Below are 144,179 nucleotides of genomic sequence, written 5' to 3'. Positions count from 1 at the left end.
TAATTTATAGCCTTATGCAACAATTGCATATGTAAATTGTCAAAATTTTAGAATTCTGACATTATACATTTACATTTTCATGTAACAGCCATGTATTTGTATCTGTATTTGTGTCTGTAACAATCACAATATTTTCCGTATCTGCATTCGGATACAATGTCATACAGTTACTTGATAAGACCGTTATGACCATCTTTTTTTTCCACAGTTATCACTGAACAAGTATGCCATGTTAAATTAAAATAATTATTCATTTGTAAAATAATATGTATCATGCAAGCAGAGAGATGTCATGACAAATGTTTAGTGGTCATTTGAACACGCCTGAATCAATTCAATGCGCACATTTTCATTACGCAAAACTCTTTAAAAGAGTTGTTTAGTTTAGAGTTGTTTAGTGAACTTCAGTAAACAAATGTGTGTGTGTCGTGCAAACCAGCAAAAGATAAAGATGCAAACATGTAGGACAATTTAAAAATGTATCCGTATCTAAGTTGATTATTAGCCTGCTCTCGAGACAGAACTGGTTTGGTTTTTGAGAGACTGACGCGTAACACAGCTGTTTGATTGGTGAGCGCGCTGTTGAATCCATTCATTCGTATCATATCATAGCCTAAGTTTTAAATCATTGCCTTTAAATACAATACAACGTGTATGATGTATTATAATATGTGATATTACTCTTGCCAAGCTCTGATTTCTGAGAGATGCACTTAGAGGCAACAGCAATGCTTGTTGATTTGCACTCTTTTCACTCATAAAGTTTACATTCAGTGACTTTAGAGGTCTCTGTATAATATTGCACTGATTCCTTGGCTCAGCTTTTATCTAGCAAACTCTGGACTGTGCCAGCTTCAGCCGAGAATTCAAGCAGAATTATTTCTTATCTTCCGAATAAGGTATTCGGGTTCAGGCACACCCCTAATTATTACATTACATATTTTAATTTTACATGCAACATAGATAAGGTCATAGAAAGTAACAGCTACGCACAATATTGTAATCCTAAAATCCACATCATACTTGCAAACCCTTTGTACACATTATGGTTAATGCATGTTCGAGTAGTCGATTGTTTTACGACAGCGCTGACTAGTGGTTGAAGTTGTTGATCACTCGACTACTCGAGTTTGTCTATGCAAGCCCTAACAGACTCATGGATTATCTATTGTGTAAAAATAGTATTTACAATTCACACATTCACAATAGAACAGAAGAAAGGATTTCTGTCTCATGTGCTCATTAAAGCTAAAATTCTCTTTGCCAAATCCCGTAAACACTTCTGCATTAGAGTTTAAGATCTTTGCCCGAACCTGACGGGACCCGATGGGACCCAACGAGTTCGGTCGGGTTCGGGCTTAATTTCTATCATCTTACGCGGGCTTGGGTCGGGCTCGGGCTTGCGCTCCGGTTTGCGAGGTAAACAAGCTGTCATGTGATGTGTTTCGATTAGCGCGAGATGTGAAAATGGATGCTGAGTAGGTGTAACGGAGGCTTGCCTCTGGTGATTACGTTTTGGTTGCAACTAAAGCAAACTAAAGCAAAGTCTGAGATGTGGAAAAGTTTTGACCATGTTTATAATCAGAATAATGACGCACCATCAGTGAGTGCAGGAACGCACTGAAGCCATCTACAGTGGATTCAATCATTTTCCAAAACATGTAAGTTTAGCCTAATCGCTGTGAGTAATAAAGTTTTTTAAAATGAAAACTAAATATTCATTGAGTCTTAACCTGTTAAATGTCACCCCGTCCCGTATACGGGACGCCTACGTTGACTATACTATATTACAATCAAATCTAATCTAATCTTGACAAACTATATATCGTTGGAAAGGTCTAAGACTCCCAAATATATATTTTACCAATATTTTTTGTTACAAATTATGTAGGAAAAGTAATAGATGAATTTATAACAAGAGTGCACACTCAGAAATCTACATTACAAAAGGAGCTTTTACCTTTGTTTAAAAAAAAGACTTCCTCATTGCCTTTTTCTCTATCACATTTTAGAAATCATCAGAAGTTATATATTCAAAATTCATCCTTCAAAACCCATTTTAAATTCAGACATTGCATTACCATGTAAATGGTACATCAAAATCATGTTACAAAATGTTTTCAGTCATGAATTATAAAAATTTAGGTTTGTATCATGCACATTCATGTCTATCTTCAAAAACGTGAGTGACAGTTAACAGGTTAAAGGCATAATGTGGACAGAGTATATACGCTAATGTTGGCATTATTCTTTTATTAAATGTCAGCTGCTAGTGGCGAAGCAAACCCTGAGCCTTTATCTTAACTTTGTTATTGCCAAATACCAATCTTAATTTAAAATTTATCTTAAATTAATTTGTTAAAAAAAGACTCGTTTTTATTGGTGCGTTGGTCTGATTATAGGCTAAAGGAGCCTATGTCCATTTAGAGTGCTGAGATGTTAAGATGTCACAGAGGACTTTTTCAGAGGATATTATTTCTTTATTCCATCTTCCAAGTGGTGTAGTCTACGTTAGTTATTCATAAATTATGTTAAAGCATGAATAAATTACTCATTTTTGAAAAAGGCAAAAGAGCTGTGTGCGTGCGCACATTTGAATAATGTCGGGCTGTAAACGGGTTCGGGCTTTTAAAAAGCTGTCAATCAAAATGTACTTTTCGGGCTCAGGCTGAAACCTGTCGGGCTCCGGTCCTGTCGGGCCTAACTTTTAAGGCCCGATTACTGCTCTATTCCGCATTACGTAATTCAATGATTTTTAGTCAATTTGTTTTGTGCAAAGATAATTCTTATGTAAAGATTATGTTTGATTTTTGTTTTCTATAACCTTAACAAAAGTGTGGAACATTACAGTCTTCAAATGTGTTTGCATTACATCAAAAAATATGACAGGAGTGGAAGAAACAAAGATGTTTAGCACATGCACACATTGTAAAGGCTTACTTACACCAGAGATGTTTTATTTGAGTCAAAGAAGATGGTGATAGGAACTGACAACATTCTATAATGTTTAATGTCGGTGTGTTGGAAAATATTCTGTGGACAAACACATCAGGGGAAATAATTTGTAATGGAGGTTTGTCAAAATAATAAAAAGTTGATGATAAAAAGATGACTAAATCTAGTGGAGTAATAAAAATAAAATTAACAAATCCGCATTTAAAAACTTTCACAATTGTTTATGGAACAGATATTCTGAATTCTATATGCATTATAAATATTTATTTTCTAGCTTGACTCTATTTCTTATTAATTTGGTCTCTTGAATGCACGAAAGGTTATGGATAAAATGTATATACTCTTTACAAGATCATAAAAACTTTAACATGCTCAAACTTTTGAAGAATGTGTGGCTTTCAATTGTAATAGTTTTGAGGGTAAAACAGCTAGACTTAATTTTTGTATTGATGCTTCATGTGATCGCACTTTGTGGACAGACACAAATTTGCACTAAAAGAAATATCTCAAATAGAAAAACTGTAACTTAATTTCTTAATTTTCATTTATTCCTATTATGACGACAAAGAGATAATAGTAAAAATAGCAAATCCATCATGGCATGAGCGCAGCTGGCTCTTAAAGGAAATTGAAGATGAGACTCTGATTGGTTTATTGCATGTTACGCCCAAAAAACACCCATACTCATTAAGAGAATAGGGACAACCCGTTTAGACCATGCGCTCAGGCACAACATTTTTCCATCGTTAAAATAGCAAAAGTGGATTTGGACATGCCCTGAGTGCACCTGTGCTGTGCTTTTTACACTCTGTGTTTAGATTGTTAAAATAGGGCCCATAGTATGAGAACTGTATATTATGTCAGTGCATAGACAATTCATTACCAGTTTATCAGGGTCAAAAGGAAATGATAATAGTTGAAACATCCTTAGCTTGTACATTTCTTTCATGTTAAAAATAACAGAATCTAGTGTGTTTAATTTAAACTGACATGATAACTACAAAATTAAACTATTCAAAATGTACAAGTTTTGTGTTCTAGGTTAGAGATTTATACCAATAAATGTTTCATAAACCTAAGAAAACAGCATGTATTCTCTGTGGCTGTTAAACAAACACAGGTAGATCATTTGAAACGTCTGTCAAATGAGACAAGTTCAGTCATACATTTAAAAGTTTTCTGAAGTTAAAATTATTTGTTTGACATAAACACATCCAAAGAGTTTCATACTTATGTGAGAAAAGCACTTGGGTGCAATCATTTTCTAGAGAAACAATACTGGTCATCCGACTACTTTAAAGAAAAGTTAAACACAACTTAAATAATTCTGCCTTTACTTAAAATTTAGTATACTAATTTTTGTGTGTGATCCCAAAGAATCAGACAAAGCGCTGATTCATTGTCTAAAGTGTGATACTGTGCACATCTATATGAGATGAATGTTGCCACTAATCAGTGTTGGGCAAGTTACTTTGGAAATGTAATTAAATTACTGATTACTGATTACTACTTTTTAAAGTAATCAAGTTACTTTGCTGATTACTGTTTTTCAAAGGTAATTAGTTACTTTACTAGTTACATTACTAGTCCGATGCATAAAACAGAATAACCTCTTTGGTCATCTCATGAATAAACTATTGGGAAGTGCAAACTCTTGCAACAAACAAAGCTAAGCCAGTCTCTTTTGACTTTTAACTCCAACTGTCAAATATTTGTACTTGCTTTTATTGCTTTTTTCTATTCATAAATAAACAAAGTCAATCTCTCCTGATCTTTTAACCCTGTAACTCAAATATTAACACATAATTTCTGCATATTCACATAATATAAATAAAGCTTACTTAAAAACATTTTAATGTTGTTAACTAGTATTTCTGAATCTGTACACTCCACGTAAAAAAAAAAAAAAAAAGGTAAAGTCTTTGAATAATTGCTTATTTCTCCTGTCTCATATCGTTTTGCCTAGCGTTGGTGGTTTCTGATAACCATTCTTTTGATTCCAATAAAGTTCATTAGAACTGTGGGGTACTGTAAAATTAGTCAAAACTATATATATATATATATATATATATATATATATATATATATATATATATATATATATATATATATATATATATATATATATATATATAGTATTATTATTATTATTATTATGTGTTTATTTTCTTATTTTCTTTTTATATATTTTTAATACTTTTCTCATTTATACGGTTTCTATTTTCTTCAGTTGTTTCCTCTTATTCTGTTTTCTTATACTTCACACTGTGACCTTCACTACAGGTGCTGGTCATATAATTTGAATATCATCAAAAAGTTGATTTATTTCACTAATTCCATTCAAAAAGTGAAACTTGTATATTATATTTATTCATTACAAACCGACTGATATATTTCAAATGTTTATTTCTTTTAGTTTTGATGATTATAACTGACAACTAAGGAAAATCCCAAATTCAATATCTCTGAAAATTAGAATATTACTTAAGAACAATACAAAGAAAGGATTTTTAGAAATCTTGGCCAACTAAAAAGTATGAAAATGAAAAGTATGAGCATGTACAGCACTCAATACTTAGTTGGGGCTTCTTTTGCCTGAATTACTGCAGCAATATGTTGTGGCATGGAGTCAATCAGTCTGTGGCACTGCTCAGGTGTTATGAGAGCCCAGGTTGCTCTGATAGTGGCCTTCTGCTCTTCTGCATTCTTGGGTCTGGCATATTGCATCTTCCTCTTCACAATACCCCATAGATGGGGTTAAGGTCAGGCGAGTTTGCTGGCCAAGTAAGAACAGGGATACCATGGTCCTTAAACCAGGTACTGGTAACTTGGAATTTGGGATTTTCCTTAGTTGTCAGTTATAATCATCAAATTAAAATAAATAAACATTTGAAATATATCAGTTTGTATGTAATGAATTGATATAATATACAAGTTTCACTTTTTTGAATGGAATTAGTGAAATAAATCAACTTTTTGATGATATTCTAATTATATGACCAGCACCTGTATATTTCCTATTAGTCATCATACACTTCCTCCAATAGAGGTTGATTATAATGATTCTCACAATTCCCAACTTGACATGGTCCACAAGCAGGCATGCATGGCAGTCCATATGCCCTGCAACTGCACCGTTGTGCTCGGCAGTTGTGCAATAACAGTGGATCATCTGAGTAGCAGTTACATGACTCTTAATAATAGGTTAAATTGTTTACAACTCTGGTTCACCTCAAACAATGATAAAACCTTACAGTAATCTCACAAAGTCATGTATTTCATAAGTATGTAATGCTGTCAGTGCAATTTAGACCTCTCCAATGGATTCATAGACCCAGAAAACATTGGGTTAGACACCAAGATTACTTGGCTAGGTCAAATAATGAAGCAGTTAGGATATTTTAAGTGCTCTCTGCCCATCTTGGACATCATCTTGAAAATCACACCTTTCTAGTGGTGAAACTTTTGTAAACTTTTTGTATGTTATTAAATACACCTAATACTACAAAAAAACAGCTGACAAACCTTTTGTTAGAATTTTTTTAGAGTGAGGTTTTTTTTTCATATATGCAGCAGTCTACTGTGAAAATTAGGTTGATTGTATATGATTCTTCTGTGATATCTGTAAAAGTGGCACCATCTTCTTGCTCCTCATCATCACCAGATTCAGAAGTGAAAGCCTGATATGTTTGAAATGCCTTTATGAAATTAGAAGCATTGTCTGTCACTGTCGCAACAATGTTGTTAAGCAGTCCATATGATGAGTGAATTTGTTCCAACTGTGCAGCAATAAAATCAAAAGTGTGTCTGCCTCTCAATCACTTTTAAAGTGTCTCTGTTGATCCAGTGAACTGTTACACCCATATAGCTTCTGTTGTTTGCTGTCCAGATGTCAGCAGTAGTGGAAACAAAATCTACCTCTTCCAATTCAGCCTTTAAATTAGCTTCCATCATTGCAAATTCTATCCAGGTAGGAAGCAAATTTATTTTTGTGCGGTAGCCTTACATTGTTGTGTGTGGGTATTTTCTCATGGATGTGGCCACAGTGGAAAGAGGTAGCATATCCTCCACGATATACCCAGCGACGAGTTTGTTCAGATCTCCACTTACGAGAGATCCAACTTATGTTTTTTAGTTGGAGAAGGACATCCACTTGAACTTGATGCAGCATTTAGTTTTTTATTGATAAGTTTTAACGTGCTGTGCTGCCCTTTCAGGTGTTTTAATAACACAAAAGACCTCCAAGAGTACTCAGAGAATGTCGCTGCCTACATCAACAAGTGTATTGATGATGTAACAGTCACAAAAGCTATCACTATCCTGGCCATCCAGAAGCCGTGGATTACAGGGGAGGTCTACAGACTCCTGAAGACGCGGAACGCTGACTAGCTGCATCACTGTGTGGTATGGGGCCTGTAACACATCCTGCCGGAAGAATTTTTCAATGCATAGTGAGAGCAGCTGAGAAGATCATTGGTGTCTCTCTCCCCTCCCTCCAGGACATTTACAGAACCCATCTCACCCGCAAAGCAATGCAGAGGGCTTTGCGGGTGAGATGGGTTCTGTAAATGTCCTGGAGGGAGGGGAGAGAGACACCAATGATAACACATCCTGCCGGAAGAATTTTTCAATGCATAGTGAGAGCAGCTGAGAAGATCATTGGTGTCTCCCACCCCAGATGTGTTTAATTAGGGAGACAAAGAAAATGTGCAGTGTTGGGGGTACGACAGGACAGGTTTGGAACCACTGTAATAGAGCATCACAGTCCCGCCCACAGCCGGTGCCGGAAGTAAAAATTCAATACAATTTCTACATTTACAGTTGGGGTATAAGCCATAAAAATGTAGACTTAAAACGAGCTACTGCTGTACTAAGTGATAGTATATGCTTATATAAACGCAAAAGGATCATGGGCACTAACCTTGTTTTGAGATAAATGCCTTTTATTTGCGAATTCTTAGATAAATACTTCATTACCCACAATCCTGAACAATCCCACAGTGATGCATCTGATTGGTGGAACTCGTGTGGTTAAACCCCACGAAGGTTCGTGAAGACTGAAGATCATTAATAAAAAATAAAAAACAAAATAAAAACCTGTGTTGCGTTTTTGCATGGTAGACTTATCAGTTCAATCATGATCTCCTTGGCTGCCATGATGGCTTTTTTCAAGGAGGAAAACAAAAGTGTTCAAAGGGGTGAAAACCACTTCAGATAGGGTCATGTAGTTGAGTGTAGCATGTACGAGGGTCAGGTTGTGGGTTTTGTAAGGGCCAGCATGAGGGACAAGACCTACAAACCCTTACGAAAAATAACCATGGTTTTATTATAGTAAAATTGTAGTAACCCATGGTTTTTTGGCGTATTGACTGCCATTTGTAAAACCACAGATTTACTACAAATACCATGGTTAAACTATGGTTAATATAGCAAAACCATGGTTAATTTGTGGTTACCATGGTTTAACTACAGTAACCATGGTTTTTTGGTTTTATTTGTAGTAAAACCATGGTTAATTTTCGTAAGGGAAGTTTTGGTGAGTTTTGCAGGGAGGTTGGTAACGTTTGTTAGAATTATTGTCCACTTTAGCTAGGCTAATATAGCCTTCATATGGTATGAGTCATATCAAGCATTTTATAATGACACTGTCAAAAAAATATTTAGCCTAGGCATACCTTTTTGTGCATTTAATGAACATTTGTGTAATGGCAACAACATGTGTTGACGACTGAGCGTTGATTGCAGTCAGGTACAAAGCACTGCACTATTTCTGACGTTATCGTTTTTTCCGAAAGTCAATGGGAGAAATGAATGGGAAATTTACTTCCGGCACCAAAGCTCTCTCGGGCTGTGGGTGAGACTGTGATGCCCTATAGTGACAGGCGTTCAATTTTTCACCCACCTGTTCACCTTCACTTAATCCATAGCTGTATTTACGTGAGATATTCTACACTAAAGACATTTGGACTGCTGTGTGTGTATTTGAGCGCTGAGAACTGATCGCACGCTGTATATGAGAACTGAAGAAGTGGAGCGTGCAATTTTTTTGGTCCTATGCCGGTGCTGCCACCTCACCAAGTGGTATGCCATGCCTGTGCGCGACATTGTGCAGCACACCACAGGCCAGCACTATGCAGCACATCTTGTCAGGGCGGTATAACAGCATCCCCCCCAGTCCTGTCAAGGCAGTGCCACCGACATTTCAGCTGCCCAATCGCCCGCTCTAAAACTGACTGAGTTGGTTGGTGAGGGGGTTAAAAGCCACGTCTTTAATGGATAACCACAGTCTGCTGAAGGGTTATTCAATAATTAAATGCAAATAAATAAAAAATACAACTAGATAAAATCATAACTTTAAATGCATCACCAAGAAGCCACCCATCACGCACCCTGCCAGCTTGGAGCTTCATCCCAACCATGCTGTTTGTAAATATGTATGCATCATGGGTTGACCCAGGCCACCTTGCCACAATATTTGTTTGGCACATTTGTGCATCACATATTATCTGCACATTTATTGAATAAAAAGGTTTTTCATTCACAGATGCAAATTCTTCTTTAGATGGCGCCTTTATAGCAATGTGTGTGCAATTGATTGCTCCGATTACATTTGGAAAAAAACGGCTATCACTGCAAATTGCCTTTTAATGTTTGGCTGCTCAGCTGCATCATATGGGGACCTTATATACCTGGTAGACATGCGGATGATCCTGTCCCATACCGCTGGCATTGGGCAGCTCTAAGATGACTTTTTTCATTCTGAAAAAATGGTCTGCCAGTTCCCTTTGGAAAGAACCAGTTGCCAGGAAACCAAGTGTTGTCAGCACTTGCAAGGGAACAGGTATTGCGTGGCTCCTTGCTGTCTCTCTCTCTAGATTTGGACCCAACTCAGCAGAGAGCTCCAATAGCCAGTCATCATCATGGGCCAGAAAATCATTGTGGTACCTAAAAACTCGTTCTCTTCAGATTCTGCCATTAGCAATGTCCTCTAATAAGGCCAAAGCTGCCATTGCCATAGACTAAGGGTTGTATCAATTTCCATATGCTTTATATGTTCTTACTTAATTGCATAATTAATAGAATATTCCCATAAGGCTCGTTTTACAATATATGTCAATTCTTTTATTAATTGCAAATTAATAGCAATGCTTGCCACAGGTGGTGGTGCGATAGACTTGTAGAACAATTTGTTGTGTAATGTTTGCAGATTCACTTCATTGCCTGTAAGAGTCGCCAATGGACAAAAACAATGAGAAGTGCACGTTCGGCAGACATGAAATTGGCGAATAATTTTTTTTAGTTTAGTTTAAAAAAAACTAAAATAGTTTTTATAGTTTTCATAGTTTTTTTTTTTTTTTTTACTGTGAAGTACTTTGGTAGGCCCTGGCCTTGGAAATGTGCTATATAAATAAATGTGACATTCACATTCACATTCACATATGTATACAATTTGCACTGGAAAGTGCATTTATATTGTCTGTTTGCAAATTTGTTGTGTATTTATGTGTATGCTTTCGTGCTGTTAAACACAGTCTTGACCATCCATACTTTTACTGGTGTGTGCAATTTGTCAAGTTAAACTGGGCTGCATTTCCCAAAAGCACTGTAAGCCTATGAAAATCATAGAAATTATCATACTTTGAATTAATTGTATCTTTACTTAAGTTTACACATGCGGTCACTGAATAAATGCAGAACTTCCCACTAATATCAGCACACTTGGCATTTTGTAAAAATAACAAGATACTCTGAACATGCTGTATTGTGAAAAGAGGGTCTTGTAGTTTTGCGTGGTTTGTGTGCTGGTTAACGATGCCACCAGAAGTTGTCAAAATGGCTTTTATGTCCAACAGCAGAAATAAAGAAGTTTACAATAACTTGAGTAGATGATAAAATACTTTTAATTTCAGCTATTCATTGGAACCTGCTTTGCAGCAGATTTATTATTTATTTTTTAAATGATTTTTTTTTTTTTTATTAATTCAATTTATGCAATGTTTGATTAAACCTAGTTAGTTTAAAAAACATTTAATCAGCCATATGGAGGACAGAGGGTACATCACACCATCCAGTCTTTATAGAAAATTTCACTTTATTGACAATTTAATCCAACAAAATAGAAATATTTTAAAAATAATATTTAACTAACAAACATGTCTTATACACCCTTACTAGGACAACAATTAAAAGTGAAACTCCAAGCGCTGCAATGCACTCTAGTGGTTAATTCACCCCCAACTGCATAATCCCCCTAAATGAAAGCTTAAATCACAAACAAATCATTGCAAAACAGTGGAAACAAATCAGCATTCCCCCATGCAGGCAGCTCATCATAAACAAAATAATGTTTACATTATATAGAACATTATAACATTTATTCATATATATACACACACTAAAAGACTAAATATAAAACACTTCCACCTCCATGAAACAAAACCCTACCTTGCCAGGTCTGTGTCTACAAGAAACTTCCTTCTCCAAAATCTCGACATAGGCAGAGACAAAGCGTCCCCTTAGAATTATAAGGTTCTATCTGACATTTTTGTCAAAATTGAGTTATTCACATATTCTTATTCTGTGACAATTTATTTACAGTATGTGATGTTTTATTTTAAGTTGTGTACATTTTGGGATTTTTTATTGAAAAAACAAAAAGGTTCAATCTACAGAAGTCTATGGAACACAAAAACTTTAAAGCTCAATATCTCAAAACTACTCAGAACGCAGATAGAACCTTATAATTCCAAGGGGACGAAAGGGGACAAATGGACAGAAAGAAAACCCTCTCAAACTATTTAAAGTATCCTCCTTAAGGCATGTATGTGCAAAAGTTTTTGCTGTTTCTGTTTGCTTTGACCTCATATCTGGTGTTAATGCATTTATGTTTTTGTGTTGTAGCTTGGAATATTTGTATACTTTACATAGAGACATACCATATCTCTGAGTTATATAAATTATCTTGTTTCTTGCATCTTGGTTGCTTTACGATTAATAAAAAAAAAAAAAAAGACAAAATTGTGATATGCTATGTTCCATCTCATCATCAGACATATTATTGGAAGTCAATTATTTACAAGAATAATAAACCAGGGAGGCCAGGTTGAATTCTTGCAGGTCCTAGTGCATGTAGGAGTAAAGGGAAATGAGTGTGCAGATGAGGTGGCAAAAAAACAAAAAAAAAAAAAAAACAAATACACATTAAAGAAAGCACATGTAAAAATGCAAATAAGATTTAGTAAAGCAGAGATAAAAATGCATAATCTGGGGGGGGGGGTCAACTACGTGTGAAAAGAAAGGTATGTGTGATGGTATCAAATGGAAACAGAAGAGGAAGTAGTATTGATATTAGTAATGGTGAGGAAACATTAGACAGGCTTGCTTGTGGGAGGACTGTCAGAAAGAGAAGTCAATGGAACATGCAATTTAGCATAGCAGAAAATATTAAATAGATATAAATAAACAAATTAGGGGTAATGGATATCACATTAAAAGCAGCCCTGGAACTGGAAAAGAAAAGGTCACAGAACTGGGCTCTTCTACAGGATATGGTTGATACTGTGTAAGTATGATCCACACTCCTGAGCAGAAGGTGGCGGCAATGCGCAAATGAGCTGGATACCAACAGCTGTTAAAAAATGAGGAGGAGAAGAAGAAGACGCTCCCAGTGAAGAAGAAGAAGAAGAAAAAGAAGAAGAATCATTTAGATCAACAAGAGCTCTGTTCTGAATATGGGGTCATACAGACGAATAGATTGTATATTTTTTAGTGAATTTCATCCAACTTTAGGACCAAAGATCACATATCAGGTAACGTTAAAGAAGCATAGGCTTATATTATCATATATAGACAACTTTAAGTTATATAACGTATATTTGGATGCAAAATAGAATAAATGCAGTATGTTTGACCATAGATATGAATTGGTAATTGGTAAGAAAACTCCGTTAAGAATGCATGCATTATATGGTTATATACCTACATATATTTACATGCATGCAGTTATATTCGTCATGATTTTTTTGTTTGATCGAAGGTTCCTGAAGAATATATTTCGAGGGAACTTTTTGATACTGTGCAGGTGTACATCATCACCAAACCTGAACTGCAGAACAAGCTCATAACGGTGTACGTACTGAGTTTAAACTCATCTTATTGCTGCATTGTTGTATTTGTATTTGCAATGTCCTGTAGTAGTCATACAAATTATAAGCTTATAAATGTGCGTTTAAAAATGCTTCCTTGTACTGCATAAACTGTATGCATGTATTTTACAAACAATAAACAAATGCTTTTCAATTTGAGTCTGTGGAATTCAGGATTAAATGATTGTGCAGCGATTTGAACAAATACAGGCATGTTTGCGAATAAAAATGTTCTGTTCTGCATTAATATATCATAAATTGCTCATGCAATGGATCAGGTGACACGCGTGCATTTATTGACATCTTGTTTAAGTCTCAAAATTTAAATGAATCAAATAGAATGTACTCAGAAGAGATGTGAATGAATGCGTGCACGTAGCCTGACCCACAAATGCACAATTTAAATGCTACATTCACAAATTGTGATACTTTAATACAAACTATAACATTTGTATTCACACGTCACTTTTTGAACAAAATGCTGCACATTAATGTAATTCTTAACTCTGCAGACACCAGTTGAAAAACAGTTGTTTTCAGGATTTCATTTGTAGTGATGCACATTTCGAAGTTTGCAAATCGTGTACATGTTAATGAACTGCTGTGCTTTGTTCGCTGATAGTTGTGTGTGTACGGTAATGAAATACTGCGAAAATGAAGTCTTAAAATTCTAATGAACCGAACAAGATTGACTCAAGATGTCAATAAATGCACACGTGTCACCTGGTCAACAAATGCACGGATTCCTTTTTGCCTGAGAAATGTATATTAATGCAGAACAGAACATTTTTTTTTATTCGCAAATATGTCTGTGTTTGTTCAAATCGCTGCACAATCATGTAATCCCGAATTCCACAGACTAAAATTTAAATTTGTTTGTGGTTAATAAGAAACGTGCATAAAATGTATGCAGTACATGGTAATTGTGTGAGCATCTATTAATCATGTTGAGTCTAATATCATCCCATTATCATCCCAGTTACATAGATTTCAGTCTTTTTTAAACTTAGGTGATTAAATGGCTTTAGCTGCACCCATTGTAGATTTGTTTTTTTTCCTTTATAACTTCTTGGTTTGTATCAGTGATTTGTATAATATGTTGTAAATATACCTTTAGAGTTATTCATAATGACACTGTTGTGCTTTATCTGTGTAACTGATTAAGGACTGCCATGGAGAAGAAACTAATAGGTTGTCCAGTGTGCATTGAGCATAAGAAGTACAGCCGGAATGCCTTGCTCTTCAATTTGGGTTTAGTATGTGATGCCAGAACAAAAACATGTGCTTTAGAACCTATTGTCAAAAAACTGTCTGGCTACCTCACGACTCTAGAGGTAAAAATTGATTTGATATGTATTTATGTTATGGTATCTTAAAAATTGGCACTTATTAACTGTTTCATTAAATGTATTTGATTAGCTTGAGAGTGGATTCATTTCAAATGAAGAGAGTAAACAGAAGCTCTTGCCAATCCTGTCCACACTTCTGGAGGAACTTAATGTCACGGGAGCCTGCACCCTGCCTATTGGTTATATATGGATTTTCTATCTCTCTGTTTCCCCCATCAGTGGATGTTATTGTTTTAATCACCTTTTCCTGCTCTTTTATGACAGATGACTCTAATACCATCCACTTGAAGCTAATTGAACAAAGGAAAGATCCTCTGGTGGTTCAGGAGTATGATGTACCTGTATTTACCAAGAATAAAGACCACTTTACAAAATCACAATGGGATCTCACCACACAGCAGGTCTACAAAAAATGTTTCCCACTTTTAACTTTGACTGTCTTAAATTGCTTTTATTTGTCTTTTGTATTATCACATTTAAAAAATAATAAACCCCTGCAGTTAGTGAGTCCAAAAAACAGAGGGAAAAAAAACAATGATAAAATGTACCTATTGTTTGAGATAGTCATTTTGTTCAACTAGGAGTAAGTTGCACACGTTGACACAACACATCACGTTTTACCACAGTGTGACTGAAATGCGATGAGCTGAACAGTTTATAACACTGTAATTGTAAAGAATTTAGAAGCAAATGTTGTCCTTATGTAAATAAGATTTTGTAACAATTAAGTTTAAAAGCTTCCATTACCATCTTCTGTTAACCATTGTTTTGCTGATTTTGCATTGATATGCCACTTATGCTTGTAGTTGAAATGGGTACAATGTGATTTTATTTGACATACTGCCTTAAAACATTAATTGTTACCAGTAATTTTGTATTTATATTATTTTACATAATTATTTTAATGACATTCTCTGCAGATCTTACCCTTTGTAGATGGGTATCGACACATTCAGAAAATCTCAGCAGAGGCCGATGTTGAGCTCAATTTGGTGCGGATTGCTGTTCAGAATTTATTGTGAGTATGTTGTTTCTCTTTTGAACTGCTTCATTAATCTCAATAATTTAATAAAAGAAAGATTATGTGTTAAATACAGCTTAGCCCACTATCTTTTTTTCTGAAAAATGTATAATACTACATAAGTAAACAAAAAGTCTAGGGGGGGTAAAATGCTATTTCATGCATACTGAGTTTTTTACACTGTTAAAGAGTTGGATTCCCATGCTAAACATGGACAAAGTTTAAAAAATTAAGTTGTACGTTTGAAGGAGTATTTCTGTTCCAAAAATACTCCTTCCGGTTTGTCACAAGTTTCGGAAAGTTTTTTTTCGAGTATGGCTCTGTGTGACGTTAGATGGAGCGGAATTTCCTTATATGGGTCCTGAGGGCACGTCTGCCGGAAGAGCGCCCGCTCCCTTATAGCACAGCACTGAGAGCACAACAGACTTCACTGATCAGAGCGAGAGCGTCGCGAAATGTCACAAAAGGAGTGTGTTTTTGGTTGCCAGGGCAAGACAACCCTGCACAGATTACCAAAAGAGAAACAGCATTAAGGGACCAGTGGATGGAGTTTATTTTTACAGAGCATCAACGGAGTTGTGGAAGTGTTTGTGTTTGTTCCCTGCATTTCGAAGATGCTTGTTTTACAAACAAGGTCCAGTTTGACGCCGGATTTGCACATCGTTTATTTCTTAAGGATAATGCAGTCCCAACGAAAAAGGGTCACGAATGCGGTGAGTAAAACTGCTTCAAATATCTCTGTTATTAACTTAGCTATTGGCGTGTAAGGACATCAAGTAAACAACATGCGATGTTGTCATCAATCTGCACTTTCCACATGTACAGCTTAAAAAAAAAAAAAAAGACGACAAAGTGGAACTTAGTCATTTTCCAAAACCGCTAAGCAAATATATACAGTTTCAGTACATACCACATAGAGACGTTGTTGCTGATGCTGCTCTTGTTAAATTTCAGCCTCTGGATCTGATTCTGGATCATAAATATACGCTGAATCTGACTGTTAGCCATGGTTTGTTTTGGTTGGTTTTGTCCTCACGGTGTCACAGCTTCCAAACGCTCTCAACGTAAAAGCCTACTGGTGCTTGTGATTCTTTAGCTCCGCCCACACGTCACACCTCCAGCCGGTCGTGTTTTTCCGGGAAAAATCGGTACAGACTATCTTTCTCTTATGAATATAATAAAACTAAAGACTTTTTGGAGTTATGAAGGATGCAGTACTACTCTATAGGTACTCAAGATTAACAGGATATTGAGTGAAAACGAGCATTTCACCCCCCCATTTAAAGCCACACTGAAATGGAAATGGTGACAGATCTTATATTGTTTATTATAATTGTTTTTTGTTGGATTTTGAGATGTGGGCTTTGCACTCTAAAGGAGAAGCAGATGAACATGCTGAGTTTTTAGTGTACTTAATAGTTGGAGAAATCCTGCAATCTTTGCCAGTCTGTAGTTTTCACTGGAAGTTGGAACATTTTGATTATACATTACAAGGTCATTTAAATATAGAATATCATAAAATATCATCAAAAAGTGTATTTATTTCATTAATATAATAAACAAGTTTCAAAAAGTGAAACTTATATATTATATTCATTCATTACACATGGACTGCTATATTTCAAATGTTTATTTCTTTTCATTTTGATGGTTATAACTGAAAACCAAAGAAAATCCCAAATTCAGTATGTCAGAAAATTTGAATATTACTTAAGACCAATACAAAGAAAGGATTTTTAGAAATCTTGGCCAACTGAAAAGTATGAACATGAAAAGTATGAGCATGTAGGAATCATTGACACAAGGAATGTGACAGCTGAAACCCATGTCTTGCATCTGTGCATAGTGGTTCTTGAAGCACTGACTCCAGCTTTAGTCCACTCTTTGTGAATCTCCCCCATCTTTTTGAATGGGTTTTATTTCACAATCCTCTCGAGGGTGCGGTTATTCCTATTGCTTATACACTTTTTTTCCCCGACCATACCTTTCCTTCCCTTTGCCTTTCTATTAATGTTCTTCAACACAGAGCTCTGTGAACAGTCAGCCTCTTTTGCAATGACCTTTTGTGTCTTGCCCTCCTTGTGCAAGGTCTCAATGGTATTTTTTGGACAACTGTCAAGTCAGCAGTCTTCCCCATGATTGTGTAGTCTACAGAACTAGACTTAGAGACCATATAAAGACCTTTGCAGGTGTTTTAAGTTTATTAGCTGATTAGAGTGTGGCACCAGGTGTCTTCAATATTGAACCTTTTCACAATATTCAAATTTTCTAAGATACTGAATTTGGGATTTTCCTTAGTTGTCAGTTATAATCATCAAAATTAAAAGAAACAAACATTTGAAATATCAGCCTGTGTACAATGAATTAATATAATAATATACAAGTTTCACTTTTTGAATGGATTTAATGAAATAAACTCTTTGATAAATATGCATGGATGAACTGTTCACAATCTGAATTCACATGTTCACATATGAGGCCTATACCATGAAGCCTGTTTAGTTGGCTAGCCGGGTAAGTTTCAGTTTAGTTTGTGCCTGGGTTTTAGGTACCATGAAGGTGGCTCTGTTCTTAATGGTGTTCATTGCCATGGTTACTTACATATTTTGAAGGCTGCACCTTCTAGATGTAGCATTTGTCGGCCACATAACTTATCAAGGCTGTCTCATTACAGAAAAGCAACCATCATGTTTTATGTTAATGAATGAGACCCAGCTACTGTTTCCAGATATTACACAGTGCCATAAACTTTATTCTACTCGTGGCAAAATTGTCTGCAGTTTCTCTTACAGAACATCAACTGTTTGTTGTGAACTCCAAAACGAATGTTTAATGGAAAACATGATAAAGATTACATTACAGGCTGTATACACTACAACATTTCATAAATTCTAATCAGTGGCATTGACCACTCAAGCTGTATGTAACCCACAATGTTATTGTAATTTTGATATAGCTCCTGCTTCTGGCATAAGATCTCAATCTCTTGATTGTGGAAAAATGTATAGATACTATGATAAATTTATCAAAATCTAGCACCTTATTAAACTTTAAACAATGAAATGTTCAGTAGTACACATTTCATACTTGTAATAGCAGAAAAGTGTCATGGACTCAATAATTGTATTACGTTTCACAGGTATTATGAAGTGGTAACTCTGGTATCCATATTCCAGGTAAGTTTTCTGCTGTTATTGTTGTTGTTTCTTCAGAATTTTATTGTACTTTTTCTTAAATTGCTTTTGGTTTTCATATTCTACAGTACTCAAATGTTTACTGCACAACACCTAAAGTACAAAACTTGATAGATAAGAAGTGCCTTCAGGAAGAGTGTATACATTATGTCAGTAAGCTAGGTAAGCAAGTTCAGCCAATTCCAAATGCATGTTTTTTTTTTCCGCAACATGTATGTATGTATGTATGTATGTATATGAGTGTGAGTATATACAGACAACATGTTACTGTGTATTTTACCAGGCCAAAGGACAAATCTCAGGGACGTATTCCAGTTGTATTGTGGTCTGACCCCAGGTACGACTGTACGAGACCTCTGTTCCCGCTATTCTCATCAGCTACAGAGGGTGGATGAAAGGTAAGGTCATTTGAATTTGATTGTTGTTCACACTTTAATCCCCACAATTGACATGCAATTTCAATGTCAGTTGTTGCTTATTTGGCTATTGGTTAAGTACTAGTGTGATCTGTAATAAGATGAATATTCTAAGATAATTATTTTACTTTAATCTTTTGTGTTGCTTTAGGAAATTGATTCAGTTTGGCTTGATGAAAGGTCTGATTCGGCGCCTGCAGAAGTATCCAGTCAAGGTTGTCAGAGATGAGAGAAGTCGTCCACCTAGACTCTATACTGGCTGCCATAGTTATGATGAAATCTGTTGCAAAACTGGTATGTAAATTTTTCACAAGAACATTCCTTGATTTTAATTATTTTAAACAAAGTGACATTATTCCTTGCCTGTGTTTTCAGGAATGAGTTACAAGGAGTTGGATGAGCGTTTGGAGAATGACCCTAACATTGTTGTTTGCTGGAAATAATGTTGCTGTGACAGAATTATAACTACAGACTATTTCAGTGAAAGAACTCATCTCTGGCTTTTTGTCCAGTACCTTTATTTATTGTAAATTAATTGCCTTTGTGTATATTTGAAACCATTATAGGTCATAATACGTATATATATAGCAATGATTTAAGATGCAATGAAATAATGGGTGTAGTGGGGTCTAAATCAATTGTATGTTTTACCACAGTTTTCTTAATCAGAGAAAAAAACTGGAAAACAAACAAGATAGCCCTGTTGATCTAAAATACATGACTTTTAAGATACCTGGTGCATTCATTGTTAAATTAGGTTTAGAACAAAAATAAACTATAAACTGTCAAAAGTTTTTGCTTTTCTGATCATGTGTAAACTGCAGTTGCACAAATGTTTGATTACATTATTCCAATTAGGTCCATTTCTGTCACATCAGTTGCATCAAATATCCTGGTTAACCAAAGACATTATGTATGGACATGGCAGAGTTTGCGTAATAGTCTTAAGATTTTATTATTATTATTTAACAGTCAGTCATTTTTAACAAAAACCTTAACTTTTTAAAGGCACAATGTGTTATTTTTCTCCGCTAGAGGGTGCGTATTCAGAATAAACAAAGAGTCTGGAATCATGGGAGTCATGGTCTTCATCTCCACATCCGATGCAATCTGATGGCACTCAGGCAGAAATCATGTTCATGGATGAGCTAATCATTAATTAACGTATTAGAATTGAAGCAGGGTGAGGCCGAAACCGTCTAAGCGAAACGAGCGTGACACACGGCTCAAAAGAACTGGAGCTTTTATTATGCCACAGTCGACTGCTTCTGTTCCTTCCACTGTTTAATCCATAGACAGTAAAATACTACATAGGGGATGCATTTGAAAGTTCTGTTGTAATGCTACTCTGGTGTTGTCGTCATCTGTCTAATAAAAAGCATATTAAAGTGCATATTTTTGTTTTCTACATAACTTATTTTAACTAGCAAATAATCAAATGTACATACAAAATAGGCATTGAACAAACAATATTACAAAATGTAACTTGTTTCCTACAAAACAAAACCGGAAATCAAGGGCTATGAAGTCATTGGCAAGCGACACTATGGATGCAGTCCGTGTCACTAGGTAAAGTTGATTATTTCTCTGGATTTAAACATTTTTCAAAACATTTGGGATAATGAAAGTAAACAAAACAGCAAAATAATGTTATAGTGGTTTTTGGATATTTAATAAGAATTACATATTGTGCCTTTAACAAAGTCACTAGATTGATAGAACACTTACCAACATGAATATTAAAATGAACAAACTGCTTATTTTGATAATGCATTAAGCATCCTTAATTGGAAGAGGAAATGTCTCAACACAGCTGTCATTTTAACTTGTCATCCTTTATTGTTTACCTATTCCTTTAAAATAATGAAAATACCATAAAATGTTTGCATATATTTAAGAAACATGCTAAGTAAACATACTTGTTTATCTGAAAAACAATGCTACAGTCAGTTATTCCCCTTTGAAAATGTGCTTTCCATGCCGGAATGTCCATCTTTGTTTTGGTTTGCCAAACCCTGCCACTGCCAGTTTAACCAATTGTATTTCAGCACCCTGGGTTGCCAATTGGCAGAAAACACAGCATATTTCATTTCATCCATCATCAAGTGCGCTCGTTCCTGTTTGTGTATACACATGAAAAAGGCCACACACTTGACCTTATATTGTCTTATGGATTCCCATTTCAAATGTTCAGATTGAAAATGTTTCTTTTTCTGACCACAAGCCAATATGGTTTAATAAAAAAAAATGATCCCACCATGTGAAGCTATCCCCTCCTGGTTATTACATCCGCCCTTTTAACCCAGATGTATTTGCACAATTCTCTGAAGCCTTTTCTTCAGAATTTGATATTTCTTTTCAATAATCATCTGATATTTAAAAAGAGTTCATTTCTTATTTGAATTTTATGTGTCAATATCTTGGATGCTATTGCGCCCTCTAAATTGAAATTCCCCAAAATAAGAAATCAGCGTGGGCTAAATAGTGAAACTAGAGTTTTAAGACAAAAAAAATTTTGGCAGGCAGAGAGAAAATGTAACTATATCCTATTAAATTTTGAGAGACTGTCTTAGGATTTATCAGACATTTATTAAGACTGCTAGATCACTATATTTTTCCAGTCTTGATTACAGTTTACAAGTCGCTAGGACACATTTCTCAATACTTTTGCCAAACTCTTTATACAGTGAGCACAACAGAAGTCTATGTGGGCTAAACTGAGAATCAATTATCATTACTTTGGCACAAAATGCATTCAATGACTACATCTCTCAAATTTCATGAATTATTTTCTCACTCATACATAACAACTGCCAAAACTCTTTGTACGTACAGGCCAATTTGCACATGCTTACATACTGTTTTCAAAACTGTTAAACTTATGTTCAAAACAATAACATTATACAAAACTGAGTAAGACAGAGATTTGATACATTTCTACATTAATATTTCAATGAAATATATTTTAAATGCTATCAAAACAACTGGACAATTAGTAGATTAGCATTACTATTGTATCTGTATCAGCGGATGGTGTGAATACAAATTCTTGTATCTTGGAATTACTCTGTGCAAAAAAAAAATACAAATAAAAAAACAACAAAATATTGATGAATTCGGCATCATGGCTGATTCCTTCCAGTAACATATATTGCAGTGAATTATAAACAGAGATGTGTCCTTGTTTTACACAAGAAATCATTGTATAATGCTACATGTTGTTAGTGTTTTTTAGGTCATTGTTTTGTGGGTGACAGTGTGTTTGTCGGCTGTCAACCTTGTTCTGCTAGTGTCCTGGGAGAATTAGTTGATTTGAGACCTGAATAAAGTTTTTGGTAGTTGTAGTGCATTTTGAGTGTGAAATGAACTGCTTTAGCAAGCTGAAAGTTGGTTAGGAGAACTGTGTGAAGAGTTTGGCAAAAGTGACCTAAGAATTGAGAAATGCGTCTGTAAAAAACTGAAATAGCAATGTTGGTAGACCAAAAGTGTTATTTAATATTATTAATAAGGTTTTAAAACCTATTGCTACTACATTTTTTTAGTCTCTCTTGTAGTTTGCAAGACTATTTATCTGATCTTCTCCCCCATTATCAGACAGACAGGCCATTAAGGTAGTCAAACACTTTATTGTTGTCTTTTCCTAAAACAGGTTTAAAACTTAAGGGAGATTGGGCATTCTCAGTGGCAGCACCTTAGTTGGGGAATAACTTGCCTCTTCACCTGCGATCAGCCATTTCTTTTCAGGTTTTTAAATCTTTAGTAAAGACATACCTTTTTACAGTTTTTCTCAGTAGCTTTGGTACATTTCTCTAATCATCCTTGAGATTTTCAAAACAGTAAGTGGATTTCTCAAAACAGCTTGTACAAATAGCAAAACACCATGGATTACCTGCAAAAGCCAGTTTCTCGCTCAAAATCCTTATTTCATCTCTCAAAAATAAATGTATGTGTCAATGAACATGTCAGTGCCATCAGAATGACAAGTCCTTGTGTCATAGTTTATGGATAAGACAGTCAAAATGCTTAGTCCTGTTGTCAATATAACCGTGTGCTCTGGAGGGATGTTCGGATGTAAACTACTGTATTGAACAGTATGCCATATATCCATTTCAAAAGTAAAAATTTACACATTACTATGTGGGATATTGATTGAAAGAGACTGGAAAGAATTCCCAGTTACACTAGTAGTCTGACCCAAAAAAAATTATAATTATAAAAACCCTTTACAATGCCATTGTGATATAGAAAAATAAATATTGTCACAAAGATGAAAATAAGTCAATTTTCAGAATTTGTAACTCTTGTGTTGTCCCGTCTATACAGTATAAACTTTCCAACTGAAGATTCATGAGATGAACCTTTGAGCGATTTCAGAGAAATGGTTTATCATCTACATTCTCTTCATAGTTAATATTCACTTGCACAATTCATGCCAAATTGACAAAATAAAAAAGTAAAATAAAAATAAAGTGTGCTTGGCAGTTTATGACAACTAGGTTAACCATTTTGCATTTAATGACTTATACGATGAAGCTTGTGGGCTGGAGTAACTGCTGTATACAGTTTGTATTGTGAATTTGTTTTATGCTTAATTTCTACTTCTCTGTGCAGCACTTTGGTCAGCTCTGTTGGTTTTAAAAGTGCTATATAAATAAACGAAACTGGCGTCAATCTGGCAACCTGCACGTGCGTAATGTCTGAGGAGGAGGGTCCAGGTGAAAAAAAAACCCTCCAATATTTTGAATTTGCACCTTTAACATACCTTTCCATTATCTTCTCAACCCACAGTTTACTTCCTGTTTACTGGAGACTGAATGGGTTTATTTTCTCTGAAGCAACCAAAACAAATCAAACAAAAACTTGATGTGACAGGGTTTTATTTGAAGTTGGAATGAGAGCTATTGCTATATACAAAATTGACAGTAAGAGAACATCACATATTTTCATAAATAGCTCTGTGCCATGTCGGACATTCTAGATGTAAATGTACCGAATTCTCCTCTCTCCATCTCAGCTTGGACAAAGATGGCTAAGATAACAAGTGGCCAAATATTCTACACATCAAATTCATACAAGATAAGGGTATGAAAATGATGAGAGGAAAAACTTGCAAAGATAGACGTCACATCAGTGAGGGCTGAGAGCCTGAGGAACATTTAAAATCGGAGCCAGTACATAGCACTTCTCATTCTGTTATAATCTGGCAGCTGCTCAACTGGACCTGCATAAAGAAAGAAACGATTGCAAGGTTACATAAAATCAACTGTTGCCCATACACAGTCATCCAAAATTAAAGTGAGCACTACAGCTTGAGCACTGAATGACACTTCCCCCAATTACACAGATGAGGCTTAAGCCTAGTATCAGACTAAAATGCATATTTAACTAAAAGGAAACTAGCACTGATATATCTAAAATGTAAGTGTTACTGATTTGTCTCAAGATGCACACCATTAATGTTTTTTTGTTTGTTTGTTTGTTTTCGTTTCTAATGTAAATTTATAAAAGTCTTTGTTTATGAAACGTGCACCATTGGCTTGAAAAAGTGTGTTCTCAACATTATCAGTCATATCATAAATCACTACACTGGTTACTAGTTAAATTCCTTAACTATATGTCATGCTAATATAAAATAATTAAAATAAATATTTTTTCAAGAAAAAATAATAAACACACACAAATAAAAAAGCATATTAAAATGTACAAATAAACCGACTCACCAACTGCAGACACAGCTGGGCATTTATCATAGATGTATTTAGAGCAGACATCCCGGACAATCCTGGGAGTCACAGCCTAGTGAGAAACAAACAAGCAAATAGGTATTCTTAAATACATAAAATAAAAACTATGTCATCTCAAACAGCTGTCACTCAGCCACTGTGGGTTTGCTAACAAGGACAACTTACCTCAATTCTGGCATCCCACTCTGCCAATGGGATGCGGCGGCCATAATTTAGTATGTGCCTGCCAATGTCATCACAAACAGGTGTAGTTCCTGACGACAGAAAGAAGAAACATATTATAGAATTAGAGTGTGTGTGTGTGTGTATGTATAGAAGCAGTCTGTTTAATCTGGGAGGTATTAAGTCAATATTACAGCAAAAACTTGTCTTGCTGTCACTATAGTTTAAAGTAGAGGTGCACAAAATATCTGCAAGCTGATGTACTACAGCAGAACATCAGATAAAATTAAGTGATAATAACCATATGTTTTTCTCCATTATCTGCAGACAGTGGTTGTTATGTAACCAAAAAAATGCCTATTTAGCAAAAGTCAGTCACGTTGTGCTGATGTTGTTGTTTTTGGGCTTGTTTTAACCACGATCATCTGCTGGAAATTAAAAATATTCTGTTTTAAAAACTGTCAAGTAATAATAAGTGATTATTTATGAAAATATTATTACTCACATTAGAGGAACACAATTAAGTCCAAATACCATGCAGATTAGATTTTTTTTATAATCCTCAAAGAGGATTATTTAACTCTTTCCCTGCCACTGACAAGTTATCTCGTCTTTTAGGATACTACGCTTCCCCACCAAAGACAAGTTTTTACGGCTTTGGGTCTTATACACTCATGGGTGCTATTACACATGTTCTGCAGGAGTACAAAACCTTCCGAACAAAAACACACATGAACAGGATTGTCGAAACATAAGTGATCTCTTATGAAAACAGCAATAGACAGCATATAAATGAAAACTGTATAATGTTACGGAGTAAAATGTTGATCCAGGAAGTGGGAATGTTTGTGCAAGCTTTGGAGGTGTTGATGGAAGCGATTTATTGGAATTATGCCTTTATAATCATACTGAATATTTTATCCTGATGTAGTTTTTGATTAAAATGTGATTCTCACCTTTTTGCTCAAAACTATACATTTTCATGAAATCTACTTATATTACAAGTGTTGATAAAAAAAAAAAAAAGAATTAAGCAAGAATAAAAAGATTTTTTAGGTTTAAAAGTAGAGGCTCTAATCTTTATTTTGGTGTATTGCATATTCAAATATTCCAAAAGCAAAATATACCAGAGGCCATCAATTTTTTTTTTTTGTGAAAATCACAATCAATCAATCAATCAATATATATATATATATATATATATATATATATATATATATATATATTTTAAATGGCACTGATGTGCTTGTTGTATAACTACTAGGGATGGCCCAATAACACTTTTTTTTATTTCTGATACAGATCTATATCTTCTTGACAAGGCTACTGGACACAGCACTATAATTAACAGTAATTCCAGTGTAAATCTGAAAAATCAATGACTCCTTTACTAGGACTAGGACTATGTTTTGATGCGAAGAGAGGTATGGACTGTCTATAAGAGTAAGTAGGTTTGAGTTTATTACCACTGAGCTGTCCCACTAAGCTAGCCTTCAAAGCATTCTTCGCTCGAGCCACATCACTCTCAGTCACTGTGGTGCACAAATTCATCCTGAAATACAGAAACATTAAGAGCACATCACCTTAAATACAACTACAGAGCATCAGATGACAATCCTATCTTCTCTGTATGTTACGGCTGAACTTACCAGGCATTCTGAGCCCAATGCATCATGTCCTCAATTTTATGTCTGTCTGCAACAAAATAAATACCCAGCAGACCAGTGTCACTGTATGAAGAGTGGAAAGCCTGGAAACTGTGACACAGGTTCAGCTCTGCAGCCAGACGAGCCAGGCGACTGCTTAAGTTCTATATACAACATACAAGAAAAAAAAAAAAAGAATTACCATTATTTCATGATCCTAGTGCATTTTACCGGATACATTTTACAACTGTGTATGCATGGCAGGAACGTTATACTAGGAACAGCAGAGAAAAAAAAAAGTAAACTATCTATATATAGAATTATAAAAAAAAAATCATAATATCAACAGTGGCTACCATAAAAACTGACATGAGCAATAGTCTTCAGATGCACTTCACTAGTCTAAAACACTAAATAAGATTGATTTTAAAACATCCTAAAGAAAACCACTAATCAACAAGGGAATGCACAATATATCAGTATGACATCAGTTATTTTTTATGGTACCATCCCTAATTAAATCGAACCAGTATTGGTCAATATTAGAATTGCATTGGCCAGTATTGGATATTTTATGTTGTGTAATAATTTTTCCTATTTTTACCTTGCATTTAAAGTTACCCTTGAAAAAAGTATGTATTACTGTACATTAGAATGGTGTGATGCCCAAATTCCCCTTTTAGCATGAAAAAATAAAAATTTTGCCTTAGACATAGTAGTATAGAACATAGTATAGTATCAGCCACAACATTAAATCAATATCAGCTGACAGTATCAGACATAAATGTAACATCTATATTTAATATAAATGTACATTCCTAAAAATCTATCTTCTGCATCATGAACTATATATGTAGAATATTTAAATGGAATAAACGGGAATCATAATTGTGGGAAATCACATGCCTGTGAGCTGATCATATTGGTGGGTGAAGAAATCAAGAGACTGATTAACAATGACAACATTTAAGCTTGCTCTGTGCTGCATTTCACTGAAACAGACTGAATTCCCGTACTTGATTATAATATCCTGCTTATTTCATTTCTACTTTCAAGATGTGGAACAAAGCACAAAGATTATTGTGCATTTTATAACAGCTTTTAGGTGAAATCCTCGTTATGAATATTCCAGGAGCCATCTTAATCTGTCAAAGATTTCAAGAAACATTGAGAATCCCTGAACACGCTAAACAAATGTTTAGGAAATGAAAATTTAAGCAAAGTTATAAACTAACCTTGCCACCCCCAAATGTGATGTCATAGCTACCAATGATGGAATTGGCAACCATAAGCGGCACAATATCAGGGCTTGCAACTCCAGCTCCCTCTACAGCAATAGCAACGTGTGCAAGGGGCATTGCATCATCACGCATACGAATCTGAAAGAAAGACAGGAAGTCAATCAATCCGTCCGGCAAGAAACTGAGACCCTCTCATGCACACATGCAATTTATAAGCTACCTCACTCCCAGTGAAACGGCATGGGGACAGAACAGGTACAGCATCACCTTCATATTCAAAAGAAACGCCACTGAAATGCTGCTTAGCCAGACCTACAAGCTCATCATGGTTTACTCCTGCAGCAGAACAGAGAGAATGTTTAATCGATCAAATCAGCTTTGTGTGGGTTTTCTAATAAAACACTACTGTGTGAAAAGTTTGAGAACTGTTTAAGAGCAGTACCTCCAGCTGTTGCCAGGACCATGCGAGGAGCTTTATAGTGGCTATTGATGTACTCCACTAAATCATTACGAGTTAGAGTCCTTGAAAATACATGAGAAAAAATGTGCATTTACGTATTCCGGACAAAACGTCAGCAGATGTACAATGCAAGCATATGTAACATAAGAAATATATAATTTTGAGGCTGTGTGTACCTTGCATTGGCAGAGGGCCCAAGAACACTATGGCCAAGAGGAGTACCCTGGAAAGCAGTAGCATGGAGCAGATCCAGACAAACATCCTGCAAGCTACCTTGCACCTCTTCCAGCTCTCTCAGCACCACACTCCTCTGCTGCTCTATATCAGCCTCACTCAAAGATGAGCTCATCACTACTTCTGCCAAGAGCTCCACCGCTAAATGGAACACAATAAAGAGATGACATTTAAAAGAAAGAGTAACACTTCCAGATTATTCAGAGAAAGACTACATTATCTATGCCAACATGGCATTTTCTCAACATATGCATTTAATATCACTGCATTCTCCAGCAATTCTCAAATTATTTGTTCAAACCAAACTCTGCTCTGCTCTGATTGGTCAGATGGCCCAGTCAGTTGTGATTGGTCTACCGTGTACAGCGCATGTCGAAAACAATCCATATGTTGAATGCACATAAAATATAAACTGCACCATATATAAATCTAATATTTATCATACTTACAAGTTGTTATTCACTGGGGACAGCTGTTCCTAATAAACTGGGTAATGAGCTACCTTTCAAGAGAAAGTGTTTTGTGAATCTCTCGTTGAACTCCCAGTGATTAGAGAAGCAGTCGTCATGAAAAAAAAATTATGTGTTTGAGGGCCAATGTAGAACATAGGTGGGAATTATGCAAATGTTTACCCCCTGACAATTCAAATTACTAACGACTCGTATAGGCTGTATTGACTCGATTCTTTATTTTATTTATTGTGCACTTTCGGCTTTACATCTTTGCAGATAATTTGCATTCGCATACAGCTACATCACACACTGCATGAAAGGAAATATTTGACATGGCAAAATAGTGGCACTTTAATCATTTATTTGTTTGTTCTCTAACCTTTAGGCAAGTCCTTGGCAAGGGTCTTCATGTAATAAGCAGTATGTTCCCGAGAGGTGTATGCACTCAGGTGAGCTCCCATAGACTCCACTGCCTGTTCAAGGGCAGACTGTGGGTGCTTCTTTGTGCCCTTGATCCAAGAAAGATTTGGAATAGAAATAACATTGTTAAAATTAGTGAAACAGCATTACAGTTTTTAAATTGCATTCATACTACAACCGATTCCAATCAACAATATTCATGGTTTTCTTTCCTACAATAAATAAATTCAGCATTATACATCATGTACTCATATGAAGTCAATAATTATTGCAAATGTTATCACAACCTGACCTTACAATTCCCACTATGTGAACACTCTGGGCACATTCCACTTTTATATAGACACTCCTGAAATTGCCAAAGCACTTGCTCTAGGGGGAATCCCTGCTGCCATTTTGAAGCACATTCCATTTGGTCAAGTGAATATTGACAGACCCTCATCCTCTCAATTTTGACAGAGGAAGTAAGTCTATTCATATATACACTTGAGGCAGCTCTATATACCATAATGCAACATTATTGTGACATACTTATTGTTATGATGCTGATACAGCCTAAACATTCCTATAGACATACAGTGGGGAAAATATTTATTTGATACCCTGCTGATTTTTTACATTTGCCCACTTACAAAGAAATGAAGGGTCTGTCATTCTTATGGTAGGTTTATTTTACCATATCGAGAATGCAAACCAAAAAAATCAAGGGAAAAAAAAAACATTATATAAAGGTTACAAATTGATTTGCATTTCAGTGAGTGATCCTCAAGCAAAACATGATGCAGAAACCCTTATTGGCAAGCAGAGGTTAGATGTTTTCTGTAGTTGGTCACCAGTTTTGCTAACATATCTTTACAGATCCTCTGAAGGTCGTTTGGCAACTAGAAGTTTAATAAAAGCTATTTTTGTTTTTATCACATCATTTATTTATTTATTTTCCTTTTACTACATTTATTTATATAATCATTTATTTATTTTCAATTTCTGCAGGTTTAGTCCTCCATAATAAAAAAAAAAAAAGTTTTCGGTGGTAAGAACCATGATATGATGCTAAGATAATATAATGCTACATGTCATATCATGACATGATCGTGAAGCACCTACACCCAGCCCAACAACAATGTTCATTTAGAGAATGAGGCCAAGTAAAGGTTTATTGCATACTTTAAATGCCATATGCTCCAGGTAAAATCCAGCTCCATTATTCTTCTCAGACTCATATCTGCTCCCACAACCTATCCAAACGCCAACCTGCAGCGCCAGACAGATAAAAAGCACAAAAAATTACATCAGCAAACAGGCTGCTTTATTTTTCAGTTTCCTTTTGGTTAAACATTTGAAAATGGACAAATTTAAGTAGTCGTTCAGGCTTTTTCAATTCCTGATATTTTTATGACACATACACAACATTCACTTTATTCGATATTTTTATTTAGAATTTTTTTTACTTTATTTACTAAAAAATGTATTTGTACAGCCTCAAAACAGTTATTCACCGTGCATGTGGCCTGGTTGGTCTCTTCAGAGGCAATCCTCAAGCCATTGCTTAGAGTAGTTAGCCGTGTTTCTGGAGCTCCTAGCAGGCTCTGAGCATATGACACAGAGGCATGTCCTCGTCTCAGAGACAGCAAATGAGGCTAAAATAAAGAAAGAAAAAAAATAATAATAAGTATATGGTGCAATTTTCTTGTATTAATGAAAGAAAACAAGCCAAAAATCATCACTGCATCATTGTCTGATTTATGACTTATTTTTATAAATTTAACTAAACTGCATTTATGAATTAATGATTGATAACATCTGATATATGCATACACATATTTAAGGGGTGATAAAATATCTTATTATATTTTACTACATTTTTGGAGTCATTATTTTTTTTAAATCCATATGAAACAGACATGAACTATGTGTACATTTTTTGAGAACTTGTCACCTATTTTATATGGGAAACTGGTTTTATATATAACCAGTTTCCTTTTTCTAATGTGGACGCTCTTGTACTTACATATTTATAGAAAATTCAAACCAGATTTCATGCTGTTTTGTTGTAAGTTAGCTGACGTTACATAGAGGAGGACACAGTACTAACTTGTTTGTTATTTGACTCCAATTAAAGAAAGGAAAATGTCACAAACAGTACGAAGTTATACTCTTAATGTCTACATTTTAACAGTTAACTCACTGAGTAGTATAAACCGAATAAATAATCTATATATCTCTGGGTGACGTCAGATCTCCATGACCTTGTCAGATGAAATTTCAGGTTAACTTAATCTTAACATAATGAATAAGAAACAAACAAGTGCAATATTTACATTTCTCGATTGACTTGCTTACATGACTGTTTATAACTCGTCTCTTGCTCCTCAAAGCTCTTACACACGGGAAAGAGCTCTAACCTTTAGTTTAGCTATCAGCTAACGTTAGTTCCCCGCCACAGACAAGGCCAATGACAGTCACTTTGATTATAGAGATCGGCTGGTTACTGGTCCGTGTAATTAAATATAATGTTTGAAATTTCAAACCCTTTCAAAAGTCTCAAAGCCATGCAATACGTACGTATCCAGATTTAGCAAGAGCTCGATTCACTGCCCCGGTGATCCGCCACAGAGAGGCAACCATCTTGTCCACAGTGTGCACCAGCGGTGACTGTCTTCTTCCTCTTCTTTTTATTAAACTGCTGTTCGCAACCTACAAAGTTCAGTACCGCCACCTATTGTTAGCATGGCTCGATAGCATGGCGTGAAGGATATACTGTAAAACAAGTTGTTGCATGACAAACTATCCAGTATTATTTGCTCATGTAAACAATGATATACAGTAAAATGTTATATACGAATAAAATGTTTTATATTTGATTTGGAGTGGAATAGGCTGTGGGCAGAAACACAAACTGGTGGCAGAAGAGGTGGCACAGAAGCATAACCAGTGTATCAAAGGAAGGGGCTCCATGTTGCTGCATGTTATAGCTATTAATTTAAGCATTTCTGTTGGTTTAAATGGTCGGCTATTGGGGGCCCCCTTATATTGCGGTGCCCCAGGCGTTTGCCTGCCCCATTGCTAGCCTCTGCATCCATGCTATGGTTATAACTGTCAATCACTGCTATTTTGAGAGTGAATCTGCATAAATATTGTGTGGCCGAGAAAAAAAAAAAAAAAGCTCTGTATTTTGAATGTATTATAATAAGCTCACAAAAACCTCTCCCTTTATAATCACTAAAAAGCTGCCACTCTTTGTTCATGGCGATCTCACTATGTTTGTGACAAATGAATCTCTCTACACTGCACAATCAAAATATTATTTACATGTGTTGTAATGAGAGAATTCAACTTTATAACTCGGCACAGAACAAAAACTGGTGTGTCCTGTAGACTTTAGATATTAGACAAAACCAGCATGTACTGTCATTAGAATGATGAAAATGTTTCATTTGATTAAAGTCCCTTTAAGTGTTTATCTTCATTGAATATGTAACATTTTTCATGTGGTAACATCTAATTTATCTCATTTTATTAACCCCAAAATATCAACCAAATTAATCTATAACTACATTAGGTTACTGTGATCAAATTAAATTTAAGGACTAGATCAAGTAGAAATATACCCATAAACATTCACAGGTTAGCACTTCTTAAAAGTGTACCATAGATTCGACAATGTTTTTTTCTCTCTCATCATGCTCATTTTGCAGCCACTCTATTTGATCGCGCCCCTGATAATCAGATAGGTGTAAAGATTCATTGCGTGTACAGACCAGAGACCAGTTCCGTAAGCAAGGCAAAAGAACAAAAATAATTTTAGGCAATTTATGATATCCCAAAGCATATCCCAAGTACTGTATACTGGTTGCCCATTGCACAAGGTTCCCCAGCTGTGGTAACAACTTTGTTCCAGGACACCTGATACCATTTGCTAAGGGTGCAAGAAAAGACAAAGTGACAGAGGCTGTCAACATATTTGATTCAACTTCCATCCTCAGAAAGGACACTTTTTAAAAACTTTTTGACCATTACCAGTCCTACAACCTGCCAAATGCACCAGTGGCAAGTGAGCGCCTTCCAGGTTAAAAGGGTCACAAAAAACAAAGATAATAGAAATATCTTTTTAGAAAATCTATTTTAAAAAAACGTGCAAATTCTTAGAAATATACTATTTGTATTCATGTTGGTGCAAACCATTTTGAAAAGCTTTCCAGTATTTAAAAAAAAAACCTTATGACTGTTATATTTACATTTATCTTTTTTTTTTTTTTGTAGACATTTTACAACCTGAATTTTGCTATGTCATAAAAAGGTTAAATTACCTTTTTTGTCTCTGCATCTTTTTCGCACTACTTGACATGACTGACAAAAGTTTTAGAACTGCTTCAAAACAAAATATGCAAAAATATTCAAGGTTTTTCATCAATTTCACTTTTTGACTTTATTCAATGCTTCATCGATGATAGTAGTTTTAAGGAACAATGCGTGTATATATATTATACAAATACACTCCTACACCTATAAATACTTACAAGCCAATGAGACAACAGCAATGTCAAAATGCAGAGAATGCTTGAGACAGATTTATTATTGGTTACACAATCTGAGTATACACCAAGAAGAAAAATGTAAAGGTGTAAATGCATTTCCTTTGCAAGACAATATATAGAAATAAAAGTTGCAAGTAACAATGAACTTTATGAAGAAAGAAAAAAGGTAAAAATTATGCAATTGCCATGCCACTGGTCCAGGTTTTAGCCAAATTGAGGTCTCTCTCCCATATCTACACACAAACGCAGGTCTTCCGAGATGTGATGCGAAGCTTGACAAATCTAAAGACAAGGAGGGGCAGGCGTCAGTCAATACAGCATTCTGATTTATTTTTGGTTTTGTTTTCCCCATGAACGAAAGAGCACACATGGCCAAAAGAAGCATAATTCTTTAACATCAATTACATGTGTAATCTGTGACAGGCCTATTCCAACAGTTTTTAAGTTTTACAGGTCATTCTCTTGTATTCAGAGATTTATCTAAAAAAATAGATCAGTGACAAATTATCATAGATCTTCATCTGCATATAATATCCATGCACACAATCAAACACCGGTCACACCTGTACTAATCAATTTATCAGTACAAGAAAATAAATGCAGGCACAGACTGTCATTTTCTTAAATCAGCCATTTCATCTCGTATTAGTAAAATATTTCAATAAAAAAATAAGACATCCAAAATAAAATATTCTTAAACTAATACGGTTTCCTTTGCACCAGACTTAAAATAATGAAAATTCAGCAGTATTTTAGCTTATATTCTGTATAACTGCACTGCACAGTGTCACGCAGGGCTGCATTTGCTACTGCAGCAAACAGCAGATGTTTCTAAAGACCTATGGTCTGACTCCCAAATATGTACGGAAAACTTTTCTTTGTAAATTATAACAATTTAAGCAGAATTTTCATCCAAGAAAACCAAAATCATAATCATTACAAGCATGCTTCCCTGTAGAATACCAGTAGAAAAGTAATTTATGCTTTAGAAATCTTTCCATTCACAGCTTATGTCATGTCTTTTCAATTATTTACATAAAATGTAAATGTTTAATCAGATTTGAGACTTTTCAAAATGTTGAGTGTTAAATAAATTGGAGTACTGAATCATTCTCTTCAATTCATTATTTGACTAAAGGAGTCACCTATTAGCTTCCAGTTAGAGAGTCAGTACACAGTTAAGAGTGTGGAAAGTTATTTTCAAACTTATTTTCCCGATATTTGTATGGGAAATGTTGTATGTAGTTCAAAAGCCTATTTTGAGCACACACACAATGATTATACATCAAGCCCTAAAAATTTCAAGAATTTAAGTGTATATTACTAAACCACTGCAAAACAATTCATCACAAATAGTTACTTTTAGAAGGCTGACTTTTAATAATATGGCTTTCCAATATTAATAATAAAAATAAATAGTTCACCATTATAGTTAATCAGTGATCAATTCACTCCAATCCTGGACACTGAAAAATCAAACTGAAGAAGAACCTCATTTCTGTATACCATAAAAAAAAAAAAAAATGAAAATATGTTTGTTTATTCAGAATTCATCCCTGTGAGCTAAGAGCAACTTATTAATGCATCATTAGATACCAAAGAAGGACTCCGAAAGAATCACAACTGCAAAGAAAGGAAAGTCAGTGCAAGTCAGGCAGCACATCTGCCCCTGCCCGGGGAAAGACACCTTCTCCATTGTAATGGATATCCTGCTCTCACCATTTCTTGTTCCGAGGCTTCAGTTCCTCAGCCGCATTCCTCAAGAAGATGTAATTCTTTTTCTGGGGATTGTAATATTCATGTCCCTGTGACACAAAGCAGAAGTAATAAAAGTGAGCAGAGATGACACTGATTGTTAATTCACAAAAAAAAAAAAAAAAAAAAAGAACTTTTAAATGGCCGTAAAAAAATTTGTTGAATGATTTACTTAGATTTTTTTTTTTCCCAGTTGAACGATAAAAACATTGACAATCAATGACAGTGTGCCAAGTTCACCTTCAACCACAATGATTCAAGACCCCTGGATTCTGTTTAATTTCACTGCACTCTGTCTGGCTATTTTTTAAACAAAAGAATGCATTCTTGTTAACAATGACATTCAAATATAACATATGTATTGAGATTGTACCTTAGACCAGTCATAGCTGGAAGCATAGGCAAATATGTTCCCATTGTTATTGAAGCAACAAGCTGTTATTGGTTGATCTAATTGTTCAGAGGTCTTCAGCTTAGTGCGGGCATCTTTATCCCAGAAACTGAAGCGCCCATCAGATCCTACTGTCGCCAGAGTGCCATGGACAGGGTGAAAGGAGATAGCATTCACCTACAACAGAGAAACAAACAGCAAGTCCACAGTCTCTGTTTATTATACAAGTACTATTTACTGAATACTGTCATTCATAACCTCAGACTAGACTAAATGCCCAAGCAATCCACTGCATTTCAAAAATACACAAAACCTAGAAAACTCACAGCATAAATATCTTGGGGTGTGGCAGTATTGGTTCCATTGGACCTGTGGCACTTAAAGGTGAAATTGTCCTTGGCTCTGAGTTAAAAGATAACAAACATATTGAATATTACACTCAAAAATAAATGCTGCTTGTTCAAGTTAATTGAAACATTTGCGTCACAACTTTCATATTTCATAATGCTCATAATGTGCTTAAAATTTGTAAAATGTAACTTAGAATTTTTTGTAGGGACTAGATAAGGGTTGCTGTGATGGTTGGTGATACTGGTGTTAAGCCGCAACACTGTTTACGTCACTTGCCCACCACCATCTTTTTAATTTTTATAGTAGTAAAAATAATTTAGTTTAGTTATGGAACAGACACTAATATTAAATGATTAGTAGATTAGGTGTATATGACTTCATTTCAGACGAATCCAGTCAGAGTTGTATTAAAAATTGTCTTTGAGCTTTCAAGCTGTTTAGTGGCACTCAGTGGGTGTCTCAGTGCATCAATCCAAAAGAAGTTAAATAAAAAGCACCCATCCATAAAAAAAAAAATCAAGTGTGTCTCACACGGCTCCGGGAGGTGAGCCTCCTGTAGACCTCCTGTTGCGAATCGATGCTATTTTGTAAGAACATTTTTTTGTAAGAAAAAAATACATTTTCAAAATGTAATATTCACTTTAATGTAGCTTGCGCCAACAGTTGTACACGGAAGCAGCTCCAGGAAGATGTATGAGGTCTGTGTTGCCCATGTGTGTCTCGTGAAAACAAACGTTTGTTAACAGGAGCAAAGGAAGCAAAGTTTCCTTACTTTAGCAAAGGAAAACCAGTCTCCTCTTAACTTAAATCGAAATCCTCCGACATTCTTCTTTACAAATCCTTGTTTTGTACTTCTAATTAGCGACCATTGTTTTGTTTTGATCTATTCCCTGCACTTCTGTGTTTGTCACTCCCAAGCGGCTCATGCGCCAGGCCGACCTCATACGTCACCCTTCTTACAAAAACTCATGGATTCGCTACAGAAGAACTTATTTTTTTACTTAGTACTGACTTACATGACTAACTTATATTTTACCTAAAAGACATTTACATATAGTAAATGTGAAAAAATAAGAAAAAATACATTGAATTTATAAAAATGACCACACTCGAAAGTTTACGCTTGATTCTTAATCCTGGGTTGTTACCTGGATGATCCAGTTTTTTTTTTTTTTTTTGATTTATGTACATTTTTCAGAGAATTTCTCTTAACTGAATGTGATTGTTTTTAACATGCCATTCTTTTATTGTTATCTTACACAACTTTAGTTGGTTCAACATAACATTTTTAGTTTGCACTTGTTTTAGTCTCGCTGTACAGACCTGAACTAATTGGCGTGGAAATGTTTTTCTTAATTTAAACTTTTTTTAGTGTACTGTGTTAGCTGTTATCTTTTTTTTAAAACCAGCAATGAATTATTTGCGGATTGGAAAAGAGATCAGATACAGACTCACGGGTTAGGTGGATTTATGTAATGAATGGCAACTCGTCCCTCAATACTGCCCAGTGCAAAACCAGTAGGTTTACTCTGCTTGTCCTTAAAGATAGCCACACAGCGGTGCTGTTAAACAAAATGCACAAGTTAAAATACACCTAAATGGTTAACAACAATATCTGCAGAGGAGAACATTAAAATAATGCTGAAAATGGGCTACGAATCAACACAAAAACAGGGTTGAGAACTTACACAGGGGAAACTATGGAGATCTTAGCGAACTAAAGCTTCAGTGTGGGTGAGTAAAAATCAACAAATTTCCAATGAGAAAAATCACTTAATTCCTGCCAATTCATTCACAACTATTTAAAATTGATTTTTTTTTTTCATGAGTGAGTTTGTGCTGCGTAATAATCAATTCACAATGATAAACATTTTATAAATAGTAATTTAAATAGTGTATAACATGAGATCCAGTTTGACTACGAAAGAAAATATCTTTCAGGATTTAACGTTTTGTGCATTTGCACAATGTCACATACATAGCAAGTTCATCTATTTGAATTGGGATTAAACTAACAAAAATAATTATTACATGGCTATGTGGAATATTTGATTCTGATTTGTCAGTCACAACATCCCTCGATAACAACCAGTAAAAGCGGATCACAGAGGGTCACCCGGGTAACTGAAGTCGGCCCTATACTCTTGCTAAGAACTGTTCCCTTTCAATACTTCACTCGTACTGCGTCGAAGACACATATGGGAAAAAACCCTTTTTTCTCCTGAACTGAAGCCTTATTCAATCACGCAGTGAAACTGCACAGCCATTGGATCGTGCAGTGCTATTAAAACAAACCAATGGCTTGGCAGCGGTGCTGCACGAACCTATGGCAGCGAAGCCCGCCAAAGCCCGCCACCGACGAGTCTGGCCCAGATGTCACCACGCTCAGGGAGCTGAGAAGTGCAACAGACTTGGCGCTGCGTGCTACCAAGAGCACCGCCCAGGCCATTGGGCGCTCGATGGCTAACCTGGTGGTCTTGGAGCGCCACTTATGGCTCAACCTTACGGAGATCAAGGATGCTGACAGAGCCCAGTTCCTAGACGCACCGATCTCCCCCAGCGGCCTCTTTGGCCCGGCGATAGAGGGATTCGCCGAGCGTTTCACAGAGGCGCAGAAGTCATCCCAGGCAATGCGACACTTCCTGCCGAAGCGCGCTTCATCTGCTGCTAGTCGCCCCAGACAGGTGCCGATTCGTCAGCCTCCTAAGCAAGCGCCAGCTGCTACCACCGCAGCCCAGCCGGTGAAACCCGAGCATCGACACCGTTCTCGCTCGGCCACCAGACGGTATCAGTATCCCAAGCGCATGGGACCCCGGCCCAAGATAGTGCTGGACCCTGCGCCGCCGCCACCGTCATCCTGATCGACAGGAAAGAAAGAGGAGGGGGCTAAGTCTCGCCACAGCCGGACCACCCCCCAAACTGCCCCGTGTGTTCTGCTGTCCATCTCCAGATGTCGACGAAGTTGTTCCTGCTGCAAACAATGGGCCCTTGTTAGAGCCCAGACAGCAAAGCGCTGTTATAGTGCAAAAAATAAAAAACACGCTCCTTCACAAAAAGAGCAGTTTTCCTCACACAACACTCACGAGTGCTATGTCCCCCACGGCGGTCAATCACTCGAGTTAATACAACCTTTGTCCATCCGGGCCTCACAATGGCAAGCCAGTCCCGGGGTATCAGATTGGGTCATGGGAGTAATAAAACACGGCTATTCCCTTCAGTTCGCACAACGGCCACCACGCTTTCGCGGGGCGGTCACCACTTCAGTGCACAATGAGGAACGCTCACGTTCTTCGTGCCGAAGTGAAAAATCTGCTGGTGAAGGGAGCTATAGAAATCGTTCCCCCAGCACACCGCGACTCAGGGTTTTACAGCCGTTACTTCCTGGTTCCCAAGAAGGATGGTGGGCTGCGCCCCACCCTCGATTTAAGACATCTGAACCGTGCCCTCATGAGCTTCAGAATTATCACATTGAAACAAATCCTCTCGCAAATACGTTCAGGGGATTGGTTCTTTTCGCTGGATCTGAAAGACGCTTACTTTCACATCCAGATAGCCCCCCGTCACAGGCCGTTTTTGAGATTTGCCTTCGAGGGCGTGGCTTACCAATACAAGGTCCTCCCCTTTGGGCTGTCTCTGGCGCCTCGCACATTCACAAAGTGCATGGATGCGGCTCTCTTCCCTCTCAGGCAGAAGGGCATCCACATTCTCAATTACCTCGACGACTGGCTAGTTCTAGCTCAGTCAGAGGGGGAGGCATTGGGTTACAGAACTGTGCTCCTCAGCCATCTGGAATGCCTAGGGCTCAGGGTGAACTTTGTCAAGAGCTCACTGTCCCCCAGCCGACGGATATCGTTTCTGGGAACAGTGTTAGACTCAGTGACGATGATGGCAACAATGGTGAAGGAGCGCGCTGCGGCTCTACAGCGACTTGCGGCCTCTTTCAAAATAGGTGCTTCTCGACCCCTAAAGACATTCCAGAAGCTGCTGGGTCTTATGGCGGCGGCATAGCCGGTGCTGGAGCTCGGGCTGCTTCGTATGCGCCCCCTCCAATATTGGCTGAAACCACATGTTCCACCTCATGCATGGCGTCACGGACGCTTGAATATCAAGGTGAGTCAGGACTGTATTTCCTGACTCACTGTATTAGGAAAGTGATCTCCACAGACGCGTCCAACAAGGGTTGGGGCGCGCTGTGCGAAAGGAAACCCGCTTTCGGCCAATGGTCGAAAGAGGAGAGCAGGCTTCACATCAACTGCCTCGAGATGATTGCAGTTCAACGAGCCTGCCAGAGCTTCCTGTCAGACCTAAAGAGCCACCACGTGCTGGTCAGATCGGACAGCATGACGGTGGTCTCTTATATAAATCACCAAGGTGGGCTGTCATCGACGCGTCTCTTCAGACTGACGTCGCGACTGCTGGAATGGACCCAAAGCAATTTGGGGTCCCTGAGAGCAGTGCATCTTCCGGGCAAGCTGAACAAGGGCGCGGATATGCGGTCAAGAAGCAGAGTCTCCTCAGAAGAGTGGAGACTCCACCCTCGGACGGTTCAGAAGATATGGGAGGTCTTTGGCAGAGCGGAAATAGACCTCTTTGCCTCAAAAGACAACTCTCATTGCCCAAAATATTTTTCCAAGATCAAGGACGCGTTGTCCCAGGACTGGCCCAACCGTCTTCTTTATGCTTTTCCTCCGGTCCCTCTGATTCCCCAAGTAATCAGGCGGGTCAGGGACCAGAGATGCAGGGTTCTGCTTGTAGCCCCATTCTGGGAAAATCAGCACTGGATAGCCGACCTGTCGCAGATGCTGACTGCAGCCCCATGGCCCATTCCCCTGAGACGATTTGGCATCCACACCCAGAGAAGTGGTCTCTGCACCTTTGGTCGCTCGACGGGAGCCCGCGGGACTCCCTGAGCGTGTGCTAGACACAATTTCACAGGCTAGAGCTCCATCTACACGACGCCTCTATGCCTCCAAATGGTCTGTGTTCTCCACATGGTGTTCAGACCATGGTGAAAGCCCGACCTCTTGTGACGTATCAGTGATACTGTCATTTTTACAAGAGCTCTTGGAGAAGGGACGATCCCCCTCCATGCTCAAGGTCTATGTAGCAACTATAGCGGCGTCACACGCCCTTATAGCAGGCCATTCGGTGGGCAGAAACGACTTAGTCGTCCGATTTATGAGAGGTGCCAGACGGCTTCATCCGCCCTCCCACCGTCCCTTCTTGGGACCTGCCCACGGTGCTGAGAGCCCTGAAGGGGGCCCCCTTTGACCCGCTACAGTCCATAGGCCTTAAAGCCCTGTCGCTAAAGACCGCTCTGCTATTGGCACTAGCGTCTGTTAAGCGTGTGGGGGATTTGCAAGCACTTTCGATAAGCCCTAATTGCCTAGAATTCGGGCCTAACGACTCGAGGGTCATCCTGAAACCGAGGCATGGCTATGTGCCAAAGGTGCTCTCCACACCTTTTAGAGCACAAGTGGTCACCCTCTCTGCGTTACAAAACACAGAGGAGGATCCAGGGCTGAATCTACTTTGCCCAGTGAGGGCTCTAAAAGTCTACATAGAGCGTTCTGCGCCAATAAGACGATCAGAACAGCTCTTCATATGCTTTGGAAACCGCACCAGAGGGTTACCGGTCTCTAAGCAAAGACTTTCAAGGTGGATTGTTGATGCAATCCAGCTAGCCTACTCTTCTTTGGGCCTGCAAAGCCCAATTGGAGTAAGAGCCCATTCGACGAGAGCAGTGTCTTCGTCCTGGGCAAGGTCTAATGGTGTGACTATCGCAGAAATTTGTGAGGCGGCTGGCTGGAGCTCGCCGTCCACATTTGCTAGATTTTACAATCTAGACGTCCCGGCGCTTTATGCTAGGGTACTTTCTGTGTGAAGGTCACCTTCTTGTTCCTCATTTGCATGCTCTTGGCCATTCTTGCCCAAGGCTCAAACTCTACTCGTATGCACTCGGTCCCTTGGCTACTGAGGCGATACGAACACGGGATGATCAGGCTAGGCCAGACGTAACCTCATTGAGCTTATTCTGCCCCTAGTTGCTATTATCATATCTTTGTTTAACAAATCAAGTTTGATTGCGTTGGTCGTCCTCCCTTCTTAGCATGGCGTGATTGAACTGGGTTCCCATATGCGTCTTCGACGCAGTACGAGGGAAGTATTGAAAGGGAACGTACTCGGTTACTAACGTAACCTCGGTTCCCTGAAATACGGGAACGAGTACTGCGTTCCTTGCCATGCTAAAAAGGCTGCACAACTCAGTCGTCGCTTCAGTCGAAGTAACCTGAATTCCTGTGGCGAAGCGGCCAATATATAGCCAGATTCCCCGCCCATATTGGCGGGCTTTGGTGGGCTTCGCTGCCATAGGTTCGTGCAGCACCGCTGCCAAGCCATTGGTTTGTTTTAAAGCACTGCACGATCCAATGGCTGTGCAGTTTCACTGCGTGATTGAATAAGGCTTCAGTTCAGGAGAAAAAAGGGTTTTTTCCCAGTACTCGTTCCCGTATTTCAGGGAACCGAGGTTACGTTAGTAACAGAGTACGTTTTTCTTGGTGGAAGCTAATAAAATATGAAACATCAATTCAATATTACGTGTACAATTATTTAGTCATACTGGTATCGCGGACTGGCTCTCTCATTACATACAAACTCATCTGCCATTTTGCAACAACTGTTTTGTACACTATAATGGATTTGGAATAACTAACAAACTGGCTTATGACCCAATCAATGAATTGTCTTTACAGTTTTTATTACAGTTTACTTTGTATCTAAATAAGGTTTAAATTTGTTAACCACATTTAATGAATGAAGTAACATTAACACCACATTTGTTACAGTATTTATTAATTTTTGCTAATGTTAGTTAATAAAATTGCAGGTGTTCATTGTTAGTCCATGTTAGTCTAGGTCCATTAAATATCAATGACAGAAAACTTTTGATTTTAATAATGTATAAGTAAATATTGGAATGGAGATCAACTACGATTAATAAATGCTACATAAGTATTTTTCATTATTATGTTCTTAACTAATGTTAACAACTTACATTATTGTAAAGTGTAACTACATAAATATTGTGACAAAACACAACTAAAAGGTAACATTATTCTTCTAATTTGTTTGCTACAATAATAAAACGCAGTAATTCCATATTTTATGTCAAATGCTAATTCAAACCCAATATTTTTCATCCTCCTAAGCCAGTGTTGGTATCCAAACAGTTGATAAGCACCATTGACTTCCACAGAAGGAAAAAAAAAATATGATGGAAGTCAATGGTGCTTATCAACTGTTCAGATAGCAACATTTTTCAAAATATCTTCTTGTGTGTTCAACAGAAGAAAGAAACTCATGCAGGTTTGGAACAAGTGGAGGGTGTGTTAAAGACGACATAATTTTTATTCTGGAAGTAAATTACTCCTTCAAGTCTTTAAATTGCCATGCAATTACTTCAAAAATAAACCAACACTGACCTGATGCTTCAGAGGTGACTCTATTCGTCGAAACTCTGAAGGCTGATTTTCCAACTGGTAAACAATGAGACCACGTTCTGCAGTGGCTACAACGGCCATAGGATATACCTATAAAAGAAAAAGACATCCATAAAAAGCTTTCAGAATATAATCCCAGCAAAAGACAAGGTTAGGGCTCAGATGCCCACTTTACTCCAAACACACAAACAACACCCACATGAAAATTTCAGACAAGAGCGGTCCAAACTGATGCTACAACAAATTCAAATCAAACTCCTTTACCACATCTGCACAGTAACACCTCTCTGGCATCTGCAGAGACATCATGGGATTTGGGGAACGTGTATCCCAAAACTGTCAAAAATGAGAGGCAGAGAAACAGCTGTTAATTTATTCTAGACCAAGGCTGCAATATTTAGCCATATTTTGTAATTATTTTAATCAAACACTGCACACTGAACTGTGACATAATAATTGTTTAACACTAAACATTATTAAAAACTAGCCCATATCACGATTTCAACTGTGCAGTCCCAAAGATTGTGAGGATGGGTTCCAGCACCTTCAGTGTCTTGTCCCAGCTCCCAGTCATAACACAGCTGTAGTTTGGAGCTTTAATCCAGTGAATTGTCCTGATTGGGCCTTCATGCTGGTCAACAGAAAAGATTGTAGGACCTGTTAATTATACTGTAAACCAACACAACTAAAATACATATAAAGTATGAGCTCAGCATAAGAATATTTTTTAGGAATACAAATTAACTGCTTACTTGTGCTATCTGAATGGTCTGATTGCTGTTCAGATCCCACATCTTGGCAGTTTTGTCACAGGAGGCTGTAAAGACTTTACTGCCATCCTGTTAACAAAATAAGCAAAATCAGGTAAGAAGATGCCTCATTTCAGGAAGTAGTAGCCATTCAATAAGAATAAAGAACATAGGGATATTCGGTTCTACTTCTATTTGTGTAGAACAACAATTCTGACCTGAATACCTACTTGCAACCATGCAAAAAATAAATATATATTTGATTTATAAAATCACAACCCTGTTACAACTGTGCTCATGTATATCAGTTTTTCAGCAACAGTATAGAGCAGGGGACCTCAAACAGCAGACCAGCTTGGTTCCAACTGGACTCTGAGACATAATGACAATGATAACACCATTTTACGGTTTCAAGTGAGCAGAACAGCAAAACAAAAAACTCTGTGTTATTTATTGTAATGACCTTTTGGGCTATATACACTAATATTTGTATATAGCAAGCACTATAAGAGCTACAGATTAGGGCTGTATATTGCCAAGAATCTGGCAATACGATACAGATCACGAAACAGGGGTTGCAATACAAAATATAGTGATACACTGCGATACTGTAAGCAAGGTGATATATTGGGATATTTATTATTTTAAGAATAGTTTATATTGTAAGGAAAGCTGTCATTAAGAACACCACCATATGCAAATCTTCCCAATAAATAAATAAATCAAAATTGTTTAACCAGAACACAGTGGGATCTGCATTTGCAATAATCAATACCTGTAACATTCAACATTACTGAACCACTTTCTGTGCAGTACGGGTGATAAATTAAAGTGCTTGGATCCTTTAATAAAATAAAATAATATAAAAAACAAAGGCATAATTTGAAAAACTAAGCCTTGTGCATTATACTGAATAATATTCTGTATATGTTACAGTTGGTTTGATACCTTTAGATCAAATGATGTTGTCGTTTAATGGATTTATATTATTGCATACTTATTATAAAACACATAAAATGGTAATTCAAAAAAAATGGAACTTAGTCATAATATATAATATAAATGTTATTGCACAGAGTTAGTTTGGGCTCAAAACATAACAGCTACAAAGATCTTAATTGGCAAAAAAAAAAAAAAAAAAAGTATGTTTTGAATGTTAAACGTCAAACAAACTTTACCGCTGTCGAAAAATGCGATGTGAGCACTGCACCAACTGCACAAAACACCCGCAAAATGAGAGAAAGCTGCAGCCGCGGGATGACCCTACTGCCTATGGCTGCGCCCCGCACGAGTCTCTCCACACTGGTTACAGCAAGTGGCAAAACCGAGGCAGTGCACCAGTCCCACAGTGGACATTACCACAAAAGCCCAAATGATGGTACACTTCAACGTTGTACACCAAAACATAAACTGGGACAAATCTTTCACCCTCAATTACTAGCAGCGAACTACATTAATGCTAACATTACTTACATAAACTGCCATGATTATTATTTTTTTAATATCAATATTACGTTTTTGAGAATCTATACAGTATCGTTAAATAAAGTATTGCGATACTCACGTTTATCGATATTTTCTTACACCCCTACTACAGACGATGCAATTATTTTAACAACAGTCAGAAACACAGAGAGCAGCAAAATAGTTTAATACTTTTGCTAAAACACTGCAGAAAGAGAATGGAGCAAAAACAATCACGTTTGTCCGTCACACATAAGACACTGACCTTTCAAATAATCCAAGACTTTTGTTTCCACCTACATTTAGCATTATTTAGCAGCATGTTATAAAATAGCTTTTCATAAAAAGACAATGTTAAAATTATTTGTAGATGGCAAGGAAAGGCAACTAAAAATGTGAAATTACTTCACTCCAGATTAAGGTGTTTTAATTATTGATTTTAGTAGATACTTATTTTAAGCAAAAAATAAAAACAGTCCAGACTTTAAGAGGGAAAACAATGAAACCCCATCCAGCAGCTTTTCTCAGTCATATGGCCTTCTGCCATAGGTTTCTAAATGTAGAAATGTTAATAACCTGATAAAACAACATTTTTGTATTCATATCCAATTGGGCTCAACTAAAGATTTTTTAATTTTTTTGGTAGAAGAATTCTCAGGCCCCATCTACACGGAGACTCGTTTCTGTGAATATGAACAATTATTTTTATCAGATAGGCATTGCGTCCACACGAATCCACTGTTTTCGGAAGGTGAAACTGCTATTTTTTTTAAACCAGGTCCTAGAGTGGATAAATCTGATAACGCCGTCTTTGCGTTTTCGTGTAGGGCCATCCATATATTTTCTGAAATTATAATGTCATTACCCCACATGTCAACCCTAGTCAGACACCACTACATCCCGTAAGAGCAACGGCAACAATGGTTTGTATACAGCATGCAAGGTTTATGCGCATGCTCCAAGTCGTCGTCTTCATTTTTGGTGCATCTCTGTGGCAAAATTACAGCGCCACATACTGATCTGGCATGTAGACTACATGTTTTTCAGTCAGTTTCACTGGTTTTGTGCAGATATTTCTAGATATGACACCGTGTTTATGGGAGTTTTTTTTAGAACAAGGGAAAAAAAGATTGGATTGGGGTAAGCTCCAGCTTCGCGTGGACGTAGCCTCAGACTTCATTGTTGATGAGCATTTTGACCTTAGGATTTTCTTTTCTTTTACAAAATACTATTGCTGCCCAAACAGAAATGTATAACGATTCCAAAAAAAAGTATTATCCAGACCTCCACTGGAAAGGAGGTATAGATACCGGACCTCTTAGATCTTTAGTGGTAAATTCTAACAGCAATAAACAAGCATAAATAGGCATAACAACCTAGCATCAGAGGCGGTATTGATGCTTTTAACCAGCATTAGCAGCTTTTTTCAATCGGTGTTCTGGGGTTGAGCACAATACCAATTTGGGGATTTTACTAAATTGTGTCCAGTGATACAAGTACAGATAGGCATACATATATTTTCATTAAAATATAAATTTTGTTGAAGAATGGTGGTTGGCTGGAATTCCTGGTGGAATGACCTGCCCAACTCAATCTGAGCAGAGTCCTTAGCCATCTTCAAGAATCAACTAAAAACACATTTCTACCATATTTATTTGACCCTCTAACTCTAGTCATCTCCATTCTAATTCTTTTATAAAAATAAAAATTCAAAAATAAAAAATAACTTGACCCTTTTGGATTTCATTTGCTGCTTTTCTTAAAAAAAAAAAAAAACTAACACTAGTGTTCTAATCTTTTTGTATTCTATCTGTTGTCTTTTCATTTAATATACAATTAGCAAAAGTAAAAAAAGACCTCTAACACTAGCTTGCTCTATTCTTTTCTATTCTATCGGTTTTCTTTTAAAAATAAAACATGGAAGAAATGATGTGTGATTAAACCTTAAAAAAAAAATTTGATTTTCTTTCTAATTTGGAGTTCTCCTGCAAAATTAAATCAGCATCTCCATAAAGCTTGTCAGCAGATGGAAGCATAAAGTGCTACAAAATCTCCTGGTAGATGGCTAGACTGACTCTGGACTTGATAAAACACAATGGACCAACCCCAGCAGACGTCACGGCACCCAAATCATCAGAAACTTCACACTGGACTTCACGCTGCTTGGATTCTGTGCCTCTCCAGTCTTCCTCCCGATTCCAGATCTTGATTTCCAAATGAAATGTTAATTTTCATCTGAAAAGAGGACTGTGGACCATTGAGAAACAGTCCAGTTCTTTTTCTCCTTACCCCAGGTGAAGGGTAACGCATCTAACAGTTTTTCTGGTTCAGGAGTGGCTTGGTTCTAGTATTGTGAAAGCTGTAGCCCTTTTCCTGAAGACGTCTAAGCATGGTGAGTCTTGATGCACTGACTCCGGCCTCAGTCAATTCCTTGTGATGCTCTACCAAGTTTTTGAATTGGTTTTTCCTAACAATCTTCCCACTGTCGTGGTCATTCCTGTTGTCCATGCACGTTTTCCTGCCACACTATTTTTTTCTTTCAGTCAACTTTCTATGAATATATTTTGATACAGCACTCTGTGAACAGCCAGCCCTTTTAGCAATGACCTTCTGTGGCTTACCCTCGTGGTGAAGGGTGCTGATGATTGTCTTCTGGACAACTGTCAAGTCAGTAGTCTTTCTCATAATTGAGATTGCATGTTCTAAACTAGCCCAAGAGGTACCCAGTATTTATATTCAAAATTACTAAAACAAATCGAGCTCAAAGTGGAACATTAAATTTTTTTTAGACAGTTAATTTTTCATAAGTCATAATCATCAGAATTCAAACAAAAAAACATCTTGAAATATTTGAATCTAGAATATAAGAAAGTTTGCTTTTTTTTATTAAAATTACAAAAAATAAAGCCCTTTTCCATTATATTCTAGTTTTTTTTAGATGCATCTGTAAATGTAAATGGCTTTAGTAAATGGCTTTAATTAGGCCACTAATATTAATAATGTGTGAAAGATCTTACATCACTCCAGCACACATCCAGCACTGGACCTGTGTGCATCTGCTGGGCTTTAGGGACAGTCTGACCATTATCTTGAACCTCCCAGCAACGCACCTGTGTATATGCAATACATGCCAATATATCAGTTACAAACTGACAGAAAGGTTCTTTTAACACATCTGTAAGATATATTTCAACAACTATAAATTAGATGCAATAACATTTATATTGGGATTTTTTTTAGGATAAGAGATTAAGAATAAGAGAAATGGCGATGTCAAAGGCTTACGTCATTGGCCCATGAGCCTCCAATGAGAAAGTTTCCAGGCATTGTAGGAGGACTGAATGCCAAGCAGCTTATGCTGTCATCGGGTGGAGATGTAACTTCAACATCCTGTTATCAACGACACCTCAAATGAATTAACATGAACAGAAGCTTATTTGCAGGTATAATATATTTCTGTGTATACCTTCATTGGATTATGACTGTCTGTGGTGGTGTTGCCAAATACACCTGTTCCCCCGGACCCAAAGCCCGTGTTCGTCCCGAATAAACTCATTTCAGTCTGTTAAGAGCTGATCAAACAAGAAGTAATCAGATCATATCAACATCATATTCCAAACAATATTAACACGTGACAACAACAATTCCTACATTGTTTCAGATTGATTTAATGTTAATATTAACAAACCGCTACCACACTTTAAGTGTCCAAAATCAATCTGTTTGTCAGATTATGAAGTGAAATACTAAATTCTACTTCACGTCGACAATGCATACAACGACGGACCGTGAAATCGTGTTTCAGTAGCCTTCAGCAAATGCAATTAAATTATAGGCCCGAGCAGTCTCTACATTAAATACAATGAGCTATTAAAATATCTCAATCAACTAAATCACTAACTGCCGTATAAAAATTTGATTATTCCCATACGAACCGGTTCCCGCTTCAAACGATAGACACAAACACGCACTGCTGTAGTAGGCACTTCCGTCGCTCTTGCCGAGGACGTGCTTTGATGACGTCATCAAATAGTTTCCAAACATATTTTTTTCTTTTTCTTTTTCTTTTCTTTTATTTACATTACAGTATTTCTGCCGAGAACAAAGAACATAAAAAAGCATATCTTTTTACTGATATTGAGATATTCAGGGGAAGTATGTTTACAATGAAAGTCCAAAAAAAGATTACGTTTTAAATAAATAAATAAATAAATAACAGGCGCCCAAGAAACATGAGACGTCTGCCTAGGACACTTTCTGCGTACGTCGCTAACTCCGTTAGCTGGATTTGATTGTAAATGATTTGGCATGATATTAGATTATTTGGTCAAAAAATACCCGAGACCACTTGAATAGTTTTGAATGGGGAAAAATAATAGACAGTAAAAGAAATGGACACAGCGACCCCATTGGATTCAACGGAAACAAGTGAAGTCAATAGAGCATCACAGTCCCGCCCACAGCCCGAGAGAGCTGGTGCCGGAAATAAATTTCCCATTCATTTCTCCCATTGACTTTCGGAAAAATCTGTATCTAAAGAGTTTTAGAGCATGTCTGAGGATAACCAGCAAAGGCTGAACTCGAGTTGCCAGGCAAAAACGCAACAGGTTTTTTTTTTTTCTTTTTTCTTTCTATTAATGATCTTCAGTCTTCACAGACCTTCATGGGTTTTAACCAGACAGTTACACGAGTTCCACCAATCAGATGCGTCACTGTGGGATTGTTCAGGATTGTGGGTAATGAAGTACTTATCCAAGACATCGCGAATAAAAGGCATTTATCTCAAAAAAAGGTTAGTGCCCCATGAACTTTTGCCATTTATATGAGCATATACTATCGCTTAGTACAGCCGTAGCTGTAATGTATGTATGGTTACGTTTTTATGGCTTATTTCCCAAATGTCAATGCAGAAATTGTATTGAATTTTTACTTCTGGCACCGGCTGTGGGCGGCACTGTGATGCTCTATAGGACTTGGGCGTCGTGACCATAGACAGTAAAAGAAATGGATACAGTGACCCCATTAGATTCAATGGAGACAAAAAGAAGTCAATTAGAAGCACGTACTTCCTGGGGGTCGGACGTACTGCGCAGACTCAAACTGAGCTTGATGACGTAGATGTCACGTGTGCAACCTGTAAGTCTCCTAATCGCTGTGCAAAGAGAAATCTGAATCACCCACCGAATCTTTCAGAGAAGGCGAGAGTGAACAGGAGCAAATTTTGGTAAGTATCTTGATTAATTATCTCCCTGAACTTTATGCCCCCACGTCCCCCCGATTGCCTCATAGACAGTAAAAGATTGCCTGCGAGCCTCTCCTCCTGTCCATACGGTAATTTCTCTACTGTGCGACAGAGAGTCATTGGTTATGACGCAATCGTTAGCCTATTTTTTTACAAAAACTGCTTCTACGGGACCATAATGTAAGATACAAGGTAATGGAGCCTTTTATACATTTTGGTGTTTTTTCAGAAATAAATAATGGACAAATGGAGTCTTTAAATGCCTCAGATGTAAAGTTATTCGCTGTCAAAGTGACGCCAAAATGAATGGGAGTAAATGGAATGCTAACAGCAGGTGGTGATACGCTAGCCAATGGCGGCGCCCAGGGGTGCTTCAAAAAATTATGAAACCCTGCCCCCCTGGTCGTGACGTCATTACTTGGCGTGGCCGTCAAGTTGATGGCCTCCTTTACTGCTACTCGGACTACTGCGCAGTGTTTAGACATACTCCCTCCCATCCGTGTGTCTTCTTAATTTGATTAATTAAAAATCTATTTCAACCATGGTAAACCGTTGCTGTATTGTGGGGTGTAATAGCGCAACACATAATCGCAATGGGGAAAATAAAATGAGAATGGATTAACTTTATACCGCTTTCCTGCTTGGAGGCACGACCACGGAGACCATAACATCTGAATATTAATTTATATGGCTTAAGTCAACATTGAAAATAAGGGAAATTTCTTGGGTTACTCATCCAAAATACAGGAAATTTCAACATTCATCTTTTTGTTGCTATCCCTCTGCTGACAACTAAAATTCGTACTACAAAACTGCTGCATTAACTAACATTCAGCGATTTGTGAAGCTAGGTTTAACATGACTTTAGTTGCTCTCACAACAACCACGCTATCTTAAAAAGCCCAACATCACACTAAGGTTGCTTTCAAATAAGCAAAACGATGCTTTGAAAACATCTGTTTCACTGGAAGGTCAAGGAGGAGCAACAGGACAACAACACAGAGACTTGACAGGTCCGATTGAAGGGCTAACGATAGAATATTTTAGGATATTTTACAGGAAAATACTTAAACAGGAAGACAGCGGGGAAAGAGCTCAAATACGTGAGAACCCCGGAAAAAACGGGAGGGTTGACAGCTACTAACTAAAACACATTGTTAAAAGTCCATGTGTGAATGGTTGTTAGCACTAACGATTACTAAACTAGCAGCTAGGTAGAGTGCAGCTTACCGGATTACTGTATACTGTTTACCACTGTTCCGGTTCTATGATTTGCAGCTCCCAACTCTGCTCTTCTCATTCAACTTGCTGTTATTTACATTCGCGAGGCCAGCAACATGGCCACCACATCCCAGAATGCAACTCGGCGCCCAAGCCCTATTAGAAGCACACACTTCCTGGGGGTCGAGCAAACTGCGCAGACTTAAACTGAGCTTGATGACGTACAGTAGATGTCGCGTGAGCAACCTGTCTGACAATTGTAAGTCTTCTAATCGCTGTGCCAAGAGAAATCAGAATCAACCACCGAATCTTGCAGATGTTGTTGAATAATTTTGTCCCGTTGCTTTTATGGACTCTCTTTTGGCTTCTCTCTTGACTTTATGCCTCCACGTCCCCCCGATAGCCTCATAGACAGTAAAAGATTGCCTGCGAGCTTCTCCTCCTATCCATGCGGTAATTTCTCTACTGTGCGAGTCGCAGGTTATGACGCAATTGTTATACTACTTTTACAAAAACTGCTTCTACGGGGCCACAACGTAAGATACAAGCTAATGGGGCCTTTTATAAATTTTCGTGTTTCTTAAAAAATAATGAATGGAAAAATGGAGTATTTAAACGCCTCCGATGTAAAGTTATCAGAGATGTATAGTAACGAAGTAGAACTACTTCACTACTGTACTTAAGTACTAAAAGGCGGTATTTGTACTTTATTAGAGTATTATTTTTTTCTCCTACTTTTACTTTTACTTCAGTACATATTTTCGCTGAGTTTAATACTTTTACTCCGATATTTTTTTTTTATGTGCTGCATCGTTACTCGTTACAATTATAAAAATGTTACGAATCATTCCATTACAAACTCACATTACCACTGCCAGAACTGTAGATGGCAGGTTTGATGAAGCTGGCACATCATTGAGCGAATCAAGCGAGACCGCGCGTGCTGACTGAACTGCTGTGAAGAGAGAGATGAACACCGAGCCGAGCCAGATAATGACTCGTTCAAGAATCAAGAACCGGTTGCATCGGTTTTCGGATCACCAGTAGTTCTTTCTGATAGTTCGATTCAATAAACCAGTTGAAGAAAACAGTTCACCGGTTCTTTTGCGCTCAACGTAATGGCGTCATTGGCGTTGACTGCAAGCCTTCGGTTTAACTGGGCTCATAACATTAGCACAGAATCAGTTCAGAATCAATCACCAAAAGAACCAGTTCGGTTCAGACACTCTGTGTGTCAGTATGCTTCACGCTGAATCACACATGCGCAGTATCATCAGCTCCTCTGTACACGAATCGGACGCGTCTGACAGAAACGGTTCTTTACTCATGAACGAGTCAGTCTGTTGTTCGTTATCTGGCTCGGCTCGGTGTTCATCTTCAGTTCTCTCTCTTCACAGCAGTTCAGTCAGTGTACTGTTTTAGTAAATGAATTACTCTGGGATATTGGTTTGTTTTAACTCAGAGGGAGTGTCAGTCACGTTAAACAAGTTAACAGCTTAAGTAATTTGTGGATTAATGCGTATTGGAGACGCGAACCGTTTAAAACGATTCAGTTCGATTTGGTGAACTGTTTCAAGAAGATCCGGTTAAATCGAATGATTCGTTCGCGAACCGGATATCACAAACTGCTTCGTTTTGAACTGTCTTACAACAGAAATGGAAGAGAAGACAATGCTGAATAAAGTCATAGTTTTTGCTATTTTTGGACCAAAATGTATTTTCGATGCTTCAAAAAATTCTAACTGACCCTCTGATGTCACACTACTTTTATGATGTTTTTCTTACCTTTCTGGACATGGACAGTATACCATACACACAGCTTCAATGGAGGGACTGAGAGCTCTCGGACTAAATCTAAAATATCTTAAACCGTGTTCCAAAAATAAACGCAGGTCTTACGGGTTTGGAACAACATGAGGGTAAGTTAATGACATAATTTTGACATATTATTAATGACATAATTTTGCAAATTGGGCGAACTAACCCTTTAACCATTTTTTGTTTACAGAAAGTTACAATCAAAGGAATTGTGATTGTCCTTTAGGTTAATCATTTGAAATAGTAAAAACAATGTTCAAACTTTTGACTACTTTCTTTAAATAACTACATAGCAAAATACTTGTACTTTTACGTTCAGTACTTGAGTAGTAAATTTTAAAATAGACTACTTGCAATACTTAAGTACAAAAAATGTTGAATACTTTAGTACTTCTACTTAAGTGTGGTGCTTAAAGAGCACTTCAAGTTCTACTCAAGTCACTTTTTTAATAGAGCAATTGTACTTTTACTCAAGTCTGGGTCTCTAGTACTTTATACATCTCTGAAAGTTATTCGCTGTCAAAGTGACGCCAAAATGAATGGAAGTCAATGGAATGCTAACAGCAGGTGGGGGTCCACTAGCCAATGGCGGCGCCCAGAGATGCTTCAATAAAATATGAAACCCTGCCCCCCTGGGAAAAATGCAACGCTCAATATGGCCGCTCAATCGCAGGAATCCCCTTCTAAATGAAAGAGCCACTCGCTAACTGGTAAAGTCAGCAGCTGCCATTAGAAGTCCAACTGAAGAAGCTGTTGTCAGATTTCTCTGGTGATTTCAAATATGAAATTGAATCCTAAGATTAGTGAACAGTTTTGGAGAATTTGATGTTTCCCCATTCAAAGAGATAGGAGCTGTAGCTTCTTGGAAGCCTGGGAGGCGTTTCAAAGATGGCCGCCGAGTGACATGACTTGTCTTAAAGAGACTTTGGTTTGGTTCTTTGAAGCTCTTTGCGGAGTAGTCTCAGCCTCAGACATCAAGCCCACAGACCGTTGGCTAAATGTCTGATCCATATGGGACACAAAAAAGGAAAAACATCTCGGTTACATATATAACCACGGTTTCCTGAATAGGGAACGAGATGCTACAGTGACGTCACTGTATGGGAACACCTCTTGGTGTGACGAATGTCTAAAGCCCTGTACCATCCCGCCAATCTAATTGACCATATAGCGATTGGCACTGCCTTACGCATGCGTTAGCATAGCGTGCTGTATGCAGGTATACTAATGGTTCGAACCGCAGCATCTCATTCCCTATTCAGGGAACCGTGGTTACATACGTAACCGAGATGTTCCCTTTCATAGGTCACGTTGATGCTGTGGTGATGTCACCGAATGGGAACCCTATAACATCACGCCTGACGTACCTTAGATAGCTGGGATCCAAGGAAAGCATCTGCTCAAGCAGAAAGAATCCAGGTGCCAGGAGCCGTCCTCACATCCAGGCTGTAAAACTTGACAAAAGTGCTCGCTGAGGACCATCCTTTCACAGCATAAATATCCTCCATATAAGATCCACTAATAAAGGCTTACGATGAAGCCACTGCCCTGGTGGAATGAGCTCGAATTCCTAAGGGCGTCTGTAGAGTCAGGATTTTTTTTTTTTTTTTTTTTTACAGTTTCCAAGGGCTCAAACAGATGTCATGATAATACAAAGGATAGATCCCATGATTGAACTTGTGCAGGGTGGAAAGGCCACAGCCCTCACGAGCCCTGCATAAATCGAGAGACCAGGGGATGACGACCCACTGAGACGGCGTCTACATATGAGTGGTTAGCTGATATGGCTGCCATGTACACTTTATGTGTGGCTGGTTTTACTCCCCTTAAAAAAAATCCATCTTAAAGGGGGGGTGGAATGCTCGTTTTCACTCAATATCCTGTTAATCTTGAGTACCTATAGAGTAGTACTGCATCCTTCGTAATTCCAAAAAGTCTTTAGTTTTATTATATTTATAAGAGAAAGATAGTCTGTACCATTTTTTCCCGGAAAAACACGAACAGCTGGAGGCGTGACGTGTGGGCGGAGCTAAAGAATCACGAGCGCGAGTAGGCTTTTGCGTTGAGACCATCTGGAAACTGTGACATTACCGTGAGGAAAAAAACATCATCCAAAACAAACCATGGCTAACAGTCAGATTCAGCCGTTTATTTATGATCCAGAATCAGATCCAGAGGCTGAAATTTAACAAGAGCAGCAGCAGCAACGACTACAGCAGGACATCTATGTAGTATGTATTGAGACTGTATATATTTGCTTAGCAGTTTTGGAAAATTACTAAGTTCTAAGTTGTTTTTTTTTTTTTTTTTTTTTTAAGGTGTACATGTGGAAAGTGCAGTTTGATGACAACATCGCATGTTGTTTACTTGATGTGCTTACGCGCCGATAGCTAAGTTAACAACACAGAGATATCTGAAGCAGTTTTACTCACCGCCTGTGGTTCCAACACACGATCGTGACCCTTTTTCGTTGGGACTGCATTATCATTAAGAAATAAACGATATGCAAATCCGGCGTCAAACTGGGCCTTGTTTGTAAAACAAGCATCTTCGAAATGCAGGGAACAAACAAAAACACTTGCACAACTCCGTTGATGCTCTGTAAAAATAAACTCCATCCACTGGTCCCTTAATGCTGTTTTTTTTTTTTTTTTTTTGATAATCTGTGCAGGGTTGTCTTGCCCTGGCAACCAAAAACACACTTCTTTTGTGACATTTCGGTCTCTCGCTCTGATCAGTGAATGTCTCTGCTCTGCTCTACAGGAGCGCGCGCTCTTCCGGGAGAAGTGCCCTTAGGACCCATATAAGGAAATTCCGCTCAATCTAACGTCACACAGACCCATACTCGAAAAAAACTTTACGAAACTTGTGACAAACCGGAAGGAGTATTTTTGGAACAAAAATACTCCTTCAAACGTACAACTTAATTTTTGAAACTTTGTCCATGTTTAGTATGGGAATCCAACTCTTTAACAGTGTAAAAAATGGAGTATGCATGAAATAGCATTTCACCCCCCCTTTAAAGAAACTCGACAGCGACAGGGCAGTAAGTTGGATCCATATTACAAAGTTTACACCAGGTAGTAAACAGTTTCCGTTTGAAGGCATATAAACATCTCGTAGAAACTGCCCCAGAAATAATTATAGTCTCGGTGGCCTCTACTGAAAGTCCGGGACATATTAACTCACTCCGCTCAAAGGCCACGCCCACAGCTTCCATAGATCTAGTCGGATAACAATGGGTTGAAAACCTTTGGCTTTTCATCCACCACTGAAATTGATCCATGTGAAGTAAGCCTAAACAGATTACAGGGGATGCTGCTACCATTAGACCCAAAAGTCTGAGGCCCAAAACTCACAGTCACCATGCGGCTTGCTTAGAAACAGAGAAGGCATGGCATGAAAGACTGAATGCGTGGGGAAGACAATCGTGTCCTCATTGCATGAGAGTCTAGATCTATCCCCAAAAAGGTTAACCGCTTGGAGGGGATTAAAACATTCTTTGGAGATTAGTTAAAAAGCTTAAACGTGTAATAATAAAATACAGACTGGTTGAGTGGAGCCCAAGGAACCAAGATCTAACCAACTCAAAGAAAGCGCGTAACCCTTACCATACAGGATTTCAGAAAGTGCGCAGAGTCTTGCGTGCACACTTATCACTTATGTGGATTTCAGAAATTGTGCAAAAAGTGTTAGCGTGCACACTGACCACTTATGTGGATTTTAGAAAGTAAACAGTAAAGCCCTGCATTTCAGCCAATTTTCACGTTATAGCTCACATGCAGCCCGGGCCTCGGGCCTTTTTGGGGTCATCCTTCTATTTATATTTTTAGGCATTAATAAAAAAAAAAAAAAGAGAAGTTGACGTCGACAATAGAAAAACAAACATAGAAAGACATTTCATAACCTCATAACTTTCATAATCTGATAATTCAACCCGTTATAATTACACTGATATACTGACATGACAGTCTCACACACGTATTTCCGTCAGCGCGACCCACTATTATACTTCACTTATATCCACTTATTGTAGTAGTAGCTATTATAGGCCTCTAAATTAATGTATTAATCATAGCCTAGTTGGCCAACTAATAATTATAAAATGATGATTCATGTAGCAGCAAGCATTTCTGTGTCTGCACCTGTTGCTGCGGGCCACGCAGCAAAGAAGAGAGCACTGGCCGAGTTTGAAAACATCGTGGAGCAGGACGAGGATGACGACGATGAAGTACAGTGATACATGCGCCTCAATCACATCATGTAAGGTGATGGACGAGATGTGCTGCTATGGTGGAAACAGTACGAGACCCTGCTACCGCGACGGTCAAGACTGGCTCGCTCTGTGTTTAGTGTCCCGCCAGCAGCAGCAGCAAATGTGTCTTCAGCGCAGCGAGAAGAGTGATAGAAGAGAGGAGGATGGGGTTAAAACAATAGGTTACTGTCGTAACCCCGGTTCTCTGAAACATCGAGTGGAGAGATCCACCTATGGGAAGGGCATCCGTACCTGACCTCTGCAGAAGCATCCAATTGCACCAAGTCTGGCTAGACAGACAGAAGCGCGCAGCCAATGCCAGGTAAGGCCCCGCCCCCTTACCTAGGGGTATAATAATGGCTGCAGCGCTGCTATTCTCCAGGAAGTATATTCTCTTCTCGTGTGGCAAGCGGGGCAACGCTGGTGGATCTCTCCACTCGATGTTTCAGAGAACCGGGGTTACGACAGTAACCTATTGTTCTCTTTCATCATCTCGTGTTCGAGATCCACCTATGGGAGAGACATGGACAGCTCCCCGATTGCCCAATACACTCACAGTGAGGTTCTGAATGCCAGAGAAGGATGGTCGCCCCAAAGAGGCGGTGCCTGACACGTCCCATACTCATGAACCTGCAATACTGATGCACAATCGTGACTACTGTGCATATGCAGCACATGAAAACATTTTGCATCACACACAGGATAACCAATGTGCATATAATTACACCCAGAAAAGGACTGTAAAAACATGCTTAGTGACAGGGATGTGCATGGCCAGCCAGCCCATTCACTCCGTCGTCACTTCCAACAGGGTTGCAGGGAAGGGCTAAGCAGACCCCACCCCTAAAACCGAATGTGCTACCGAGATATTGGTGACATCCAGCCGGTAATAACGCACAAAGGTATGAGGAGAAGCCCAACTAGCAGCGGAGCAGATGTCCTTTAGCGACACTCCCCTAAACAAAGCCCAAGAGGTGGCAATGCCCCTCGTGGAATGAGCTCTGATGCCCCCTGTTGGCTGCATACCCTTTGATTCATAAGCCAAAGCTATAGCATTCACAAGCCAATGTGAGAGGCGTTGCTTAGAAATAGGATTCCCTCCATGAGGGGGTGCCCATGAAATAAAGAGCTGGTCGCTCTTCCGGAAAGCACTGGTCCTGTTCATATATGTCCGTAAGGCACGGACGGGACACAGAGCATTTAGCCTCTCATCCTCCAGGGAGGAAAAAGGTGGAGGGTGAAAAGCGGACAGCTCCAACACCTCCGAAGTGAACGCAGGGAAGCACTTCGGCATGAAGGCCGGATTAGGCTTAAGGGAAACCATATCTCTACTAAGAGAGAATTTAGTGCACGAGGGATGAACCGAAAATGCATGTAGCTCACTGACACATTTGGCTGATGCCAAGGCCAAGAGCAAAGCTGTCTTGAAGGACAGCAGCTTTAGGGAAATACTTCCAAGAGGTTCAAAAGGATATTGAGACAGAGCCTCCAACACCATGGAGAGATCCCACTCAGGAACCGTCCTCCTGATGACTGGCAAGCGGCGACGGGCACCCTTCATAAATCTGCGGATTAGAGGATGCTGCCCGACTGTTGAGCACTCAAAGCCCACATGACAGGCCGAAATCGCAGCCAAGTAGACCTTAATTGTGGAAAAAGACCTGTCTTTTTCTAGGAGGTCCTGGAGGAAACACAAAATATCAGGAACTGAGCACTGATAAGATGTGAGACCACGCCCATCACACCACCCTTCGAACACTCGCCACTTACTGCCATACAAGGATCGCGTAGAAACGGCCCTGGCATTCTGTATAGTAGCAATCACACGCGGCGAAAGCCCAAGTGCGCTTAGGTTCGTCCTCTCACGGGCCAAGCCCAAAGAGCCACCCTGTCCGGGTGCGGGTGATAAATCTCCCCGTTCGCTTGGGACAATAGATCCGTGCGGGCGGGAAGGCGCCACGGCTCGGCATATAACAGAGGGATTATCTCCGCCAGCCATGGTGCTTTGGGCCACCTGGGTGCTATCAGAATGAGAGACAGGCCCTGCCCTCTCACCCTGGCCAGTGTAGGAATTATCAGGCACAGGGGAGGAAAGGCATACAGCAGCAACCTGGGCCACGGTTGGGCCAGTGCATCCACCCCGAGGGGCGCGTCCACGTCCTTTAGCGAGAAGAACATAGGACAATGGTAGTTTTCGCGCGAGGCGAATAGATCTACGGTTGCCTGTCCGAATCTCATCCATAACACAGCCACTATCTGCGGGTGAAGGCGCCAATCTCCGTAGATTGGGTTTCCCCTCGATAGAAGATCCGCACCTCTGTTTAGAAGGCTCGGAACATGAGTCGCGCGTAACGACAGGAAAACCCGTCCGCTCCACACTAGAAGCTTATAAGCTAGAGCGTGAAGTTTCGACGAGCGCACGCCGCCCTGACGGTTGATATAAGCCACTGTCGTGGTATTGTCGCAGCGTACGAGCACATGATGTCCCTGCAGGCGAGGCAGAAAATGATTCAGAGCTTTCCATACGGCCATAAGCTCTAAATAATTTATGTGCGCTGAACTTAGTCTGCTCGGCCACAGACCGTTCACCGTTCTGCCCTCCTGGGTGGCGCCCCAGCCTGTTAAGGACGCATCTGTCGTCACAACTTTCCGCATCATAACCGTCCCCAGAGGGGTTCCCTGTGCGTAAAAGTCTGCACTCTTCCAGTGGCGCAAGGCTGCCGAGCAGGCGCGCGTCACTATTACAGAGCGGCAAAGATCGCGCGTCGGGTTGAAATGTAGTGACAAAACCCATTTCATGAACGCTCTCATTCTCAGGAGTCCCAGCGGTACAACCTGGATCGATGAAGCCATAAGACCCTGCAGCCTGAGGCATGTGCGATATTGTACTTTCGCCCCCTCTCTGAACTGCGACAGACAGTTCATTAGAGAGAGAACGCGCTCTTGAGAGAGACGCGCTCGCATGGAGACTGAGTTCAACTCCAAACCCAGGAAAATTACATTCTGACTGGGTGTAAAATTGCTCTTGCTCACATTCACTCTGAACCCGAGAGATGTGATGTGCGTGAGCACACGGCAGGTGTCCTGCAATACTTTCTCTTTCGATTCGGCTATGATGAGCCAATCGTCTATGTATGTCAGAATCCTCAGACCTGACATTCTCATGGGTGCTAAACCCGCCTCCGCACACAGACAGAAACACCGGGGGCTCAGACTGAGCCCAAACGGCAGAACTGTGAATTCGTAACATGGGCCTTGGTAGGCGAAACGAAGAAACTTCCTGTGTGGTGGATAAATGCTTATATGGAAGAAAGCATCTTTCAGGTCGACCGATGTGAACCAGTCATTCGGTTTTATGGCGCGGGCGAGCGAGCCATGAGTCAGCATTCTGAAATTGTATTTCCTCAAATGTTTGTTCAACACACGAAGGTCCAAAATAGGACGGAGAGCGCCGTCCTTTCTTGGGACCAGGAAATAACGAGAATAAAATCCCTGATTCATCAGACTGGGGGGCACCACTTGAATCGCTCCCTTGTTTAGGAGGGAGGATATTTCCTCTTTCAGAATGTGTGAGGCGTTCTCTTCTGTGTGTGAAGAGAGAACGCCGTTGAAATGCGGGGGTTTCATTGCAAACTGCAGTCTGTATCCCTGCATTATAGTACGCATCACCCACTCGGGAGCCGAAACAGTTCGCCAAGCCCATTCGTGACTTGCTAACGTTCCCACCCAAGCTGCAGCGGGGCTGTGTAAGCCCAGCTGGTTTATTTGTGATACAATGGCGCCATCTAGTGGACACACCAGGGGCACCATGCAGGGGTTCAGACAGATTTCCTCTCTCCGCAGGGAGATGGACTCTCTCTGCAGAGAGAGATCCTCTCTCCGTAACGAATTCATTTGATTCGTTTGTTTTAATGTGGTTTTTGTTTTTTTGTGTGTTTTGTGTTGGGGAAACACTGGGGCCGAAGCCTTTATTGGTTGGGTGAGGGGAACAGAGTGTATGCGGTGTGGTGACACTGCTTTTGCACTTTTCCTCACAACAGGCCCATGAACGTGAGGGGGGAACACACACCGTTCATTAAACACATGGGCTGGGCAGCCACGAACGGGGAGGAACCGATCCATCCACGGGAGACCCTGCGTCTTTTGAACGGGGGTCCTGGGACAGGAAGAGAGTCCGCAGGGCTCGAGGCCCGTGAACGCGGACTCGATGTCCCCATCAACCGAACATCAGGCAGGCCGCTTACGTTTTGAGTCGATGGGGGAAGGGTTAGGTGGTTTTCCCGCCGCGGTCGGGAGTCGATTTTCCCCAGTGCTTAGCAGGCGGTGGGTTATTCTGCCGTTGTGGGGGTTTGTTGCGGGGCCTTTCCTTGCCCTGGTGGAAGTGTCGTCCCATGGCTGGAATGTTAGGCAAACGCGCAGGGGTTGTCTGGCATGGGGCCGCCTTCCTAGGGAGACATAATTTGAAGGCCTCGTCCTCCTTCTTTTTGTTGTCACACCGTTGTGGCATCAATGCGACGGCAGGACCGAAGAGAGCCCGGCCGGGCTCAACCGACGCGCCCGCGATGCGCCACTTCTCACTGTCAGGAAGGCCTGACAGGTTAAGCCAGAGCGCGCGCTCTCCCACCACAGAAAGCGCCATAGAGCGCCCGGAGGCTTGGACGGCCTGCCGAGCGTTACAAAGGACGAGGTCGTTCACCGTGAGGATCTCCTTCCACAGGGGTAGAGAAGGAGTTCCCTTTTCTAGCTGTTGGCCTAATTCGTCCAAAATCTCCGCCTGGTAGGCGGAGAGGAGAGACAAGACGTTGAGGGCCCTGACAGCCAAGGCCGAGGACTTGTATGCGGCCTGGTGAACTGAGGCAGAAAAACGGTCCATCTTGTTTGGCAAGACCGGCTTAGGGGGAGCGAGCAGCCCGCCCTGAGCGGGGTTAAGGTGCCTGGCGATGGACGGCTCGATAGCGGGGGGGTCACCCATACCATGAGCTGCCATATCTTTTACTTCAAGCCCCGAAAGGCCATGTTTGAAGTCGAGCGGGTCGCTCCAATTGTGCCTCATATGCTTAGCGCACGCTGGAAGGACGGGGAAGAGTTGTTTCCTCGGACCGGGAGGAGGTCCCAACACTTTTCCGTCGTAAATATCCCTCTCCTGGTCGGTGGCGCTCTGTGGAGCCGGCCACTCAATGTTGAGGCGAGCAGCCACTCGCTCACACACTTCCAGGAGGATGGACTGAGGCAGGGCTGCGTGGCCGCTAGCCTGGGGAACGCCAGAGGGCGGGATGGCCTCCTCGTCCTCTGAGACCCCGAGAAGGGCCGCATCATCCTCATCGCCGGAACCGGCCGGTCCGTCGGCGAGCATGAGGTTGCCCGCGAAGATGTCCTCTTCGGGGAATGCGGGATTGGGCTGGTCAGCCCAAACAAGTGAGGATGCGCCCCGGAGTCCCCCGGTAGCGCGTCGTCGTCACCGTGTCCCCCATCTGAGTCAGAAAAACCGAGCTCGGCGCACTGGGTCGCTGCAACTTTAAGACGGCGTCGTAAAAGCTTTCTGGGCAGCATAAGGCAATTACTGCAATTTTCCGGGTTCTCCAATGCTTCTTGAGCGTGTTTAAGGCCCAAGCAAACCACGCAGAACGGGTGAAGATCCTTAGCAGCGATTAGCGCTCCACACGCGGGCGGGCAGGCCCGTGATAGGCTATTCCCCGGAGAAGCTGTAGGTTTTGAAAGCGACATACCGGAGAAGAAATCGGAAAAATCCGTGGCGGGCAGCCGTGGGAGCAGGTGAACGACGAGAGCGTGGGCGGCTCTGAATGCAGAACACAGCAGAAAAAGGCTGAGAAGACGACAGTCACGTCTGGCGGAGGCAGATCGGTCGATATGTCCTCCTGAAGACACGAAGGTGAGCAGCGTAATCCAACCGAACTGTGTCAATGCAGAGATCGCGAGAAGAGAATGTCAGCTGGAGAATAGCAGCGCTGCAGCCATTATTATACCCCTAGGTAAGGGGGCGGGGCCTTACCTGGTATTGGCTGCGTGCTTCTGTCTGTCTAGCCAGACTTGGTGCAATTGAATGCTTCTGCAGAGGTCAGGTACGGATGCCCTTCCCATAGGTGGATCTCGAACACGAGATGATGAAAGAGAACCTTCCACTCTTGATGCTATTCTTTTTCTCCACGATGCTCTGTAAGAGACTGTTGTAACTTTTCGTTTGACTGGACTTTATTTTCGTTTAACTGTTGGAAAATGGAAAAAATAATGGACATGTTCTGTGGTGCATTTTTGAGTTAAAATAATCTGCAGGTTTGTTTTTAATTAATTTAATTTGTTTAGATAGGCTATTTCTCACTTCGTTTGTGAACGCTGTTGCGAGCCTGCCCCAGTATTTCAATTTTTTTCATTTTACTCACTGTGATTTAATAAATAAACATTTATTAAACTAACTGGCTGTGTGATATGCTTGAAGTGTTTTATATCTATGAATTTTATTGTAGCCAAGTAAAGTATTAGCGTTGATTTGAGAGGCTTTATTGATTGAATATGTTTTAGGCTACTCGCTGTCGGCTCGGCTGTTTAACGTTAATCGTAATTTTAAAAAAAAATGCTCCAAACATTTTTCTAAATTAACTTGATAAAGAAATGAAAAGAAACATAACACAAAACTGATATATTTTAATTGCTGCAAATAAGGCAGGCTTCCGCTGTGTAATAAAATAAATAAATAAATAAATAAAAACACGGGCTCCTGTCGGACTCGGGCTGATAATTCTGATGGGCTGTCGGACACGGGTCGGGCTAGGGCCTGAGCCTCTCGGGCCAGGGCCGGGCTCGGGCCTAGATTTGAGGCCCGTGCAGGGCTCTAGTACACAGATCTTAGTGTGTGTACTTTAATGTGTAAGCCCAGGCTGCTAGATAATTCAACACGAGATCTTGATGAAAGCGTGCTTGAATCTGTGATTGTGCTACTGCCAGCCAATCATCTAGGTCAGTGGTTCCCAAACCTGTCCTGGCGTACCCCCAACACTGCACGTTTTCTTTGTCTCCCTAATTAAACACATCTGATTCAACTCATCAGCTCATTAACCCATGTGATAATGAGCTGATGAGTTGAATCAGATGTGTTTAATTAGGGAGACAAAGAAAACGTGCAGTGTTGGGGGTACGCCAGGACAGGTTTGGGAACCACTGATCTAGGTAATTTAGCACACGGCCGCAATGGGGCCAGAACTGCGTTCATGCATTTCTTGAAAGTCCATGGAGCCAGGGCTAAACTAAAGGGAAGAACACATAATTTATAAGCTTTGCCCTCTAAAGCGAATCTGAGGAGCTTCCTGTGTCTCTTGATGATCTGAATATGAAAGTATGCATCCTTCAGATCAATCGTGAACAACCAATCATTTGGTTGAATCTAAGACAGAATAGATTTTACTGTCGACATCTTGAATTTGCTCGTCCTAAATGCAAGATTCAAATGGTGTAAATCCAATAGTAGTCATAAGCCACCATCCTTTTTTCTGAAAAATAATTGTAGGTCCTATAATAATAATAATAAGCACAGGAAATGCATGTGTCAAGGTCATTGCATTTCAATGTATATAATCCTGAAGCATGTTTACAGAAGAATTTATTCCAACAGGATGCACATCGGGCCACACTGCTCTCGAGAAAGCGGCAGCTTTTCATATAACGGCCCATCTTTGCCAGACCCTTGAGCCGCCCCTCGAACTTTGAAAGCTGAAGTGCGCAGTTTCTGAGGGGGCGCTCGGAGTGGTAGCTCGGTCCAACGCTGCTCGAAGCACATTTGCGGTGAGACTGTCAATGTTAGAGCCTAGGGACTGCAGTGAGAGTGTTGGATACGCATTAGCAGTCCAACAGCACTCTCTGTTGGAGGGCACAGTCCCTGACGAACAGCAGAAGTATCAGAACTTCTGTTAGGAGCCTGTAGGACAAGTTTTTTTTTTTTTTTAAGAGATTGGGCTCCGACCATAAGAAAATATAATCTTTTATTTAATACCGGTGAGGTTGAGCCAAAGGTGGAAGTCTGGGAAGAAGTGTAGCAGCTTACAGGGGCTGGACAGATGCACGACTAGTTAAAAAAAAACAAAAAAACATTGAGCAGCTTAGGCAAGGCAAGGCCAGTTTATTTATATAGCACATTTCGTACACAATGGTAATTCAAAGTGCTTTACATAAAAGAAAGTAATAATAAAATAATAATGAAGAAAAATAACAACAAAAATAAAACAAGCAATTTTAAAACTTTTAAAATTATTTTTTAAAAATGTTTTTAAAGGAATTTAAAACCGTTAGAAAATGATTTTACATTAAAAAAAAAAAATGAAAATATAGTGCAATCAGTTTGGACAATGCACAGTGCTCATTCAATAAATGCACAGCTAAACAGATGAGTTTTGGGTCTAGATTTAAATGCGAATACGGTTTTAGCCATATCATAGTACTGAGACTGCTCTCAGAGTTACAAATAACCTGATCTTATCATCTGATTGTGGCTGTATCTCTCTATTAGTTCTATTGGATCTTAGTGCTGCATTTGACACAACTGACCACAACATTCTTTTGCATAGACTTGAACACTTTGTTGGCATTAATGGAAGTGCATTAGCATGGTTTAAATCATACTTATATGACCGCCATCCATTTGTAGCAGTGAATGAAATGGTATCAAATCGTTTTCAAGTGCAGTATGGAGTACCTCAAGGCTCAGTACTAGGGCTGCTACTCTTCACGCTCTACGTACATGTTACCTTTGGGAGATATCATCAGGAAACATTGTGTTAGCTTTCACTGTTATGCTGATGATACACAGCTCTATATTTCTTCGTAAATATTAGATCACTCACACCAAAAGCAGTTATTGTAAATGAAATGATCACAGATAATAGTTTTGATTTACTCTGCTTGACTGAAACCTGGCTAAAACCAAATGATTATTTTGGTCTAAATGAGTCTACTCCACCAAACTACTGTTATAAGCATGAGCCCCGTCAGACTGGTCGTGGCGGGAGTGTTGCAACAATATATAGTGATGTTCTCAATGTTACCCAGAAAACAGGTTTAACTCTTTTGAAATACTTCTGCTAAATGTTACTCTGTCAGACATGCAAAAGAAATCTAATGTATCTCTTGCTCTGGCTACTGTGTATAGACCACCAGGGCCGTATACAGAATTCCTAAAAGAATTTGCAGATTTCCTCTCAGACCTTCTAGTTACAGTTGATAAGGCGCTAATCATGGGAGATTTTAATATTCACGTTGATAATGCAAATGATACATTAGGACTTGCGTTTACTGACCTAATAAACTCCTTTGGAGTCAAGCAAAATGTCACCGGGCCCACTCATCATTTTAATCATACACTAGATTTAATTATATCGCATGGAATCGACCTTACTGCTATAGATATTGTACCTCAAAGTGATGATATTACAGACCATTTCCTTGTATCGTGCATGCTGCGTATAACTGATATTAACTATATGTCGCAGCGATACCGTCTGGGCAGAACTATTGTTCCAGCCACCAAAGAAAGATTCGCAAATAACCTGCCTGATCTATCTCAACTGCTATTTGTACCCAAAAATACACATGAATTAGACGAAATTACTGACAACATGGGCACTATTTTCTCTAATACATTAGAAGCTGTTGCCCCAATCAAATTGAAAAAAGTTAGAGAAAAACGTACTGTACCATGGTATAACAGTAATACTCACTCTCTCAAGAAAGTAACTCGTAGTCTTGAACGCAAATGGAGAAAAACTAACTTGGAAGTTTTTAGGATTGCATGGAAAAACTGTATGTCCAGCTATAGACAGGCTCTAAAAACTGCTAGGGCAGAGCATATACACAAACTCATTGAAAATAACCAAAACAATCCAAGGTTTTTATTTAGCACAGTGGCTAAGTTAACAAATTACCAGACGCCACCTGATTCAAATATTCCACCAACGTTAAATAGTAATGACTTTATGAATTTCTTAACTGATAAAATAGATAACATTAGAAATACAATAGCGAATGTAGATTCAACAGCATCTAACACTTCAGTTTCATCCATCGCACCCAAAGATAAACTGCAGTGCTTTACAACCATAGGACAGGAAGAGCTAAATAAACTTATCACTGTATCTAAACCAACAACATGTTTATTAGATCCTGTACCCACTAAATTACTGAAAGAGCTGTTACCTGTAGCCGAAGAACCGCTTCTCAATATCATAAACTCGTCGTTATCTTTAGGACACGTCCCAAAACCATTCAAGCTGGCGGTTATCAAGCCTCTTATTAAGAAACCAAAACTAGATCCTAGTGTACTGGCAAATTATAGGCCTATTTCAAATCTTCCATTTATGTCTAAAATTTTAGAAAAAGTTGTGTCTGCTCAATTGAGCACCTTCCTACATAAAAATGATCTGTATGAAGCATTTCAGTCAGGTTTTAGGCCCCACCATAGCACAGAAACTGCACTTGTTAAAATTACAAATGACCTGCTCCTTGCGTCAGACCAAGGCTGCATCTCATTTCTAGTCTTACTTGATCTTAGTGCTGCGTTCGACACCATAGATCATGACATACTCATAGATCGATTACAAAACTATACAGGTATTCAAGGGCAGGCTCTAAGATGGTTTAGATCCTACCTGTCTGATCGCTACCATTTTGTTTACTTAAATGGGGAGTCATCTCATTTTTCATCAGTAAAATATGGAGTGCCACAAGGATCCGTCCTAGGTCCCCTTCTATTTTCAATATACATGTTGCCCCTTGGTAATATTATTAGAAAATACGCAATTAGCTTCCACTGTTATGCTGATGATACTCAGCTATATATCTCAACGAGACAATATGAAACTTCCCAATTATCTAAGCTAACAGAGTGTGTTAAAAATGTAAAAGATTGGATGACAAATAATTTTCTCCAATTAAATTCGGATAAGACAGAGATACTAATTATTGGACCAAAAAACACTACACAGAATCTTGTAGATTACAATCTGCAACTAGACGGATGTACTGTTACTTCCTCTAAAGTCAGAAATCTGGGTGTTATATTAGACAGCAATTTGTCTTTTGAAAATCATATTTCCAATGTTACAAAAACTGCATTCTTCCATCTTAGAAACATTGCCAAGCTACACAACATGTTATCTGTTTCTGATGCAGAAAAGCTAGTTCATGCATTCATGACCTCTAAACTGGACTATTGTAATGCACTTCTAGGTGGTTGTCCTGCTTCGTCAATAAACAAGCTACAGGTAGTCCAAAATGCAGCAGCTAGAGTCCTTACGAGGTCAAGAAAATATGATCATATTACCCCAATTTTACAGTCTCTGCACTGGCTACCTATTAAATTCCGTATCAGTTACAAATTATCATTACTTACCTATAAGGCCCTAAATGGTTTAGCTCCAGCGTACCTAACTAGCCTTCTACCACGTTACAACCCATCACGCACCCTAAGGTCACAAAACGCTGGACTTTTGGTCGTTCCTAGGATAGCGAAGTCCTCTAAAGGAGGTAGAGCTTTCTCACATTTGGCTCCCAAACTCTGGAATAGCCTTCCTGATAATGTTCGGGGTTCAGACACACTCTCTCTGTTTAAATCTAGATTAAAAACACATCTCTTTCGCCAAGCATTCGAATAATGTATCTTTTAAATTGTGAGTGTAGTTGCATCTGATCAAAGGTGCTTTTTTATTCATTAGCTTGGGTTAAACTAATTTTACTTTGTTGGATCAGCAGCTATGCTAATGATGTCTGTATTTTGTTTCGCCATGGGATTTACATCCCGTGGTAACTAGGATTTACACAAGCTCCAGTCTGGATCCAGAACACCTGAGAAGAGATGATGCTAACCCTGAATCAACAAACAGAACTAACAATTATTGCTAAATGTGTGACTGAATCATATAATAACTTAATAATATTGATAGTTCATCGTCTAGCTGACTACGTCTTGTATTATTATTATTTTTATTTTTTCTAAAATCCTGTCAAATGTGCACAAACTACTAGCTACTACTAAATATTGTAGAAACATAATTTTCTGTAAAGTTGCTTTGTAACGATTTGTTTTGTAAAAAGCGCTATACAAATAAATAAACTTGAATTGAATTCGTGGCCTAGTGAAACACACCAATTTGAAAATATAAAATATTATAGTTGATAAAAAAAAAAAAAACTGGATGACTAGCAATTTCTTACTTCTAAATTCTGATTAAACAGAGGTGTTAATTATAGGACCTAAAACCTCTGCATGTAATAACCTAGAACACTAAGACTTGATGCCTGCTCTGTCAATTCTTCGTCATCAGTTAGGAACCTAGGTGTGCTATTTGATCGCAATCTTTCCTTAAGTCATGTTTCTATCATTTGTAAAACTGCATTTTTCCATCTCAAAAATAAATCTAAAATTCATCCAATGCTCTCAATTTCAAATGCAGAAATGTTAATCCATGCATTTATGACCTCAAGGTTAGATTATTGTAATGCTTTATTTGGTGGTTGTTCTGCACGCTTAGTAAACAAACTACAGCTAGTCCAAAATGCAGCAGCAAGAATTCTTACTATAACCTGTCAGGGAACGCAGTTGCAGGTAACAAAAAGTTTGTTTAGCCCTCACTGGGCAAACAGGAAAAATAAAAGAATGACCACTCCACAGAGCAAAAGAAACCTCTCAGCGGGGACCAGTCCAAGAGTCTTCTGTGACGCAACGTCAAATCACATCAACCATAGCGTCATTGGGTACGCCACGTCAAAGTCGCACTGAGCTGAGAATCCTTGAGACACAACGAAGGCTCACCAAAATCCCTGAATGAGAGGATGGAGTGCAGAGAGGAGCTGGGGTCAGGTTTCGGAAGATCCCAACAGAAAGGTGATGCAGGGACCGGAGGCAGAACCGGTCTAGACTGACAGGAACAGAGGGGGAAAAAAAAATCAAAAAAACACTTGGAGCCTAAAACATAACAAGGCAGGACTAGGCAGACAGGACAAGACGATCACCAGCGAAGCACTAAACAATCACAATGGTCTGACAAAAGACAGAGCATGAGAGAAACTAAAATAGAGGAGAGCTAATGAGGAAAGAGTGGCTACAGGTGTGATGGAACACATGGAATTAAGGGTAATGAGTGGGAGGGGGAAGAAACACTGACAGCAGAACACATGAGCTGTCAAAACAAAACCCATGTGTTCTGAGATTAGACACACAGACAACAAGATAAAAATACAGCAACACAGACCTAAGTCATGACATAATCAGGAAGTATGACCATATTAGCCCAGTCCTGTCAACACTGGACTGGCTTCCTATCAAACATTGTATAGATTTTAAAATATTGCTTATTTTAAAGCATGGCATCTACGCTAATATTAGTCTGTTTCTCTCTTATTCCGAGGTCACCGTAGCCACCAGATCCAGTTTGTATCAAGATCAGAGGGTCACTGCAGTCACCCGGATCCAGTATGTATCCAGACCAGATGGTGGATCGGCACCTAGAAATGACCTCTCCATCCCTGAAAGACAACGGAGACCAGGAAAACTAGAGCCCCAGATATAGATCCCCTGTAAAGACCTTGTCTCAGATGACCACCAGGACAAGACCACAGGAAACAGAGGATTCTTCTGCACAATCTGACTTTGCTGCAGCCTGGAATTGAACTGCTGGTTTCGTCTGGTCAGAGGAGAACTGACCCCCCAACTGAGCCTGGTTTCTCCCAAGGTTTTTTTCTCCATTCTGTCACCGATGGAGTTTCGGTTCCTTGCCGTCGTTGCCTCTGGCTTGCTAAGTTGGGGTCACTTCATCTACAGCGATATTGTTGACTTGATTGCAAATAAATGCACAGACACTATTTAAACTGAACAGAGATGACATCACTGAATTCGATGATGAACTGCCTTTAACTGTCATTTGCATTATTGACACACTGTTTTCCTAATGAATGTTGTTCAGTTGCTTTGAAGCAATGTATTTTGTATGCACATCTGATCTCTTCTGGAAGCTGTTTCCAACTGCGGGCAGCATAGTAACTAAAGGCGGACTCCCCTTGTTTTGTGTGAACCCTTGTTATTTCTAACAGACTCAATCCTAGTGACCTGAGTGGTCTGTTAGGCTTATATTCAGTGAGCATATCTGCAATATATTTCGGTCCTAGGTCATTTAATGACTCACAAATGGGTAAAAGTACTTTAAAATCAATCCTAAATGTAACTGGAAGCCAGTGTAAGGACCTTAGAACTGGTGTGATATGCTCAGATTTTCTGGTTCTAGTCAGAATCCTGGCAGCAGCATTCTGGATGAGATTAAGCTGTCTAATTGTCTTTTTGGGAAGGCCGGTGAAGAACCCATTACAATAGTCCACCCTGCTGGTGATAAAGGCATGAACAAGTTTCTCTGAGTCTTGGCTGGAAACAAAACATCTAATTCTTGCAATATTTTTAAAATGATAGTATGCTGATTTAGTTACTGCTTTGACATGACTACTGAAACTAAGGTCTGTCTCCAGAATCCCACCAAGATTCCTGACTTGATATTAAGTTGTTTGACCCCTAGAGTCAAGGTATGCATTCACCTTGAAAACTTCATCTTTGTTTCCAAATGCAATGACTTCCGTTTTTTCCTTGTTTAACTGAAGAAAGTTCTGGCACAGATAGGGATTCGACCTGGGCCGCGTCCACTTCCCAATCCAACCCCAGTTTATCCACCGCGTGGGTAACCACATCCAACAGCTCACTGTAGGAAGGGGAGGTGCACCTCTCCTGTCTGCTCTGAGGGATATGTGTTGGACAGAACGTCCTCTTAGTTCGAAGCTGCGGTGGGCAAAACATTGTTTGTTAAAGCAAATCTGGGATTTATTGAGCGAAGTGGAAAAAACTCCAGCGCTGCACTGTCCTCATAGTCCAGGCCACTCACATCAACCCAAGCCACCGCCTCATGCAGCGGCTTGGCAACCACAGAAGCATTACGGCGAGGGTTGGACACAAGAGTGACCTAGAGAACATTTTTACTCCCGAGTGCAGAACTTTAACCGTTGGCTATCACAGTGAGAACATGTAGAGAGGCTGCTAAGCTTACCTCTCATGAGTGTCCCCCCGTGATAAATACTTTGCGTCAGCGAAGAGGAGTTGAACACTGATCATTTAATTGTTGCTGAAAACGCAAGATGCTTTCCAAGGGCACAAAAAAATTCTCTTTCTGAAGGAAATAAAATCTGAGAGAAATAGAGCGCAACATGCAGGTGTTGAAGCATCGTGAAACAGCTGTGTCGCCATCATCGCTCCTGTAGTCGTTCTGGAGAAACTATGGTGGCTGAGTCAGCTGGCTGCTCTTGAAACACTCTTGCGGTACTTTGATGCCACACATGACAGTCATGTGCTGTCAGCGCCATCTCAAGTCTGACAAAATTTCTAACCGGCATGCACTGCATCAAGTCAGATTGCAGTTGGTTTTGCGCAGTGCTGCGTAAAAGTCGAACACACCTCTTTTCAGTTCCAATAATGGCAACTAATCTGTGTTTTTAGAACAGTAAAACCATTTTTCTATTGTAGTAGCACTATTGTATTGAGTCAGGTTTATCATACAACACTCCAGTCCAGCAACAGCCCCTGCTGGACGACAGCTGCCCGGATCAGGTCAGACCCCGCTGATTCCATGCTGACCAGATCGAACTGTCAGGGTGGTAATGGAAGAGGAATCAGTTGCAGGGATAACAAAGGTTTGAGTTTCAAACACAAACAGGAACTAAGCCAAGAGGATAACCAGAAGAGATTCCAGTCAAGTCCAAGGTGAATGTCAGCTCAGCAGAAGGCATCTAGAGGAGGAGTTCCTGAGCAAATGGCAAAGAGTAACAGTCCAAGAGCAACCAGACAGTCCAGCTCTCCAAAGCCCCTTTCACACTGCGATTGCGGCAAATACACGGGTAAAGTGTTCCGGCAATTGTCCCGGGTTGCTAGATTTTGCACTTTCAAACACCACGGGTTTACCTGGGACATGTGCGTGCATTCACACACAACCCTTAAAGGTCCCATAATGACATGTGACATCAGAGCGTGACATCTAATGTAGGAGTTGAAAAAGTTAGGCACGTTATACTTTCACTGAAGCTGGCGAATGATCTCGGCGTTAGCGCGGAAAGTGAGGAACTAACTGATCTCTGCTTCATTACAGTTTGCACATATTTTTCCATCGCGAGTGTTGATCTTGCTTCAAAACAACTGGTAAAAGAGTCATCAATTCAACACAGCATTAAATCTGGCTTTTGTTCACACAGCGCTCATCCCGGGATTGAACCCGGCAATGTTACTAGGTCCCTGACCCGGGTTCGATGCCGGAATCAATCCCGGGACGTGTTTGCTTTCACACAGAAGGCGACCCTGCAATGTTCAGGCAATTTGCCTGGGTCCGACGTGTAGTGTGAAAGGGGCTCAATGAACACCAGAGGCTCAAGAACAGCGAGGGATGGGAGGGAGGAGGCAGGCAGCAGGTAGTCCAACAGCCAGAGCCGAATGGTAGCTGTGGAGCAAAAAGTGGTAGGAGGAAAAAACAGCTAAACTAAAAGGCAGGAGCTCAAAAACAAGGAACTGGATAGAACTGAACTAAATCAAAAGAAAACCACTAGTATCAAAAGGTATAAAATAAATGCAAAGGAAACCAAACAAGACTAGGCTAGATAGTAGCACGAACAAGATCAAACAACAGAAACAAGAGCCAGGTAACTCAGCAGAGCAGAGATTTGATCTGGCACAGGACAGAAAACAAGAGGGGAATATAAAGGATGAGTAACAATCTAAAACAGGTGTAACCCTAAAAAGATAATTATGGCGTTATTTCCCTGTCAGATGTTGAGAGCGCATTATTGTAGCGCGGAAGTACATTAATATATTTTTGGGTGAATATCCCTTTAAGCAACGGGTTCGGGGGAACACGTCTAGAAAAGGTATATCTTCATTTAAGATATACCTTTAGAGTCTTTGTAGCACGCTAAGAGACAACGTTATCGGAAATCCAGCCCTGGTCATTATAGTGTCTTTAAACCTGACAATTACTAGTAGTTCTGGAATTTTGTTATTCATTGTAAAACAATACCATTTGTAACTGTTATATTAGATGTCTAACATCTGTAAATATGTAAAATAATCCAATCACCTTCTTCCCAGACATTTCTAAGATACATTTGACATATTTATCATCAAAACAAATAAAACTGGTTACCTGAGATCGTCGATTCGGTGGATCCATCTCGAATGGTCTTGATTGAACTTCAGTGAACTTATTTTATGTGTTCCATGTGCAGTTCAATATCAACCAATAAGATTCCAGTCGTTGAAGCCTATTTCTGATTGGTTGTTGCCGTTTTGACAGCGTTTATGCCAAGAGCAAAGAGAAAGAAATCGAAGAGAAGAGTACTTGGCCATGCGCCAACACATGGGACACAGTCTAAGCACATACACGCTTACTTTAAGCGAAGAGGAGAGATTTGCGATTGCACTGAACACTTTTTAAGTGCAGGCATACTCTCTGAGTGAGCCCAGAGAAAATTCTTACAAGAGTCAAGAGCAACATGTATCTGAGAGCGCGCACCCAGTTGCCGCACGAGCAGAGAGATTCTTGCCCGGCAAATTATATTCCATGCTCGAGCAGAGAGATTCGCGCTCGTGCATTATATTAATGTTCTTCCGCGCTACAATAATGTGCTCTCGATATTTGACAGGGAAATAACACCATAGATAATAAGGTAGAGGGGTGGGGTAACAATACATGGCAAACAAACCAACTGACAGCCATGTGCTCCAGACAGACCAGGACAGAACATAAACAAACCCAGATCAGGCTGGCGCCTTGACACATTGTTAAACATACTCAATCATTTACTACTCTACTTGTATATAGGGGTGTAACGATACGTGTATTCGTACCGGACCATTTCGGTACAGGGCTTTCGGTACGGTGTACATGTGTACCGAATGACTGAATGCAATATTTTGTATGCGGAACATAGGTACATATTCGTGTTTCCACGAATTTGGCGTTTCTGCTGCGTGTCAGTTGCGTGACGGCTGCCTTTTCGCGTCTGTGTCTTTACATACCAGAATCATGCCTGACACGGCGCAGGTGCGCTGCTGCTACTGTAGGTGACATAGAGGGAGGCCGCAGAGGCGCCGACAGACCAGGATCTTGTCTTCACGACACAAAAATATCTATACCTCATGTTGAGTATAAATATAAAGCTTACTGATAAAGGACACAGTCAACAGTATTGACGGCAAAATAGACTGTTTGACAGGTGCAATATGCCAGTGTGTCACCGGCCTAAGGTTTTCAAAAGAGTGTGAACCTCACTACAACTAGGAAAAAAATGATTGTAATTCTAACGCAGCTCCCGTCGGCATTTAAACAGATCTTTACTCTTAATTCCGATCGGTCCAACGCAATAACGAAATCTGAGCAGGTCTAAAAACTGAAACTGTTGGTGCTGCACTTTACACTTTGGAAAAGTTATATTTTTTAAATATGAGCAGGCCTTCAAGCTGGGATTGGTAATGCTGCACTGTAATCATTATTTATTTATATTTTTCATTATATTTTATTATATGATATTGGTTTGAGACTGAGAGCATTTTATTTAGTGGAGAACTTTGCAGCAGTATTTTATTTCTTATTCTTTTTTTTATTTTATATATATTTTATTAAAAAGTATTTAAAAAAAAGTGTAAACAAATTGTAAAAAGAAGTTTATAGTAATAAACAACCTGCAGTTTAATGTTTGCATTTCTTTCCCTTACTGTACCGAAAATGAACCGAACCGTGACTTTGAAACCGAGGTACATACCGAACCGTGATTTTTTCGTACCATTACACCCCTACTTGTATAGGTTAAGTTACATGCAACATATGAAATGTTTCAAGGTCACTGTCAAATAAATGTAATTTATTGTTTCATTATATGAAAATAAATATGCAGAAGTACTTCTGTAGTCACATGTTTCATCATGAGATTTGAGTCTTTTGATCAATATTAAATATATGGTAGCCATTTACAACAAAGGTTTGATGCGAGTATGTATATTTATACAGCTGGATTAAAAGACCCAAATATAAAAGTTGCAGGAATAGGAGTTTTTATCCCAGACTTGAATGTATCAATAACTAAAAGACTATCATATAAGCTATAAATATATATTCTATTGAAATTGTGAAAACTTGTATATTAAATAAATTAAATGCACACATTATGAAGTAGTTTAAGTCTTTGGTTCTTTTGATTGTGATGATTTTGGCTCACATTTATCAGAAACCAACCAATTCACTCATCTCAACAAATTAGAATATGGTGACATGCCAATCAGCTAATTAACTCAAAACACCAGTTTACTGAGCCTTCAAAAATGGTCTCTCAGTTTGGTTCACTAGGCTACACAATCATGGGGAAGACTGCTCATCTGACAGTTGTCCAGAAGACAATCATTGACACTCTTCACAAGGAGGATAAGCCACAAACATTCATCCCCAAAGAAGCCGGCTGTTCACAGAGTGCTCTATCCAAGCATGTTAACAGAAAGTTGAATGGAAGGAAAAAGTGTGGAAGAAAAAGATGCACAACCAACCAAGAGAACCGCAGCCTTATAAGGAATGTCAAGCTAAATCCATTCAAGAATTTGAGTGAACTTCACAAGGAATGGACTGAGGCTGGGGTCAAGGCATACAGATTTGTAATGGAATTTGACTATAGTTTTCGTAATCCTCTTGTTAAGCCACTCCTGAACCACAGACAACGTCAGAGGCATCTTACCTGGGCTAAGGAGAAGAAGAACTGTACTGTTGCCCAGTGGTCCAAAGTCCCCTTCAGATGAGAGCCTGTATTTGTATTTCATTTGGAAACCAAGTTCGTGGAGTCTGGAGGAAGAGTGGAGAAGTCCAGAGATAAATTTCCACAGTCTGTGATGATTTGGGGTGCAATGTCATCTGCTGGTGTTGGTCCATTGTGTTTTTAAAAAAACCAAAGTCACTGCACCCGTTTGGAGCACTTCATGCTTCCTTCTGCTGCCCAGCTTTTTGAAGATGCTGATTTCATTTTCTCAGCAGGATTTGGCATATGCCCACACTGACAAAAGCACAAAAAGTTGTTTAAATTACCATGGTGTTGGTGTGCTTGACTGGCCAGCAACTCACCAGACCTGAACCCCATAAAGAATCTATGGGGTATTGTCAAGATGAAAATGAGAAACAAGAATTTAGGTGAGCTGAAGGCCACTGTCAAAGAAACCTGGGCTTCCTTACCTCAGCAGTGCCACAAGCTGATCACCTCCATACAACGCCGAATTGAGGCAGTAATTAAAGCAAAAGGAGCCCCTACCAAGTATTGAGTACATGTACAGTAAATAAACCTACTTTCCAGAATGCCAACAATTCACTAAAAATGTTTTTTTTTTTAAATTGGTTTTATGAAGTATTTTAATTTGTGGAACTAGTGAATTGGTGAGTTTTTGTTAAATGTGAGCCAAAATTATCACAATTAAAAGAACCAAAGACTTAAACTACTTAAATCTGTGTGGAATGGATTTATTTAATACATGAGTTTCACAAATTGAGTTGAATTACTGAAATAAATGAACTTTTCCATGACATTCTAATTTACTGAGATTCACCTGTAATTATGGAAAATATTTTAAAGGATTGGCAATAAATATGGAATTTAGATAATAAGGGGAGGCTTTTATTTAATATGTATAAAAAAAATGTTAGCAATAAACGAAGTGGTAGAAACAGGTGGGAGTCATTATAAGTCATTATAGCAAGGATGAGACTTGGAAACAGTACTGAATGCATCACTATTACTGGAGTGCATGAGAATTGTTTATGTGAGTATTGTGGGGAAAAAGAAAAAGTAGAGCATCTAATATACGACTGTAAAAATATGACAAAAAAGGAAAGGAACTAATACCATTCTTAAATAAAAAGGGGAATGTAAATAAGGGGGATGTGGGGTATTTGTTAGGATATGAGTTTAATAAAGATAGAGCAGGATATAGGCTGCTAATAAAATACAATTATTGTACAGGGTTGAGCGAGAGGTTTTAAAATCAAACTGGGATGCTGTAGGCTGATCTTGACTTTAGGGATGCAGCACCAGATGGTACCCTGGAACCTGGGAATGTGGTTTAGGAAAATCTGGTATAGTTTCAAATTTATGGAAAATTAAATATTTTTTTAATCTCTTCCCCTCCCCACCCCCTTGATTTTTTCTTGATTTTTTTCTGTTCATACTGTAAGTCATTTTGAATATAATAGCTAACATGACTGCACAATAGCAATGTACTCTAGGTGGCGCTATACATTTAGATTGTTATACTCCAAACTAAAGTAGAAGAAGAAGAGTCTTGTTTTCTCGGGTGAAGATGGCGGCTCCGCCTGACGAGCAGAGTTTAGAGTCCCGCATTAGTAAGTCAAACACATTTAAACTACAGATTTATTAAATTCTGATTTGACAGTGCTAATAACAAGGAGATGCATACGCCTAAGATGATACATTGGCGCAAGCGCTTTGCGGAACGCAGATGCGGGGTGTAATGGTGTTGTTGGCAGTTGAGTTATTAGCATGCTAACGCCGACATATTTGAGTTCCTGACACTTTTGTTTTAGTGTGTTTCGTGCGTGTATTTTTACTATTGTGGGAGTGTGTGTGTTCTGTGCTTGACAGGTAACGTAGAGAAGAGTTGTAAAATTACAAGCTATCTGTCCGTGAGTCAAAAGGGAGGAGTCTCTGTAAAGAAGAATCACATCATAAATAAAATATTGAATTAAGACATTCAATAATAAAGTATTTGTTACGCTTCTACTGTGTAAGGTTCAAATTTACACCATAGTTCCGTACTACTATAAACCATGTCAGTGAAGAAAATATGATTCATTCGCCTGTTTCGTTAAAGGGGTCATATCCGAGCCACACTTTTGTCAGTTTTATGTTGTCGACTTGTCATCACTTAGTTCTGCGCCGCGTTTCTACTCTGTCTCCAGCCCTTTGAATGAGTCTTTCAAAATAACCCCTAAAATAAAAAAATAACTGATTACAAGTGCATACATTTTTCTTAATTGAAAAGTTATCCGCAAATAAATGTATATTTTTAAAGTCACTATCAAATTAAAATATATTTCTATATATTTCCTTTAATTATGTCACTGGGTTATTGTGATTATTTTCTCCATGCTTTTAAATTTGTATAATTTTTTTTGATTGACTTCCTAATCTTTAATCACATTCAGTTCTACCTCAATTTCAATATAAAATGGCATTTTTCACAATGCATTCTACACCCGATGGAACTAGTCTGGTTTTTTGTTGATATATATCAGCTTCTAGATTCAGATGTTTGATTTAACAACCGTTCGTGGCTGTTGTTTTAAAATACTTTGAATGGATTTCTTATCATTTGCTTTTATGTCTTATAACTGTTGATTTACAGATGTTGTGATGTTAATGCAAAGTTGCAGATATGCTTGTTGTAGGTTTTTGTAGTTAAGGTTAAGTCTTTCTAATGTTTTTGCTTTTTTTATGTCACATGCAGACAAAGCGACCAACCCTTTAAATCGAGAAACTGACTGGGAGAGTATTCAACTGTTCTGTGACCAACTCAGCAATGAACCTGAAGGGTGCGTCCACATTTCAGTCATTTTTAACTTGTGTTTGAGTTTTCATCTGGCTTTTTCTAGGTTTCATTGAATGTGATTGTTTTGTCATTGTGGTCCTGCATGTTCACATAATAGTCCCAAAGGGATAAACACACAAAGTGTAAAGTTATCTGTCCTTATTTAGATAAGTATCACATGACCAGGAAATGTGAGAGAAAGTCAAGTCTTAATTAGAAATGTAATCATATATCTCATATATCTTTTGTTAATGTGAATGTTCAGGGGGTCCTGATGTATGGATTATTCTTTTGATTGTGCTAAATACATTGTGTCTTTAGTCCACAGTTGGCCACCAGGCTTCTTGCTCACAAGATTCAATCCCCTCAGGAGTGGGAGGCCATGCAGGCGCTCATGGTAAGTTCAGCATTCTGGGTATTTCTCAGGGGTGTGGAAGACTCTATGAAGTCAAAGACTGTTTAGTGGTCCCAGCACTATAATATACTGGAACCCTATTATGTTTTTACTGATTTGCTGCAAACTTTTCATTTATGAAAGCATGGCTAAGATATAAGCCTTTTAAAAGATCTGGTTTCACTCATTTTGAATAATTAACTTAAAAGTGCTGAACGCCAGACTTAGTGAAACTTGAACACATAGACAACAGGATATTCTGAGAATGAACACAAAAGTGGTCTCAAACTCAGTTCCTGGAGGGCCACAACTCTGCAGAGTTTAGCTCCAACCACCTCCAAATTCTGGTTGGAAACTCTAGGAATTGAGTTTGAGACCACTGCTATAAGTGTTGCTACATATATAAACCTGTCATAAATTTGATCCATTTGATCAAGGAAAATTTGATGTGTATCTTCAAGGCAAGTGGTAACAAAGCCATAAAAATAGTCATACAAAAAAAAAAAAAAAAGATTTCAGCAGTTAATAGCTTCTTTGTGAATGACTGATATGACATTTAGCCTATTCAAGGGAACTGCATGAAGCAGTGTATTCAATTTAAGGAGAATCAGCCACAAGTTGACTGTATAATAAGCTATAGTAAATTTTTGCTAGTAACTCTAGAACAGGGGTGTCAGACTCGATTCCTGGAGGACCAAAGAGCCCTGTAGTGTTTTGTTCCAACCCTGCTCAAACACGCATATGTATTTGTAGTGTTGTAGTAGTTTTCAAATAAACCTGAAGGTATTGATTAGTTGAATATAGGGATGGGCGATATGGAACCCCCCCCCCCCCCCACCCTTTTTTTTTTTGTTGAAATATCACGATTCATGATTTTATCATAATTCTTTGTCATGTTGGTTTTTACTACTTTGCAAGTTGTCTGAGCATTACAGCCAAACTAATAATTATAAAGACAAAGCCTTTCTAGGTAACAAAAAAAAAGAATGGCAGATATTTAGGCCAAAGAGGTTGAAGATAAAAATCTTAGTTTTTATTTTTTAATAACAAAGACAAAATAATGACAAAGATACATATTACTATACATACATAACTACACATAACAAACAGTGCTTTATTTTCAGGTACAATAGGTATATTTAGCAGAAAAATTCAAGAAATTGAAAGAAAAAATATAAAAATAAAACACTATATAAACTGATTCCTAAAGCAACTGTATTACATTTCTTTAATCAAAGCAGTGAGTGATTTTTCTCTGTTTTGTTGTTAATAAAAAAATTGCTTGGTTCAATAATCATTCAGTGTTTTTTCTTTTTTCAGAAAAAGCACAGGTCAGACCAGTGCATAAATGAAACATTTAAAAGCACATTCAAATAATGAGAGTGTAACTCTACCGCTGAGTTAACACTGATGTGAATGCATGTGGCATTGTACAGTATATGACAATGGCTCTGTGTATGAACAGCTGCTCTATGTGAAATCACGCACCTGATGGAATTTACTGCTGATTTGAGAACCGGATTTACTGACGAGATGTGCATAACGATCGGCCGATCGTGATCGGTCACGCATAACGTGACCACCCCTAGGTATTTCTAGTTGACTCTATCCTAATGATCGGAGTGCTCTGTTAGGTGTATATTCAGTGAACATATCTATATATTTTGGTCCTAGGTCATTGAATGATTTATAGATGAGTAAAAGTACTTTAAAATCAATCTTAAATGAGGACCTGAGGACTGGTGTGATATGGTCAGATTTTCTGGTTCTAGTCAGAATCCTGGCAGCAGTCCACCTTGCTGGTGATAAAGGCATGAACAAGTTTCTCAAAGTCTTGACTGGAAACAAAACATCTAATTCTTGCAATGTTTTTAGATGATAGTATGCTGATTTATTTACTGCTTTTACATGACTACTGAAATTAAGGTCTTTCTCCAGAATCACACCACGATTCCTGACTTGATTTTTTTGTTGTTTGACCCCTAGAGTCAAGGTATGCATTCACCTTGAAAACTTCATCTTTTTTTTCCAAATGCAATAACTTCAGTTTTTTCCTTGTTTAACTGAAGAAAGTTCTGGCACATCCAACTAATAATTTCACCAATACATTGGCAGAGGGAGTCAATGGAGCTGTAGTAATTTGGAGATAAGGCTAGGTAAATGTGGGTATCATCAGCATAGCTGTGATAGGCAATTTGATTCTTTCTCATTATTTGACTTAGTGGGAGCATATACAGGCTAAACAAGAGCGGTGCAAGAATTGACTCTTGTGGGACTCAGCATGTCATGGATGTCGACTTAGACTTATGCTCCCCTAGAATCACATAATAACCTCTCCCTTCTAATTATGACCTGAACCATTTGAGTACCATCCCAGAAAGCCTGACCCAGTTTTCCAGTCTCTTTAGTAGTACATTATGATCTATCTACAGTGTCAAACGCAACACTGAGATCTAGCAATACCAGCACTGATATTTTGCCAGAGTCAGAATTTAAGCTAATATCATTTATTATCTTAATGAGTGCTGTCTCTGTGCTGTGGTGCGGTCGTAAAACCAGATTAAAAATGGTCCAGGTATCCATTTGAGTTTAAGTATTTGTTCAGCTGACTAAAAACAACCGTTTCTATAATTTTGCCTATAAAAGGAAGATTAGAAATTGGTCTATAATTGCTCAAAACGGTGTTATCAAGATTGCTCTTTTTTTAGGAGGGGCTTAACAACTGCAGTTTTCAGGGAGTTTGGAAATGTCCCAGAAAGAAGTGAGGCGTTCACCACTTCTAAGAGATCAGCTTCAACAATTCAGCACACTTAAGAAAAAATATTCAAGGATCATCTACTTTTCTCTGTGGATGACCTCTTACCTGCTTTCTGTGTAGTCAGAATTTCTGCGTTTTGAAATTTAGAATATTGAATCAGATGTTTTTAATTTCTTCATCTTGAAAACTTGAAGCTGTACTTTTAAAAACTGTATATTTGCAGTCTAAGAATTTAGAACAAAAAATCAGCTGTTTGAAAATGCATGTCTATAATACTCTGCCATAATTGTTTTTATTGTTAAATTTCAAATGTTTATAAAAATAATAATTAAAAACTTTTAAATGCCACATAGTATCAGTTTTTTTTAAATTACACTAAATTTACACAATTCAAATTCAAATAGTTTTGTCATATTTAAGCTCCATAGATATCCGTTTAATGCATAGAATTTCATGAAACTTGACACACACATCAGTATTAATGATAGTTAGACATGTGCAAAAGCTGAAATGTATGTGGAGGATTCACATTGTAGCGCCACCTTTTGAGAAAAGTTTTAAAACTCGGTACATAAATAGTTTTCATCAAGTTGTCAGTATACTTTTAGAAACTATTTTAGAAATACTCATAGAGCATTGAAATCATTAAAAAAAAAATCTTATAGATCATTAAATGTTTTATATACACTACCTTCTCTCACTCATAGAATAATATTTTTTTTAAGCCTGATTGTTTACTGCTCATTTCAATAACTTAGAACAACAAACAAAATTATCAAATAAGTTAATATATACTCTACTGGTAATATGGTTTTATATAATTATTTCACAAATGCTTATAGATCATTAAATGTTATGGTAACACTTTGCAATAAGTTCTCATTTATTAAAGGAAAACGCTACTGTTTTTCCATGTTCCACTAATGTTTGGTGGTTTCTAAATTCATCCCTGTTTCGATCCTAAGGAATGAATGGTGCTAAGCTAAACGCTAGTATAGTGGCACCCCACGCTACGATTGAGTGCATGCACTGAGACGGGAGAGGTACATATCAACTTGTCTAAGTTGACAGAAGAACATAGTGGAATATGGAAAAATGGTTGCGTTCTCCTTTAACATAAGTTATGAACTTACAATTGAGTCAAATTCAAAACATGAAATCTCTTCATGAGAAATGCTTTAGGAATAAATGTTCTTTATGAATCATACAAATTATATTGAGAAATGATCTACTTTCATTATTCTCTCTATTAGGGAAATCATAACTCTCTAGCACTGTGTGTTTTTTTCCTAAGGTTCTAGAGACCTGTGTGAAGAACTGTGGGAAAAGGTTCCATAATGAGGTGGGGAAGTTCCGTTTCCTGAATGAGCTTATCAAAGTGGTTTCCCCTAAGGTATGTCTTGTCTGTGTGTCTATATTAGCATTGCCACTGTGTTAAAATTCACACCACGGAAATATCATAACATTGAAGGAATTTGTAGTTATTCTGCAAAAGGATTAAATAAAAAATGTGAAAACTTAAATATCTTAAATTCTATAATAAAATTCCTAAATGTAAGCTGTGATTTATTTAAATAAATTTGGGCATTGCACATTCAGATTAAAAACGGTGGCTCTGTTGCCCATTCTAAAGGTTTGCGGTTTCAGAGCAGTTCACTGTCAATGAATAGCACACATATTTACCTAAACGACTGCATATTGAACTGCTGTTGATGAAAAATGATGTTGACTTTATGGTGTTAATGTTGCAATATGTGAATCTTTGGGTAGATAGCAATTCGATTGGTTTCAAGATTCATAGGTTTTTTTATTCGATTCAAGAACGATTTTTACAAATTTATTACGATACTATTGTGCATTCTTTAAGTGCATTCACAGGGTTATTTAAATGCTTCCCCTAAATTATTTAAATGCGTAGTCAGGGTGCAATTACACAGCAGCCTTTATGGTTACAGAACCATTGGTTAGAGGGAGAGAAAAAAAAAACGTTTTTGTCCATTTTTAGATCCTAGTTTTATGATGCTATGGCATGACATGGCATACATAAAAATGTATGTAAGTCAATATAAAAAAAAGAAGAAAAGAGCTTTTTATCAGCATAGGCATTAGGCAAACATTTTGTCACACCAGGGGTGTAGCCATCATTTCAGAAGTGTATGTATTATTATAATAGTTTATTTTTACAAGGAATTATTTTCTCATCCATTACTTTGAATTTGCTGTAAGAAATCAAATACACCGTTGGAAAATAATCAATAATTTGTAATCTATAATTTTTTCCTAATGGCAATTTTATGATTGTTTTATATACTACAAACAATTTCAATTTTCTGCACATAATGAGGTAGTTTATAGTTTCTATACTGTTATATGTCAGTTAGCACTGCATCATTCATAAATTGTATTTATTCATTGTTTTTTTTTGTCTTAACGTTTCATCATTTCATTCTGCTTTTTTTTCCAAATTAGCTCCAGATATAGCCTGGCACGTCTTTAGTTCTTTGAGTGCAAGATCACTTTTCTTTCAGTGCGGAAACTTCTTAATCGGAAGCGATAATGCGCATCTAATCAGCATTAACTACACAGAGCCGTTCATTGACAAGCTGTGCAAAAACATGGTCATATTTTGCACGTTTTGCACAGCTTGTCAGTGAACGACAGTGTAGTTAATGCTGCTCCATGTGAAAGCGTGCAGGTGATAGAGATTTACCGCTGATTACAGAACTGGCTTTACTGACAAGATGCACATTAAATATCGAATGCGATTTATCATGCAGCCCTAAATGCTACAGTACTTCATTTTTCCTCATTAGCTGCGAATGATGATTTTGATAGAAAATGCGCCGATGTCTGTTTGCTAAAGCAAAAAAACGCTACTTTCATGCATCTCATTATCAGATAAGCCTTGCGCTCTTATTTCAAGGTCGTTGTCAATGATGTGATTATTTTAACAGTTTCCTTTGTGCATTCGATTCAACAACATTGTTAAAACGCATTTATAATTCAATGGAACTGTGCTTATGCTTTAGACACTTACGTTTCTGTTCTGTTCATGCAATAAATACAACACTTTCGACTGGTCAGGTAACATCTTTGGTGAGATGCTGAAAGCCATTGAAATACTACAGAAAAGTAAAACTGCTTTCACTTTAGCATTACTTGCAACAAGACCTATGGAGAGATCACACATCAGCTGCTCAAAAATTGTGTGAAGGAGAGATGCGAGACACGAACACTGTTCATGCTCTCCATTAATTTGTGCTTGTAGTAATTTAATGTGTATAATTTAGCGTTTTTAATCGAAATCTGTGATTCATGATTCAAGTTCATGTTTCAAGATTGATGCATCAAAAAAACTAGTGAATTGTTACACCCTTTCTGTTTTGCTTATGAGCAGTATTAAGTCCTCGTTAATGTGTGCTCCAGTCTGTTTAATTAAAAGTAAAGGATTTTTTGATTGTATTGTTGTTTTCTGGACAAACTGTATTAATTTTATTTGTCCAGCCATTAAAAAAATCAAAAAACCTGGATAAAATTGATTACCATTTTTTTTATTTGTATGCACAAGGATACACATTGGTAGAGATGACATAACTTCTGTGTTGACTAAGGTTGGGTACCGAAACCCAGTACCAATATGGTACCGGTACCTATGTAACTGGTATGTACTAGAACCAAATCAGAACACAGATTTTGGTGCCTCATTTCGGTGCCATGCCTGAGTGATCGATTGAAATATTTATCCTCACGTTCTCCAAAATGGGTGTAAGAAGCATCATCACCAGCACCGCACGTGAAAAATAATTTTCCAACTGAGAAAATGCATGTGAACTCGAGTCGGAAAGCTCTAACAATACAAATCCAACAAATCTTTGTAGTAATGTTGAGTGGTCCATGTTGGTTTCACATTCCAACTTAAAAGCACTACTCGGGAAATGAGAGCATCCGAGGAGCATGTGAATGCAGCAATTACACTTGCTCTGATGGCAGCAGGTAGCCTTCTGTCAACTAAACTAAACATAAATTAAAATGCTTAAAGATAAACTTGCTGTCGACAAAAGATGAATTTATAACCTTTTTACCCCACAAAACACCAGTCAAATGCTTCCTTTTGTGATCTGATGTGGCTTCTTTTCACAAAATGAGGCAAACAATGTGTTCCATAGGGTACTTTAAAAATAATACATCAATTAGCAATGGATTATAAATATACTTAATTATGAAAATACCAGAGATTGCGCAACACGGACTCCATTGACTGTTTGTTTGTTTTATCATTCAAAATGTTTGTTTTGTTTACTCAGTTACAGCTATAATAGCATGTCTTTTGTCCATATTAGGGATTTCCTGGAGTGAAAATTGGGGGTTTTTTTTATTTCTATTTTTGCATATAAGTTTCGGTTCTGGCACCGCAACCATTTTAAAAGTATCAAATTGAAGTGTTGGTGTTATATCTTTAACTTGGATGTTATAAGTTGCAATGAGTAAATACAGCTGGGTAAAACAAAAACTGTGTCCACTTTCATTTCAGACTGCAAAGCAACCAAATCAATATCTTTAATGTGTTTAAATATTTCCTTTAACTTGATTCAATAACTGTCCCTGTACTCTATTTTTGTTACAGTATCTTGGCTCTCGAGCCCCAGAACCAGTGAAGAAAAAAGTTCTAGAGATGATGTACAGCTGGACTGTGAGTTTACCAGAAGAGACAAAGATTTCTGATGCTTATCAGATGCTTAAGAAACAAGGTAACCTAACATGCAGGGTTTTGATTTGTCAAAACTAACATGTATTTAACTACATCTCACAGCTGATGCGTGTGTGTTTAATAAAAATTCTGACATTTGCAGTTTCATGATTGCTGTTTAGAGTTATGGTAAACTAGCATTTCCCAACCCTAGTGTTTCCCAACAGTGAACACAGTGTAGGGATCATATCAATTGGAACTCATTTCATGCAGGTAGCTCTCTTCTAACGAGCTGGTTATATGAATCAGGTGTGTTAACTAAGACCGACATGCAAAATATGCAGAGCAGGGGCACACAAGGACTGGGATTGGGAACCGCTGTGGTAAACAAACATTATGTGTGTTTGTATAAAATAAAGGTCTCTTGTGGGACTTGCTGTTTGTCCTATGTTGTTGTTGCGATTGTGTGTTGTGGAGTGTTTGGAAATAAGTATGCTACGTTATGTTTATGATCTGCATCTCATTTTAGGTATTATTAAACAGGACCCAGACCTTCCTGATGACAAGCCCTGCCCTCCTCCAATGCCCAGGCCTAAAAATGCCATCTTTGAGGATGAGGAGAAATCAAAGGTTGTTGGGATGCAGTTTAGGAATTTTTTTTTTTTTTACTATTTTTTTTTACTATATATTTCCTTATGTCTTTTAGTCTGTTTACTGTGATAAAACCAAAGAAGGATTCAGGGGTCAGGTTGATCAGTTAAAAAATATGTTACTTAGGGCTGGGTGATACGACAATATAAATTGGATTGACGAAATTAAAAGTCTATCGATTTATATTGTGCTCTATCGTTTATTTCTTGGTGCCGTAAAATACATTGTTTACGACAATAAATGTTCATAATTTGAGTGACGGCAGTTTTATATGCATTACACGGGGATGCAGGCAAACGCGTGAATAACAGCATGAGCACGCTCACATCACATTGCTATGCGCATGGTCACGAAAACTTAGGGCCCTATTTTAATGATCTAAACACAAAGTGTGAAGTGCAAGGACAAGTTTGTGTACGTGAGAGGTGTACGTGTTTTCTGTGAGAGGAGTGCGTAAGCCGAGCATCAGCTGCAAATAGAGCTTGTGAGAATTTTTGCCGCTTTATTGGCTTTGAACGATGACATAAACACTTATATGCATACAAATGCAAGTATCCAGTCATCTTAAGCGAATGTAAACATTTGCGAGAGAAAGCGCATATGTAACCGTATGTTGGATTCGGACTTCAGTCTTAAAGGGGAAGCTGTCCAATATTCATCCTGTCTGACATTCATGAAAATCTCTCACTGAATCACTTTTGTAACTAGAGTAAAAAGAAAATAAATAACGTTCATTTATACACTGTATTTCTTATTTATTGTAGTTTTTGTCCTATATTCTGTAATTAGTTTCTTATTCTTATTTCATCATTGACTGTTTATGTATCTCCAGTGAGCTTGCGTTTTTATTATTATTATTTTCTTGTATTAGTTTGATATTGACATTGGTGACAAGGATTATGAAAATTATATGGTATCAAATCTTAATATCATAAAAAACCATATTAAAATAAAAAATAAAAAATTTCAAGATATATATCGTTATTGTGATATAGAATTTCCCATAACGTGATATAAGATTTTGGTCATATCACCCACCCCTAATGTTACTATATTTTTGTAAACCATTTAGCCAATGAAGCATTTTAAGGTGAGTTCAGGCACATAAAGGAGAAATAATTATGAATTCACTTATGTCTGTTCACTCTCTCTTACTGTTTTTTTTTTTTCTTCTTTCTGATTCAAAAGATGTTGTCACGTCTTCTGAATAGCTCTCACCCTGAGGACCTGCGTGCGGCAAACAAACTCATTAAAGAAATGGTTCAGGAGGTGTGTAGATGTGTGTGTGTCTGTCTGTCTGTCTTGGATATTGGATTAAGTCTTAGTGGGTATTTAGTTTCTATTTTTCAGCACAGCAATGTGTAAAGAACAATATGAAAGGACAAAGAATGATCTATTTACACCAAAAGCAAAATAAGTTTCTGTCTGTCTGAAAAAAAAAAAATACATGGGTACAATAGTTGCTGCACCACACAGTTCACCTTTTAGCTGCCTTTCATCCAGCTGTCAGAAGAACAGAAGCAGGAAATACAAGTTCAACATTTTTGACATTTAAATGAATTAACGTCTTTCAAGGTTTTTTTTTTTGAGGGGGGGGGTATGCTGAAATTCAAAGCAGCAAAATGTATGTATTATGTGAGATTAAGTCCATGAACTGTACTTTTCCTGCATGTTCTCTGACGATCTGCTATGTGTATTTCATACATTCTTTTTTCAGGATCAGAAGCGTATGGAGAAGGTGTCGAAGAGAGTGAATGCTATTCAGGAAGTAAAGGAGAGTGTTGGGCTTCTCACACAGTTACTGGGAGAATACAGCAAAGAGAGCGGCTCACATAGCAACGAGGAGCTAATTAAGGTCTATAATACACATGTCTGTAAAACAGCTTGTCACACTACTGTAGTGGACTGAGGGTTCCTTTGTGGTTTGTAAAAGTATGGAATTTAATTCAAGTAATTTCCAGGTCTGGAAAAGTATGGAAAAAAGAAAGCAGTGTATGGAATTTTTTTTGTATTTCCATACTTTGCAGTTTAGTTTTTTATGAAGAATTTAATGAAAATGAATTTATCATACAAGAAGTGTGTTTTCATGGCAGCTGTTTAGTGATTGTCTAGTGATTGTGTAACATGACTGAAAGAATTCAAGTTTTTCATTATGTGGAATGCAGGTTATAAGTGTTTTGGTTTCGGCAGACCTAAGGCCTTGAAATATGACGTACTGCCCTAACCAAATTTTAAACAATTGTTTTTTTTCCCAACATAAAAACACATTGCTAGATTGGTACTGATCCCATCTTGTTAACGTTTATAATTAATTTTTGGCTGAAATGTTGGAAGAACATGTAAAAGAACAACGTGTTTAAAGAGAATCAAAAATGTAATCAAATAGAGTGTTCTTGTCTGTAGTTGATTAATTACAGCGGTGATGTTCTATAATGTTGTACATTGTCATGTCACCGGAAATTGAATAATCACTGTTCCAGTGTGCAGTGAGCCAGCGAACTTACCAGTGACCAAATTAGTGTACACGATAAACTGATTTACGAGCTTGGGAGGTAGGGAGCTGATTGAGTTGCAACCACAATCAGAGCAGGAAAAACAATTTTTACATAATGTAAGTGGAGTATATATATTTGTTTTTAATTTTTTGTTTTAATTCTGTATGGTTTTTGTTGTGTTATTGTAGGATCTGTACCAGCGCTGTGAGAAAATGAGACCTACTCTGTTCAGACTGGCCAGTGATACTGAGGACAACGATGAAGCTCTTGGTAAGGCAAAGGAAAAACCTGACGCCTTGTATTTAATTAAAAATATATATATTAGTGAAATGTTCAAAAAAAATTGAATGATTAGTAATTGTCTCTAATTGGCCTAATTAGCCAAGCCCTCCATAAAAACACTTCTTATTTAGTGGTACAGTATTGCATAATGTGTAGATTGTATTTAATATTTTACACTTTACATATACATTTGCGGTTATTTTGTAAATGGCAACATCATATTCTTCAGGAATCTAGTTACATTTCTTTTTGCTGCTTCTCAAAGGGTCAAAAATTTAGGAGCACATTCTGATCAATGACAGAAATTAACTTTACCATTATGAGGCAATATTTGACTCTTTATAGTTACTCGCAGGGGCTTTTTAATTTTTTTGTTTTTAATTTTTTTGTCAAAATCAGACAACAGTGTTGCTAGGATGTACAGGTGCATCTCAGTAAATTAGAATGTAGTGGAAAAGTTCATTTCGGTAATTCAACTCAAATTGTGAAACTCATGTATTAAATTCAATGCACACAGACTGAAGTAGTTTTAAGTCTTTCATTCTTTTAATTGCGTTGATTTTGACTCACATTTAACAAAAACCCACCAATTCACTATCTCAACAAATAAGAATATGGTGATATGCCAATCAGCTAATCAAAACACCTGCATAGGTTTCCTGAGCCTTCAAAATGGTCTCTCAGTTTGGTTCACTAGGCCACACAATCATGGGGAAGACTGCTGATCTGACATTTTTCCAGAAGACGATTACTGACATCCTTCACAAGAAAGGGTAAGCCACAAACATTCATTGCCAAAGAAGCTGGCTGTTTGCAGAGTGCTGAATTCAAGCATATTAACAGAAAGTTGATTGGAAGGAGAACCGCAGCCTTATTAGGATTGTCAAGCAAAATCGATTCAAGAATTTGAGTGAACTTCACAAGGAATGGACTGAAACTGGGATCATGGCATGTCAAGGAATTTGGCTACAGTTGTCATATTCCTCTTGTAAGCCACTCCTGAACCACAGACAACGTCAGAGTGGTGTTGGTCGATTGTGTTTTTTGAAAGTCACTGCACTCGTTCACCAAGAAATTTTGGAGCACTTCATGCTTCCTTCTGCTGACCAGCTTTTTGAAGATGCTGATTTGATTTTCCAGCAAGATTCGGCACCTAACCATACTGCTAAATGCACCAAAAGTTGGTTAAATGACCATGGTGATGGTGTGCTTGACTGGCCAGCAAACTCACCAGACCTTGTCAAGAGGAAAATGAGAAACAAGAGACCAAGAAATGCAGATGAGCTGAAGGCCATTGTTAAAGAAACCTGGGCTTCCATACCACCTCAGAAGTGCCACAAACTGATCATCTCCATGCCACGTTGAATTGAGGCAGTAATTAAAGCAAAAGGAGCCCCTACCAAGTATTGAGTACATGTACAGTAAATGAACATACTTTGCAGAAGGCCAGCAATTCACTAAAAATGTTTTTATTTTATTTTATTGGTCTTATGAAGTATTCTTATTTGTTGAGATAGTGAATTGTTGGGTTTTTGTTAAATGTGAGCCAAAATGATCACAATTAAAAGAACCAATGACTTAAACTACTTCAGTCTGTGTGAATTGAATTTAATATACAAGTTTCACAATTTGAGTTGAATTACAGAAATAAATGAACTTCTAATGACATTCTAATTTATTGAGATGCACCTGTTATTCACTTATATTAACTTTTGTATAAGATAATAAATGTATAAAACGTATAAATTAAATATAACATTTGCAAATGCCTTTTATAATCAATAACTTTTGTTATAATTAATGAAGCTCACTACATTGATCACTGAATCTATTATATATGTGTACACTTAGTTTGAGAGGATCTGAGCTTTAATAACACTGAATAAAAAATGCATTCTGCTTTAGGAATCTGTTCTGTGAGGAGCAGGACGCACGACAATAGAGAAACATTTCCATTAAATGTATTCTGCAGGTTTTATGACCAATTTTTATTATATATTGTGCTACGTTTTTGAGTGAACTGGGATTGCTTTCATAGGCTATTGAAAGGATAAAATTATTTAAAAAACCTTAATATCCAAAAAACTACTGGTTGTTCATCAAAGATTGCATGCAGTCAGAGATTCCAGCGTTTACAGCCCCGTTAAAATAAATTACTGGACGCTCTGTTGGGTTCTGTATAGGCCTATAGCTAATAAACTTAAAATTACAAACACACAAGTTTTAAATGACTTCCATTTCTGAAAAAAAGAGAGAATGTAGGCCTAATAGTTGAAGTCATGTGCACAAGCCTGATTTTTGTTTTAATTATCCATCATTTAAACCAAGCTAAAGAATAAGAATGCGCATTATCAGATGCAACTACACTCACAATTTAAGAGATACATTTAAGAGATACATTATTCGAATGCTTGGCGAAAGAGATGCGTTTTTAATTTAAACAGAGAGAGTGTGTCTGAACCCCAAACATTATCAGGAAGGCTACTCCAGAGTTTGGGAGCCAAATGTGAAAAAGCTCTACCTCCTTTAGTGGACTTCGGACACTATCTTAGGAACTACCAAAAGTCCAGCGTTTTGTGACCTTAGGGACATGATGGATTGTAACGTGGTAAGAAGGCTAGTTAGGTACGCAGGAACTAAACCATTTAGTGGCATATAAGTCGCATTTTCAGAAATAATAACGGCAAGTCTAATGTTATAATGTTGGGGGGAAGTCATGGCCTAGTGGTTGGAGAGTTTGACTCCTAACCCTAGGGTTGTGGGTTTGAGTCTCAGGCTGGCAATACCATGACTTGGGTGCCCTTGAGCAAGGCACCAAACCCCAAACTGCTCCCCGGGTGAGCACCATAAATGACTGCCCACTGCTCCGGGTGTGTGTTCACAGTGCATGTGTGTTCACTGCTGTGTGTGTGCACTTTGGATGGGTTAAATGCAGAGCACGAATTCTGAGTATGGGTCACCATACTTGGCTGAATGTCACATCACTTTTTTTCTTTTTCTTTTTAACAACATTATGAACACTATATGATATTTCAGTTCCCCTCACTTTACAACAAATCCTTTCAATTTAACTGTATCAGAACAGAACAATAATTAAAAATATATAATTCTAATGGATAAATATAATTGCAGTAATTGCAATAATAATATGAGCTTAGGCAAAAACAAACCAAAACAAATTAATTTAAAATGAAACCAAGGGTAAAGTTGGGCTTACCTCTCTCATTAGGCACAAAGCTGGGCCCCCTCAGACCCCCCTGTGGTGCCGACTCTGCTTATAACCGACTCATTTCAAACTGATGAACTTCACACTGTTACTGATATGAACGGATGGAGTATGAAAGACACTTAAAGAGCAGGTCATATGGGTTTATGAAAAATACATCTTTTGCAGTTTATAACGTAGTTATCCTTAAATGAAAACAATCTGCAAAGTTGTTAATCGAAAAAAGTGCATGATAAAGATGTTGTCTCTCAAAAGAGAGAGTTGATTCTGATTCGCCATTCGAGTCATCATATTTTCTAATCTTTTGCCTGTTACCGGTATATGTCACTGGGTAATATATTTGCATAATCCCCACCTGCCTGGAAACACTTCTGCTAGTTAGTGTGTTTACATCATGTTGAGAAGACACTTTGTTCAAGGATACCACAGACCACAGCTGGTGCTCCTGTGATACCGTTCTGCATTCTGATTAATAGTTAAGACAAAGAACGTCTTTTGTCTATTGTTCTTCAAACATTACAGTAGACATATTTTGGTTTACAAACTGTATTGTTTCATCAGTCATGTTACCACTTGGCTAACATATCCACCATTATTGTTTTAAGTGTTCACAGTTTAGCAGCTTAAGCTGTGGGTATGATTTGCTTGCATAAATGTTATTCATTCACAACAGGCTTGGCCAGCTGACCAATCAGAACAGAGTAGATTTATGGAAGGGAATGACTCTAATTTTAGATTTATATTCTGAGAACATTTAAACCTGTTGTAGGGACCTCCAACACAATATTTGGACACTTTCAAATACCATATGACCCGCTCTTTTAACTTTCAGTAATTGGTCCATACAACTGCAAGGAATGACACCATCGGTGGAGAACAAAACTAAAACTGAATTTAGCTGGATGATTGCGCTCTCATCTGTAGAGCTGCTTTATAGTTCAATCACATCTTACAACTTGACACTGGTATTAACCTGAATTGAATCAACATTGAATTGACTCAAACTAAAAAGTGACATTGTTGCCTTTTGTAGAACTGGTTATAGTTGAGTTGAACTCATTTTCAAATTGACTTCACACTGTCATTTATATGAACTGAACTAAAACTAAACTGACTTGAGCTAGATAATGCCACTAGCTATGTTTCCATCCAAAGATGCGAATTTAGCTTATGTGCAAAACTGGAATATCGCATAAAACATTTGCGAATAAAGCAACGTTTCCATCCAACGAGTCGAAGAGAACAAAAATATTACTTCATTATTAACTGGCACTAAATATTTCTAAGAAAACTAGGAAAAGCCACTGAATATAATAATTTTCATATATGTAATTATTTGCGCTTCAGAGAGAGTAGACGTTACACAATAAATGCAGTCATTGTTTTTAGAGGTGGATGCCTGCTGTTTGGGAACGCAGTCATGCAAGACTGTAAATATACAGAAATACTTTGATGACAGACTTCCCACATGCATTTCAGAATGACAAGAAAAAGTATAGATGCTGTGAATGAGATTGGTTTTAATGGTTAGTCGTTATTCCATCTCATAGCCCAAAGTCACATGACTTTTTCAGTGTGCATAATGGAATTTATTCGGTAAATGTGATTCCTTTATAGTTTACACGCATTTTTTCTTATTCGATAAAAAGTTTATCTTACTCAGTTAGAATTTTATATATATTTAATACCTTTTTTTATTTGCAATTTGGAGAGAGAGAGAGAGAGTTTCCATCCAGCAGTTTTTAATGCAATAATCCAAATTGCACATAAAAAAGGTGGATGGAAACACAGCTACTGTTGTCTTTTAGAGCTGTTTTATAGCAGAATCTGAATTGTCTACATAGTTGAGTTTCCACAATTGTTTCTTCCATTTTCCTGTATATCTCTTGAAGCTGCTTTGTCAAAAGTTATTTAGGTCTAATAATTGGTCCGTTTCTGACACTTTCTTTATGTTTTTGTCTTCAGCTGAGATCTTACAGGCGAATGACAGCTTAACACAGGTGATAAATCTGTACAGACTGCTGGTGAAAGGTGAGGAGGTGAATGGAGAGACCAGCAGCACAGCCAGACTCCCAGGTACAACACTGATGCTATCCATGAGCTCAGTGATGTGTAGAGATGTTGAGCCTCAGTGAAATATGAAGTAACTCAAGCTGTAAACTTTATTCTGTGGTTTTTAGCTCTTGGGAAATTCTTGTGTAATGGAGTGCTCAATAATTCTGATTGGAAACTCTTGGTGTTCACAGCCCGCAGCACTGCTCTCTTGGATCTGACAGGACTGGATACCTCTCCTTTGGCTCAGTCTTTCTCTGATGTTCCCTCTCAGACACCTTTTTCACAAGAGCTGGGAATCAGCCTTTTGGATGATGAGCTCATGTCCCTGGGTAAGAAATTTGTGATGATGCGTTGCTATGTAGTTCTTTTGATATTCTAAGAATTGTGAATTGGGGCATATGAAGGGTTGTATAAAACAATAAATTGTATGATCTAGGGCTGGGCGGTATATAGAGTTTGAGCGGTATATCGATATTTACTTTATAAGCAATTCGATATGAGGCAATACCATTTATATTGATATACAGTAGTTTGATATGAGCGCATCTGAAAACATAGTGGAGGACACAGTCTGAGCTGTTTAAAATTTCACAGGTATATTCTCCATCTGTAAATGTTAGTATATTTACATTTTTCTGTCAGAAGTGCATGGGCCTTCTGCTTTAGGATTCTTCGCTAAACTTCAGACCTCAGTGAACGAGCCCCACTAAACAGACAGAGCTCAATTAAATTGGAGTGTAATAATTCTGACTACAATATAAATTTACCTGAAATATTTGTACAATAAGTTGGACAATAAATGTGATAAGTGAAATATAAGTGAAAAATATATATATATATAAATGCGAGGAAAATTATTTTAGAAAATCTCAAAAGTCCAAGGTAATTCAAATAAAAAAATGACTGAAGGTACCACTAGTAGATTTTTATAACTATAAATGTTCTTTAAACACAACAGCAGCTTTCAGCCTTTCACAATAATGCAAACATGAAATATCAGACATATAGCAGTAGTTCTTTACAGGTTTTAGGGCGGCACAATTAATTGGAATTAAATCGCAATTAGACAGAAGCTGCCATTAGCCGTATTTCCACTGTCTGGCCAGTGTGAGCCAGGGCTTAAAACGGGCTACGCAGGGCTAATAGCCTCCGGCCAATAGAATGAGGCCCGAATAGCACAGCGTTTCAACTGTTGGTCCTGAAGCACCGCTGCACTTCACTAAAACACGCCCTTTACACGCCTCTCAGGAACAACGTCACGAAACCCCATCATTTCATCAACAAAGAGAAGTTATCAGAAAACTAAGAAATAAGTCACTGGAACTAGCGCTATCACAAAACGAATATTATAAAAGTGGCCATTTGTTTGCATGCTTTGTTAAATATTCTAATTCAAAAGCATCAATGTTTTACTATAGAATAGGTGATACATTTATCATAATGAATGAATTTATCAGGACTCAAAATTAGTCACAGAAATACATTTATTTCTATTTTATTTACTTATTTTTAACGCTTAAGCGTTAAGAAAATAGCCTGCTTAGTCGGGTCTGTTTCTCTTTATTTGTAGCCTATAAGTCACATATAAAATGAATGATAATATTTCTATTTATATATAAAAGCTCCCAAACAAAAAACATTATTATATTTTTATGATAGGCTACGTGGAGCTAAACTCTCGAGACCAGACTTATGACAGATAATACAAGTTAGTAAATAAATTGTGATCGAGAATAAGTAGCTGACATCTGATTTCTTCAAGTGGTCATATTTACCATGTTTACTATGGTAGTGTTAATGCCTAGCGTAAAAAGTCTTTTGCATCGTTTATAAATATTTCTGCTTTTTAATTAAAATTTTTAATGTTGGTGTTATAGCTTTGTTAAATGATCCGCAGCACTGATGCTCTATATTTTTATAAAAGCTCCCGAGCAAAAAACATTATTATACTTTTATAACTCTATATTTTAAATTCTCGAGACGAGACTTATAACAGATAAAATGTTACTAAATAAATTCACGATTGTGATAGAGAACAAGAAGCTGACGTCTGATTTCTCCAATAATCCACATCGGATCAAGTTATTTCAAACATTCGCTGATGACTGAAAGTGAGTTCTGAGCTCAACTTATTTTAAAATACTGGTGTTATAGCTGTTATCTTTCTGAAATGATCTGCAGCGCTGAAATCTCCAGACGAGTAGAAACTCCGCCTTTGTTCATAATCACTCCTATAGCCCCAGCTGGCCTGCATTCGGGCTGAAAAACCCTGGCCGTTGGTCCCAAGGAAGCCCCGACGAAGCACGATCAACCCCCAGAATTGACAGTGGAAACGTGACTGGCCCTGGCACGCACTAGCATGTCCTTTTTAAGCTCGACAGTGGAAACGCGGCTTTTGTCATGCATATCTTTCGGTGAATCACAGTTCTATGATCAGCAGTAAATCTCCATCCAAAGGCCAGATGGCACTCTCGCGCTGAAAATCCAAATATGACCCGAAGAAGAAATCCAGAATATCGCTGCAGCTGAATAGTCAGAAGATTTAACTGCTTTCATTGATTCAACGTGACTAATAAATGCACAACTACGGCAATATATGGTTTATAGGAGTTCTTCTTATTATAATTTTCATCATAATAAAATATATCTATAATGAAATGCTAATTGACATAGCCATTATCAGTACTTAGAAAACAATTGAATATTCTGTGCCTTAATTGTTCAAGAAGCCACATCATCTCACAGAAGGATTTATTTCAAACACTTGACTGAAGTTATGAAGTAAGTTTGGAGTAAAAACATGTTATTAAATGTGGTATTTTCATGTGCTCTCAGATGGAGCAACATTTACCATACAGAGCCGTAGATCACTGAGAAGATACAGAAACAGCTGTCTTTATTGCAAACCTTGGGAGAAACCAAGCTCAGTTGGGGGGCCAGTTCTCCTCTGACCAGAAAAAAAACAGCAGTTCAATTCCAGGCTGCAGTCAGATTGTGCAGAAGAATCATCTGTTTCCTGTGGTTTTGTCCCGGTAGTCGTCTGAGACGAGGTCTTTACAGGGGATCTGTATCTGGGGTTCTAGTTGTCCTGGTCTCCGCTGTCTTTCAGGCCTGTAGAGGTCCTTTCTAAGTGCCGAGCCACCATCTGGTCTGGATACGTACTGGATCCGGGTGACTGCAGTGACCCCCTGATCTGGATACAGACTGGATCTGGTGGCTAAGGTTACCTTGGAATAAGAGAGAAACAGACTAATATTAGCGTAGATGCCATTCTTCGAATGATGTAGCAAGTACATTGTGTGTTATGTGTTCCCGGTTCTGGTTTGTTATGTGTAAGCCAGGTTAAAGAGATGGGTCTTTAATCTAATCAGTGGCTTTCTCCCTGACCTCAAGAAGGTATTTGGCTTGCTTTATCTCCTTTAACATATAGTGTACAATTTTTCTCCAGTGCAATCAATTAGTTAATTTTGAGTATCCTTTGCTAAGTATGTTGTATGGCTGGCTCCTCTCTCCACATGAGTAACATGCTGTTTGAGGACAGGGTCAAATTGGCCATGAGCTCAACTTCCTTTAGGAAGTTTCCATTGTTTGGCTGGTATAGCCTGTCTGATTTCCCCCGTAGAGGAATATTTTGCTTGGCCAAAGGCTGTAATATGGCCACCAACCTGGTCAGGACTTCACGCCACCTCCTCCTTTCAGCTTGAAGGGGTGCCATTTCCATTTGATCAATGAATGTCTGGCCCCTTTCAAGTCGTGTCTCCTATTCCTTCCATCTGGTCATGTGCCCCGAATGCTTTGGACTGTGCTTGTGGCTTTTCAGGATCTCACTACAATTCTTCTAGTCATTTAAACCACTACTAATGAGGTTATAATTTTTCTGTGAAAAGAGCTTGCAGCAAAAGCAATAGAGTATTTTTTTCCCTTGAATATACAAGCCAGCTTCTCTTGATTTTCTCCCCATTTACTAATTTCCTATAGAAGTGGTTGTAGTGGCAGCTTCTCCCATCATCTCTTTTTGGAAATGTAAAGTCTGGACTGGTCTGGTACGGTCCTCTGCTAACTAACTCTGTCTTTACTGCATCACAGAGGGCTGGCCAGTCAGCAGGATCTATAGGTGCTCCCTGGATATCAGGAATTGCAGAGGGTGAGGTGTCTGCAGGCGGCAGTGTAGTAGCAGAGCATGTTGTGTTTGTTGTTCCTTCACCTAAAGGCAAATGCATATATGCAAAATTTATGTTAATGCTTTATAGCGTATAGAGTATAATAGACCAGTAGTGTTTGAGATTAATTGAAGCATGTCAATGTTAACTTGGAAACAAGTCAGTGAAGTTTTAAATTGTGGTTGAATAAACGGTAATCAAGGGTCTTACTTGCTTCAGGCTGAGTATCCCTGGTCTCAGTGGTCTGTGTTTCACTGGGGCCTGGAATAGTATATGTGGCCCCTTCACCTGTGACAGCCAGATCAGTGGTGGTTAAATTAAATTAGTGAAAATTACTAAAACTGTGGTTGAAATTAGATTCATAGGGATGGGATGTTATTGTGATTTCCATGTGTTTTCATTATCTTCTAGTACATATTGTCAGATGATTGTAAGCTTGAATTAGTTATTCAAAGGACTAACATCCTTCAGGCTGCATGTCCCTGGTCTCAGTCGTCTGTCTTTCACTGTTGCTCTGAGTGCTTGATTTGGTCCTGGGTGTCCCTTCACCTTCACCTGTATACAAGCATATTGTATAGCCAGACAAGCAGTGAGTGAAATGATGAATGTGGTTGAACTTCTTTAAGAAAACAAGCTATTGTATTTTAATACATGCTAACCTTTTTCTGAAAAAAGGTTTTCTCTTAAAGAATGGATGTGGCTTGAATAAATACTATTAAATAGAATCACTGGATGCAGGCTGTGTGTTCCTGGCCTGTGTGTCACTGGTTCCTGGAGTACCACTACTGGATGTTCCTACTCCTGCAGCTGTATGTATTTAAACACCGAGTTCATCCATGCTGTTCGTTACACAATTGCATTTGGTCATTTCTATCATCCCAGGATCAGGTGCCAGCCTCTGCAAATATTGCCTGAGTGCATCTGATCTGGCCATGGCCAATAAAAAAAAAAAAAAAAAAAAAACATTTTAGTATATTTAGTATATACAGAAGGGTGAACACCACGTCAACACCACTATCAGCATAATGGTTACTGTGTGTGTGTGAGCCTGCTAGTTATAATAAATGTAGAGTAGAGAGCAACTGTACTTTTCATAACTAGCATGCACACGTTATCTGAAATACTGGTCTTTAGACATTTACATCCATGTAGGTTATCAGTGAAGTTACGTTTGCTAATAATACGTAGCAAACTAGCAAAGTAACTAGCTAGCTAGTGATAGCTTAGTGACCGCAATGAACGTTCAAGGTGATAATGCACAATACTAAGCTAATTTATTTAATTTAACACCTTAATGGCTGAGATGAGAAGATTTACCTCTATACTGGGTTTTCCTTTTATCTTCTTCCTTTCTCCGTTTTCATCCCTGTGCACCGGAGGGTTTATTAGATCACTTCATTTTCTTCATCAACTGTGCACTTGCCTAACGTAATGTAACGGCGACCCAAGAGGGCACCCGCGCCCCCAACATATTTGTCGCCCTAAGCAACCGCCTAGTTCGCCTATAGCAATCGACCTGCGACCGAACTACAAACTTTTCAGTGATGTCTGTGAGAAAGGTAAATTCACTCAACAAGCTTGAGTATCTGCTCTGCCGCCGCGCTCAATCCAGTGTGCTTTGCTTATCTGTGCACATCAGCTATACAGGCATTAATACTGAATGTTTAACATAATATTCATTACATACATATACTTAGTAGACATCCTTAATCTCTAATAACTCCATTCTGTTGTTCTGGTGTCTGTGTTTTTTTGTGTGAATATGGCACTTATCACATGCTGTGTGGTATCAGCGCTTGGTATCGGGGCATTTTAACAAGTAGGAGTATCGGGCCCGATACCTGTATTGGTATCGGCATCCCTAATTACCAATATTGACTTCAATGGATTTCATTAAATTCCTTTGAAAACTGCTGCTCAGAATGGTCTACATTTCTGAAACTTAAACATTCAAAACATTATTTATTACTCTGAAAATTTTAATTGTTAAGTGGTAAGTGGTCTTTTATGAAGCTACATGCCGGTGTGTGAATTTGATAGGTCATGATATAAAATGAATGGTGCTTTAAAAAGACCTTGAATTTAGCGTTCATGAAAGAATGGGAAACCTGTGTATAGAAAACTACAATGTGCAGATCCGTAATAGGACTTTGACTGCATTGCCACAGCACATTCCTGCTATATATACACCTGGAGTTTCCTGGTATTCGCCTCTGAAATTCCTACGTCAACTTCATTGATTATAATAGCAATAGTTTTGTGCTGACATTTTTACTTGCTTTTTGTATATCTATTCACAAAATAAATACAATTAAATTCAGCTAGACAAATCTGTAATCCGCGTTTTTTATGATATTGTCATGTACCGGACAAAAACAATAAAAAGTTGAATTACAAAAAAATAAAAAAAGATAAATTCAGCTAGAACTAAATCAGTGAAACTAAGCAACATAGAGGTATTAAGACATGTTTTAATGCAGGTATGCATCCTGTGTGAGCTGGCTCCTAAGGACAAAAATCATAATTTCCTTTGATATTGTAATTGTGATTATTAATGGAATTTGTGTTAAAAATATTTTATAGGGACCATCTCTGTGTAATGTTCCAATTCAAACAATTAAATGTATTTTTTGTGTAGCATGTAATGATCAACAAATGCATCCCGGCATTTGTCTGTTGTCTGGATGGTGCTGGCTGAGGAAGACTGTCTTAGGCCACTGACCATTTATTATTTCAAAATGAGTGGTTTGGTGAACTTTGTTTCAGGAGAAAGCTAACTCAGCAGAAACGTTTCAGACTCTTTAAGTGTTTTGACTGCATAAATGTGAGACTTAACATTAACATGTTTGTTTGTAACTGTTTAAGGCTTGACTGAAGTCAATTCTAATCTGCCAACTTCTCAGCCTGGAGATGACATGACATGGAATACTTTTCAGGTGAGCAGTTACATCTATTTGTGTTGTAATCACGTTTTAGGGATGTGACAAGATGGTTGACTAGTTTTTTTTTTTTTTTATAATTAAGATTTTGTCACCATTGCTGTTAACTATTAGGGCAGCTGCAGAAAAAAGACAAAAAGAAAGTAGAATTCTAGTAGTATTTTTGCTGTTCAAGTAATAATTGCAGATCAAACATTCAACTACTCATCCAAACCCCCAGTCATATCATTTGGTCGCACAGAGTGAAGATTTAGTTGCATATGTAAGTGATTTACTCGCGTTTTAGAGGGTTGCTAGAAAAAAGTGTGGTGAAAATGACGTCAGATACATCTTTAAGACTGACTGGTTGATAACCCACCAACTACTATGAAAATGTGTATATTTTTACTTCCCTAGTCTGTTGATGGCTTGCATAAATGTCATATGGATCCCTGTTTACCATAACACATTACGGATTTTGTTAGTCATCAGAGTCTGTGGATGAAGCTGTTATGCCGACCCCTGCAGTGCTGTTGCCAGTGGCGAGTGCTACCAAGACACTTGTTACTGTGCCTGTGACTTCCACTAATTCCCTAGATGAGTTAGACCTGTTGGGTAAGACACTGCTGCAGCAGTCTCTACCCCCAGAAAGTCTTCAAGTCAAGTGGTAAATGTGTACTTATATCCATTTTTCTTTTCTTTTTTTCAATAATTTAGCGAGGCATATAAAACATACTTTTTCTAAAGGCCTTTGGAATGTATCATTGGAAAATGGTTGCTTGTTAATGTTTGCATGCAAGCGTTTATTGTGAAAATACACGCAAAATAAATGCAAAATTATAGAAAAGTGTGATTTAATATTTATGCTTTAAAAATATATATGGTGCAACAGATATACATTTAAACTTCTTCAACAGGGACAAAATTCAGTCTCAATCCAAGCCCACACTACGAGACCTTCAGATCAAGTCTGGAACCAACACTGCTACAACCCCCAGCCCTGTGTTGTCCTTTTCCTCTGAGGCAGGCACTCTCCTGAATTCACAGCTCCCAGCAGGCATCAATCCAGCTTCTGCCCCTCAAGATGACATTTCATTGGTGAATGTGACCGTGCCACTGGAGTCTATCAAACCTAGTAAGTCTTTGAGCAAATTGTAAATTGGTCTGGTCGCTCTTTTTACATGCAATTACAAAAGGTTTTTAAAATTTCCTCTGAATATAACACTGTAGAAAATGTTAGATTTAATTTTTTAAAAATACATAGTTTGCAAATATCAAATTTAGGAACCGACAGATCGGACACAGTTCAAGTCAAATAAATTTTGTGTTTTGCAAAGTTTGCTGCTTAAGCTGTTGTGGCGTTAATTCACATTGTTTATATATTGTGTAGAGTGATCAGATGCATTTTAAATAATTGCTAAAAGCTTCATTGGCTAAAAAATTAACTTTTCACAAAAAAATAAAATAAAATAAAATCCTGACACAGAATGACCAGCTAACATTAATTGACTAATCTTATCAGCAGCACATGTGAAAGTGAAAATGAGTACTAGTCAGGTAAAATCATTATCATACTAAATCAATTGAAAGAGCAGACTGATTGCTATAAAAGGAGGCAAGAAACACTTTAAATAGTTGTGTTCTTGTTAACAATGGTTGCCTCCATAGAAGTATGTGCAGCCATCTTCGCTTTGCATCAAAATGGCCTCAACAAAGATTATATTGCACCCGAAAAAACATTTATCGGTCATCAAGAACTTCTTCAGGACGTCCTAGAGTGTCCAGCAAGCACCAGGACCGTCTCCTGAGGAGTTGGCTACGGAATCGTGTCACCTTCAATGCAGAGCTTGCGCAGCAATGGCAGCAGGTTGGTATGAGACCATCTGCATTCACAGTGAGACCAAGACTTTTGGACAACGGCCTGGTGTCAAGAAGGATAGCAAAGAAGTCACTTCTCTCCAAAAAAACATCAAGGAAAGACAAGGATTGGACAGCAGAAGACTGGTGCAAAGTTATTTTCTCTGAGGAAGCTCCCTTCCAACTGTTTGTGACATCTGGAAAATCGATTGTTCGGAGAAGAAAAGCTGAATGCTACCATGAGTCCTGTGTTTTGCCAACAGTGAAGCATCCTGAGACCATCCATGTGTGGGGTTGCTTTTCAACAAAGGGAGCGGGCTCTCTCATAATTCTCCCCAAAAACACTGCTATGAATAAAGAAGGGTATCAAAACATCCTGCAATTGTGACTTCTTATAACGATCCATGAGCAATCTGGTGATGATCCATGCATTTTCCAGCATGATGGAGCACCAAGTCGCAAAACTAGTTATAAAGAAGTGGCTCAAAGAGCATTACATTGAAGTTTTGGATCTGTTGCCAATCAACTACCCAGATCTCAATCTCAGAGAACCTGTGGCCATTCCTCAAGAGGCGAGTGGACAAGCTGAAGCCCACAAATTGTGATAAACTCCTAGAACTAATAAGGCAAGAATGGATTGCCATCAGTCAGGAATTGGTCCAGAAGCTAATATCCAGCATGCCAGAGTGAATTGCAGAGGTTATTATCAAGAACAAGGGTCAGCACTGTAAATATTGACTAATAATTTTTTGCAATAAAAGCCTTTAAAATGTATATGCTTACAAAACTTTTGGCCATGACTGTAGTGTAGCGACAGCTACTTATTGAAGTGTAATGTCATTTATTTTAATGTTTTTCTCTAGGTAAAGCCTGCTTTTAAGTTTTAAGCTTAAAATTACACATAAACACATTTTCCAAATCAGCTTTGTAAAACAACTGTCTGAACCACATTGATCATTTTTACCTAAAATGTGTCTATTCTAGCTTTTTATGATCTGTTCATTAGACGAGTAATGCTGAATCATCGCGTTGTTCAATCAATCTGGTTGCAGCAGTTATCAGTTTAAAATAGAGTAATATTATCAACAACGTTAAAATTTAAGTCTGTTACTCAGAAAGCTATCATATTACTTTTGAAGATTTGAAAGATGGCAAACAATGGTATGGACCTCTTTTATGGTGCCTTTGTGCTCTTTTTGACGTCTGAAGGCCTCAGTCTGCATGGGGACTAATTGCATAAAAAAAGTGTGACTAGTATGGTTTTTAAAGATGTGTTCCATGGAAAAAAGAAAATTAAATGGTTTGGATTACTCGTTGTGGATGCGGTTTTTGTTGTTTCTTTTAATGTAAGGACGTGTTGACCCAGTTGTTTTTTCCTATCTGTAACAGGTAGCCTGTTACCTGTGACAATCTTTGATAAACACAGCCTTCGAGTTCTGTTCCATTTTGCAAGAGACTCCCCACCAGCACGGCCAGATGTTTTAGTGGTGATAATCTCCATGTTGTCATCTGCCCCTGTGCCCATCACAAATGTTCGATTCCAGGCGGCTGTTCCTAAGGTAACTCTATTAATCATCCATCTTTAGTAAATCTCTATAGATTTCTGTATTGAAGCTGCATTGTATGTATGTGCAGACTATGAGAGTAAAGCTGCAGCCACCATTGGGAACAGATTTACCTGCCTTCAATCCTTTATTGCCTCCTGCCGCCATTACACAGGTCCTGCTTTTAGCCAACCCTCACAAGGTAAATAAACTGATGTATTTGGAGAATATCATTTAGTAGTTGGGCTGCAGTGGTACATATTTTTTGGATGCAGATATAGGGCTTTCAGTACGATACTAAAAATGACAGAGTGCACCAAATGGAGGATAATTTTTTTTTTTTTGGAGCAAGAACTAACTAGACCAAATATACTAGAAATGAGATCCTCCTCCCTACAACTGGCTTATTTTTAATTTACTGTATGAAAAATCACAGCTGACGTAATTTAATGGTATCAAATTAATTCAGTTTCTATGTAAATTGAAAAATTTGGCAGCAAGAGGAAGATTTTAACTGTGCCGTTGTTTTTACATGATTAATAATTTCAAGACAGATTATTTTTCTCTCTATTTACCAAACTGTGACTCCAATATTGAGGTATGTACGGAAAATTGTATTTTGTGTACTGTTGCAGCCCTTTGCAAAAAAAAAAGTTTGATATAATTTGTTAAAGCTTATTAACTGTGATGGTTATGGTTTGTGGCTTCTGTCATACACGTGTGGCTGTCTGTGTTGCTGATTTGCAAATATCTGATTACATTGCATTTCTTCAAGTTCAAAATTCATGCAAGTTTTCTTTCTTTTTGAAGGAGAAGGTGCGGTTGAGATACAAACTGACATTTGATTTAGGACAAGAATCACACGATGAGAGTGGAGATGTGGAGCAGTTCCCTCCACCAGAGTCCTGGGGAAACCTTTAAAAAAAACACTGATTTCTTGCTAGTAGCCCCTCTGCTTCCTTATGGCTGTTCATATCCAGACTATGTCAATGACTTTACCTTTGTTCCACATCCTTCTGTCCACTCCTTAGTCTGAATGAATGCTAGGAGAAGGCCTTTAAATTAACTCATTTTATTCTTAATTCCTGCTGTTACTTTTTTCAGCTTTTTGTTTTCTGGTATGTCAGGCCCTTTTTGTATGAAGCTTTAAATGTTTGAAAGTTAAGATTTTTGTGGTCATTTATGACATTTTTCCATGTGGGAATTAAGATACTGGAGCCTCAGTCAGCTCTAATGGCATAGAGCAGGTTAATATTCTGTGCTAACGGTTTCATTTTCATGGTGTTGATTACTAGGTTTTGTTCACTTGCACACATCATCTTTGTTGTTTTTTGTGTGTGCGTTTGATTGTATTGTCAGGCTGCATGTTTTTTAATGGCAACTAAAAAAATCTATTTCTTTGCAAGAAATAATGCTCTATATATTACAAATTACATAGACCCTCATCCTTCATTGTAATTCTTTTCATCTTAATTTATGATTGCCCTAAAATAGCCCCGTGTGCACTGTACTGCTCTTGAACTTCATGCTGATGTCGTTTATATTTACCGTATGTGCCTAATCAGAATTTTTTTTTTCATGCTAATGTGAATATAAACATTTTGTTGATGCTTGTTTTTAATTGGCAGTGTAACAGAAATGTTTGCCCCTTTTTTGGTTGAGATTGTCTTTTGTCTTTGTGAATCCCTGATGGTTCCACGTCTAATTTGGGATCTCTCAATGCAGTAGTTTAATGAATACTTTCAACCCTGATCATTCCCATATGATATCATTGAAGAATTGTGTACTCAAGATGAAAACGTCATTAAAATAACTGTACTTTGGTTATATTTCGGTGCAATCAGGATGCTGCTGCATAGGAATTCTCTGTATACAGGAATTGAAATCACTGTGTTCCCAAATGAAACAATTCTAGTGTGTGTCACTCCTTACAATTAAAAGTCTGTGATGAAGTCTGTTCCATACCAGATCATCAACCTGTCAGTCCAACCTGTTGAAGTGTAAATAATAACGGTATTGCTATTATGTACATTTGCCAAAAACTAATACAGAGAGTAAACATACGGAGAAGTGAATGTAGTGCAAATATGTATTTAAGGGAAATAAAGTTATTCTTTTTCTCTGGGGTTTAAAATTGTTAAATTTTTTTGAATGAGGACCAATGAACCCCAATGATAGGCTGGTGGAGAAGGGAACTGCAGTGCCACGAGTGGTTGCAGACTTAGCACAGGCTGAGGAGTTGGTGGAAGCGATCCAAACAGACCTTGGATCCAGCATGATCTTGCCCTCCTGTAGCCCCACCTGAGTTTTATCATTTGGATTTATGTCTTTGTTTTTTGGAGGTAATGAGGTAATAATCAAGCATCAATGACAGCGATCTGAATTGAACTCTTTTATTAAAACTTGTAAAACAAAGTGATTATACAAAAAGAATTTATATTTATTTCCAGGTCCCTTCCAATCAGAGAGGTGGTCTTGTGAACAAATTTGATTCCTCTGAGTCTGTTCAGGATCCCAAGAAGTAGCTGTCTGTAATGCCTGATCATAGGCATACATAGTAATGCATACAATGGTATAATTAAGCATTTGCATTGGGTATAGTTTGATATACTGAAGCATACTAATAGCCTGGTGATATACTAAGGTAAAAAGTTGGAAATAACTACAAAAAACTAAATCTCCATCTATTAATTATTCTGCAAGTCTGAGACTGATAACACTGGAGGATGCAAATCTGTTAAGTACTTAAAATATCAATAATCATTAAAAAGTACTGACAAACTAATCAAAAGATTAACCCTTTTTACCTGGGAAGATGCACAAAAAAAGTCAAGATATCTAACGATTGTTCTAACTTTTGGGAAACAGATTTGAGAACCACAGAACTCAAAAGCATTGTATTGGACCAGAAGCCCTTCACTCAAGACCCTGGACCACTGGCTTGATTAAATGCAAAGCCATCCTTTTCTACAACAACACAACAGAAAATAAAGAGCACACCATGTATCACATAACTATATTCAAAAGTTCAGACTGGAAACAGTAGGTTACTATTACAACAAGAAAAGAAAAAAAACCTGAAGATCGTAAAGCCTCTGGATGTTACTTTCTAGGAGGGGGAGGAAGGGGTGGTGGTGGTGAGGCAAATGGGTATGGCCCAGAACCCATGAACCCCATGATAGGCTGCGGTGGAGGAGGGAACTGCTGTGCCATGAGTGGCTGTGGACCTGGCCCAGGCTGAGTTGGTGGTGGAGGTGCTCCAAACAGAACTTGGGGAGGTCCAGCCTGATCTTGCCCTCCTGCACCCCCACTAGCACTACCACTACCACCCCCACTCGGATGTGTGCCTCCCCCTCGGGAGCCATACTGCCCCCCTCCTCCGCCCCCACAGCTCTGGAATTGGTCACCTCCTCCACTGTTGTAGGTGGGTCCTGAGTTGTAATTGTTTCGTCCATCCCTGCTGCGGTCTCTATAAGAGGAGGACATACGGTCGTCACGGCTGCTCCCACCTGACCTTCCATCACGGCTCAAGTTGTTGCTGCGGCTGCCCTTGTTACTTCCGGTTACAGAGCGCATGCGGCGATCGCATTCATCCTGGTACATCATGTTGGGGTTATTTGAGGTTGAGTTGTTGCCACGATAACGCATCCTTCCACCTACGGAAGTAGCCAATGAGAGTCCAGGGATTAGGCTAGTGATAAGACATTTTGAAAGACACTTACCTCCAAAAAGGTGACTAGCCTGGAAATGAAGATTTGCACTAAAAGGACATAATACAAACTGTCATATGAATGCCCCAACAATAGCTCATTTTAAAATGCTCACCTCCCCCTCCCCCACGGCCTGTGTCCACCAGCTGCAGTAGTTTGGGGTTGATGGCCTGTCTAGCCTCCTCAAGAACCCGGACCAGATCACGAGCCTGCCGAAGGTTCCCAGGTGTGAAGAAGGTATAGGCTGTACCTTTGTTGGTGCTGCGGGCTGTGCGCCCAATGCGATGAACGTAATCCTCAGAAGAGTTTGGATAGTCATAGTTGATGACAAATTTAACATCCTCCACATCTTCATGGGGCCAAGGTTAAATAATGGAGGAAGCAAAAAAAATTCAATTAGAAAGTGAGGTAGGCAGAAGGAATGGACCATTGCCTAGCTCACTGCGACAGCAACAGTGGCATTATTTAGCCATCTGGGTTTGGGATTTCATCTCTTAGGAAGCTCAGAATAGGCTTTCAATTTTAAAGTTATCCAATGATATTTATACACTTGAAAATGTTTTAAAGAGTATTTTTGTATGCGGTCATCAGCAGTCAGAAATATTCCACTCTTATATGTATAATAGTGATGCACCATTTTTTTTTTTTTTTTTTGTAAACAAAACCTAAAGTTTCCATTGAGCCAAATATTTCAAATACCAGAGAATAATGTTTAATAATAAATTAATTAAACTGTTTTAATATGCAAGACTCCAAAACTTTTAAATGATATAAAATTACTCTAATTTGTTGTTGAAATAAACATTTAAACTAATAAAAACTTTTCATGAAAAACCTTTTCAAACATAGATTGAATAATGATGACAACAGTGTATATACTTGGCAAAATGCTCCTGTCTAGCGTTTTCCCACCTTTTCTCACCCAAGCTATGAATATTGAATGGCTTTCCTGAGGTAAATATAAGTTACTTTTCTTGTTTGAAACCGAATGAGTGATTAAATATGTAATGATACATTTCAGTAAGTTGTAACATTTCTTTTAACACCTGATGGTCAAATTTATTCTGTTATGCAACTAGCAGTAAATAGGAAGAGATGGCTGGTTCACAGACACTGTGCTGTTACTTAACTGAGATTGTTAGAGCAATATGCCGCACCACACCAAAGAGAGTCAATTTTACATTGTCTTAAATTTCATTATAAAACTGACAAAATCTGAAAGTATTTGTTCCATGTTAAAAGTAACAAAGTGCGACGCATACTGTGAATACTGGATAACAGACACTACAAATAATGTTTTGAAAAGTTTTGTTAATGCGTTAAATAAAAACATCCCAGACTGAGATCTTGGATCTCAGTCAAAATATTTCTGATTGCTAAAATTTTGGTGCATCACTATAATATTAATCATTCAGAAAAAAGTCTGCCTTAAAGTCAACTTAAAGAGAGTCTCACTAGCCGATTTTTCTGTCAATTTCCAATGGAGAAACTCGTTGATGAAGCATTAAGTCCTTGCTGTGATTTGAAGAAGGGATGCTTTTGGATATAGCACTGAACTTCTGAAGAACTGACAAGTCACAGTCCTGCTTGGATCTAATCCAAACCTTTTTCTCAACAGCCGCAGCTGTTTACTCCTGCAAGATTCTTTCTTTACATTGATCATCCCAGTTGTCAGGAAAGATATAGAAGTCCACATGAACCATTTCCCGATTTCATAAAACACTCTTCAAATCATTCAAATAAACATCAACCTAACCTAACAGAAGAGAACAAAATATATTTTCAGTCGGCTAGTGAGACACCACCTTAAGCAGACAAACACAATAGAATAAAATAAGACAAAACTTTAGACTTTGAAGACTTGCTACTTACCTATTCCATAGACAAACAGCTTATCTAACCTCAATTATTACATTAAATATCAATACATTAACAATATGATTTAGTTTATATCAAAACTAATTTCGTCAAGCAACACTTGAGGTGGTATTAAAGAAGAGAAATGTCAGGAGTTTGTTAAAGGTCTTTTTTTTTTCTTCTGGACACACAGCATATTAAAAGTCTGTTTCTCATTACGGTTCAAAAGGGGCTCTAACAACACTGCTATTGACCCTAAAAGAAAACAGTCTCCTTTTAGAAAATGATAATGATAGATAATACTATTTAGGATATCTCAATAAAAATGAAATGTGCTATACATATACAGTACAATAATGGTCTAATATACCATGGCACTTACCACACACACGTTTAAACATACTTAAAGGACATTTGCCACACTATGTAAACAGATCTCATGAACAGGGCAGTGACTAGGGCACGATCAGGTACTTACCCTAGGTTAGGTTATTCTTGGCTGGGATCAGTCCTGGGTCCCGTGGAGCGGCCCAAGAGGAAGAGGTTAATGTGGGCTCACGCGCTGAGCTGCCCCCCCTTCACCCTCGGCCCTGTCCCAGCAACGCCAGGCGGGAGCAGAACCGGCTCTGCCCCAGTTCTCTCTCTCTCACTGGGTTGCAGGGCCTCCACAAACCGGACCGGACTGTATCCAGCACTCTTAACTTTCTCTCTCCCTCTCTTAATCACTCCGTGGCCATTTGGCCCCAGATCTATCTTAGGGGCAGACTTTTCTGGAATCTAACAGAGCTCTAAAGGGCCATAGGATCCTTTGAGATTTTTTAATGGCCAATCAAGAGTTTGAGGTAAAACAAAAAAAAAGAAAAAGAAAAAAAAATTAAGCAAGTTGATGCCACTAGCCCTTAAGAATACAGATACATAGGGGAGCAGCTGAGGGTGTCTATCCATATCAAGAAATGTGCTTGTGTCTGATAGAGCTCTGGTTACATGGTAGAGGGAGGCCACTGTGTCAAAATAGCACAGCATGCCTAGGCTGCCTGTTAGGAAGTCAAAAATCCTGAAGGGGAAAAAGAACAGTAATAGTGTAAGACCCTCTGGGCATAACCCAAACAAAACAAAATAGCAATTTCTAATATCTGGTTTAACAATGATCTCACAAAGAATAAGAGTGATTACAAAAAAAAAAAAGTGATAACATTTAAAGGTGTCATATGATGCGATTTAAATTTTTCCTTTCTCTTTGGAGTGTTACAAGCTCTTGGTGCACAAAGAAGATCTGTAAAGTTGCAAAGACTTAAGTCTGAAATCCAAAGAGATATTCTTTATGAACGTTAAGTGTCAACCGCGCCAACCTAAAATGGCTCATTCTGACATGCCCCCACATGTCTACGTCACGATATGGGAAGATCTGTATAACTGCATAAGTTGTTGCCGCCGCCGGCATGTAATTATGTCCCCACTGGATGCCTCATTTGTAATGGGTTTTATTGGTTTTGTCTCGTTGCGACGGACTCTGCATCACAGTTTGTTATGGGGCTAAAAAAATTTGTCACACGTTTTGAGGCATTCGGCCAAATCACAACGCACTGGATAGTTGGCCAATCAGAGCACACCTCACTTTTCAGAATGATGAGATTTGTAAAAATCGCTGCATTTCAGAAAGGAGGGGCATAGAGGTGCAACAATAATGTACATTATGTGGAAAATGTTTTTTTTTTTTACTTTCAACCGCATAAACACATTGCATTACACAAAATACACAAAACAATGTTATTTTTGCCAACGTCATATGACCCCTTTAAGTAAAATATTTCAGAGAAAAAAAATAAAAAAAATTCTGACCATGACTATTGATTAACATCTTGCTAAATAACTGGACACGTGCACACATTTGTTCAGGAAGGAGACTGGAAATAGGACCCAGGGAAGAGGGAAGGACTGCAGCTCCCCTAGATCCGTGCTAGGGTCAACAGCGAGCCGGTGAGCCCCACATGCGTGAGGGTTTTTATATCAGTAACAAGAAACAGACAGCACAACTTTATCATTTTTGAACAGCTTTTGAATATGGAAACTGGAATAGCAGCCCTCCAGTCAGTCACCGTCAGCCCAGAGTCATTTTTATAATTAAATGTGAACCTGACAATTCATAAATATGTATATTGCTCAAAACAAGTGAAGCCTGGAAAGAAAAGCTAAGATAGTAAAGGATAGGAGAGAAAAAAGAGATGCTGAAGGTAAAAATATCCAACTAAATGATCACAAAATGTACTGTACATGATGTTTTTCCAACTGCAAATGAAAAAGCATTAAAGGTGGGGTAAACGATTTCTGGTAGCCAATGTTGACTTTTGAAATCACCAAAAACAAACATGCCCCTACCCCAAATCTCGCCCAATTTTCCACCCCACACATACGTACACAACCCAGGCATTGATTAGCTCTGTGTAACAACGCAAAAAAAATGTAACACCATGTCTACACCGCGAGTGGTGCTGTGCGACAAAATACTATGGAAACACTATGGAACTCCTTATAATCAGTGATACGGTCTACAACATAGATGTACATTACATTGCATTTACAATTATTCATTTAGCAAATGTTTTTTTTCAAAGCGACTTACAAATGAGGACAATGGAAGCAATCAATATTGTTATACAAGTGCTATAACAAGTCTCAGTTAGTTTAAACGCAGTTTAAAATGATTAATAAATGAAGAGAAAACAGGTAGAATACAAAAAGATTAGAATGCTAATTAGATTTTTTTTTTAAAGAATAGAAATAGAATAGTGAGTGCTAAAGTTAGAGAGTCAAATAAAGATAGAAGAGAAGGGGTTTAAGCCGATTCTTGAAGATGGCTAAGGACTCAGCTGCTCGGATCGAGTTGGGCAGGTCATTCCAACTCATTTAATTTAAAAGTCAGTAAAAGTGACTTTGTCCTTCTTTGGGATGGTATAATCAAGTGACGTTCACTTGCAGAATGCAAGCTTGTAGAGGGCACATAAGTCTGAAGTAATGAATTTAGGTAAAGGGGTGCAGAGCCAGTGGTTGTTGTGTTGGCAAACATCAATGCCTTGAATTTTATGCGAGCAGCTATTGGTAGCCAGTGAAAATTGATAAACAGAAATGTGACGTGTATTCTTTTTGGTTCATTAAAAATTAATCTTGCTGCCGCGTTCTGGATTAATTGTAAAGGTTTGATAGAACTGGCTTGAAGACCTGCCAAGAGAGCACTGCAATAGTCCAGCCTGGACAGAACAAGAGTTTGAACAAGGAGTTGTGCAGCATGGTCTACACTAGATGCGGCACAGCACGACACAAAAAATACATGACAGAAAACTTCATGCCTTAAGCCTTCTGTTGTTCCGCATATGGTTTCCTCTTGTTTTTTATCCGCCATCTCTATCTTTCTATCACTCGGCTTGGCTAATATCTGTCCTGTGCACTGAACGCTGTCTCCTCCACATCATGACCAGACACAACCCTTACTGCTGATTGGCTACAAGTTTGTGTTGCTACTCGGCCTAAATAATTTTTCTAAAGGGTTTTTGAAAAAAATACTTACCCCACCTTTAAGGTCCAAACCAAGAGAATTAAAAATTTAGGTGACTATTTTAAATTTAAGCACCATGCATTAAAACTTCTGTTCCTAACTGAAGTCTGACAAACCTTAAGCCCAAAATACACATCAGTTGTCCGCATTTTGCAACCTATTGTGGACAGTCTGTGACAATTTTTGTCCTCAGCAGGGTCCACGGATGTCCACGCACACTGCTTGCATCTGTGCAGACTTTTGCACACACAACAGCCAATGTACAAATATTTGAGTGATTAAAAAGAAAGATTCACTAGTGGAAGGCTCGCATGGTCAACTGTGCATGAGGCAGAGTAGACTGTGAAAAAAATTTAAGTATACTGGAGCCTTTAAATTCATGTAATACAGTATTCTTCTCCCTTTATTCATCAAGCTAGAGCTAAAGAAAAATAAAAGGGGCGTTCAAACTGATAGTGATTAAATCACAAGATGTTGCTGAGTTTCTGGGATGTTGGTTGCTACTTGACTAATAACTATTCAACTGTATCAGGTGGTGGATCAATAATAATAATTTTTTACAAAGATTCACAGCTCATTTTTATGAAGTTGAGGTCCACTTAACTTTGTTGCATCACCAAACATCACATCGGTGTAAACTGCCAACTTTAAAAATAAATGGCATAGCCATTGCAAATAGTTTTCGGTGAGAACACCCCTTCACCTTTTCAAAGGCATGTTTTAAATTTCACCAATTTTCCATCAGAGTGAGGCATGGACCATGCTTCATTGATATGTTACTGATGTTGTTATTCATATGATATGATGTTGGGTGTTCTTATTTGCACTGTCATTAAAATAGTACGCTCATAAATCACTCATCCTCAAGTCATCCTAGGTGTATATGATGGACGTGCAAGGGAGAGATCAAAACAAAACAATGATCACTAATTAGTAGTACAAAATTAAGAATGCCGGAGGATTTGTGTGTGTGAGAAACACTTTTTTTTTAAATGGATGGGCGCTTTTTATTTATAAATGCACCGCAATAGGACTGTGCGATTTTTATTTTGACAGATATTGCGATTGTGATTTGATTTGCGATTTTAAATTTGCAAAGTCAAGCTTCAGCTCAATTCCCATTATAACCCCGAAATCCTTTGTGTTTTGGGAGGAGTTCTATATATTTATATAGTTTTTTTCAGCAGACAAGAATATAATGGTAAAACTAATTTTATAGAATTAACTTAGTTACTGAATTTCACTGGAAATAGAAATTTTATATATAAATAAAGAACTATTTATTTAATCAATTATTAAAATATTACGTTACACTGTATTTGGAATTTTAAGAACAAGTGGAAAAAAGTGCTGAATGTTTCATTTCATTCAAGTGAAATCAGCAAGCGGTTAGACTGAATTTACATTCATTTTAAACGCGGAGCCAGGCGCGTCAGGTTGCGCGCCTGCATCGTGCCTCATCCGTGCTGCCAGATGCGCTCGTGGAGATTTGTGGTGCAGGGCCGCGCAAGAATATAACCAAGCTTTACGAAACAGGCTGCGTGAGTTCAGGAAGTGTGAACGACTCCTCTATGATGCAGGATTCGCACCGCGTGGGGAAGCATTCAGAGACACAGGCTGTGTGTGCGGTCTTCTGAATTGGGAATAGCGAACATGCAAAAAGAGATGCTCTTGATATGCATTGTGACGCAGCTCTTGTAAATTATCTTTTTTGTTGGTTGTCTGTCTTTTCAATGCTCAAGTTACATAACGTTTTTCTTTAGTTTTAATTTTCTTAACTATTGGCCTGACCCTGTAGAAGCCATAATCCCACTCTGTCTCTCTCCTGATTTCGTTTTTTTTTTTTTTATGGTGGGCGTTTAGACAGTTGGTTAGAGCAGTGCTGATTGGGGAGAACAGAGGTGCTTACTCTATTGGTAAGTAAGACTGTCACTCAAGGCTGACAGTCATGCAAATGCTCTGGATCAGAGTAATATAGAGTCCACATCGCAGGCTTTTGCTATTAGCAAATCACAATGTCTCAAATCGCGATTTAGATTTTGATTAATCGCACAGCCCTACACCGCAACACCATGCCATCAACCATCAACCAGTGCCATCAACAGCTTGAAAGATCAAAGACAATTTTTAATACAACTCTGACTGGATTTATCTGAAAGAAGAAAATCATATACACCTAGGATGACTTGAAGGTAAGTATTATATAATTTTTGGGTGAACTAACCCTTTAACTTGAAAACACTGTATGATTAGTTGTTTGCAGGGATGCAAACACAGGAGGTCAAAAAGGTGAGACAATTACATTTCAGAGGACATGCTTCAGTATGAATTTTTTTTTGTGAAAGAATAAGCTTCAAAGACACAGCTAACATTTTAAAACTAAAAATATGTGACTGAATGTGCCAATGTTGTAGTTGTCAGTGTGTTCTCTATATACTGTCTGAATTATTTACTTGATATCAAAAAACATTCAGTTCTGTATTAAAAAAATTCAGATAAGGTTCTGGATAAGCATGAAGTATCAGAACATACCCAGACCCCGTGAGGCAACGTCAGTAGCAATCAGAATTGGAGCTTTTCCACTGCGGAACTCTGGAAATACAAGGTCCAACACAATGAGAACCGGCAGACCAAATTGTGATAGCCTTCTTTAATAAAATATGAAGCTTAAAAGCTTTACCTGATAATACCCAGTCCCTCTCTGGTTGGCTCTTGTCACCATGAATACACATTGCAGGCCACCTGAATAAAGACAACATACATCACATCAGCATTTTATATGAATTTTATTTAAAATATGAGGGATTGTAAAGATTTCTCACCCATCTCTTCGCATCCTCCCAGTAAGTTCATCACAACGTTTCTTTGTCTCGACAAAGATGATGGTTTTGTTCTCCTTTTCAGCCATGATTTCCTCCATAAGCTGAATCAGCCTTTAAGCACAAAAACATTTCTTTGAAACATTTTCATCCTGAATTGTGCAAGCAAACAGGAAAGTAAACCAAAACAAATTACAATACCTTAATAACTTAATAAAAGCTCATATAATGTCATATCCAATACTTAATTAGATACATGCTTAAATCAGCTCACTTCATGTCTTTTTCATTCTCCATGCAGACATCCACTATCTGCAGGATGTTGTGGTTTGCACTCAGTTCTAGAGCTCCTATATTGATCTGGACATAGTCATGGAGGAAATCTTCAGCCAGCTGACGAACTTCTTTAGGCCAGGTAGCACTCCACATGAGAGTCTGTCTGTCAGGCTGAAGGAAAAAGGAATAGCAGAAAACAAAATTATATGTACGCGTGTATTTTTTTTTTGACACACCTTCTAATGGCCAGTAATATGATAAAATTTACCAGGCAAAATGTTTTTTAACCGGCCATGAAACTCTTATTGCAAAAACAGACAGTTATTACCACTACAATAACTAAACATATTTACAATGCTTTTAATTTGTCCTGCTGGTGCGTTTTCCTTTAATTTTCCCTATTAATTATAGCCATTCAACATTAGAGTATAATTGAAAGCCATTATTTTTATATATTAGTATATAACAACTTTTAATTTAAGTTATTTTAAAGCAATCTTCACATCAACTATATTATATATGCATAAACTATACATATTAATCTTTATTCAAGCTATAAAAGTTAATCAGCAGCCAGAAAAGTCCAAGGATTTATCTTTTTCTTTTATTATTTGATTTACATCAGTGATAGACTTCAGCAGGTTCACTTTAAAATCAGCGCTGTCTCTTCAAACCCTGATGCATAAGACGCAGATCTGACACATGACACCAACTTTTACGGTCATTTAAAACTGGCTGTTGTTTTCACTTCCTTGCATTGTTCGTAATTCTTAAAAAGTTATACCCGCCAGCTGGTGACTGACACTTTTACATGGACTCACCAACGCTGATTTTTACTCACAGCTGGCGATTGGCGAGTGTTAATTTTAGACCCTGTATATAAATATACACAGTGCACACACATATATTATGTAAACACATTTTTATATTGGAAGCGATTAAACATGATCATACGTCAGAGTAGCGCGATTAGTGACGAATGCGGAGAGAAAACAAAACAAAACACTGGTCACGAATTAGAAGTACAAACTGAGGATTTGCAAGGAAAAATGTCTGAGGATTTCGATATAAACCAACAAGAGACTGGTTTTCCTTTGCTGAATTACGGAAACTTTGCTTCCTTTGCTCCTATAAACAAACTTGCGAGACTAGCATATCTCAGAGGTGTGCGCATTGCGCATACGTCCTGCATCATCCACCAGAACGCTTTCCACGTATGACAGATAACGGAGCTGAGAGAAAAAGTGTTTATTATATTTGAAATATTGATATTTTTCTTACAAAAATTAATTTATTCTTTATTCACCTGCCAGAGCCGTTTGAGGCAAGTTTTATTATGGATGTACGCACTTTATTTGACGACTTATAGACTACTTATAGAATTTAACTGAAAGAAATGAACTGGTAGAATTGGTACTGAAATAAATTTGAATAAACTTCATCTTTATTGTTAATTGCACTGATGTCAGACTCATTTTGGATGATAAAGTTTATTGTTAAATGCCCTGCCTCCATTACATATCTTCATCGCAATATTATAAGTGTTTAATCACCACATTTGAGTGATCATTGCAAAAGAAATGTGTTTATGTATATATATTCTGTTTATGTAAATACTGTATTCTATATATACTACCAATAAAAAGTTTGGACACACTAATAGGAAAGCATCCAAAATTTTGACTGGTATTGTACAATAATATACACAAACAATATTATTTTTATACTCCCTGATATCAGTATCGGCCCCCAAAAAACTATATTGGTCAGGCTCTAGTTAACATCCGTTAACTTTCAAATACTGTACATGTTCCAAGTGAAAACTGTACTTACTCTAATTTGGTCAAGAATTTTGCGGATTTGGGGTTCAAATCCCATGTCCAACATACGATCAGCCTCATCCAGCACTAGGTAGGTGCAACGGCGCAGGTTGGTTTTTCCTACCTCCAGGAAATCGATCAGACGGCCAGGTGTGGCAATGCAGATTTCAACACCTTTAGGAAGTCAAATAATTTTTATTGAAAGAAAAGCCCTTAAGTGTTGCTGGTCAATTAATCCAAAGATAATCACAGTTATGATTACACTTGTTCAGGAACAGGGTTGAGAACCACAGTTCTATTCTCCTAAACTCACCTTTTCCCTACAGCCCATGACACTTTGCACAATTTATGGAAGAATAACTTCCATTGAAAAGTTGACAATCAGCGACTACCAATGAAATGGTTTAAAGTTATGCTTTATGAATGCAATAACACACTTAACATTTTCTAAATATAATTTTCTAAAATGAGGTGATGTTTTTCTCCTCACCCCTCTATCATTAGACATAAAAAAAATTAAAAGCAGACCAAGACTCAGAGCTCAGATCAGTCCTAATACAGCAACATTACAGATGTCTTAAATATTACTGTTGTAATATATTTAAGTCTATATCAGAGCATTCCAGTAAATTATTAATGGGATAACATTAATTAAATTGGGAGAGCAGAACGACATTATTTTCCAGAAGGATAAAAAGAGCATGACAGAAAATGTACAGCTCATTTGGTCAAACTGACCAGGATTACTGTGTGCTATTTTTTATGTACATTTAGTCTGACAGCAAGTAAAAAATAAAAACTCTCAAAAAAAGTTCTCAGAGTAATCATGATTATAATTTTGAGCAAAATAACCTTTATTATCATTTCATCCTTTATTATGCAGACCTAAAAGATGATAATATCAATATACATTTACAACAGGTAAATAAAAGTTGTAGATGTAGGTTAGTTTGCATACCTCTTTCTAAATCTCTGATCTGTGGACCCTTAGGGGCTCCACCATACACACAGGTACTCTTGATCCGAGATGACTTGCCATAGTCATAAGCCACTTGCTGCACCTGCTGGGCTAATTCACGTGTTGGTGCCAACACAAGACACTAAACAGAACAGAGAGCAGGAAAAAATGTCATAAGTCTGAAGAATGTGCTAACAAAGCACTATGGATTCATTCTGGGTCTACAGTACATAAAAAAATACTATTGTATATTGTTCCGGTTCTTAATCAGTCCCTAATTATTGAGGTAAAAGTTGTTTGGCAACTTACAATGGGCCCATCCCCTCTCTCCAGGTAGGGCTGATGGTTAATATGCACTATGGCAGGCAGCAGATACTGTTGAGGATATTGAAATGAGTAAACATGAGATCACTTGGGATGGATACTTGAGTATGTGCATTTTCTATGGCTGCAGGTTATAAATATGGAACTCTTACTGCCAGTGTTTTTCCGGAGCCGGTCTGAGCAATGCCCACCATGTCCCTGCCACTGAGAGCCAAAGGAAAACCTTGAGCCTGGATAGCAGTGGGCTCCTTAAAGTTCTGCTGCAGCAGCACGTCCATCACATATTCTTATAACACAGAAACATCACTTTAATATTCTTGTATGAAATCACTGCTCTACAAGTCCTGATGTATTTTTAACATCAACTTTGTACTATGAACAAATTCCACTCAAAATCGGTACTAAATAACAGGGATTCTCATATGAATTAAACTCACGAGGGAATTGAGCTTGATGGAAGCTGGTGACAGGCTTTGGACAGCCAGAGCCTCTGACGGTAATCTCTTTCTTCCGGCAAAATTCTTCCACATCATACTATTCAATATAAAATGAAATACAAATATTTCAAATAAAAAGATAAAAGTGTAATAAAAATCAAGGCAAAATTTAAGTACACAAAAGTGCACTAAATTGATTAACAAAAATAACAGTGTTAGTACATTTGAAGCCATCATATGTACATACATGCAGTGGAGATCAAAATTAGAGAACAATCTATAAATACTAGGGGTGTAACGGTACGTGTATTCGTACCGGACTGTTTCGGTACGGTGCACCCGTGTACCGAAATGACCGAATGCAATGTTTTGTATGCAGAACATATGTACATTTTTGTGTTTCCACACGAACATATTAAGTGGCGGAAGTCTCCGGGTTCAGCACAAATCCCGTCCTGCACCTAATTCTAACATTTTCAAAAGGCATCACGCGAGTGTGAACATCACTACAACTAGGAAAACAAAAAGACTGTAATTCAAATGCAGCTCCCATCGGCATTTAAACAGACCTTTGCTCTTAATTTCAATCGGTCCAACGCTATAATGAAATCTGAGCAGGTCTAAAAACTGAAACTGTTGTTGCTGCACTTTACACTTTGGAAAAGTTATATATATATTTTTTTTTAAATATGAGCAGGCCTACAAGCTGGAATTGGTAATGCTGCACTGTAATCATAGTTATTTATTTATATTTTTCATTATATTTTATTATGTGATATTGGTTTGAGACTGAGATCATTTTATTTAGTGGAGAACTTTGCAGCAGTATTTTATTTCTTATTCTTTTTATAATTATATATATATATATATATATATATATATTTTTTTTTTTTTTTTTTTATTAAAAAAGTTTACAAAAGTACAGTAATAAACAACCAGCAGTTTAATGTTTGCATTTCTTTACCTTACTGTACCGAAAGTGAACCGAACCGTGACTTTAAAACCGAGGTATGTACCGAACCGTGATTTTTGCGTACCGTTACACCCCTAATAAATACTTAATTCTTTTCTGAAATATTGATAATCTTTCTCACTTAAAATTTGAAGGAGTTTTAGCTGTAGACTGTGATGAGTGGGGCGGGGCCAAAAGACGTGGGAACAGGAGCGAGGCCGGTGGAGTGATTGGAAATGAGCGAATGTTTGAGGGTTATACATCTGATAGAGTAAACCACTTTAAACTATACGTGTTAACTATAGCTTATGAGTCATTTTAAAGCCCTTAATATAAGCATGTCTCATGTTTAGGACAAATTGGATTATGCACTTTCCCCTTCAGCAGCTCACTCTGTGTCCTCTACTGTTTTACAGCGTGCATGTATCAAACTACTGTATATCGATATATGCGGCAGCGGTATTGCCTCATACCATATTGCTTGTAAAGGATATATAAATACATCATACAAACCTGATATAAAGTTACATGTCTGATATATAGTTACAGGTCAAGCCCTAGTTACAGCTGTCAAAAATTTGCAGGAAATGTAGAGTCTCTTGCTTTGAGTGACTTTAGCACATCGGCGGCTGCAGGACATCTATAGTTTCTCACACTGCACTGGTGTGATCTTGATCCACTCTTCTTCCTCTCGTAGTTTGGTACCTCTAGTGGGTATAGTAGCCATAACTTCGTCGCCCAGGATTCTCCAGAGATTTTCATTCAGGTTTAGATTAACTGTTCAGCTGTATGACGGGGAGCATTGTCTTGCATGTAAACCGCATGCTGGTTGGGAGTTGTTAGCTGGGAAGGAACTGCATGCTGGTTCTGATAAACATTTTCATTCAACCTGCCATGAAGATAACTGCGCTGACTCCGACGTCACAAGCCAAAAATGCCAGTTTCGCTGTCTACACAATAACACTGCAACCAAGTTTTTTTTAAATCTTTACCCTGGCAGGCGTTTTCAAACATTTTCGGTTTCAGTGACCTGGCGCTGCGTTTGCATGTGGACGAACAGCTAAACAGTGTATAAAAAGCTGCGGTTTTAAAAAATAACCATGTGTTTGTGTGGACAGGGCCTAAGTGTTCTCTATTATGAACAGAGTTATTTTTCAAATATCTCATTTAAGTTTTTCATCAGTGCTTCAGAATACAATTTATGAAATATGCTTAAAAAACTGCCCTTCTACTCCTGTTAGGATAACTTTAAACAGAACTAAGCAGTGACCTTGAAATTTAGGAAATTGTATGTTGTTCTCTAAATTTGAACTCCATCGTGTGTGTGTGTGTGTGTTTGTGCTATATATTACCTGACTCATGTGATGAACCTCTGGGTGTTCACTGTAGAAGTTCTTCTCAAACTTGGGTAGCTGATCAAGGTCCCATTTCTTCTTCCTCAGCCGATCTCCTGGATTCCCAAACTTCTTGGGTGGAGGTGGGGCAACTCGACTGGATCCAAAGCGAGGCCTGTTAAAGATTCATGCATGAATACTGCCAGTGATAAACGCTGTTTGCCAGAAGTGTATGGACAAGTAGCTAAATCTGTTACTGGGACCATATAATTAAAAGCCTAATATCTCGTCTCCATATAAACTGATATTAATAAATGTTTTATACACATTAATAAACAAACATCGATTAAATGTAAAGGCCCACCCCCTGTCCCGTCCTCGATCTCTGTCTCGGTCTCCATATGATGAACTGCCTCTCATCTCGTTAACCTTGCTGTAAAGTAAGACCCCGGCAGAATGATCACTGTTTCCTCCAGAACAAAACGAAGTAGTTAACGCTGGTCCTACCTGGTTTGTGGAAATGTGTATTTCTGAAATCGGTAAAGATGTAATATGTTGAATGAGGGTGTTTTAGACAAAGTTAGGGTGCAGATTTTGCGTGCAAATCCTTACATAATGACTTTAACGAACAACCCCGCGAAAAGTATGCCAGCTTTGCGCTAAAACAACATCTTCGTGCGTTCTCGGTGTAGTAAAATGTCGCCTACAACTAGGCAATTGGGCCCGCCCCGTTTAGTGTCGTAGTGTTTATACGTAGGGCTCTATTGAGAGTACACAAATAAAGCAACGAAAACCGCGTAGTGTGGTGATGAATTCGCTTAAAGACGTAAAAACCGGAGGTTGGACTCAAAACAAAGATGAACCTAACGGATTGTACTAATCTCTCAATAAGCATCTGTTAAAACAAATTGCGCACTGGATGACTGGACGAGTCTGTGCGTAACAACGCTGTCGTTTAAATGCATATATACAAATTGCAAAACAGTTTTATAGTAGCCACTGCAAAAGACGAGGCCGTGCTAGAATCTTTTTTTTATCCTTAACCACAAACGATTGTTATTAGTCAGCAGTCAACCGCGCAGAGAAAAGTAACAGTTACCACGTGAGAGCGACGTGTCACAAACAAGTTAAACATTCGTCCGCTCACGTGTTACAAAGAGAAAAACAACAACAACAAAACCTAAATGATAGACACAGACTGTGTTAGACTCATCTTGTTAAATTAACCACAACGTTATGCAATGTTATTTGGTCCTACAAAATAAATACAAGAGATAGAAGCTGGGAACAATAATGACGAGAAGGACTTAATGGCAAGAATAAAACATGGCAAAAAAAAGAAATGTTGTGTCCATCATTGAATCCAAAATAAAATGTAAACAGAGCTTCATTTTATTATGGTTTACCACAAAATGAATATGAGGGTCTTTTGCTCAGCATTACTCTTAGGTCTATTTTAGGTCAATGTTTATGTCCATTTTCTTTATTTTCTCAGCCTACTCCTTTTTCCTTTTACCTTGTAAACATTTAACATTTATTGCTAGTACTTTTATTTTTCTCTTTTCTCTAGTTCGTCTTTTTATATTTTAATCAACCTGTGGTAGATTGTTTTTGCACTGTTTTTGTTGTACACAGCTAAGGCAATACAAATGTATAATACTTGTCATATCAGTAGACCATCAATGCACTTTTTTTTATTTGAAATAGCATTTATGATACTATTGTTTATATATGTATATATATGTATTCATGTGTTATTGATACGTAAACTTCAACTGACTACATATTAAGTTCCCATTTTTTCCATTCATACAGACAGGAGTTATACTTGCATGGCTAGAAATAGCTGTGGCATTATGAATATATAGGGACTCATGGGAAATTCCTGAGAGAACCCAACCCATGGTATAGACCCTCCCCTAAGCTGCACTGATTTCCAAAAACAATCAGCTGCGGGCATCTGTCACATGGAGAAAGGAAAACATAAACAAAGCCAGAAAGAGAGAGCTCAAAACAAGATTCATAAATACAATTTCTTAACATATACTTTACATTAAATTGTGTTTCTAAATTAACTTCCATGGCTGTTAAGCTTACTTGTGAAAAACGGACAGTCTCATTAAATGAATAATCACATATTATCAAAAATGAAAGACAAGCTTGAATGAAAGACAGATTTGAATATAAAATTCCACATCGTACAATCTTTTATAAATCTATATATTAACTATGTTTGAAGTTTTTGAAAGTCTAAAAAAAATCTAATACGCACATTTTAATAGCTTGTTATTAATAACTATACGGACTTATGAGTATAATGCACAGTTTGCACACTCTAATAAGAGATCTGCCTATGGCTCAGAACCGCTGATTCTCTTTAAGATTTTAGGACTACTAGCTCTGATATGTGTGCCATTGCTATAGAGACAGAAACTACTTAAACTTATTAAATTACTAATAACTGTAATTTTAAAAAGTGAATTAAAAACAGTGTATGCATAACTTACTGTAATTTCTGTACTTTGCTAAATGTGTACTTTAATAAAGCATTTTATTACTCCAAAAACAAAAGTCTTAAGTAGCTTTTGAACTTAAAACACTAAGAGAAAATAATACTTCTGACTGTACTCTAAATGACGTTTAACTAATACATTCGTTCTAATGTAAAAAAAAAATGGTAGGTAAATTGTCAGCTCTCTTAAAACCTGAATAATTATTAGAAAATTAATAAAAGCAAAACTACGACAATGTAATGAATTGTACTTTGAATAACCAATTGTTAAGAATAATAATGAATCTCTGAATAATTCAGCTCAAATACCTTTACAGTGAAAACTTTTGTCGCTGTGATGTTGGATATAAAGTTGTAATGTTACAGTACAAATCATTATTTCATGTAATCAGTTATATTTTTACAAATCACAAATAAAACACACTAAACAATGTAATAAGTCAATACTGGACTGATTTTATTCTTTTGTGGTTTTAATGATTTTATTCAAATGCTTGAAATATGTTCATCTGTTTCTAAAGAAGACATTAAACAATGTCTTGTTTCTAAAGCATAAAATATACTTCTGTTATCACTTCAGTTCAATATAAAATCTTTAAAACAATCAACCCGAATCAGTGCAGTAAATAACGTGTTAAAATATTTTTTACCCATAATTGTTATAATGGCTAGTCAGACATTAGTTCACAGTATCTCAACCCTAAGCAATTATCTCAAAATAAAGGATAAATGAAACAATATTCATTATAATAATTTATAAAAATGTTGACGTATGGTCCTTGATTTCTCTGAGCTTATATACAGTAAGACATTTACAGACACTGTGTAAAACTAGGAAACTAAGAACTAGCTCCTTAAGAGGAACTTGTGATTTGATTCAATTTTTTTTATTGCAATCCATCATTACACATAAAACAAATGTAATTACCAAGTCATGACAATTTACTTGAAAGCTAAACTGAAATTGTCCTTAGCTACCACTTTAGAGCACTAAAATGCAATCATTTTATGTCGTGCATTATATGTCCAGTATTTTATTAGTATTCAACAGTGACACATTTAGTCTTTAGATACTCGTTCAGAGCTTCTTGTCCTGTTGGGAAGAAATACACCTAGTTAAAACAATATACAAAAATTATTTTTGTCAAAAATGACAACTCAGAAAAACTGTTGGGCATGTGTTCATTGAAATTATTTTAGAATGCATTGAAATAATTAAGTCTTACACACAGTCTTATTTATGCCTTACCCAAATCTTTGCCAAAGCCAGACTGTTTGAAGCCACCAAAAGGAGCGGCCACATCGGTCTTGTTGTAAGTGTTGATGAAAACAGTGCCGGCCTGAAGCTTTTCGCTCACATACAGAGCCTTACTGATGTCACGTGTGAACACACCTGATGCTAAACCATATTCTGTAGCATTAGCCCTCTGCAGCACTTTGTCAACATCTCTGAATGAGGGGGATTGAGGAAAAGGCAGTTTACAATGTTGCTTTTGGTCATATTGTTGAATTGTATACATTTAAAAGAGAGGTAAAAGTTGCTTTTTTCTACTAACCCATTACTGAATTTGGAGATGATCATGACGGGCCCAAAGGACTCCTCAATAGCAATATACATGTTATCCTGCACGTCAGTGAACACAGTCGGTTCAAAAAAGAAACCTATAGAGATAGAAAGTGTAAAGAACATTGTACTTTATCCCTCACTGAGACTTACGCATATTCTCACACACTCCTCTAACCTGGACGGTTCACTTGTTTCCCTCCACACACTAATTTTGCTCCTTCTTTGACCCCTTTTTCACAGTATTCCACCAGTTTGTCCAGATGGGCTTTGTGGTTCTGGGGGCCATGGTCTGTGGAACGGTCTAGCGGATCGCCAATCTTCATCTTCTTTATTTCACTCACCTACACAGATGTAGTTGTATATGTTATAAACTTTGAAGTAAGTAAGATATTGGAGTTACAAATTAATTATAAATTCATGAATTATTAACTCATCAAGGTTATCGCATTATGCCTGTTACACTTCGGTTAAAATCAAATGGTCTTATTTTGAGGTTTAAGGAGTTAGTATGACTACTTTTTTAGTAGCTGCAGATTGCTTACAAAAGCTAGAGCTGATATATGGTCATAGCTCACAAAAGTGTGGGATTCAACCACAGGTAATAAAAAGAAATATATGTAAAAATATGAATGATGAAGCTAGTCAGTCATATTGTTCTTTACCACTCTCTCCACAAAAGTGTCATGGATAGATTCCTCAATGAAGAGTCTCCCTGCTGCAATGCAGTTCTCTCCCTTATTGAAGAACACAGAGCTCATACCCTGTAGACAAGAAGAATGTGTGGAGGGTATAAAACATGTCTGAGATTACAACCACACTTTGCAAATACAACTGCGTGATGGTACTGAGGTAAACAAACCATTCTGACAGCCTTGTCCAGATCACAGTCATTAAAGATGATGAGAGGAGACTTTCCTCCTAACTCAAGAGAAACCTTCTTCACATTGCTGACCGCACAGCTAAAAGATACACAAGCATTTGGATGATCTCCAACTTTTATTTCAATTTCCGATAAATGAAAATTCGGGATCTGAAAACTTCAAATTAAAGAAATGCTCAAACCCCAGCATTGATTAGGTGTTTTAATAGATGCTCATTCACCTTTTCATTATCTGTTTGCCAATCTCAGTGGAGCCGGTGAAGCCCAGTTTTCGAACATCAGGGTGGTCAGACAGCCGCTGACCGACCAGAGACCCTAAAATGTACAAATTCAATGAATCTACAAGTGGACAGTTTTAAATTAAAATGTAAGTTAAATTTATGCATTTAGCAGACGCTTTTATCCAAAGCGACTTACAGTGCATTCAGGCTATCAATTTTTACCTATCATGTGTTCCCGGGAATCGAACCCCTAACCTTGCACTTGATAAGGCAATGCTCTACCAATTAAGCTACAGGAACACTAAGATGTACACTAAGATGTAACTTTTAGATGTACTAAAAACTGAATAGTGCAAAGAAATGACAGTATTGATAGTGGATTGTGTACAGAAAATAGTTACTGTATATCAGTTTTCACTGACAGATTTGGGCTATACTAAACTCTATTGTGTATGTTTTGTGTTATACGTACCAGCTCCTGGTAGTATGTTCACCACGCCTTTCGGAAACTTTGCCAAAGCAGTTAATTCAGCAAACTTGAGAGCAGTCAAAGGTGTGACCTAGAACAGAAAGCAGAAACAGTTCTTAAATTTTGTGTTTATATTGTTCAAGATAAATATGCCACGTGCATTTTTGTTTTATCATTAACTGCAGTTCTTTACCTGTGCAGGTTTGAGCACCACGGTGTTTCCAGCTGCTAGGCAGGCTGCAGTCTTCCATGCCAGCATCATCAGTGGATAATTCCAAGGAATGACAATGGCACACACACTGAACATAAACAAACAACAGCTAAATATTCTCAACACTCTGTCCAGATAAACTATACACATAGTAACTCAGGGGGTTATTTTCATAGCGAGGCTGGGCAGATTTGTTTGTCTGTTAAGAGTTGATTTTACCCAATTGGTTCTTTCTTAGTGAAGGTAAGGTTTCGATTAGGTCGAGCCTGGTTGATAGGAATAGTGCAGCCCTGTGGAGAATAATTGAATATATTTCAGACACAAACAAGGATAGGTTCATCTTTTGAATATGACTAAAACTGTAGTTTCCAATACAATGCAGGCAAATTAGTTAGGAATCTTCTGGGTTCAATACAATAATTAAGCTCAATCAACAGCATCCAAGTGCATATTAATTAGAACAAAATTCAATGTTTAAAAATGTTTAAATAAGGCAAATTAAACTTTGCCTTATTAAAAAAAACACACAGGATTTATAATGTAATAACAAATTACATTATAAATCCTGTGTTGTTGTTTTTTAAATATCCTCAATATGACAGTCTGTGGCATTCATCATGAATGATGGCTGATAAATACATATTCTGGTAAATGACAAACACACACAAACAAACCTGAATCTTGTCACACCAGCCAGCAAAGTATCTGAATGTCTGAACAGACATGCCAATGTGTGTTTTGAGGGCAAGAGTATAGACTGCTCCCGAGTCAATGCTCTCAATAGTGGCCAACTCTTCCTGATGCTGCTCCATCAGATCAGCCAGTCTGGAGAATACAAACATACACACAATTACAATCAAGACATTTTAAAGTATGAGCAAAGATAAACAGAGCCAAATTTGGTAAGTGTGTTATTAAAACAGTTACCAGTTCAATGCAGAAACAGAAGAAAGAAAGAACCCTATGTGTTCCTGCAGTGTTTAAATATAAAATGCATGTACTTATAGAGTAGCTTGCCACGGTCTCTGGGGTTCATCTTGCCCCACTCTCCCTCCTCAAATGCTTCTTTAGCTGCAGCCACTGCCTTTTCCACATCTGCAATCTGAGCTAAGGACACATCACAGATTGCCTACACACAAACAAAAGCTGAAATTAAGTATGTGAAAAAGAATAAGACAGAAAATGCAAATAGATTGAGAGTGGAAAAGAATTTGTGTCCCGTCTACCTGTCCATCAGTGGGGTTAATGGTCTTATAGGACTTTCCCCCTTCGGCATCTACAAACTCCCCATTTATGAAAAGCTGGTGTGGGATTCGGATTGTCATATTGTTCAGTTTCTTTTCTACCTACAACAGACATGCAGATACATATTTAGAAATAAATTAAAAACAGTATTTTTATTGTCACATATAACTGACCTAATCAACTTTGTTTTTTCATAAACAGTCATTAATTCTAAGTTTGATACTTGCAATATATTCCAAAAATGGACATGTTTACCACTGTGTTTGAAGCCCAGATCAACAGTGTCTCAAATTACAAATCAGGAATTTTTATAACAATAATGGGAAGATTTCCACTTTCAGATATACAACAATTAGTTTCCTCAGTTCCAAAAAATGTTGAGTGTTGTTAAAAAGAATGATGCACCAATGGTAACTTTTTTGGAATGTCTTGCAGGCATCAAACTTACAATGAGTGTATATTTAGATTTCAAAAGTTCCTGATATCATTTGTAATCATTTCTAAAATGCTGAAATAGTGTCTATATTTTGTATATGAATGTGCAGTGTATATATATATATATATATATATATATATATATATATATATATATATATATATATATATATATATATATATATATATCAAGCAGAGCAAAAATAAATATAAAAGCTACTACGTATTTAACAGAAGCAATACTAACATAGTCTACAGTGAACTCTTCTTCCCCATCCTCTCCTCTCAGCTTCCTCACACACATTTGAATGAACTCCTCAAAGCTTGTTGCCATGTAAACATCTTCATTCTGCAACTGCAACTGTGCCGCCCTCAACTTTACCTCTTCCACCAGTCTATAGTGCAAAAATAAGATTTCTTTTTTTATATATATATATTATGTAAAGGGAAAATTAGCTAAATAAAGTGTCTAGAAATATATATGAGGAAAATTATAAATTTGCACATCACCTGACTACATCCATCGAAGCAGCACCAGATTTAAAGAAGTCGGTATTGTCTTCAATCTTCTCTACATTAGTCAAAATACTCTTCCACACCACCTGGACAAAAATGCAAGAAATTCTCTAATAATCTATAACTTTCTGCCTTCAGCACACATTATCTTTCAGAATGTAAAAAAAGCTATATTTAATATTAAAAGGTTTTTAACATACAGACAACACAAAAAATATCATGGTGACTTGTAATGAAATGAGTGATATATTTTCACCCTCATCTGCTCAGCAAATAGTTTTTCGTCTTCAGAGAGCTCCACGGTGGAACTGAGAGCAGCTTTAAAATACTGGGATGCTGCAATCATCTTCCCATCCTCAAACTGCAGGTTCTTCACAAGCAACTACATACAAGAATAAACACACTTTATGTGCAAATACACCGACACACACTCATCTACAGTCTTGCATTGCACATTTTATTGGGTAAATGTGTAAATAAATACTAATAAGTTTAAATTAAATTTAAACTCAACCTCAAGTCATTTTATTATTATTCTGTGACACACAAAATATATCTTTAAAGAAGTCTAAGTGTCTAAACAGAGAATGTGAATTGTTTGGATGGTGAGTGAGGGGGGAATAATAATGACCTATCCAATAAGGCCCAAGTACAAGTATGTTTTTGTCCATTACCAATGGGCTAGAATTCTGCTGAATCCTTGAATTGAGACAAAAGAAAATGTGTTGCTTAGATTTCATTCCCATCCATGCATTTTTTCACTTTTCACACAGAAAAAAGTGTTCACACAGAATTTGGTACTGATCATCTAAAGACCCTCATGACAAAAACGTTTCAGTACATTCAGTACATAATTTCTAAGATGTGATCTAACTGATTTTTCAGATGTGAATCATAGTGACACACTGAAACAGTAAGACATCTGTTTAGGATGTTTGTACTGAAAATGCTTCTGTTGCTAGGGGCAGTAACTTAAGAAAAACCTAATTGTGCTAACTGTGACTGAAGAAGTTGACATTTGACTCCAAAGCAATTGTATCCACGGCATCAACAGGATCTTTTCTTTCAGATTTGTCTATTTTCATCATGGTTCCTTCACAAGCCTGGACCGTGATGATTGCAGCTTGCACTTAAAAGGACACTTCACCCAAAAATGAAAACTGTCAGAATTTACTCACCCTTGTGTCATTCCAAAAGGGTCTTTTGACCTTTTTTTGTTCTGAATTTCTTTCCTCTTTTTTTTTTTGTCCATACAATGGAAATTGTATTTGAACCACTGTTTTTCAGTTACTAACATTCTTTTTTTTTGTTATCAGTAGAAGAAATAAATGCATACAGGTTTAAGACAACATGAGTTTGAGTAAATTATGAAATAATTTTCATTTTGGGGGGAACTATACCTTTACTATACCTTTACATTTTAGTTGGTAAAGTTACAAATATCCCTTACTACTCACGCCAGCACAGACACATCCTGCTGAAACTATGCGGTGCTATATAAAGTATGTATACATTTTTGCCTATGTCAAGTTTTCCCTATAGCAATTTTAATAGCATAATTTAAAAAGGTTTCTAAATTTCCTTACCGTCTTGCCATCATTCCCAAAAAGAACAAGGCCATTTTTGGTAACCAAACCGGGTCGACTTGCTCCAGGGATTTCCAGAGGTTGACCATTACTTGAAGAATGGTCATTTTCCAACAGTGTTGACCCATAAAATGAAACATTCTACCAAAAGAATGAAAATAATACTGTTGCACAACGGTAGTTTTTTTTTTTTTTTGCACATAATTTCATGCATTTTACTAAGAGTTTCTGCATGTTTCATGTGCTGTTGTGTGTGTTAGTTAAAGCACTTACTTTGCCATCAATCTCTGCCCAGGCTCCAGGTACTCTGTCATTTCCTCTGATCCAGTTATGAATGGCTTCTGCTGGCTGGTTCCAGTCAATCTATTCAACCAACCATAGACATATATTGTTTTAATATTGTGTGCAACAATGAGGTTGAAGATATACACGTATATATTTGCTCCTCTGCAGTGCTAGGGAACTCCACCTTTGAATTTTCTTTCTTCTGAATACACTCATATGTGGCTCCTTCCTCTGGTTGCTTGATTCTCGGAGCTGTACCTGCTGCAATTAACCTGACTGCCTCCACCTAAAACAAGAGCACACACACAAGAATCCAAGAGTGCTCTCATATTCAACTATGTCGGACTGCATTCTGGACATCATATCCTGCTGATCCTACATTAAAACAGTGAATTGAATGCTGTTTTAAATTTAATATATAGTATACTGTAGTTTGCAATATAATGTAGTTTCTGCATTGATCCACACCATGGCTTTAACTCCCTCTGGGAACAGGAAGCGTTTGTAGATGCTGTTCACATTGTCATTTGTCTCAACATCACATTCTCTTTGTAAAAGAATTGGTCCTGTGTCCAGTCCATCATCTGCCCAGAATATTGTAAACCCACCCTTCTTATCACCATGAATGAGAGTCCTAAGAGAAACAAAATAGCAAAACTAAATTATGTTAAAACAACATTTTACTCATCCTCATGCTGTTTCTTTCAGCGAATAAAATATTGTGCCATTGTACTTTTTAAACACATATGACAATTAATAACATTTGCAGATAATAATACAACTACAAAAATTAATTTTATGCGGTGGGGAAGACATGTCTCAAATGCATTATACATGTCTCCATCAAAGCACCTGATAGCAAGCCAACTTCAATTATAGGCATTTGGTTAAAACACTAAATATAAAGCATTTTCATGTTTATGACAACTCCGTTCAGCCTCACACACTCTACCTTTCATCTGATTTTGTGTTTCACAAAAGAAAATAATAAATTAAGTAATATGAAATGAATAAATAACTACGGAGCCTTCTGCATGACATGCAAGAAAAAAATAATAATTGTGAGCATGATTTACTAATTCGTTCCCTCAATTTACTAAAACGTGCACATGATTACTATTGCGTTCCCTCGATTTACTATTGCGTTCGCACGATATAGCAAATCGAGGGAACGAATTAGTAAATTGTGCGCACAATTTTAAAAATCGAGTGAACGCAATAGTAAATCGAATGTATGCAATAGTAAATTGAGAGAACGCAATAGTAATCGTGTGCACATTTTAGTAAATTGAGGGGACAAATTAGTAAATCGTGCACTCGATTTAGCCTTAAATTTTTTCCTGCGTGTTATGTGCAGGGCTCCGTAAGTAAATAAAAATGTTAGTTAACTATTCTGAAATCTAATCAGGTGTGCCACTAATCTTTCTCTTACTATCATATTTATGATTACCACACATACACACACACTCACTAATAAAACACAAAATGAAAACACATACACACAGACATACCAATTAATGGCAGAGGCACCTCTGTGTCTGGGCAGTAAAGAGGGATGATAAATGATGGACCCGTGTTTTGGGTGATCTATCACTTCCATAGGGATGAATTGAGAGCAGAAAGGAAGAACATTCAGTTCAGCACCAACGGCCTTATACTGATCCACCACCTCTGTGATGGCCTTTCCCTTCAGCCTCCAGCGGGGAAACTTGAACACTGGCACGCCATCCTTCTCTGCCTCAGTCGCTGTGGAACGTTGAAAGATTTATTTCAATTTACGTAACCATAAACTTTCCTCAAACTATCAGATTCATATGCACAAAAGAGCAGTGCTGAAGCACAACTGCCATCAAATAACTTTCTGCTAATAACATGCAATTTTATTATTTTAACCACAGACGTTAGCCAAAGTTTCACAGTACTGCAAATTCATAATTCATAATATTTTACTCATGAAACGTTCCACAAATTACTTTCATCATGCTTCATGTGTTGACGTTCACAGCGTTCACAGTGTTGGTTTATAAATAATATTAAAATAATAGCATTTTTGTTATACAAGACTCAATCAGGGTCATATGGAATACCCTTGTATCTGTTTGTGTTCATTTCAACTTCAAGGGACTCACATTAAATGGACCCACAGAGATGGCTTCGTTTTTTTAAATCTCTGTGTTCCACAGAAGAAAGAAAGTCATATAAACCTGGGATAGCGTGGGTAAATTATGAGAGAATTACCCCTTTAGGAGTAAGATCAATGGTTCTTTCAGAAACAAAGCTATGAGAGACTTACCTAGTAAGTCCACCTTTCCATCTTTGTCAGGGATGGTGAATACACCAACAATCGTGTGGCCATCCTTCTTCAGTTCTTTGTACACTTCCTGTCCAAAGAGACTCTGGCCAATCACAGCAATCTTCATCTGAAATGAAAGGAACACATACAGGTTAAAACATATTACTGAAAACACATACAACTACTATTACTATATGGTAGCATATCAGTTAAGAAATTAAGTATGAAATAGTTTGATGACCTCTTAATTTAACTGTAAACTAGCTATAACAATTAAAAAAATAAATAAATTATATAAAAACAAAAAACAATGAAGTTTTCTCTCTTTCTGCATTTCACTTTTCTAGCGTGTCTTAAAATTAAAAACTGGGAATTTTGTACTGCAGATATTGTAGGTTATGATAAATTGCTTGTCAAGTTGCTTTGGAATGAATTCACAAGCATATGCTTGTTATGCAAGACTATGTTCAAGGGAAATTCAGGTAGTCTGGCCTCCCACTGAACCCTCCAAAACTGTTGCTTAGTAAATCAGTGTTTGTACTGGTAAGCATGAATAAAGAGTGAATAGGGAAGTTACTCAGCAACCTCTATCATGATTGTGCCCTTCAGCAGGACAGCTGCCTTTATCGGGACTCAATAATAAAGAAGGACCGGAGAAAATTACATTAGCTCGAAAAGTTTTAATACAATTATAAGAGGGAAGTCTGTAACTCTAACCCAATATTATATCATATTTTCATTAAATCTGACACACAAGTGTAATGAGTGAAACTGGGGAGGCATTTAAAGTTGAGCAAAATAAAAATAGTCTTTGGCATCAGCGTCTCTGTCTCTCCAATAGGAAAGCTGTAAGTTTAGCTACTTCAGAAGCAGCCATGGTACCACCTTACTACAGAAAATGACGTATAACCTTTAGTTAGCTGAACTATTTTATAGATAAAGTTGTAGGGCAGTGGAGACAACACGCTTCTGTGAGTATAAATGTCTGTGTGTGGGGGCTGGATATAATTTAAGAATGACTGCAAAGCTATGCAACTACAGTGAATAAAGATGAAACATGCCACCAAATCAATTCATATGTATTTATTTAGCCAACTATTTTATACAAATTGACTTGTACAAAAAAAAAGAAAAATCATATCTCCTTACTGAATTTGGATTAAATCAACTTTCTGTCAAAACGTTATTAAAAGCTTTTCAGAGAGAAAAAAAAATATATTCCATAATGCATTAATACATTGGAGGAAAGGGACACAAAACAGTAAATAAATAAATCGTTATCATATATTTTGTAGTGTATGGACTGAATTTATTAGCACATTTCATTCTTGAATAAACTTGAGATGTTGTTCATTCAGATAGATATGTGAGTTAATCTCGTTCAATGAGGAGAAGAGGGTTTTGGAACAAAAAACAAAAACAAAAAAAGATTCAAAAAGAAAACAGACATTTGACCTTAAACTAAAAAAGGGTGTTGGATAAATATGATTTAATCATGTACATTGGTACCAGCTGAATAAATTAACACTAACATGATTTGTTCACGTATTGTTAAAACGTTAAAAATACACCTCATTGTTCCTGTTATGTAATAACAAAAAACACCAAAAAAATTAATAAAGCCCACAGTAATTGTTGCAGTCTGTAAAGCTAGTATGCCAGTATGTGCATATCAACACTGTGAGACAATAATACAATTTAAACAAAATTGTTTCTTTTTAACTTCGTTTAGCTTCCTCCTTACTTTTAGCCAAACTGAACAAAACAGAATTAAACTGGATACCATTAAACAAATTTGCTTTGTTGCCATTGTTTGTGGTGCTTAAACCATATTCCTTCTAAAAAATTGTAGACATGCAAATTTTGTTCATCAGCATTACTCTTCCGTTTATTATGCAATTACAATTTGTTTCCAAAGTCCCACACACCACAGACAACACAGCCAGGAAAAGATTTGATTGATTCGATGCTGCTTTTTCCTGCCGTCAAAGACTGGTTATAGGGTAAACAAATAGCATTTGTTTGTGAATGACAACCTGCTGACTGAAACAGTAAGTGGATGAGGGGGTCGTTCAGTTCAGTTTATGAATCAATTTTTTTACATCAAGAAGTGAACGAGGGGCAGAACTTATCAATGTGTAAAAACACTAATAGCCATACACTATTTAAATTATATATGAATTTTGATAAAACCCAACATCAATTTCTTATACTATTACTATTATTACTGCTGTCTTTTTCTATAAAGGCCAGTTGTCATCTGTTTTAAATCTCATGATTTTGTATGTGACTTGTGCCATGAACAACTGTTTTCAAATGAATATGTTGAGTTAATCATTCATTTAATGATTTAAAGACACTTAGTGGTCCCCACTTACTTGTGTAATGAAGTAACCTTGAAAAGGGGTCAATGAACATAAGGGTAAGAAGCAACCTTTACTAGACAATCCATGTTATTCATGATTTGATTGCTGATTTGAAATGTGTTTTTAAATTTGATTTTGGCAAGCTGTTTTTGTGAATCAATTTCAGATTCAGTTGATCACTTGACTAAAGATAAAGGTTAAATTGATATTCAGGTTCATAATAGCCTACAATAAGTTGACTTGTACACATAGTTTATTGAATTGTTATTATTTTAATTTAAGTAGGTTTTTACGAACAGTTCAAGGCCTACAAGGGGACTGCATCCCCCTAAACAAATCAGTCCAGACGATTCCATTGATTGAAAGGGCTTTTTTTTGACAAATCTCTTTATTAGAGGATCAAAGATTTAACATTTTACAGGAAACAGTTCTCTAGTTTCATTTTATCTTTCCATTTCGTTTGTTACAGAGTTCTTCAAAAGAGCTAAGGATCTACACACACAAGAACAGGCACAGACCAGAATATCCACATTCCGAAAGGCTTTTGGATAGCAAGGCTTTAAGCTTACATTTTCAAAATTGTTGATCAGGCTAACTGAAAGGGCTTTTAATGTGTCTGATTTGAAAATCTACATATTTGACTTATGATGTTATCATAATTATGACTTTAACTGCCTTTTTTAATTTATGTTACCTATAATGGTAAATAAAGTGGTTTTAATTGTTCTTTACTTTCTCCGCGTGCTAGATTAGCCTACAATAACCTGCTAGCTGTATAGCATATTCAATCTGTTATGTTTGATCATCTTTTAACATTTGTTAAGAACATGCAAATTATTAAATTGGAAAAAAGGAAACATGTATTTAATATGTATTGCATTCAATTTAACATAGAATATATTTAATAAGATCACCTGTAGCATGATACTGCAGGCAGTAAAAGAACACTGTAAAAGAACTAATATAAGCTACAAAGAGGGGTCCCATTTGTCCATACAGTTCACGCATCACTGCTAAAAAGAATTGTTTGCAGAAGTAGAAATGACTTATAATTCTAGGACAATAGCTACTCCCGGACTTCGGCCGATTACGAGTGGGGCTCGTCCCACACGTTCCTCTGTGAGAGAGCTGTTAACAGACTGGCCCTGTCCCAAATGGAATGGAACCTGTGCACCTTCGGTCTTGTGGATTTACAATGGCCGCGTGCGCGTGTTGCATTTTGGCGTTCAAATGGGTGTTCGCGAGCGGCCCCCTTGCAGCCGCTATGCGCCCTCGACACGCACTTCTGCAGAGTCCGCACTGGGGCGAACTGGGTGAACTCAGCAGCAGACTTCGACTTCTACCCAATAGTCAAAGCGGCATTACGTCACGAAAGAGCGGACTCAGAAGACCGCGAGGGTGCCATTTGAGACAGGGCCAGCGTTTGTTCCAAACGATTCGGTTCGATTTGGCGAACAAGTTCCACTGGTTTCCTGAAAAGAACCGGTTCAAAATAACGACTCGATTCGTTCACGCACCAAATATGTCTAGGCAGTAACATTCCAAGCCGGACAACAGCCCAACTCTTAAAAAGAGTCTGCAAAGGTAAATTAATATCAAAAAGTAGTGGAACCCACCAAAGAAAACGTTCATTATTGAAGGGTAGTTGCTCAATCAGAGTGCCCTGCAGGGTCACACAAAATTCAAACAACAAGTTACGCCCACAACAATCGAAATATTGAACCTGACATTTTCAGCAAATAACGTGGAACGATTTCATATAACGTTAGCCTATCCATACAACAACATCTAGCATGCCACAAAGTTTAGGCTACTAACTATAATGAAAAGAAACAAGTTTAGCCAATACATTAGTCAAATAATATGTTATGACATGAACTAGGCGACATTCTTTTATGCACGTTTGTTTATATTTTTAAAACGTTTTTGCAAACATAAGACTTATTTACGACACGAAACGAGCATGTGTCCTTTGTCAGAAGGAATCTGTCATTGCACACACCACCAATATGTGACTATTGCCATTACGCTTGCATTTTTGAGCAAACTACATGTAGGCTACTATCTAGTTTTACACTTATCATACCTTGGCACGTCCAGATTAGAGCTGTTCCACTGCAGGGTAGAAGGATTCAGCAGACACTGTTGCTATTTATTTCAGCACAACTGTATTGCAGGCCAGCAATCAGACTACCAATAGCGTTATTACAAACGCAAGGGGGTGGAACCGAAAGTTTCCGTTTCCACAGTTAGGCTATAGAAGCATATGTTGAAATCATCACAGTGTAAAAACATGACAAATGTGTAGGACTGTAGGCTTGTTGCTACCACTGAGTTTTTATCACAGTAAGTAAGAAAGTTATAATTACAACAATATAATACTATGATCTGAAGGCCCAAAATAAAAGAACAGAACAAGAACAACAAAAAAATACATATATCATAAAAAATAAATACACAACACTAAAAGCCCAAACATTTGCATTTGTATATAATGAGCTATATAGTATGTGTAATAGTAAGAGTATATAGTGTGTGTGTGTGTGTGTGTGTCTGTGTGTATGTGTGTGTGTGTGTCTTGCTTGGTTTTACTGAGAGATAGTTAGGCCTTACATAACTTGTTCCAAAGTTCCATAACACAGACACTTTCACAAACACTTTTTTTGTCTGTTTAATATCACAAAAAGAAATAAATATCAATTAATTGTATCTTCATGCTAAATTACACAGATTACTTTTTTAGCTATATTTTTTCAAGTGTGTTCATAGACCATAATTTTTTTAAGTCTCTAATTCTTTAAGAATTTTTGATTGATTAGTATTAATTTATTTTTATTATTTGTCTTGAATACCCCAAACCAAATCACGATAATCAGTAAAATCAATAACTAACCTTATCGTTGAATATGTTGCAACCATTCATAAACCCTGACTGGCACTCACCAATCAAACCATCAAGGTCAGATTTAGGTCATTTTCCATGACAGATGCCAAAACTTTTAAGTTGTTATTTAACTATGTGATTAGCATGCAAGTTATCTTCAAAACTGTGGCCAGGTGCCACAACTTTGCTGTTAGTTTGCCAAACATTACCAGACATATCATTGGAATGAACTGAACAAATGTGTGGTGGTGGATCTTAGATGTTGTGGGGGTGTT

General features: G+C 37.9%; 7 protein-coding genes across 14 annotated transcripts; 2 read left to right on the top strand and 5 right to left on the bottom strand.

Moving 5' to 3' along the window:
* Positions 1 to 12,590: 12,590 nt before the first annotated feature.
* nprl2 (NPR2 like, GATOR1 complex subunit) lies at positions 12,591 to 21,337 on the top strand. Its single transcript, XM_026213967.1, has 11 exons — positions 12,591 to 12,764; positions 12,992 to 13,083; positions 14,266 to 14,434; positions 14,520 to 14,628; positions 14,714 to 14,850; positions 15,370 to 15,467; positions 18,610 to 18,646; positions 18,733 to 18,826; positions 18,948 to 19,062; positions 19,232 to 19,374; positions 19,456 to 21,337. Exons 1-11 carry the CDS (start codon positions 12,687 to 12,689, stop codon positions 19,521 to 19,523), a joined length of 1,140 nt encoding a protein of 379 aa, XP_026069752.1. The 5' UTR covers positions 12,591 to 12,686; the 3' UTR covers positions 19,524 to 21,337.
* Positions 21,338 to 23,940: 2,603 nt separating this feature from the next.
* Positions 23,941 to 32,133, bottom strand: uqcrc1 (ubiquinol-cytochrome c reductase core protein 1). Its single transcript, XM_026213966.1, has 13 exons — positions 32,002 to 32,133; positions 30,936 to 31,076; positions 30,604 to 30,690; positions 29,399 to 29,528; positions 28,510 to 28,708; positions 28,316 to 28,395; positions 28,094 to 28,209; positions 27,868 to 28,011; positions 26,636 to 26,796; positions 26,453 to 26,538; positions 24,990 to 25,078; positions 24,801 to 24,876; positions 23,941 to 24,301 (listed from the first exon to the last, which is right to left on the bottom strand). The coding sequence occupies exons 1-13, from the start codon at positions 32,062 to 32,064 to the stop codon at positions 24,237 to 24,239; spliced, it is 1,437 nt and encodes a 478-aa protein (XP_026069751.1). The 5' UTR covers positions 32,065 to 32,133; the 3' UTR covers positions 23,941 to 24,236.
* A 1,713-nt stretch (positions 32,134 to 33,846) lies between these two features.
* rae1 (ribonucleic acid export 1) lies at positions 33,847 to 50,219 on the bottom strand. 3 transcript variants are annotated; one of them, XM_026213965.1, is made up of 13 exons: positions 50,119 to 50,219; positions 49,650 to 49,755; positions 49,469 to 49,573; positions 49,201 to 49,293; positions 44,723 to 44,809; positions 44,515 to 44,601; positions 44,235 to 44,306; positions 43,953 to 44,060; positions 37,927 to 38,033; positions 36,447 to 36,522; positions 36,103 to 36,297; positions 35,694 to 35,779; positions 33,847 to 34,256 (listed from the first exon to the last, which is right to left on the bottom strand). In XM_026213965.1, coding segments are annotated over exons 2-13 (1,107 nt in total). In that variant the 5' UTR covers positions 49,740 to 49,755; positions 50,119 to 50,219; the 3' UTR covers positions 33,847 to 34,255. The 3 variants fall into 3 exon arrangements, with proteins under 3 accessions (XP_026069750.1, XP_026069748.1, XP_026069749.1); XM_026213963.1 differs by lacking the exon at positions 33,847 to 34,256 and having other exon boundaries at positions 35,690 to 35,779; XM_026213964.1 differs by lacking the exons at positions 33,847 to 34,256; positions 50,119 to 50,219 and adding an exon at positions 49,971 to 50,078 and having other exon boundaries at positions 35,690 to 35,779.
* An 8,877-nt stretch (positions 50,220 to 59,096) lies between these two features.
* Positions 59,097 to 61,070, bottom strand: LOC113050712 (uncharacterized). The gene has a single exon (XM_026213960.1). The coding sequence runs from the start codon at positions 60,959 to 60,961 to the stop codon at positions 59,546 to 59,548; it is 1,416 nt and encodes a 471-aa protein (XP_026069745.1). The 5' UTR covers positions 60,962 to 61,070; the 3' UTR covers positions 59,097 to 59,545.
* A 19,017-nt stretch (positions 61,071 to 80,087) lies between these two features.
* Positions 80,088 to 110,531, top strand: gga1 (golgi-associated, gamma adaptin ear containing, ARF binding protein 1). Its single transcript, XM_026213959.1, has 17 exons — positions 80,088 to 80,165; positions 81,290 to 81,374; positions 81,692 to 81,767; positions 85,817 to 85,915; positions 89,147 to 89,270; positions 89,739 to 89,839; positions 91,049 to 91,129; positions 91,578 to 91,715; positions 92,544 to 92,625; positions 97,829 to 97,939; positions 98,110 to 98,247; positions 104,944 to 105,014; positions 105,482 to 105,663; positions 105,914 to 106,131; positions 108,243 to 108,412; positions 108,489 to 108,599; positions 109,208 to 110,531. The coding sequence occupies exons 1-17, from the start codon at positions 80,123 to 80,125 to the stop codon at positions 109,316 to 109,318; spliced, it is 1,941 nt and encodes a 646-aa protein (XP_026069744.1). The 5' UTR covers positions 80,088 to 80,122; the 3' UTR covers positions 109,319 to 110,531.
* Positions 110,532 to 110,775: 244 nt separating this feature from the next.
* Positions 110,776 to 127,179, bottom strand: ddx17 (DEAD-box helicase 17). Of its 6 annotated transcripts, XM_026213958.1 has the most exons (15): positions 127,047 to 127,171; positions 126,942 to 126,964; positions 126,799 to 126,867; positions 126,453 to 126,609; positions 124,149 to 124,245; positions 123,864 to 123,997; positions 123,697 to 123,762; positions 123,388 to 123,529; positions 122,443 to 122,603; positions 120,608 to 120,780; positions 120,337 to 120,447; positions 120,195 to 120,256; positions 120,047 to 120,106; positions 112,223 to 112,456; positions 111,500 to 112,053 (listed from the first exon to the last, which is right to left on the bottom strand). In XM_026213958.1, exons 3-15 carry the CDS (start codon positions 126,852 to 126,854, stop codon positions 111,500 to 111,502), a joined length of 2,007 nt encoding a protein of 668 aa, XP_026069743.1. In that variant the 5' UTR covers positions 126,855 to 126,867; positions 126,942 to 126,964; positions 127,047 to 127,171. The 6 variants fall into 6 exon arrangements, with proteins under 6 accessions (XP_026069738.1, XP_026069743.1, XP_026069740.1 ...); XM_026213955.1 differs by having other exon boundaries at positions 126,799 to 126,964; positions 127,047 to 127,179; XM_026213957.1 differs by lacking the exon at positions 126,942 to 126,964 and having other exon boundaries at positions 127,047 to 127,178.
* A 2,516-nt stretch (positions 127,180 to 129,695) lies between these two features.
* aldh1l1 (aldehyde dehydrogenase 1 family, member L1) lies at positions 129,696 to 143,240 on the bottom strand. The gene is made up of 23 exons (XM_026213952.1): positions 143,107 to 143,240; positions 138,655 to 138,781; positions 137,873 to 138,107; positions 136,830 to 136,995; positions 136,546 to 136,647; positions 136,350 to 136,439; positions 136,077 to 136,217; positions 134,747 to 134,872; positions 134,485 to 134,576; positions 134,222 to 134,369; positions 133,521 to 133,640; positions 133,296 to 133,423; positions 132,969 to 133,119; positions 132,514 to 132,584; positions 132,277 to 132,382; positions 132,087 to 132,174; positions 131,615 to 131,708; positions 131,373 to 131,472; positions 131,176 to 131,274; positions 130,689 to 130,854; positions 130,503 to 130,608; positions 130,196 to 130,395; positions 129,696 to 130,039 (listed from the first exon to the last, which is right to left on the bottom strand). Exons 2-23 carry the CDS (start codon positions 138,779 to 138,781, stop codon positions 129,984 to 129,986), a joined length of 2,712 nt encoding a protein of 903 aa, XP_026069737.1. The 5' UTR covers positions 143,107 to 143,240; the 3' UTR covers positions 129,696 to 129,983.
* Between the last annotated feature and the right edge of the window lie 939 nt (positions 143,241 to 144,179).

Source organism: Carassius auratus, chromosome 31, assembly GCF_003368295.1.
Source record: "Carassius auratus strain Wakin chromosome 31, ASM336829v1, whole genome shotgun sequence".
NCBI classification, from domain to species: domain Eukaryota; kingdom Metazoa; phylum Chordata; class Actinopteri; order Cypriniformes; family Cyprinidae; genus Carassius; species Carassius auratus.
This window is presented reverse-complemented; position numbering and strand designations above follow the sequence as displayed.

What these genes read in the sequence shown, in the direction of transcription:
- ddx17 (XM_026213955.1), bottom strand. Translation starts at nt 126,854, where the DNA reads ATGAGAGGCAGTTCATCATATGGAGACCGAGACAGAGATCGAGGACGG. An exon ending in AGAGAGGGGATGGGCCCATT is followed by an intron (nt 123,530 to 123,696) that starts GTAAGTTGCCAA and finishes TGTTCTGTTTAG; the next exon opens with TGTCTTGTGTTGGCACCAAC. An exon ending in GGGAGGATGCGAAGAGATGG is followed by an intron (nt 120,257 to 120,336) that starts GTGAGAAATCTT and finishes GTCTTTATTCAG; the next exon opens with GTGGCCTGCAATGTGTATTC.
- gga1 (XM_026213959.1), top strand. Translation starts at nt 80,123, where the DNA reads ATGGCGGCTCCGCCTGACGAGCAGAGTTTAGAGTCCCGCATTA. An exon ending in GGACAACGATGAAGCTCTTG is followed by an intron (nt 92,626 to 97,828) that starts GTAAGGCAAAGG and finishes TTTTGTCTTCAG; the next exon opens with CTGAGATCTTACAGGCGAAT. An exon ending in TGACATGGAATACTTTTCAG is followed by an intron (nt 105,015 to 105,481) that starts GTGAGCAGTTAC and finishes GGATTTTGTTAG; the next exon opens with TCATCAGAGTCTGTGGATGA.
- LOC113050712 (XM_026213960.1), bottom strand. Translation starts at nt 60,961, where the DNA reads ATGGATGAGATTCGGACAGGCAACCGTAGATCTATTCGCCTCGCGCGA.
- rae1 (XM_026213963.1), bottom strand. Translation starts at nt 49,739, where the DNA reads ATGAGTTTATTCGGGACGAACACGGGCTTTGGGTCCGGGGGAACAGGT. An exon ending in TGGATGTGTGCTGGAGTGAT is followed by an intron (nt 44,810 to 49,200) that starts GTAAGATCTTTC and finishes TTTTGTTAACAG; the next exon opens with GATGGCAGTAAAGTCTTTAC. An exon ending in CCAGCTATGACTGGTCTAAG is followed by an intron (nt 35,780 to 36,102) that starts GTACAATCTCAA and finishes TTTGTGTCACAG; the next exon opens with GGACATGAATATTACAATCC.
- nprl2 (XM_026213967.1), top strand. Translation starts at nt 12,687, where the DNA reads ATGGGGTCATACAGACGAATAGATTGTATATTTTTTAGTGAATTTCAT. An exon ending in GACCAAAGATCACATATCAG is followed by an intron (nt 12,765 to 12,991) that starts GTAACGTTAAAG and finishes GTTTGATCGAAG; the next exon opens with GTTCCTGAAGAATATATTTC. An exon ending in AGCCTGCACCCTGCCTATTG is followed by an intron (nt 14,629 to 14,713) that starts GTTATATATGGA and finishes CTTTTATGACAG; the next exon opens with ATGACTCTAATACCATCCAC.
- aldh1l1 (XM_026213952.1), bottom strand. Translation starts at nt 138,781, where the DNA reads ATGAAGATTGCTGTGATTGGCCAGAGTCTCTTTGGACAGGAAGTGTAC. An exon ending in AAGAGTTCACTGTAGACTAT is followed by an intron (nt 133,641 to 134,221) that starts GTTAGTATTGCT and finishes TGTCTGTTGTAG; the next exon opens with GTAGAAAAGAAACTGAACAA. An exon ending in ATCTCCAAATTCAGTAATGG is followed by an intron (nt 130,396 to 130,502) that starts GTTAGTAGAAAA and finishes CCCCTCATTCAG; the next exon opens with AGATGTTGACAAAGTGCTGC.
- uqcrc1 (XM_026213966.1), bottom strand. Translation starts at nt 32,064, where the DNA reads ATGGTTGCCTCTCTGTGGCGGATCACCGGGGCAGTGAATCGAGCTCTT. An exon ending in GGTCCTGGCAACAGCTGGAG is followed by an intron (nt 28,210 to 28,315) that starts GTACTGCTCTTA and finishes GTTCTGCTGCAG; the next exon opens with GAGTAAACCATGATGAGCTT. An exon ending in AGTGGGATGCCAGAATTGAG is followed by an intron (nt 24,877 to 24,989) that starts GTAAGTTGTCCT and finishes GTTTCTCACTAG; the next exon opens with GCTGTGACTCCCAGGATTGT.